The sequence below is a fragment of the Actinia tenebrosa genome, unplaced genomic scaffold, assembly GCF_029948245.1.
Source record: "Actinia tenebrosa isolate PJP-AT-01 unplaced genomic scaffold, QUT_ActTen_1.0 PGA_scaffold4__44_contigs__length_22323623, whole genome shotgun sequence".
Classification (NCBI taxonomy): Eukaryota; Metazoa; Cnidaria; class Anthozoa; order Actiniaria; family Actiniidae; genus Actinia; species Actinia tenebrosa.
Window position 1 is genome coordinate 1 of NW_028292581.1, and position 116,939 is coordinate 116,939.

At 38.1% G+C, this 116,939-nt stretch overlaps 7 protein-coding genes across 15 annotated transcripts; 6 read left to right on the forward strand and 1 right to left on the reverse strand.

Moving 5' to 3' along the window:
- The first annotated feature begins 962 nt into the window (after positions 1-962).
- Positions 963-4,489, forward strand: LOC148906826 (tuftelin-interacting protein 11-like). Its single transcript, XM_089036417.1, has 7 exons — positions 963-1,004; positions 1,218-1,272; positions 1,778-1,827; positions 2,198-2,254; positions 3,222-3,324; positions 4,005-4,104; positions 4,423-4,489. Exons 1-7 carry the CDS (start codon positions 963-965, stop codon positions 4,487-4,489), a joined length of 474 nt encoding a protein of 157 aa, XP_088892543.1.
- A 14-nt stretch (positions 4,490-4,503) lies between these two features.
- LOC148906827 (tuftelin-interacting protein 11-like) lies at positions 4,504-12,997 on the forward strand. The gene is made up of 16 exons (XM_089036418.1): positions 4,504-4,631; positions 5,108-5,210; positions 5,711-5,755; positions 6,644-6,786; positions 7,438-7,500; positions 7,874-7,991; positions 8,968-9,046; positions 9,651-9,763; positions 9,884-9,989; positions 10,304-10,398; positions 10,505-10,557; positions 11,100-11,158; positions 11,565-11,676; positions 11,751-11,799; positions 12,023-12,094; positions 12,510-12,997. Exons 1-16 carry the CDS (start codon positions 4,504-4,506, stop codon positions 12,681-12,683), a joined length of 1,512 nt encoding a protein of 503 aa, XP_088892544.1. The 3' UTR covers positions 12,684-12,997.
- A 15,133-nt stretch (positions 12,998-28,130) lies between these two features.
- Positions 28,131-46,166, reverse strand: LOC116303559 (ubiquitin-conjugating enzyme E2 Z). The gene is made up of 8 exons (XM_031713121.2): positions 46,024-46,166; positions 36,164-36,348; positions 33,842-33,914; positions 32,553-32,740; positions 31,949-32,060; positions 31,355-31,467; positions 30,491-30,581; positions 28,131-29,685 (listed from the first exon to the last, which is right to left on the reverse strand). Exons 2-8 carry the CDS (start codon positions 36,280-36,282, stop codon positions 29,542-29,544), a joined length of 840 nt encoding a protein of 279 aa, XP_031568981.2. The 5' UTR covers positions 36,283-36,348; positions 46,024-46,166; the 3' UTR covers positions 28,131-29,541.
- On the forward strand, positions 37,598-59,682 carry LOC116303558 (synaptotagmin-2). 6 transcript variants are annotated; one of them, XM_089036534.1, is made up of 7 exons: positions 37,598-37,774; positions 42,699-42,817; positions 53,581-53,942; positions 54,429-54,487; positions 55,109-55,709; positions 56,063-56,252; positions 56,561-59,682. In XM_089036534.1, exons 2-7 carry the CDS (start codon positions 42,793-42,795, stop codon positions 56,866-56,868), a joined length of 1,545 nt encoding a protein of 514 aa, XP_088892660.1. In that variant the 5' UTR covers positions 37,598-37,774; positions 42,699-42,792; the 3' UTR covers positions 56,869-59,682. The 6 variants fall into 6 exon arrangements, with proteins under 6 accessions (XP_088892660.1, XP_031568976.2, XP_031568979.2 ...); XM_031713116.2 differs by lacking the exon at positions 42,699-42,817 and adding an exon at positions 48,406-48,609; XM_089036535.1 differs by lacking the exon at positions 37,598-37,774 and adding an exon at positions 48,406-48,609 and having other exon boundaries at positions 42,669-42,817.
- A 5,032-nt stretch (positions 59,683-64,714) lies between these two features.
- On the forward strand, positions 64,715-78,479 carry LOC116303562 (synaptotagmin-6). 2 transcript variants are annotated; one of them, XM_089036956.1, is made up of 6 exons: positions 64,715-65,085; positions 70,247-70,660; positions 73,560-73,690; positions 74,211-74,565; positions 75,210-75,345; positions 75,649-78,479. In XM_089036956.1, exons 2-6 carry the CDS (start codon positions 70,316-70,318, stop codon positions 76,059-76,061), a joined length of 1,380 nt encoding a protein of 459 aa, XP_088893082.1. In that variant the 5' UTR covers positions 64,715-65,085; positions 70,247-70,315; the 3' UTR covers positions 76,062-78,479. The 2 variants fall into 2 exon arrangements, with proteins under 2 accessions (XP_088893082.1, XP_031568984.2); XM_031713124.2 differs by lacking the exon at positions 64,715-65,085 and adding an exon at positions 68,692-69,142.
- A 2,678-nt stretch (positions 78,480-81,157) lies between these two features.
- On the forward strand, positions 81,158-110,814 carry LOC116303564 (uncharacterized). Of its 3 annotated transcripts, none has more exons than XM_031713128.2 (6): positions 81,158-81,470; positions 105,349-105,594; positions 106,440-106,552; positions 106,759-107,104; positions 107,641-107,721; positions 108,254-110,814. In XM_031713128.2, exons 2-6 carry the CDS (start codon positions 105,352-105,354, stop codon positions 109,475-109,477), a joined length of 2,007 nt encoding a protein of 668 aa, XP_031568988.1. In that variant the 5' UTR covers positions 81,158-81,470; positions 105,349-105,351; the 3' UTR covers positions 109,478-110,814. The 3 variants fall into 3 exon arrangements, with proteins under 3 accessions (XP_031568988.1, XP_031568987.1, XP_031568986.1); XM_031713127.2 differs by lacking the exon at positions 81,158-81,470 and adding an exon at positions 83,893-84,032; XM_031713126.2 differs by lacking the exon at positions 81,158-81,470 and adding an exon at positions 85,252-85,420.
- Positions 110,815-110,844: 30 nt separating this feature from the next.
- LOC116303566 (uncharacterized) lies at positions 110,845-114,484 on the forward strand. The gene is made up of 3 exons (XM_031713132.2): positions 110,845-110,975; positions 113,332-113,477; positions 113,876-114,484. The coding sequence occupies exons 1-3, from the start codon at positions 110,846-110,848 to the stop codon at positions 114,482-114,484; spliced, it is 885 nt and encodes a 294-aa protein (XP_031568992.2). The 5' UTR covers position 110,845.
- The last annotated feature ends 2,455 nt before the right edge of the window (positions 114,485-116,939 follow it).

Below are 116,939 nucleotides of genomic sequence, written 5' to 3' on the forward strand. Positions count from 1 at the left end.
GGATCACAGCTCTCAGCCATCATAATTGCAAGAATATGCGATTTATTGTAACTGTGTTACATACACATTTAAACATTGTACTTTTAATACCCATTTGCACTTCATTTTCACAATCGCTTAGCTGGTCATATACAAGATCATAGCTGTATTGTCATATTCCTTATTTTCCTGAGTTGTTTTTTTCCACTGACTCATAAATTGTTTTTACAGAGAATTTGGATCATGGGAAAAACACAACCAAAGGATTTGGAATGAAATGTTTACACAAGGTACATTAGGTGGCCAGTTCCATGTAACATCAGCTGATTTCTATTGTTTTTGTTACCATGGTCCTTTATATCTTCAAATGGTTTTGAGATTTTACTGCGTGGGCACAGTAACAACAGGACCACTTAACAAAATTTGAAATATTAAAAAGACTTTATCCAATCAGAAGAGAGCAAAATCAGTATCAGTAGTTGACTCTCAGCAATCACAAATCATTCCCACGGTTTGTTGTAAAATTCTAGGTTTATCCAGAAATCTACTCTTCTTGCTTGCCTCCTGATGGCTTAAATGTGACTAATTGTGATTTTTTAGTTTCACTCTATGGTCATGATTGGTTAACTTTCTTCCAAGTGTCCCAGTTAATGGTCTTGCATAGTAAGTTTCTTAGATGTAAGAGGACTCCATGCTGTCCAATTAAGAAAAAATTGGATTTGGAAAATTCCGAGACTGACAATTGGTTGAGGCCATAGGCGCGAGTCCTATTGGCATCAGAGGTAATGTTTCGATCTATTTTTCTTGAATGGGAATCATGAAAATCCCATTACCTATTTATTATATAGCTGCCTAATTAATCCCATATCAACAAGACCTGTCCAAACTAAGAAAATAATTCACAGTACCTATATGGATTAATACGAAGCTGTATATAATAATATTAATGACAATAACGAATATTCTCCCTCTTTTTATACTAGATGGTTGACCCACCTGACAATGTCTTGGAAAAGGAGGGCAAGGTAAACGAACACTGCTCTTTGCTTCAGACTTCAATAAAATACAAACAAAAAGTTTACTTCACTTCATGTAGCCTGCATACAGCCGTACAAACGTATCTCTGCTGTTTAAGTCCATGGACTATGCAAAGAAAAGTCTGGTTGCACTATACTACACTTTATGCACACATTGCATTTTCATTCACTATGAGCTATTTTTAATTGAATTGGAAACAGGGACGAGGTGCAGCCTGTAGAGGCATTTCAAGAAGAAGAAGAGAGCACTGGGCATGTATGGACCTGAGGTCAAAACTAATGTGATTATTAAAGTTGAGATCCTCCCAGGTTTTGGGGGTAAGGAACCAGGTTGATGAAGCCCTTTTGTGTAAAATGTGCTTCCAATACAGAAGAAGCAGCCCTACTACAAGATAGACCACTTAAGCTTTGGGTGTCATTTTTCTCTAATTCAGATCACATGTCATTCCCCATAGAGATATTATTTTCATCGGGTCCCTCAAATACACTGTGGCAAAGATTGAGGACATATAAAAAAAGTGAATTATTTAATCATCATTATTATATGCTTTGAGTATCCAAAGCTAGGGAAATTCAATATGATGAGAGGAAGAACAGGACAAAAAGTTTAGAGAAAGGCTTCATCAGTGGAAGAAATCTTCAAAGGCAAGTATTTATCATAGATGTTATGCATTACAATCCTAATATAATCTGGAGCTGTCATTCTTCACACGCCATTTCACTTACTAAAATTGTCATTGTATTATCTCCATATTTTTTAGACTGGAAAGCTTCACCAAAGTACATTTACAAGACAGCAGATGAAGTCAAGGTGAGTGATTCTATTTTTGCAGTGTATCCAGGGATTATGGCTGGCCATCAGTCTCCTTTCATGATCACCTGCCAATTAGTTTTATCTCAGTCAGTCATACCTTGTTTCTGGCTCAACATTACTTGTCAAAATGACTGGCAAGGCAAAGATTTCACTGGACAAATTCCAATTCTCCTCAGACGTTGTTGTTACATTAACTGTTGTTTTAAGCCATGTACCATCCTGTTTCTTTTCAAGATAAGGCCAGCCAATCAGTTTGTGTATATACACAGTACTGCAGGTGTAACAAGTACATCAAAACTTCAGGCCTATTAAACTGTCAATTTTTAAGCCTTGCTACTAACTAAATATGCATTGATATTCTGTTTAGGCTACAGGTGTGACTAAGAAAGGACCATCTGTCTCTTTAAAACACAGCAAAGTCAAGGTACTGTAATGTGATTGGTACCATTCAAAACACTCTACAGTTATGTAATGGATAGAATAATTATAGTATGAAGTAATAAAATTATAACAGCTTTATTAAGTTCTCTTATTTTATAGCCAAACAATGTACCCAATTGTAACAAGTGTATGAGCGTGTGTTTGTAGGGAGGGGGGTGGGGAGTGGGGGCAGATGCCATGTTAAAGACTTGTTCCTAAACAATAGACATATCCCGAATTCACTTGACTGAACACGAAACATGGTTTGAAGATTGAACTTGATTCTTTATTCATCGAGTTCAACCTTGACTTGAAACCTTGTTTCGTGACCGTCAGGCGAATTCGGGATGGGTCTATTACAGACTTTTCACTAAGCTGTTACTGCCAACTTTCCCATTATGCTCCACTTAAGCAGATATTATGACTGTGAAATATGTACCAATAAAGAGGTACTGTATCATCCTGTAACTATCTGAGCATTTTGATTTGTGCCAAAGCTGGTTGTAAGAATGTCGTCAATATGGAATTCATGCAACACCATCTTTCACAGCTATCAACATAAAAATTAGTATTTCACTGACTTTGTAGAAATAATAAGATAGATGTGTTGATCATCTTAGTGAATGAGCGATCTAAGCAAACCACTGTAAAGAAAGACTTGAAAAAATGATTTCAAGCTTCAACGGGAAATCGAACCCATGACCTCCGCGATGCCGGTGTGATGCTCTACACAACTGAGCTATGAAGCCATCCTGTTGGCGAGCAGTCTTTTTTTTTTGTTGGGTTCATCAAGCCACTATATGTAATAAGTGTGAATATTGAATGGGTAGAACTGTGGTGAAATGATGATAGATATGTTGATCATCACAGTGAATGAAATAATAAACCAGCACAAATAAGTCTGGGATTGAAAGATTTTGAGCATAATTTATGCTTATTGATTCCATGTCATTTTTCTTGTTGGATAAAAGGTAGTTGACATGACAGGTCCAGAAGCTAAGATCTTGACGGGGTATGGTTCCTTGTCACAGCAGCAACATGCTAAACCTGGTGAAATTCCAGCAACTACTACAGGTACATATAACAAACATTGGGGTAGTGTTTGTATTTTTTGGGGGGTAGGGGGGTAGGGGGGGGCTTGGAGTTAAAAAGTGTGGCCCCTCCCTCTTTTAATTTTTGTCCACAGCCTGTGTTTTACTCAATATTATTTCTCAAACTTTTGTTGTAAATAAAATGTACCTTTTAATTAACAGATCAAAAACAGTTTTCCGTGTTTGATACTCTGATCAAAACACGCGGGATGTTGGGAGAACACGAGTGGAGCGTAGGAAACCACGACGCGTAGTGGAGTGGTTTCCAGCTTCTCGAGTGTTCTCCCAACATCCCAAGTGTTTTGATCAGAGTATCAAACACAGAAAACTATTTTTGATTTGTTTTATAAAATAACAAACGCGCGAAAAGATCGGAAAAAAAGCAAAGTCTAAGTAAATTCTCCCTACGTGCCGTCTTATTCAAACTGACCAATGAGCGTGTGTGATAGATTAACAATGACGATAGCGTGTTTTGATACTCTCATCAAACATGGTTTTCGACCAATCATAGCGTGCGTAGTATCCCAATTATTTTATAATTTTCTTTCTTTGTACTGTAAATATTATGGATGTGAGCCCCCTTGTTAAGCTTTACAGCTTTTGGGGCAAATGTTTAGTCAAATATGTTAAAATTAAAAAAATTTTTTTAAATGTACCTTACAGTTGAGGAAGCTGAAGCTGCTTTTGCAATGCCTGAACTGATGTACAACCTGAACCTCCTGGTAGACATGACAGAAACAGAGATTGTTCAAATAGATAAAGAGTAAGTGCATTCATGTTTTCAATTTTAAAAACTTTTGATCTAAAATCCTAAAAATTGTGCATTCTGATTGAATGGTCACATGAAAATTAGGTCCGAAGTTAGTGTCAATAATTTTTATCTGGTTTCAATGTATAAAATTTTAAATTGGTATAGATTTGGGAAAATAACATTCCATGTGAATCAAACTCTTTTGAGCCTTAAATTTCTTGGTGTTGCAATAGGTATTGTATTCTGAGTTGCCATTCTTTATATTGCAGGGTATTTGCTAGCCACAAACTCATTGTTCTCAGCTATTGTTTTATTTTCTCTATGACTCAGGTGCCCTGCAACACCAAAAAAGAGCCACACTTTTGTGCCGTTCTATATAAAAGAATTGAACCACTAATTTCTTTGTTCAACATGCAGACTGAATTTGAGCAAGACATGGTAACCAACTTGAAATATGAGTCAGAAAGGATTGCCGAAGTAATAAACCAAGAAGATAAACAGATTAAAAGACTGACAGATGTCATGCAAGTGATTGACAGGTGATTGTTTCCATGGTTACTATAGAAGCTATGAAAATGTAGTGCATTTATTCCACAAAAATCAAACTTTTGACAATTGATCATTGGGAAATGAGGGCCACAATTCAAGTTTGTTAGCCACATCTATTAAGACAATTTAATAATATTTTAATTTTTAATAAAAGTTTCATTGATGGGTGTGTAAAAGCTCTTTCTCCAATAAGTAGCTCACCTCTTACCTTTTGGACATCGCACTGAGTTAGGTACTATTGCAGACCCCTTCTACATATGTAGTTACATGTGTTTCTTGACAAATTGAACTGGAACTCCAATGAAAATTGCTACTGTTATATGCTAATTACAGTCGAGATTAAACTTGCTAAAGTCCCAACATTTGGAATCATATTTTGTTTTTGCCCCCCTTCCCCATGCTGCTAGGGGGTCTGCATGACAGCTGTTCCTAGGCTCTTATTATGATTACATTTATGGTTTTATAGGTGCAGAGCTCACTCACTCTCATCAATAGAAGATTCTTTGACACTTCAAAAATGCGAGGACATGTTTAAACTATTACAAGATGAATTTCATGAGGAATATATGGTAAGAAGTTTAGCAAAGGAGGACTTAACAGTAGTGGAGAATAATGCACCTGAATTGCTGCTCGTTGAAATCATTTATCTGTACTTAATCTTATAGTATATTATAATAGAGTGTAAACCAAGGCATATATCCGTGAAATAGTATTAACTGATTAGTACAAAATAGCACCAATGAAACAATTGAAAACAAGTGAATATGTGACCTGCATCATTGCAGCAAGGTGGTAGAGTGCAAACCATATATCCATGAAAGAGTACTAACTAATTAGTACAAAATAGCACCAATGAAACAATTAAAAATTAAAGAAATAGATGTGTTTATTGCTATTTAGTTTTTGTGCTATTTCATGGTTATATGGTTTACACTCTAGTGTATTTTAGATTTTCAAACAAAATCTTGCCAAATAAATAAACCACAATTTTACAGTTTGGATTGTATGAATAGCAAACACCTACGTAGAACTTTAAGTACATGACTATAACCTGTCTCTTTCTTTGTAGATGTATGAATTATCATCACTAGCAATACCTTTAGTATTTCCCTTGGTAAGTACAAACTAAACAGGATCAAATTTTTCCTTGCTATATATTATTGCTTTTGTATATTATTGCTATATATTATTGCTACATTTTATAGGGCTCCCGTTGATATCTTACTTTAGTTACTGAAGGGAATACCCTGCTTAAATAAAGGATTTGCATTCATTCATATTGAATATTATTTTTAATGCATTTGATGCATTTTACCTTGACCTTTGGAGAAAATTACTTATACATCATGGTAGACATATACCTGGGAGAAGTTTCACATCTGAGTGGCTTTATCACTGAACTAACTTCCTTAAGCAACCAATTTTACACAACACAGAGTTCATGGGCTCATGCTGCTATATTTCTTGAAAACCCCTTGAATTTAATTCATGTTTTCAAGGGCACTTGAAAAGCTCTTGAATTTTACGATTTTAGTGAAACTCCTTGAAACTCCTTGAATTTTTGCTTGCATGGTTCTGAAATAGATCTAGTCAGAAAGATCAGAAAATCTGAAAGCCTTTATTTATTTTTAAACACCAATTTTGATTGCGTGTTGTTAGCCACCCAATGCAAACCCCATGGAGCTTCCTGTGCAATGGTAGATGCTCAACAGTCATGTAAATCTGTTCTAAACTTGTGAGAGTATGAACAGATGAAGAAATACCACAGGGACAAAAGAGATGGAGGAAAGGGGGCTAAACCACTTTTTACAAGAATAACGCCTTTTTCTCATCTTATCTCTCTTTCTCTTAGCTTGAGTTTAGTTATGACAAAAAAAATAGATTAACCCCCTCCCCCTGCTAATTCCTGCACCATGGGAATATGCCAAATCAGTGACAAATCTACTACATGTAATATTGGTGCATGTTCATTGATTGTTATATTCTCTTTCTGCATTGACAGATAAAAGAATCTCTGAGTAGATGGAGTCCACTAATAAACCCCACCTATGGACTGGATGTCTTTAAGACATGGAAAGATCTTCTACAAAGTGGCAAAACATCTGCATTTACTCTGTCACAAGGAACTCCTCTGGACACCAACAGGTAGGAGATCTTCATTGTGTAGTTTCGAAAAATTTCCATACCCCACCCATGGAGGAAATTGGAAATTCTGAAGGGGAAGGGGGTTAGAGAAAGAAAAAAATGCAGTTTGTATGGAAGAAAATTGGAAGTTCCTGGGGGTAGGGGGTGGGGGTCCTTTTACAAATTCCCTCCATGGTGGGGTATGGATATTTTCTCGAACTACATTGTATGTACACATTCATGATTTTGTGACCCCCCTTCATTTTTTGGCTCAACAATCAAACAATACTCACACAGACTGCTGTAAGTTTGATGTATGGGTGCTAAACTGCATAGAACTACATGTCAATGTCAAATTATCAAACCCTGACTAAATCACTATCTCTGGACTGGTCAAAGTCGGGGCACATCTAGCTCACACATCAAATTTCAATTGACAAAGCTTGTTAGGTTTACAGAGGGAGGAAAACCCTCAAATCAAGGAAGAGACCTAATGAACTATTCTCATATGTGATGTTGAGTCCAGAAATCAAACCCTAGCATTATGAGGTGCAAGGGGTGTGTACGTGTACTAACACCGCACCACCCCTGATTTATGTCATGTCTGGAGTTAGATTTCTTCCTTTTCACTGAATATAATTGAATGTACTGTATCTGTATTGTCATAAACAGCATGGACATCTATGAACAGTTGGTGTGGGAAGTATGGATGCCATTGATAAGAACAGCAGTCAGGTCAGTCTAGTCATGTTCTGTCCTGTTATTTTCTGTGTGCAGATTAATGACTTGTCAGTGGTCAATGATATCGTGTAGTCCCAGAAATTATCCATACCAGACGGTCCCCCCTCAAAAAGAGGAATTTTTTTAAGAATCCCTCTACCCACTGAAATTCCAATTTTCTTTGATACGAATCTGTAATCTCTTTCTATCTCTGATGAGAATTCCAAATTTCTCTGTATGTGTTTGGGGAGGGGAGGGGGAATGGATAAATTCTGGAACTATACATTTTTTTGTAATGTGTGCAGCTTCTGTAAAAACGTTTTAATATAAATCTTTTTAAAAACACTTTTAATATATGTCACTGAATTGTGATTTTTTGTTGCTGTAGTATATGGAACTGTCGTGACAGTGATCCCATGATTACAGTAATAGAACACTGGCTGCCTCTTTTACCTCCGTGGGTTATTGAGAACATCAAGAATTTGTTAATCTTACCTCGATTACAGGTTGGTTGTTGAATTTCATTTGGAATTTTGTTAGTAGAGTGCTCACACTTAACCAGTGAAACTAATACTAATTTTTAACACTAAATATTGATAACTAAACAATAGGAAACAAAGGATTCTGTATGAAATAGTACTAATTAGTACTAATTATTGTGCACGGGTTTAGTGCGCACACTCTATTAATTATTTTTAGAGCAAAATTACTTAATCAACTTGTTCCTAGTTTTTCACAGCCAATCACAGACTGAGTCTACATAGGATCTTAATTATACTTTATGTTAGCCAATTAGATTTTACTATTTCCATGGTTACAACTGCAATATACTGTAGATGACAAAAATACTGTTAGCATTCAGAGTATTTGAACTTGTTGGGAAGCATGGATGACGTAGAATTGATTCTTGTACTCGGTGTCATGTGAGAAGAGTTTTTAGTTGGTTCTCCCCAAGTTCAAGAGTTTCAGTTCCTCAGGTTTTCCTCCCTCTGCAAAAATCAACTTCTAAATTCCTATTTGATTGTGAAATGAGGATAACAGGTTTGATGGCCACTGGCTATTACTGCCATTTTCATGAACATTGGAACTCGGTAGCTGCGAGCTGCACACTAAAATTTGTTTTTTGGCTGCCACCAGTAAAAAAATATAAAAGGTACCAACTGATTAGTTTTGATTGACAGCAGGGAAAAACCAAATTGCTGGCTTTCACTCAGCTGATAAAAGTTTTTGAATCTCATTATTTGCTCCACATGGTGGTCAAACACTGATCACCATGTGCTGTCAGCCAAAAAGAGTTCTATTGAAAACTTGTGGTTCAGCTGATGAACATTCTGCACGAGACAGAAAATTACATCAAGTGAAAGCCAGCAATCTCAGGGTGCAGCTCTCAGCGACCAAGTTTGCATGTTCATAAAATTGGCAGTAAGTGTTAGCTTCATAAATCAAGGAAGATCTTTAATGTTTTATTGTTGTTTAATCAAGAGAGAAGTAGATGCATGGAATCCATTGACTGATGCTGTTCCAATACACGCATGGATACACCCTTGGCTGCCTCTTATGAGTGAGTACCTTCATTATCATTCATATTAAATCCCAACATTATATTTCATCTGATTCCTTGTTTCTCTAAAACCATTTTTCCCCTTTCCCTCCCTTCCCCTCCCTTCCCAAGTAAAAGAACCAAAGTTTTAACTCGGGGTCATACATGGACTGTCTAGCGGCTGCCAGTTGGCGCCTTCATATGCATTCAGTTCGACCCCGTTGAGCTGCTGTGGTGATTAACGATGACAAGTTTTTTTGGTTTTTTTTTCAACTAGTGTATTGTATGACTTGAAAATATTAGGACATAGAATTTCATTTTGCATGGCATTGTTGCATTGTAGTTGGTTAATTTGCTGCCATTAGAGCTAGTGCTAGAGGTCCATGGTTTGATCCTCAGCATCTCCATGTCTGTTTTGACTTGACTCTAATTCGTGTAGCTTTTACCTTAATAATACTCTTAAAACAGCTAGCTAAAAGAACACAGATCTATGTTAAATAAGACCTTTACCTTTGATCTTTACAGGATTTTGTATAATTAATTACATAACTCTTCATATTTATTATTTCTTGTGACTTTTTCTTTTATGAATCATTAATATGGGTTCATGTTTTTTGATTCGTAGAGGGTTGCTTGGAACCTCTGTATGCACCAATACGTTATAAACTTGCAACAGCTTTGACGAACTGGCATCCATCAGATCCATCAGCAAAGATGATTCTTGAACCATGGACAAAGGTAAGTGATGTTGCTAACAGCATTCATTCATCCATCCATCCATCCATCCATCCATCCATCCATCCATCCATCCATCCATCCATCCTATCCTATCCTAACTGTAGTTTTTGTTGTTTCAAGGTGTTTTCAAAGGGGAGCATGGACGCCTTTGTTCTACGATCAATTTATCCAAAGTTATCCCAGTGCCTTTCTGAGTTTGTTATTAATCCTCACCAACAACACTTAGGTAAGCCCTAAACTGTGTGATCAATATTCTAACGGTAATCAACACTTAGATGTGAAAAGGGCAACCAAAACAACTTATCTCAACCTTTGCCTATTTTTGCAACAAAAAAAAAAATCGGCTTATCTGGGTGAATTTTGACAAAAATCTACCATTGCCTGTCTCTCACCTCATTGTTTCCTTGATATTTTCCTGCTACGGGAGAGATGAGAAGCAGCCTTTGACAAGTAGATTGCCTACTCTTAGTTTGGAGTAACATCTAAGTACACCATGAATTGCTATTCAAAAAATGTAATGTAGTAATTTTTGTCTTTCAGAGCCATTTCACTGGGTAATGACATGGAAAGGCGTGATTCCATTACAACATTTTGTCAGTTTATTGGAAAAACATTTCTTCCCTAAGTGGTTCCAGGTAAACTCTTTGATAGTATTTAGCGTATTGCATAAAAAATTAAAATTTAGACGTTAATTCGGATTGGATCTGAGAGAGATCTTATACACTCGATTTTTTTCGCTAGGTTTTACGGAACTGGCTGGCAAGTAATCCAAACTATGATGAAATAACAAAATGGTGAGTTATATTTCTTATATTCTCGTTTAGAGTGAAGTTATTAAACCCGTGAATTAGATATCAGACTAACACACATTAGTAGACCCTAATTCCATTGTTTTCTTTTGTGTCTATTTGACTATTACACGTTGACTAATAATTTTTATTTCACGGGTTAAATGCCTTCACTCTAATACTGCGATATTCTGCGAACTCGATAGTCACAAGCTGCACGCTGAAATTTGGTTTATCGTTGCCGTCAATCAAAAAAAATTAGTCGGTACCTTTAATGTTCTTGACTGGCAGCACTAAAATCTAACTACAGAATTTAAAAGAGCGTGTTTGGATAATAGTCAAAAATGTATCTTTTCTTCTATCTTGTTGGGCTGCCTGTGGATTTGGCGGGATTTTTCGCGCCAAAACGCGTGTGTTTGCACCTCCACCACTGTTAAGAGGGTCTATGAGTCAAGAGGTCGAAAAGGTCTCAGGACTTCATTCATTGTTATAAGACATCACCTTGATATCTAAAGTACTTTTTTCATGTTCTTTTATCAACTTTAAAGGTACAAAGGCTGGAAGACAATGTTTTCCGACGAGCTTCTGAACAACCAGTCCGTAAAAGGTTAGTAAAGAATTAGTAATTGTTTATTAGAGTTGTTTCAGAGGTATAAGAACTAGACAATTAGGAGGTTAACCCTTGGATCGAGTATGATTTGCACACAGTATAGAGGAAGCGTTTTTCCCTCCCATTTTCTCATTTTGTATCTTCATTTCACTGAGTGCGATTTCTTTGTCTACCAGATATGCGGGTTCCTTTATGGGTGGTGCGGTGAGGGGTGGGGGTGGTAGTGTTTCCTTTAAATATTAGTAGTATCCCATGGATCGACACATCAACAAATTCACTCAAGGAATTATGGTCTAGAGATGAACACAAGACCTCCACAAATCAGACGCTTATGGACATTGAATAAGAAATGTCTTGGAAAATAATTCGAACTTAATTGGTTTTATTTCTGTCTTGTCTTCAGCCCAGTTTAACCGAGCGCTTGACGTAATGAATCAAGCGGTATCATCACCAGGGGAATACTTACAACCAGGAGCCAAGGAACACATCGCTTATCTCACAAGCATCGAAAGAAGGTGGGGAGCTATGATTGTTTTAATTTATGCTACAAGACCGTACCTAATGATTTTATAATGTTCTGGTATTACAGAAAGGAGGCGGAAGCGGCGGCAGCTACAGCAGCCTTGGAAAGGTCAAGAGTAAGTACCAAGAACGAGGGGTTAGAGATTATTTATTTTACTCTTCTTCGTTCTCATCTTTTCGCTTCTCTTGCCCTGCACTCTCTTTCCTTCATTCTCCTTCCTTGCATTCCTTCCTTTTTTCCTTCCTTCCTTTTTTATTTTCTTCCTTTCTTCCTTCCTTTCTTATTTTCTTTCTTTCTTTCTTTCTTTCTTTGTCCCCTGATAATTGTTTATGTTTTAGGCAGAAGCAGCCCGACTGCAAGCAGCCAACCAAAATGTGCCTACCAATTTTAAAGATCTCATTCATAAAATGGTAAGACCAAACAAGTTATATAAGCGGAGTTCATACTGTTATCATTTGATTTGATGACACCATAGTTCATGGAGGGGGACTAGCAATGATTTCACATTAGAACAGATTTCAAATACGAACGAGCGTTTTCATTGGATAAGCATTGCCTTCGCTATCGTGACAGTGCCGTGACTATTCCAAGCCATAGTAATAAACTCTGTAGTTGTAGGTCACGTAAGCGTCGCATTCTCTCTAGCGTCCATCGTTGAGATTGGTTATGATTATTTCTTGCAACATTATTGTTATCATCATCATCATCATCATCATCATCATCATTTTCGAAAACATTAGCCATCTTTTATTAATTATTTTCCCTATCCTTATTCAAGTTTCACTCTATTTTCTGGAAGCTCACTAGCTTTGTTTGTGGTTTTAGGCTGAGGATAACAACATAGTCTTCCTGCCAGTCCCTAACCGCCGCTATGAAGGAAAAACACTGTACACTTTAGGCAAGACTACCATCTATATCGACCAGGGAGTAGTGTTTGTACAAACTCAAGGATCATGGAAACCTATCTCTCTACAAGATCTGTTTGTTTTAGCCAAATAAACACTTCAAATACTCCATTTTACAGTTCCGGTCAGTGATTACGAATACTAGATCCAAGTCGAGGTTGGAGTTTCCGCGCATAGCAAAACTATAGTTTATCATGCGTGGAAACTCCAACCTCGGATTGGAACTATTATTCGTGGTCACTGAACGGAACTGTAAAATGGAGTATTGATGGTCTTAAAATGTAAATATTGTTGAAAACTAAACACCTTAGAAAGGTATGTCAAATAGCCTTGAAATTATTTTTCACAATGCGTAAATTTTACTGAAAAATAAACAAGTGGCAGTGTATTAAAAGAACCATATCGACAGGATTATCACATTTTCATATGAAACTGAATTCCACACAAAAAAGTCTTCGAACCTTTAATTGAAACTGAAACTGCATTTGATTGAGTTTTTGATCCTTTTCTAAATGCGTGCGACATCACTAGAAAATATTTTATGGGCAGTTATGCCCGAAATCCAAGACATCCGTTAAATGAATTGAAAGAGTTTTGAATCATTTGAGAAAAAAGCGAAAAACATACGAAGTGGCAAGGGGTCGTCGATGCTCTCTAAAACCTTTACGGCATTCACACGTTATATAAGCAGGTCCATTTAGTTTATTAGGGTCAGATTCTCCATGCATTTACAGCACAGCTCAATGGACAATGGTTTATGTCGACCATTGTAAGCTAGAATAGTATTATTTTGATGGCAGAGTTCGCAAGAATGTACATTTGACATTTAGTTCCAGATATGCATAACAGTTTAAGCATTTCCGTAATTATTAGTTTAGAATCCACCCATTTTTGGTGGTGATTTATCCCTCGTCATTATTTTCTTCGTTGCCACTTCGTTCTGCATGTGAGCTATCCTCCGATGCGTTCTGTGTTGATTCAGTGTCCGCTGTGTTATGGGCAGCACCATCGTCTTGGTGCACTTGTTCATTATCACTCACTTGCTCATGCACCATGTTGGTACTTGAAACTTCGTCAGCGGAAGAACCTCGACGCCCGCCCAACAGCCGTTGCGATAACAGAATTCGTTCTTGTTTGACTAGCTTGCCCTGCATCATCAGAAGATGGGCCTGAATCAATGCTATCTCCTGTTGACATCCTCCTTGATCCAGCCTTGGTAACAGATACGTTTGTTTTCAATACCACGTCTGTTGTTGTGTCCTTTGTCGATTCAGGGTGGATTTCAGAATCGTGTCGCTCATTCTCCACACTTTCGGAATTTTCACCTGCTTGAGCATCAGTTACAGTGTAGTCTTTCTCTAATTGACTATCAATTTGAAATTCCTTGGGATTCCATAAATTTCTCAGGGCTTGACCGACACTTGACCTACGCCTTTTGTTTTTCGGGATATTTGAGCTCTGCGAAGATGTATCTGGCTCAGACGCTCGCCGTGCCTTTGCACGTTTTCTTTGTGACTTCGACTCACCACTCTCTTCGTGGATAACTCCTGGAGTGGGCTCGGGAATGATGTTCTTAGAAGCTTCTGTCGTCTCGCTTTGTTGGTATTCATGATCAGCTAGAGATGTTATTCTGTCTGCTGTGCTGTTACTTGAGGACGACCTTTCTGGTTCGGGCAAGGCATCTGAAGTGATCTCAGCTTGTACACTTTCCTGTACTTGTGCTTCAAAATCTTCAATCTGTTCACTACATGTCTTGGTCTCAGGTGAGTCGATAATATGCCTTTCCATTTCTGGTTCTGTCAGAACATCTGAAAGCTTCTCAGCTTGTACACTTTCTTGTACTCGTTCTTCTAAATCCTCAACAGGTTCATTCGTGGTCTCAGATGAATCTAATTTCTTGACATCACTATCAGAACCTTCCTCTGTTACGTCTTCTAGTGCTTTTTGTTCTTCCTCGGTTGTCGTCGTTCGATTCAATAACCAGTTGATGGCATTGGCTAAACTAGATCTCCTTTCTGTTCCTGTTTCTGGCAGAGCATCTGAAGTGATCTCAGCTTGTACACTTTCCTGTACTTGTGCTTCAAGATCTTTAACCGGTTCTGTTGTGGGCTCAGATGAATCTATTTTCTCGATACTTCGCCTTTCCGCTTCTGGTTCTGGCATAGCATCTAGAGTCGTCTCAACTGGTACACTTTCTTGTACTTGTTCTCCTATATCCTCGGGTTCGTTCGTGATCTCGTGTGAGTCAACTTCCCCAGTTGTTGCAGCATCAATATCAGATTCCTCTGTTACGTCTTCTAATGCTTTTTGTTCTTCCTCGGTTGTCGTCGTTCGATTCAATAACCAGTTGATGGCATTGGCTAAACTAGATCTCCTTCTTTCTGTTCCTGTTTCTGGCAGAGCATCTGAAGTGATCTCAGCTTGTACACTTTCCTGTACTTGTGCTTCAAGATCTTTAACCGGTTCTGTTGTGGGCTCAGATGAATCTATTTTCTCGATACTTCGCCTTTCCACTTCTGGGTGTGGCATAGCATCTGCAGGCGTCTCTACTTGTACACTTTCTTGTACTTGTTCTCCTATATCCTCGGGTTCGTTCGTGATCTCTTGTGAGTCAACTTCCCCAGTTGTTGCAGCATCAATATCAGGCTCCTCTGTTACGTCTTCTAGTGCTTTTTGTTCTTTTTCGGTTGTCGTCGTTCGATTCAATAACCAGTTGATGGCATTGGCTAAACTAGATCTCCTTCTTTCTGTTCCTGGTTCTTGCAAGGCATCTGAAGTGGTCTCAGATCGTACACTTTCCAGTACTTGTAATACAAGACCTTCAACCAGTTTTGTTGCGGTCTCAGGCGAGTCTAGTTTCTCGATACTATGCCTTTCCGCTCCTGTTTCTGGCAGAGCATCTGAAGTGATCTCAGCTTGTACACTTTCCTGTACTTGTGCTTCAAGACCTTCAACCTTATCAGTACATGTCGTGGTCTCAGGCGAGTCTAGTTTCTCGATACTATGCTTTTCCGCTCCTGTTTCTGGCAGAGCATCTGAAGTGATCTCAGCTTGTACACTTTCCTGTACTTGTGCTTCAAGATCTTTAACCGGTTCTGTTGTGGGCTCAGATGAATCTATTTTCTCGATACTTCGCCTTTCCACTTCTGGGTGTGGCATAGCATCTGCAGGCGTCTCTACTTGTACACTTTCTTGTACTTGTTCTCCTATATCCTCGGGTTCGTTCGTGATCTCGTGTGAGTCAACTTCCCCAGTTGCTGCAGCATCAATATCAGATTCCTCTGTTACGTCTTCTAATGCTTTTTGTTCTTCCTCGGTTGTCGTCGTTCGATTCAATAACCAGTTGATGGCATTGGCTAAACTAGATCTCCTTCTTTCTGTTCCTGGTTCTTGCAAGGCATCTGAAGTGATCTCAGCTTGTACACTTTCCTGTACTTGTACTTCAAGAACTTTAACCGGTTCTGTTATGGGCTTAGATGAATCTATTTTCTCGATACTTCGCCTTTCCATTTCTGGTTCTGGCATAGCATCTGAAGGCGTCTCAACTGGTACACTTTCTTGTACTTGTTCTTCTAAATCCTCAACAGGTTCGTTCGTGATCTCGTGTGAGTCAACTTCCCCAGTTGCTGCAGCATCAATATCAGATTCCTCTGTTACGTCTTCTAGTGCTTTTTGTTCTTCCTCGGTTGTTGTCGTTCGATTCAATAACCAGTTGATGGCATTGGCTAAACTAAATCTCCTTCTTTCTGTTCCTGTTTCTGGCAGAGCATCTGAAGTGATCTCAGCTTGTACACTTTCCTGTACTTGTGCTTCAAGATCTTTAACCGGTTCTGTTGTGGTCTCAGATGAATCTATTTTCTCAATACTTATATTCTCTATATCATCTAGAAATTTGACACTTGGTTTTGTGAATGCATCAGTCAAGGACGGCCTATCATCAGATATATCTTTCAAGATTCCTCGACTGGAAGTCTTGTCCATACCATCGTCAACCTGGTTCTCAGTCAGGGACGGGTACTCGTGCGGTGGTTCTATTACAGACGTTGATCTTGATTGGATACCTTCACTGCTTTCTACTTCAGCACTGATCGTTTCTGATACCTCAGTTGGTGGAATATCGTTAGTTGAGCTAATTTCAGATATGTTTTCTGGTGATTTAGTTTCTACTGCGCTTTTCTTTGGTCTCCAGAGCTTCTTCAGTGCTTCACCCACGCTAGACCTTCGTCTCTTCTTTTTCTTACTCATCGTATCACTTGTTTCAAGGTCTATTTTACTCGCTTTCACATCTTCAGCAGTTTCCGCCTCGCCGCCATCATAATGCTCGATGATGATCCCGGCATTCTCGTCAGATTGTTCTTCTATCTTTGATGTCTGGGGTGGTTCGTAGCTAACTAGCGCTGTGGTGTCGGCTTGCTGGTGTTGTTCCGTAAGTGTGAATCCACTGTCACTCTTGCGGCTTGCTCTTTTAACCAGCTCTACACTATCTTTTGCTTCGAGAAGCTTGGACGATGACTGCGAGCACGAAGCAACCAGTTCTTTCTTAAAGTCCGTGGGTTTCTTTTCAATTGCATCCTAATATTATGTTAAAGACGTTTGAGTTTATTATATATATATATATATATACACTTGATTGCAGAAAGGTTGTACTATACATTTATACAAATACCTAATTTATTCAGTATATTTAATGATATGCAAAACAGAAAACTCGCTTTATTTATTATTTGTTTCATTCAATGAACGTCAAAATATTTCATTCTTGTGTTTCACATCCTACAGGTTATAAATCAATTGGTTTTGAGGGTTAAAAAAGTAAAATTGCAATATGCATCTCATTAGGTATTTGTATAAATGTATAAATATATACTACAACGTTTCTGCAATCGAGTGTATATATATATACGTTGTAGTATACATTTATACATATATCTAATTTATTCAGTATATTTAATGATATGCAAAACAGAAAAATCGCTTTATTTATTGTTTGTTTCATTCAATGACTGTCAAAATATTTTTTTCTTGTCTATTAGATCGTACAGATTATAAATCAGTTGGTGCGTTGAAAATGGTTATTTTGTATTACGCATCTCATTAGATATTCGTATATATGTATAAATGTATACTACAACGTTTCTGCAATCGAGTGTATATATATATATGTATATATATATATATTATTTATGACTATTGAAAATGACTGCACATTCACAAAAGGGTAATGCACGTGTTAATGTTAATAAAACTGATCCTAATGTTGGACTAAAAATAGCCGTCAAGAAGCGGGAGTAGGGGCATAGCTGCCTTTGTCAGGGAATAGCTGCCTTTGTTTGGGAATGGCTGTCTTTGTCACATCAGTTATTGCAACTTCAATAGTCTATGTTCATAACGATTAATTATTGCTATTGCGGACGATTTTGTAACCCAATTTATTTTATCAAGGGATAATAATATACAGATATCAAAATCGGTAATGCATGCGTAACTGCAGAACCGTGTTTTCCTTTAATCTGAGGTCAAACTACAGCATACACAAACTGATAAAACTCGTGACCAAATTGAACGAATTAGTTATTGATATCGACTCTTCCAATAACAAATGAGCCATTTCTGACTAAATAGATCGTGTGTCAATGAATTTTTAAACTTTGCTAACGGAAAGCGCCGAAATCGACATTGTTTTTCATGCGCGCAGCTTCATTAGTGCTAACATGGATTGTCTTTATCAGGCTTCCATTTGTAGCAATCAGTTGCAGCTTTTAAAAGTAGTGATATAAATCATGATAACTTGAAGAATAACAGCGCGCGCGCATTTGAAATACTCCCCGGCCCGCTGACGACTCTTCAACTTGCACTTTATTGTAAAAAAGAACAACAAACAAACTCACCCTTAAAGCTTTCGTTGGTGTTTCTTCGCTTCTTGAATAAAGCTTGTAGATAAAAACGATGACAATCAGAGTCCCCACGAGGACCACAAAACCAATCAAGTACCCATGAGTCACAAATATGCTCGTCCCATTGCACAGATGCGCAGGTGGTTGCACAGCTTTCGGAGGAGGACGTCCCGGCTTTGGGTGCGAACCCTTTGCCATGTGTAGACCTTTACATGTCCAAAGACATCGAGTTGCGTTGACGAGATCACATGTCAAAGCGCTTTGATCTTGAACACGCTTACTTGGATTATTTGTGACGTCACATTTCTCGAACATTCGTTCGCATTATTCTTATTAGCAACTAATGAGGATGACGTCACAATGGATAGCTCAATTACAAACTTAGATATTTCTGTACTAAACTGCAAATGGATTTTTGGTTAACTTTATTTATTCGGTTACTTCATTAATTCAAGCTACAATCTGGTTGTATAGCATTAGCGATAAATTCAAAATTCCAAACGCAATATTTTCATTTGGGTTAAAGATCGAATATTGAAACATGATGCACGGGATCCCTGTGGTGACCGCACTTTGTTCTGTATATGACTATTTCCATAAACGTTGTCATCGCCGAAGGTGAAAGGCAATAGGCGATAAGCGTTAGGAGATAGTTCATTCCAAGATCCCAAGAATAGCTGGAATGACTTGTGATTCTGCTTCTTCTATTCTCGCCAAGAACATGGACCTTAGTGTTCAGCCCGGGGGGGGGGGGGGGGGGGGGGGGTACTACCACCCCAACTTGGGGTGTGCCGCCAGAACCTCAAAACCCTAACCCTATCCCAGACCTAAAATTTTGATTTTACATACCCTACCCCAGACTAAAACTAAGAATTGTACACCCTATCCCAGACTAAAAGACGGAAAAAACGGGTTTTCAATAGATTGCAATCAATATTTACTAACATTTTTTTTGTTTTTGTGTCAGCAGAAAACGTAGCCTATTCGCCAGACAAAAACGACCAAATCGTTAATTCTATCCCAGACTAAAATGATACCCTATCCCAGACAAAATGTCAAAAAATGATACCCTACCCCAGACCCAAAAGCCGAAAAACCATACCCTATAGGGCGGCACATACCTATATATCAAATATAAGGGAGTACCCCCCCCCCCCACCCCCCGGGGTGTCCAGACTGATTTAATGCCTTCACTCTAATTGCATGGCGACTTGAACCATAAATAGTAGTTAGCCACCCAACGCATTTTCCCATTCAAATCCTTATAAACTAATTCTTTTTATATCCAATGCCATTTCTTCTCGATCTATTCCAGGGAAAGGGTTAGACGCAACGATTCCTCTTTTCATTCTATATTTCCCCATTTATTTATAACCTGCCGGTTCTCTATTCCCCTTTGACCCCATCTTACATTATCATTGGAACCCTTTGATATATTACTAGGAAATAGTTGAGTAAAATTTGTATATAATGAAGTAAGATGATGTTAAACACATACAACAAAAGAAGAAGCAGCGTGTCTTTATTCGTAAGCCCGCAAAAACTTCAGAATAATGGTGAGAACTGTTTAATTAACAGTATAAATCAATGTCACGTTAGAGATGAAAATTTTACCCTCACAGGATTCCATTCTTCGGACATGACTTCCTCTAGAGCTAGTTGTGATGTTAGATCTTGTTCGTCGTGTTCTTCTTGGGCATTTTCGACTGCTGAAGTTTCTCGATCGCTGTTTTGTATCTGATCATTAGCACAATTTTCCTCGCCTTTTTTACTGGCTTCGCTGGTCTGGTCTTCACTGGGACTTTCATTTGACTCCAAAGTGGATGCCTCGCATGGAGTTACCTCAATTGAACTACCGCCTATCATGACTTTGTTAATATCAGATGTAGAATCGGCATCTTCAGGAGAATTTTGCGATGTTTTGCGTTCCATAACACTGCCACTAACTCGAACGTAGTCTGGGTAATCACCAACTGTATGTTCTTCATCAAGATTGTCCTTTGCCATCGGGATGACATCTTCTCTACTTTCATCTGGACTTATTTGTGTTACTGTCCCTTCAGTTAAAGTAACTGTGGCCTCACTTTCCCCATAACCTTCGTCAGGATTGTTCCTTTCCATCGGGACGACATCTTCTTTACTTTCATCAGAACTCATTTCTGTCACTGCAACTTCATCAGTTGAAGTCACTACAGCCTCACTTTCTTCATACTCTTCATCAAGATTAATATTGTTCTTTTCCATCGGGACGACATCTTCTTTACTTTCATCAGAACTCATTTCTGTCACTGCAACTTCATCAGTTGAAGTCACTACAGCCTCACTTTCTTCATACTCTTCATCAAGATTAATATTGTTCTTTTCCATCGGGACGACATCTTCTTTACTTTCATCAGAACTCATTTCTGTCACTGCAACTTCATCAGTTGAAGTCACTACAGCCTCACTTTCTTCATACTCTTCATCAAGATTAATATTGTTCCTTTCCATCGGGACGACATCTTCTTTACTTTCATCAGAACTCACTTCTGTCACTGCAACTTCATCAGTTGAAGTCACTACAGCCTCACTTTCTTCATACTCTTCATCAAGATTAATATTGTTCTTTTCCATCGGGACGACATCTTCTTTACTCTCAACAGAAATGATTCCTGTTATTGTAACTTCGTCAGTTGAAGTCGCTGCAGCCTCATTTTCTTCATAATCTTTGTCAAGGATGACATCTTCTTCGCTTTCTTCTGATCTTGATTCCTTCTTCACTTCAACGGAATCTGTATTAGGGACAGTTGAAGTAACTGCATCCCCACCTTCTGCATGAAGGCTTTCTCTTGCTACCGGAATAGCCCCTTCTTCTTCTGGGAGATTCTCACTTGCGTCAATACAGGTTTTTTCCTCGACTTCACCTTCAAGCACATCTGCTGCTGTGATCTCAACACAACTGTCGCTTAACAGAACAGTATCTTGGTCGAAGTTGGATGGAATTTCACCTTCCCTTTTATCATGGGCGCTCCCATGTTTCATCGGGCAAACGTCTTCACTGATGTCACCTAAATGAGTTTCTATCACAGATTCTTCGGCTTTACCCCGCTTTAACATATCGAGATTAGATAGCTCTTCATTTTCGGTCGCCGCATGAAGTTTTTCTTGCTCGTGAATAGAATCTTCTTTACTTTTCTTCATACTCCTCAAGCCATTATCAATCCTTTCCAGATATTCTTCATATTCTTCCGCAGGGAATTCGAGGTCGAGGTCCGTCGCATTTTCATCATCAGAGTCATCAAAAAGAAGATCTTCTAGTTTATCTACTTCACTCCGTGAATTGTTATCTTCTTCAAAGTTACTTGGCTCCTGATAACAATTGAAATTATGGAAAAAAATCAGTCGAGCAAAGTGAAAAAGCAGGGTATCTGAAAAACAGGCTCTCCACCAAACCTGCCACCTCCCAAACAACTGAACGACCGCGAGCTGAGAGCTGCCGAACAACCGCAGCAGCAGCATTAACTAGCAACGATCAAATAAACCTACTAAACTACTATAGCAGTACGCAGATCGATGCTTTAACGGTATACAGCTATTTCTAAAAAGGCTGATGACGGTCTTGCTCGGCATGTTGCATAACAAGCATGAAGTGCACTACGAGTGATGTTGAACGCAATCAGCAAAGGATCACAACGATATGGAATTTTAACAAACCTTGTCTGCACGTTTCTCCGGTACATTTCTCGTGCTGACGTTATTTAAATATGCATGAATATACACCTTTTGCTGTTCATTAACAGAAAATGTACATTCATTTGTGCCAATAGTTGTATCAATAACGTGTAATGTACTTTCATCAACACCACAAGTAACATCATTAGCGCGAATCAGCTTTCGATAACGATATTTGAATATGCGTGTACATTCATAGGCATCAATGGACAATCAATAGCTCGTTTGTACATTCATATACGCGGAATGTATTTTCTTGTGCGCGAAATTCAACTTCAATAACACCAAATGACAGACAATTGCATTTATGGACAATCATTTACCCAAAAGTGATAATTCATTAGTGCTATTAGCATAATCATTGACAATCTATAACGCGCTTGGACAATCATGAGGGTCAACGTTATATTCTATATCGTGGTTCGACAAACATTTGCATGATTCGAATGAACAATAAGAGAAATAAAACAATCATTAGCGATTTTTTAAAAAACTATTTTAGCCTTCAATTTCTTCGCCATTTATACATCGTGGCAAATACGTTTGCATATATCTGAACCACTGATCACATTTAGCGATAGTGATGGTTGCCACATTTCTCTGGAACCCTTCCATTAGCAACTGCTTTCTGTAGAGACCTAGAGTAATCCCTTGTCGTCTTGCCTCAGCCCGATCGTTCGTATGTTGTTGGATCTCTGGACGGCTGAGGTCGGCTTTGATTGCTGCTTTAAGTGAGCTATTAGAGAGTTTTAGATTTACGTTCACGGCAAACGTGAAACGTCAGTTGACCAGTAAAAATATTCTTTCAAATGACTGAAAAAGAATCGCAAAAAAGTCCAAGTAGTAGAAAAACAAAAGAGTATTTGCGCTTGGTGAGAAGGTTTGTAAAAAGTAAAGTAAAATACAGGAAAACGATGAAAACGTGGTCACGTTTGCCGTTCGCGGGGAGAAAAAAAAGTCAATCTAAAACTCTCTAATTGCTATTCTTCTACGCAGCCGCTATTATGGAGGCAGTTTCCGCTAATGATTGTTTTATTTCTCTTATTGTTTATTCGAATCATGCAAATGTTTGTCGAACCACGATATAGAATATAACGTTGACCCTCATGATTGTCCAAACGCGTTATAGATTGTCAATGATTATGCTAATAGCACTAATGAATTTTCACTTTTGGGTAAATGATTGTCCATAAATGCAATTGTTTGTCATTTGGTGTCAGTTGAAGTTGAATTTCGCGCACAAGAAAATACATTCCGCGCATATGAATGTACAAACGCGCTATTGATTGTCCATTGATGCATATTCAATTGTCGTTATTGAAAGTTGATCCGCGCTAATGATGTTACTTGTGGTGTTGATGAAAGTACATTACACGTTATTGATACAACTATTGGCACAAATGAATGTACATTTTCTGTTAATGAACAGCAAAAGGTGTAATACATTTCAACCTTGGTAAAGAGCCCGGGGGGGGGGGGGGGGGGGGGGTAAAGAGCAAGCAACATGTCACAAAACCTTCGCCAACCCTTTTTGAAATAGCTGTATGTGAGTCGGTTAAGATTTTTTGTAGTCATACGTTGATTACTCAATTCATTTGAAAGCTCTCGTAATATTCAAGTTTAGAGAGCGTTGCCTTAGTTGTAGTCGTTCTCGATTTTACAGCTTTTCACGGATTGTTCTGTTTACTACGCGGGCGGTTGCATCCGATGCCGCTTAAAGGCGCGATGCACGGAGCATTTTCTCTGCAACTTGTTGTCTCGCAAAAAGTTGCAAGAGTGTTTACACGGTGCGACGGAGACGCAAAGAAAGGAAATTAGAAATGAATTATACTTTACGCAACGATTGCTGCAAACTTATCTCACAATATCTTTTTTAATTGCACTGTAGACGCTGCAATGACCATGCAACTCGTGTCGCAACGAAGTTGCGAGGCAAGTTTCAGAGAAAATTTCACCCGCTTCAGAACAGTTTTTCGCCCTACTAAAAAAAAAAAATTGCACGAAGAAATAAAAAGCTAGACCACCTTTTTTTAAACAGGACCACTGTTCAAATGGTGGCGAGCTACGCCCTCATCAGCCAAGTGATTTTACAGATGTAAAAATGAATACTCGGATCGGTATTACAACCGATAAAATGCTACGACATTTTAGCTACTTAGCTCAAGTCAAGTAAGTGCCAATCAGCTTCTCTTTAGACTGACAGTCTTAAGTAATGCAGGCCAAAATGTTAAAGTTCTAACCTGTTTGGATGAGCTTTGTGGTGACGCCGGCCAATTTGAATACAATATATAGAACACAACGATGGCAGTGGCCAGTAGAGCAAGGATGATGGTGAAATCATCTAACATTGGCTCCTCATCTAGGTCTAGATCTGACTCATCAAGAGTATCATCCATGATGATGAGGTTCAATTGAACTGGTGATCTTCAGTTAGGCTCACATGATGTTGTAAGCGTCAGTCATGCCGCAGTGATCCAAAAGTATAACATGACGACAGCTCGCGGTTCAAATCTGTCAGCCATGACATCATAATTCTCGATTCCAATCAATGGTCTCTAATTTGTACATTACGTCATAATGAAGTCACGGCTGATTTTTCTGTTTGAACGTATGTTCCAGGCTTTAAATGATATTGGTAGAGGTAAGTCATAACAATAGAAGGCAGTTTTATCTGACCTAGTTTCTCTTATGAAACATTGTTAAAACGCTATTTTTCTAAATAACAAATTTACTGAGCTAAAGAAATATTAAACGTTAAAAAATGCGCGCGCTTTTAGGTTTTACCCATGATGAATTGAGGGATCAGTAAGAAACACATAACACACTCCCGCTTCACTTCATAAATATGCTCTGTCACGCACAAGTTTCAGTGTGAGGCTTCGTGCATAATGCTCAGTAATTCGTGACAGGAAAAAAGATGTACTTAAGAGCGACTGTCTGTAAAAATCAAACATACGGCGGAAAGGCTCAAATTTTCGAATTCGCTCTACTTTTGGATTTTAGTAGTGCATGATGAAGGAAGAAACGCTGTGTGGTTAGTTTTGAAAAATACTTTTTTGTTTTCGAGAAATAGGGAAAAATCGGTTTGAGCTCCAGGGACGATTTTCGCTGCCAAAAGATGGCTGAAAATTGCTTACTTTCGCTTGGTCCGTGTATCAAAACTATTAATCCAAATAGCCTTCTAATACTTTCTGCCAAAAGTACAACTCTTATTTGCTCAATTAAGAGTAGTTTCATAAAAATCGAACAACTCAGAATTATTTTACACAATAAAAAGCAATGGGCACTGAGTTACAATGCTGGTCAGTGCATCTCGAAAACTGCGAGTTTCCCTATGTGCCATCCTTCCAAATCTTATGAAATTATAGTCAACAACTATTGGGAAACTACTCTTTTGAAAAATGTATTTTTTATTTTGGGGAAATAATTGTGCGCTTTTTGCGAGAGCTTTTATTTTGACTCATTAAATATGCAGAAATCATTGTTTGGCGATTGCGTGACTAAAGACTTCTCGAAATAAATTCCCTTGAAACATCATTGTTTTTCAAATCTAGTCTATACAAATAAAAGAAAACATTAACATACTAACCTTCATCACGAAAAGGTCTTTTCCGTTGCTCCATTCATCGGAGTTATCAAGAAATTAGAATTGGCAACCGTGGCGTTGGCTTGTTTTATGCAACCGATTCCCGAAAATACAATCTATCAGTAACTTGTCAGATTTCAATAAGAAATATACAGAACAGTATAAGGCCAGGGATCCACCTTTGGCTATTTCTTCCAAGAACTACTAGTCAGTAGCGCGTTGATAAATTGGTTTGTAATATTTAACAGATCGATCGGCAATTGTTTGCGAGTAACTGTCATAAACTTATACCGAGACAGCATTCCAGCGTGCAGATCGTGTTGTCGGACCATAGTGCACCGACCACTGTTCTTTAACGAAGGAGAAAGAAAGAAAACAGGAATTTCTCTTGCAACGAGCTGGCTTCTTAAAGAGAAATCTAGTGCAGGAACTAATCACAGGAAACAAAATTATTTAATGAAATATATCAAAACGGAGCAGTATGGCATAGTAGTTCGCACAGGTGCCCCTAGCCGACTCCACCATAATCTATTGAGAGAACCACTTTTAAAATTGCTCACAAAGGGCTTTTAATGTTAAAATGGCATAATAATGTATATCTCGACTCTTTTTCTTGCCAAGGATAATACATAAAATTCCAAGACCACTAGGGTATGGACAGAACCGGAAGAAACTACGGTACGCTCTTTTCTCGCGCCAACTGTAACAACTAAACAACTTGCCAGTGAAGCTAGAATAACCTACTGGACTCTGTAGGAATCGAATTTAGTATACTATTCTGTATATTTCTTATTGAAATCTGACTAGTTGTTTGTAAAGAAACACGAACTGTGCATGTCGACTGGTACTGATAGATTGTATTTTCGGGAATCGGTTGCATAAAACAAGCCAACGCCACGGTTGCCAATTCTAATTTCTTGATAACTCCGATGAATGGAGCAACGGAAAAGACCTTTTCGTGATGAAGGTTAGTATGTTAATGTTTTCTTTTATTTGTATAGACTAGATTTGAAAAACAATGATGTTTCAAGGGAATTTATTTCGAGAAGTCTTTAGTCACGCAATCGCCAAACAATGATTTCTGCATATTTAATGAGTCAAAATAAAAGCTCTCGCAAAAAGCGCACAATTATTTCCCCAAAATAAAAAATACATTTTTCAAAAGAGTAGTTTCCCAATAGTTGTTGACTATAATTTCATAAGATTTGGAAGGATGGCACATAGGGAAACTCGCAGTTTTCGAGATGCACTGACCAGCATTGTAACTCAGTGCCCATTGCTTTTTATTGTGTAAAATAATTCTGAGTTGTTCGATTTTTATGAAACTACTCTTAATTGAGCAAATAAGAGTTGTACTTTTGGCAGAAAGTATTAGAAGGCTATTTGGATTAATAGTTTTGATACACGGACCAAGCGAAAGTAAGCAATTTTCAGCCATCTTTTGGCAGCGAAAATCGTCCCTGGAGCTCAAACCGATTTTTCCCTATTTCTCGAAAACAAAAAAGTATTTTTCAAAACTAACCACACAGCGTTTCTTCCTTCATCATGCACTACTAAAATCCAAAAGTAGAGCGAATTCGAAAATTTGAGCCTTTCCGCCGTATGTTTGATTTTTACAGACAGTCGCTCTTAAATTTAGTACACGTAGCCTCGTACTGAAATGCAAAACACAAAGAAAGGATATTATTATTTTCAAGAGATTAAAAATTAAGAATATTGAAAAAATAGAAGTTTCTTTACGAGCTGGAAATATCTTTAGCAAGCAACATTATGTTGGCATTAGGGTTTCATTAGGATGTTGGACCAGATTGCCCATCAATACTTTATATCTCTCTCAATAAGGGTTACATCAATAATTTAACATTAAGGACCTATATCTTTAATGTTTAATAAACATTATAGTAACATGAACTAGACAACTATATAACAACTTAATGCAACTACTGAAAGACAACAGAAAGATTATTTGCATAAAGATCATGGCAGATTAGAGCTATAACAATAAGTTTCATTGCAAGTTAAAGTGTGCTGTTTGGTAGCACTCATAAATAACGAGTCACTTTCTAAATAACCTCTTTAGGAACAAGAGTATGGATGCCCAATCATTTGTGAAAGTTTAGCTGAAGGAGTTGTCAAATATTTTCGGAATGTAATTTTGAGTTTTCACTTATTCATTTACTCATTCTTTCTTTCAATTTTGCTTTCTCGTTCTCAAACACTAGAAATACAGAAACTCGTTTTCAAAGACCTCAAATTATTTTCAATATTTTGAATGCTTTCTTCTTTGAAGCAATAACTCCTATGCAACAAAAACCAAAGATTATCAATAAATGAAGTGATATCACAAGAGTGTAAAATAATCTCTTTAATTTTGTAAACCAAGCTACCAAAAATCACTTCTATAAGATGGGATATCATTTAAGGTATAGACCCCTTGCACGGAGTCCCTAGAGGAATTGTTCTGGGGGACAAAACAATTTTTTTTTTGCATAAGAAAAGATGGCCTATTGTTTTTGCCCCCCTGAACAATTCCTCTAGGAATTACATGCAAGGGGTCCATAAAGCTATTTACTGATCTGTGACAACATTCCTAATTTTCTGTTCTTAGGAAAAGTTGTCCCATTGCAGGCTTTTAATATGAAAATTAATATTTATATAAACATACATGAAATTGGTTACAAGAGACCAAAAGATTGGTGTTTGCATATCAATTTGTCTGCCTCTTCTTGTTTTGTTATTGTTGCTGTTATATGTTGTTGCTGCAGTTGTTACTTATTGTTGCTGTTGTTGCTGCTACTTTTGTGGTTGCTGTTGTGGCTGCTGCTGTGGTTTTTGCTGTCACTGATGTTGCTGTTGTTACTTATTGTTGCTGTTGTTGCTGCTATTTTTGTCGTTGCTGTTGTTGCTTCTGCTGTTGTTACTTATTGTTACTGTTGTTGCTGCTGATTTTGTGGTTGCTGTTGTTGCTGCTGCTGTTATTTTGGTTATCATTGTTGTTGCTGCTGCTGCTGTTATTTTGGCTATCATTGTTGTTGCTGCTGCTGTTGTTGTTTTTGCTGTCATTGTTGCTGCTGCTCCTGCATGGGCTGTTGCTGTTGTTGCTGCTGCTGATCCACTGTTGATGTGGGTTGTGTTGTATTGCTGCTCGTGTTGATACTTTTATTGTTGCTATTTTTAAGTTGGCACAAATGTGGTCTCCTTTCTAAGCCTTGACAATCACTTAAATGTTTTCCAGTATCTTCAGATAAATTTAACAACAAACCCTTGAGTTACCTAGAGCATATCTTAATTTAACTAGACTTGGTTTCAAAGTAAAATTAAGGTGAAGCAAGTTGACAAACGATATGCATGATTCCTCCTTCAATACTCCATTTTACAGTTCCATTGCAAGCTCAGGCTGGAGTTTCCTCGCATGATAAAAAGTATAGTTTTGCTATGCGCAGAAACTGCAGCCTCAACTTGCAACTATTATTCATGGTCACTTGAACAGAACTGTAAAATGGAGTATTCACTTCACTTGCTTTACTACAAAAACTCTTTGTCAAGAACCAGTTTCTGTAGCATCCTAGAATCAACCATAAGTTGAAGATCTTATTGAAATAAAATATTCAGTGAGAGGGGAAGGGAGAAGGAAATTTGGATGATTTCAATTGGTGAAAACAATTCAGGCATTGGATCCATTTAGATTATTAAAAGAGAACTATTTTTTTGCTATGCTGCTATATAATATCATTAATATCTTAACAAAATAAATACTCTCTTTAAGAATCAGCATTTTCATTTTCACTTGACTCTTCGTCTGCTACTTTCTTAGCTGCTTTTTGGTCTAATCTTTGTTTGATGGCTTCAAGTCTTTTCCGTATACTTCCAAAGTCATACACTCCTCTTTTCTCCCCGAAGGGATCCTATGGAGGCAAATAAGTGGGTTTTTTAAAATATCTAGTTCATTTAGAACAGGCTATAGACTGGGGATCCTAGAGAGCCAGTCCTCCTCCTCCTATTGATGGTGGTTTAATTCATGCATATGTGTTATGGGGGAAAATGGAGGGAGGGATGGAATGTTCAGATTCATTGGGGAGAGGAGTGACCTGCCCATAGGAAAATTTGGATATGCCTGAGGAAGAGTAAGATTTTATGTCTAATACACGACTTTCAAAAATGGCCGCCAAACTCGGTTGGGACTAGGGACAATTGAATGGAAGCGAGGTAAGTAAGGCCTCATTAGTAAACAAAGTCTATTCAGTGCGATATTTAGTGTCAAAGTCACTCATCTCAATTCAAGTTCTTTAGCGTCTTTTGAAGTACATGTAATGACTTTTACCTGGCTTCCATTCAATTATTGTCCCTAGTCCTACATGTAACTGAGTTTGGTGGCCATTTTTGAAAGTCGTGTATGTTATTGTAAGTACTAGACTTGGCTATGCTATTGTGGTCACTGTGCCTCTTTAACTCTGTTGCCGTTAATTTGTTACATTTATTGGTACATTTAATTTTGGTGAAGTTAAAAACAAAATATGAAAACGATGGCTAGAAAGCATTGTTTTCCCATTTCCCTCGAATATGAATGAACTTGTTTTGAATGGGAATCAATCAAATAAGGATCTTTAATATTCTTAGGAGATTGACACATGGCCTGAAATGGAAAAACAGTGATTATGCCTATTGGGTGTAGCTATGCCACAATAATTTGAATGATCAAAAAGAACTTACTTGCATATTCTGTCCATTTAAATAAGACTTTTCATTTATTACAGACATATAATAGTCATAAAATTCTGGAAAAGACTTTTCCATAACATCCCTGGAAAAAGTAAAGAATTAAGTAAAGGCGGATCCAGCCAAAATTTTAGGGGGGGGGGGGGGCTAATTGAGTTTAGGGGGCGCTAATTGAGTTTCTTCTGTCAACACAACAGAAAACAATATAAAAAAGCATCTTTTTTTTTCTGCTGAAGGGGGGCTTCAGCCTCCCTTTGCCCCCCCTGGATCCGCCCTTGACATTAGTAAGTAATATTACATTCTCTTCCCTGCATGATAGAGATGGTAGAGAACACAAGTCTAGAGACAGATACCTCAAAAACAATGATGTGCTTTCAATCTACAAACAACCAATGACCAATAATTCAAGATCTTTCACAATCATTCTCCACTTTAGTTATTGAACTAACACTCCAAGGCTTAAATACTGATCAAGACCTCACTCACTACTATGAGCTGAGTTCCACTATGAGTTCCACCTCTTTCTCTTTCACTCCGTCGAAGGGCTAGTGTCCGAAACGTCATCTTTTCACGGTGTAAATTTTATCATTACTGAGTTCCACTAGCTCAGTTAGAGCTTCTGACTAGCAAACAGATGGTCACAGTTTGAATCCCACCTGGAGCTCAGATTTTTTTTCCAGGAAAAATTTGCTTGAAGAAACAGAATTCACATTTATCTTTAACCAATAACCTACCGCCTATTCATAATAATTACTGTGGTTTTAGATATACATGTAGTATCAAATGACTTACTGGCTTACAAAAAAACCTATGAACATTCAAACAATAGCAAGAAAGAGTACTGTATATTGCACATACCTCAATGCTGATGGACATTTCAGCTTGTCTTCCAACATATCTGATACAGCTACTCTTAGGGTTTCATGTTGTATGCACTCATTATATCGCTTACAATCACCAGCCTGCCTTTCCTATTAAACAAAAATGATTAAAAAAACATCTCAGCCATCCATGAATACATTTGCAGGAGGAATTGCATATTGCAGAGGTTTCAGGGCTTAAAATGGTGATTTGCCAGTCACAATGACTGGAAAAAATAGTTTTAGCTCGGCCATACTTCCTTCCTGGCTCAACATTGCAGGTCAAAATGACCAGTAAGACAAAAATTTGAATGGAAAAACTCCAATACTCCATTTTACAGTTCCGTTCGAGTGACCACTAATAATAGTTGCAAGTCGAGGCTGCAGTTTCTGTGCATAACAAAACTATACTTTTTAATATGTGCGGAAACTCCAGCCTCGGGCTTGGAACGGAACTGTAAAACGGCGTATTCTTGCAAGACATTGTCTGATGACTGGCTGTTATTTTAAGCCCTGAAGTTTCCAAATTTTTCCTGATTCCATTTTTACTTTTCACTTTTTTCTAAACTGAGCTCCCATGAAGAGAACTTACCTGTTCAAAGCCAGGTTCATTGTGATAAGGGTTTTCATTCAGTAATGACTGAATTGATATAAGGACACTTGATAATGACTGTGCAGGACTCCATGCTGGACCCGACCAAGTACTATAAAGGAAAAAAAGAATAATTATCATTTAAATTATACATATAATATGAATCCAACAAAAATAGGAATTATTGTTTGGCAAGGAAATGCATAAGATAAGTAATTTGGATTCTTTATGATCCTGATTATGGTAAACATTGATGACACAAATTATTATTTTTAAATAACTTAGATTCACTTTGAATCATGGTTTTCTACGTTTCTCTCTTATTCTCTCAGTGTCCCAAGTGTTTTGATCAGAGTATCAAACACAGAAAATCGTTAGAAACCTGTTACACATTTTTTCATTACAGTGCAACACGCAAAAGTATGACCACATAAGCTGGCGAAGTTGGCTGGTTTTACCAAATAAGGCATGCAAATGCTTGTTTTGCAGCAAAAATCCTTAGAGCATTGAAGTTATACATTGGTTATAATCTTACATGTTGTGCTGTAATACAAACTGTCTACAATAAGAAATGGTTTGCAGTGGTGTTTTATAGTATACTTACCCTATGATACTTAAGCAAACTTTACCATTCCTGTACAAGTTTGGATTAAACCTGACTTGTCCACCCCCTGTTGTCATTAATTTCACTCTGGGAGGTCTAATGGGGTAATCTGGTGGACAGCGAATCAGAAAGTAATAGAAACCACCTTCGTACGGAGTATCAAAGGGACCAGTTATCAAGGCATGAATCTGGTGGAACAATTAAACATTAGCAAGGTTTAATAATATCTACCTATTAGTATAAATTCACAGGTGATTATTGAAAATCTCATGCGCTGATTGGTCGAAAAACTCAGATTATCACACAATAATCACCTCCAGCGATAATCCAAAATCACGAGTTTCGGTTATTATTCCCTGATATTCACTTCCCCTTTGGCAAATATTGTTAAATATTACAACCTAACACTCTGTCAACCTAACACCCTGTTCTTTTGGACTAACACCTTACTCACTGCATGGACCATATAAAAAAGGGCGTGTCCTTTGATATATCTTAGTTCATCAGTTATAGAGGACAATGACGCTTTAAATAGAAAGAGTATATCAAAATTAGTGATCTTCCACAATTTCAGTGTCATAACATTTAATTGTAAAAAAGCTACAGCTGTTTGAAATTAGAAAGGTTTATATCGAAACAACAACCAAGGGCCTACCAACCTTGCTATCATGTTTTTGGTACATTTCAAATGCTTATAACTCTTTAGGGATTAAATATATGAAAACAGAACTTTCTGAAATGATTAATTTAGACATGGTCTTTCTTGAAATGAAAATATATATTTGAAATCACAAATTGTTCATGATGCTCGTTCCCAGTCTTACACTTGTTTTTCATATGGTCTATAGCACATTAATATTGATAATACACAGAACTTGTATCAATTCAAATATCAAGGACCGTGGATAAGCATCCTAAAAAGGGGAGAACTTAATGTGGATAAGACTAAAAACGAGGGATAAGACTTGAAAATTTGGAGGATTTTATCAATTCATTAAGCTGACGGAAGAATATACATACATAACTTTAACTCTATTCACACTACTGTTATATACATGTAGTTTGCTATACTGTAAATTTATAATTGTTATACTGTATATCATGCGCAATAGAAAATCTCAGTATTGATTATTATGCAATAAAAATCAAATAAATTATTATTATTAAGTTACTATTGATACAACATATAATTTTTTCCCCTTGATATTTTGCGTCATGAATGGATCTATTCAAGAACCAACAATAATCTATAAATTAATGGATATTTATTATAGTGTACATGTACCTACCTTGGTCATGTCATCTTTATCAGGTACGATACACATCCCAGGGGGTGGTTCATTATAGATACTCATTATATCTCTGCAATTTAACAAAAATAACAATTACAAATTATTTGAGATATAAAGTGTGCTGATTGGCTAAAGCGCCATTGGACAGAAATGGAAATGGCACTATATAAGAATAAAGTTATTATTATTATTATTATTATTATTATTGGCTGGTTACCATGTTTATATTAGTGAACAGAGCGACACGCTCGCACAAAATCCTTCAAAAATATTTTATAAGAGCAATATAAGACAGCTGCTTATGTCTCTGTACTGTGATATAAACACTATGGAAGTTGTAGAGCACTCGAAAAGCAAGAGAAATACTTGGCTATGCCTCGTGTTCCTAAGCTTGCTTCTCTTGGCTCTACAGCTCCCAGTGTGATTATATCACAGTATAGAGACATGTGTTGCATTTTATATTCCTTAAATATAAAACAGTTTTCTATTTTAGATACTTTAACACACAGGATGCTGCAAGAGAAGTATAGGAAACCACAACCCAAAGTATTTAAAAAAAAAAAAAACTGGGTAATACAGATATTCTATTTTATATTTTAAATATTGTGGGGTCTAACTTTAGCCAAAATAAAATATACTTGAAATATATACATGGATCAAAAATGCATGATAATTTTGTGAGGACAGCTGGGCTTAAGACTTCCTGCTCAAAAAGTTCATAGATAACTAAATAAATAACAATTGTTGATTGGTGTACTTAATGTACTCCTATCTAAAAGATCTATTAAGCTATGGCTGTTGTATAACAATCACCAAAGATTGAATTAGAATTTAGAACTTCATTTTTAAGCAACGAGGCTAGCAAAACCACATAACCTGAAAAAAAAACCCTTGAAGCACAGGAGAGAACCAACAACTCTACTCGCATACAAGATCAATTTAATGTTGAAATTTTCAATATTTCTCGTAGTCGACAAAGCCATCATAAAAACCATATTTGTGTTGGAATGACTCATTGGCTATTGCCTATGGGTTCATCAACCTTTTTTGAAATAGACCTCTTTAGGTTGGGAGTAATGTTTTCCAATTCCCGACTAGGTGTCTTTCCTAACGTATCCTTTCTTTGTTTTTAACAGTAACTGTTGTGCATGATCATGAGAAGGCACATGAATATTGGATACAACTCAAATAAAGAATCTTATTCTCAAGAGAATGACATGTGTATGGTCTGGAATGGGAAAACATTATGCACAAGCTAAAGAAGTCTACGGTTGTATAAGATTTGCCACAGAGAAAACATACACTATTTAAAAACTGTGTGCTTTCTCTAGCGCAAATTTTATACAACAATTTCAGGTTGAAAACATGATTTTGTTTTTATTTTCTTATTTGAAAAAATGTTTTGACTAAGTCTTCAATAAAGTTATTCTTTGATTGCACTTTACGTCATCGAGGCCATGTTGGTGCCATTTAACAAAAGATGTCTCTTTAGCATCCATTGACATTAACAGTACCACATGGCCGCCATGCTTTTGTCTTTTGACTCTCTTGGGAATGCTTGCAATCCATCAATTCGATATATTGTTATTATTATTGACCTTGGAGTATTGACTCCTAACTTAATTAAACTGATCTCAAAATATTGGCGTGTCAAAAAAATTCAAAATAGCTTCGAGCTTTATATGAAAATGGGCTGGAACGAAATTTTGTTAGGAAATGAATGAAATTTCCAATGTTTTTTGCTTGTGTTTGTATTCTCCTTAAAAGACAATAAAGAGGAACCAATTAATATGTGTTTCCTAAGCTTATATTGATAAATAAAAACGCTGGAATATGGTATAAACAACCACGACTTTTTGTAAAAAAATATTAAGCTTAAAATTAAGATTTTTGGTGTTTGAAATCTTTGTAAATTAGAATTAATACAAGCTCGTATCTTGTCATATACGCATTATTGCATCATACACGCGGTTATAATAACAAAACCACCAAAGGATTTTAATCCCAAAAATGTTTTTTGACAAAAACAAAGTTTTTAATCTCATATTCACAGTCTTGTCATTCTGGCTCAAGTACGGATACGTTTAAAATTATTCGGTATTCTGTAGAGGTTATTATTTCTTTGCTTTCTTCATATATCTTATTCTTATCCGGAAGAAGCTCACAAAAAAGAAAAAAGCAGCTTTTTATAAAAAGAGAAATAGAGCTTATAATAAATCAAGCTCACAAGTTCAAAATTCCTGTCCTTGTCCATCAACAATTTTTCTAAGAATGAAAATGTTAAAAAAAAACAGCCAACGTTGATTGGAATTGTCTTACCTTTTAATCCTTAAGATACATTGTGGTGTGACGGTTTCTTTATCCCAGTCTTTAGAGTGCAAAGGGTCCCACAAAGCATTTGATGTCGAGGAAAGAAAATCCGAATCTTCTTCCGCCATTTTGAACTTTTGCCCAAGATGAACATGCGCAATAACGATGAAGCCTCGTTATGGATACAGGAGCATCTGGAGGAAATATAAGAATGAATAAATGACAGATCAAAAATGTTAAAACGTTACGGATAGCTGATGTGATCGCATAAAAATTTAGATCAGAAAATATTCCCTTGATTAAGATGAGTACAAATGTAAAAATATATTGCAGCTGATAAAAAAAATATTTTTCAGTGATATTATTTTTGCTTGTTTAGGATAAAGCAAGCTAAGATTTCTTTCTTCGGCCAATATTTTCTATTTTTGTCGCAGTTTGAGTTGTGTTTACAATGAGATTTCATTAACAACTCGGGAAAGATAAAGTTTTATTGAAGCAGCTCTATCAGTCGACGGATCTTCACCCTGCTTGATTGCTGTTTTAAACAATTGAACTGATTTCTCTTGAACCTTTGATACACGGACTGCAGAAGGGTGGTACTCAAGGTATATACATCATGTGATTGTCATTCCGGGCCAGGGGGACCAGAGTTAGGGGCGAATCCAAGGGTAGAGAGGGGGGTGACTAGCCACCTCCCCTCTCTTTTGTGAAAACATTATCCGGATAAACTTTCACTCATTGAAGCTCTCAATTTATTTTTTGTCAACTTGAGACGCGCGTACTTCCCCCGCGTACTTAACAGCCCCCCCCCCCCTCCCCCCGTTTTAAAAATCTTTGATCCACCCTTGAATTTCTTGGTTCCATGTGCTATTGAACAAATAATGACGTGTTTTTCTTCTGTTTACTCATCTACGACTTTTAATATTTAAAGGTAATAACATACCATCCATACAATCAACATCCCAGTATTTGCTCTAACAAATTCCAAAATGTGCACGGAAAAAGCCGGGATAAGAAACTTCATAAGATGGACCGACAAGGAGATCTATTTAAAAAGCCATTTACCAAGACCTAAATGATAAAAACATAGAAATGCCGAATGCAACAAATTTATCTAAATCATTGATAATTTAGTTAAACGGGTTGCTAATAGCAACCATTATTAATGGCGACCAGGATTGATACAGTGATGACTTTTAAGTTTACCAATAATATCCCACAGTTTGCATTGGAGGTATTTTTTGATATTTTAATTAAATGAATTCGTTTAGATAAAGTGCACAAAGTTTTAACCAAAGTTATGAAACTTTGTATTTACCTCCAAAGCTAAGGAATTGAGGGGGCGATTTACTATGTCGTGACATGTTGACCTACTGAAAACCCTTAGCCAAGAAACAGCCAATCAGAAACGAAAAGAATGTTTCACATGGCTGCTTACTTGAGAGTACCAGAGTACTCGTCTGCAGTCAGTCGTCTTTGTTTCTTCTGCTTTCTTCTTTTTGAAATTGCACATTTTGGATCTTGAAGACATACTTCTTTATCAATACGGCACGCTTGGGGATAAGGGAAAAAATCATGTAGCTAGGGAATGATGTGTGCTATCGGGTTTGAAGTCATAAGGTAAGAGTAGTACTTTGATCAAAGCGGTTAGCAATTTGTTGACAAATTGCGCGCGATTTATAGTAAACTCAGTTATTATGATTTGTTACACTGCGAGAAAAACACCGGGGATCAAATATATTTTATTTTGATTCTCAGCTGAAGAAATAGAACTTTTCATAAATAAATAGATAGTTGAAGGTGTTCACTATGTAAATAATCAGCACTATACTGATTTGGAGTTAAAAGTATTAGGAATACTCAAAAAGTGCCCGAGTGCGCCTTGGTGAAGTTTTGAAATATAACTTATTCATCAACTTTATATTATACATTAGACTTTTAGAGCGAAAACAGTTTTTTCTTTAGATTAATATATTTTTGACTTTCTTACTATCACAAGTACCCGTAAGAAAGGAATGTCAACATAATATACAATAAGAATTAAGACCCTAAATGGCACGTTGCAATCACTATTACCATAAAATTAGGGATCAAAATGTATCCTAAAATTGGCTTAGGGTGTGTGCGTAGTTTCTGGGTGTTCCACGTTTTTAACATTCGCGCTCAACTTGTGAATATTGGCACGATAATTTGCAAGTAAATTTTCAAAACAATCTAACTTTGCTTAAGATAGGAATAAATGTTATTGTTGATTGTTTGGCTGATGTGGGTTTTTGTCATCGCTGTGGTGCATTATGAACACAATGCCTTATAAACTTCAAGAAAATATAAAAATTAAAAATTTACAGCTTTCTAGGGTTTGATCTGCTTTTGCTAACCGGCGCATGACAGCGTACCGGAGCGAAGGTTAATCGTTCGAATCCGTTTTCAGACGCAGCTGCATGTCAACTTTGAACAAAACTTTTCAAAAATGTCACACATTATTATGCTTCGAGAATCAGTATTCCTTACACTCTTTTGGAAAAATTATTTATTTGAAAATTATTTAAGTCAGAGAATATTCTTGAGCTGCGCTTGAGAACTGCGTTCCACTTGAGCAAAAACATTAGTGTACTAGCTGACTTTGGCGCTCTCCCCATACTAAGAAGGCAAGCTCTATAAATATATCCTTAAATGAGAAACGAGGGAATTCATTTAGTAGTCCTGACGAACACAAATCAATACTTCAAAGTGAATTCAAGTTGATTTTTAATTGATTTTAGTTTAGATAATTGTGTATTGTGTGAGAAATTGCGCGCCAAAATCTAGTTAATAATCTACATAATGACAATAGCGTAATTCCCTCCATGAATTATTCGTATATCGGGTTAAAAATTGGTTTTATAAGTCAATTTTAAAAAGCGCATTTTGTGATACTTTAAGCTTACAAGTTAACAAACGGGTTCGATGAGAGTTTGCTGGGAATATTTCCTGGGTATTTTTATGATGATAATTCTTCAACAAACTTAGTTAGAGGCTAAAATAAGAATGCGGATTGAAACGCAATTTCTCCGGCATTCGACTTGAGCTAATAGTCTATGATTTTCAAAAGGTGTATTCTAACGCATTTATTCGCAAGCGGATGAGGAATCTAATAAGTTAAGGTAAAATCTGGGTAAAATCTTTCACTGCGAATGTCCTTCACTGATCACGAAACAATGGTGTAATATTTTTATATTTTTCGCTTAGGCCTATTGTTTGGTGCCCAATGGAGTCGATCGGTAAGATCTTTGCATGTTTTCTTCATCAGAGAAGAATAAGCGATTCTCTTCAGTAATTCTGGTCCAGCGACATGGGGGGAGGGGTAGGGGGCAAACCGTCCCCTCTCTAATACTCTTGCTTCGATAGTTTGTTTCTTATCTCCCTCGATGAGATAACAGAGTTCGAGGGTAAATGGTACTCTAAAACAAACGAAGAGATAAGAAGACTTATCGCTAAAGGAAACGTCCCCCTCCCCTCACTGGACATTTGTAGAAGTTCAATGTTGAATGCGTGGTGTGTTGGACTTCAATGAACAGCGAACACACCCCTGTACATTCGTTGTCAGTTTTAAGTTCACGTACCAATCAATCATTCCTTTTTTCTCATCGACCCTAATTCTATTGTTTTCTTTTGTGTCTATTTGACTATTACACGTTGACTAACATTTTTTATTTCACGGATTAAATGCCTTCACTCTATATATCATGACTGGATCCGAAGCGAGTGACTGTCAACTTGAGATTATTTTATTGTAATCACAATTTTAATAAGTTTTAGCGAAATTTGATGGCATTTGTCAGTTTAGAAGTTAAACGGAAGACTAACAAGTCTTCATCAAGTGCAACTAATCCAGCCCTTGATGTAACTGCGCGCTATACTGCGACATCCAATATTAACGGTAATCTTGTATTGATGGGGTGCAAGCATTCCCAAGAGAATTGAAAGACAAAAGCATGGCGGCCATTTTTCGTGCTGTTAATCGTGCAATCGAAGAATTGATATGCAGTCCAGGTTTTTGGTCCTTACTTGACTCATAACACGTGAAATACGAATTAAATGTCGTTTCTGCACTCGATAGAGCATCACAACACGTCACTGACGCAGATGTCCTCGCTGTCACGCAGCTTTTGCATGACAGACCATATGTAGCTGTACGTATTTCTGCTGGTGTTTATCTATTGTTTTTTCCTCTTTTTTTTCTTATTTTCTCTGTCCGCTGCTTTCTTTCTGCTCTTTTCTTTTACCGCTTCTTCTGTTTTCTAGCTGGCTGTTCTATATTGAATTCTCTGCTCTCTGCTGCTCTCTCTCCTCAGTACGTCTTTCCCTTTTCGATCTTTGCTTCAAACTGCCTTCTAAAGTTAAATTATTCTTCTCACATACAGTCATTGTCAAAAAGGTTGTCCTATGCATAAAAAATATCAGGTGGTGACTTGTCTATTCGTCTAAACGATATGTATTCTGGTTTTAAAATGTATAATAAGTAACAATAGCATGTCGATTTGAGAAGGCACAACCCCAAAAGGAGCGAAAACTACGACTTATGGAATCAGTCTATACACAAAGAATAGTAATTATGAACTGTAATGTTATTAGGGCTGTCCCAAGTTATTGCGTACGTATTTTTCAGCCTTCTCAGGCTACTAGTAATACTAATACTAAGGTATTGCTTTAGCATTCGTTGAAGACACGTTAGACTTATTTTGCAATAAAAGTAGCCAGTTGTATCTGTACAGTACTGAACCTGAAAGTACTCAAGAATTTAGAAAATAGATATAGGTAAATGGTAAAGCATACACTCTTCTTAAGTACAATTAATATTTTAATTTAGAAAATATTAATGCCAGCTGTTTAAATGGAAAAATGTTATATATCACTCGCAATGCATGGTGGGATAACCATGGATCCTCCTCTGGACTCTAGAGCCGATGAAGTCACTAAACCCGTGAGAATAATAAACATTACTGACTTCAACTCTATTGTTTTCTTTTGTGTGGATTTGACTATGGACGACGTTGACTAGTATTTTTTTTCATTTCAAGGATTAAATGTATTCATTCTAAATAAAAACTGTAACACAGTAACACTAGATTTTATTTTATGGATTTATTGTTTGAGCTCAGCTGAACTCTAAGAGTGGTGTTACTTAACCTGTGAAAGCTTATAAGAGGGCGTCTCTGTAACAGCGTGCCACTCGATCTAGGCTCGAAAAATAGATTTCTTTTATATTCCTATCATCGAAAGTACTATCTATCCTCACTACAAGATTGCAGTTAGAATTGTTCTAAATTCTTTTTTCCACCCGCTATGCGAATTTTTGTCCATCGACCCCAAATCAGCGAAAGACGCCGATTTTCGAGGTCGGCCGAGGGCTATTTTCAAAGTCTGTTTTCTCGGTTTTCTCTGCACATAAAAGCTAATTTTTCTATCCAGAACTTTCGTCTAGTGTAACTTCTGCATAAAAACAGTAATAGTTTTTTTTTGGAATGCGCGAATTCTGAAAAATAATCCTAACTGATCGAGACTACTGAAAGCGTGACATGGAAAGCTAAGATTATGAGACCTCGAATATTGCATATTTCTCATTTGTGGCACCTAATCCAGCCCTAAAATATCATTCAACCTTGAGATAAGAAGCTCTTTTATAGATGTGTGCAATAAAATTTGCGGCACTTTGCGTTTCTACGAAATAAGCTAAGTTTCAAATTGTTCTATTTTCAGTTATTTCCTTGCGTGACACGACAGGCCGTTGGGTCTGTGATGGCTACTTCTTTGCTCATTATCCTCAATACCAATACCTAAAATATAATATGATGAATTAAAAACCTTAACTTTACAATATTTGTTCCATTATAAAAGATTTCAATGATCTACGGCTTCATTTAATAGTGTTTCAATAAGCTGTTTTGAAATTTCACCGCACAGTAATTGTTTTAATTTGCATATCTCGAGGTCGGGAGGTCAATCGCTATTTGTTTTTTTAATCATAGCAAATTTAGTAAAGAAATCCTCGCTTAGTAATATCTCGAAACACCCTAAAAAGATCCAAAACTGAGAACTGTTCTTGTTTGTAGAGCTGAATATTTCTAGTTTTTTTTAAGTTGTAGTAAGTATATCATTGATATCTTTGTCACTAGTCATTTAACATTCTCAACGTTTATTTCCTTTATAAATTATCCATCATTTTCTATTGTGAAAAGGTATTTCGTCCTTCCGATATTTTCGAACTCCATATACTATCATTTTTTCGAAAAATACTTTGCAGTCTTGACTGTTCTTCGGCTGAGATGACGATTTTTGCAACAGGTGCAATCAAACGTATGAAGTCATTCATAACTACAGAACAAGTGATTGTGAAAATTATGATCATACAGGGGCGGCGGTTCGGAAGTGGGGGTTGCGGGTACTGGCTCCTCCAATAATTTTGAAGACATAGAGCTACTCTGTAGATATATGCTTCAAATAAACCATTATTATTATTATCATTATTCAATCAATGAATCAATGTATTGCTCATTTCTCTTAGAGAAACATTCAGCTCTCACTCTACTCGATTAAGTTCAACTACTTTGAAGCCAAGCTATTATGGTTGCGTCTAAAGCATTCTTTCAAAATCTGTGATGGTTGATATTCCTGAAATCTTTGGTAGGTTGTTCTTATTGATGTTTTTATTGGACGGCCTTTTCTTTTGTTGTTGTTTTGTTGTGATTATTATTATTATTATTATTATTATTATCATTATTATTATCATAAATATCATTAATGTTATTTTTATTATAATTTAATAAATCATTATTATCATTGTCATTGTCATTGTCATTGTCATCGTCATCATCATTATCATTATCATTATCATCATCATCATCATCATCTTCATTACAAAAGCAAATTCTTTGGTTATCTACATGAATTCGGAACTAACATTATTTTCAAGGCGATTTTAAAACAGTCAATCAGTACAGGCTGTTTTGACGTGCTCCTCCAAGTCCTCCAATGGATAATGTTCAGCTTCCGCCGCCCCTGTCGCGTACTCACTGAACTAAGATTAAATGCTTACAATGATCTTATGAATTTATATATAGCGCCTTTTCTATATGAATATAATCAAAGGCGCTTTACATTGAGTTGTTAATGACAGATTGCTTTTTGTGCAATTTACAAGCATGAGAGATGGTTAGTATGAAGTGTAGGCACTGAGGGTGGTCACTGCCAGGGTTTCTTTACGTCCTCAGTGGTTCTTTTACGTCCCTCCGATGTTGGTTAGTAATGATGATTGTGAAGGGACGAGACCGCCATTTAAAGTGGTCATCCGAGCCACTTGAAAGCCATTTGCAGATGTAATTACAGAGGCAGCACTTTCTTCTCAGTTATTTTAAGACCCTGAGTGTTGGTCCGGCTGGGACTCGAGGCACGACCTCCCTCACGAAAGTCCCGATGCTCAACCAACTAGCTGAGCCAACCGGTTTGCGGTATAGCTAGCTAGCACTACTGATTCTACTGCGGAGAACACTTGCATTCCTTAATGACCTCGCCAACCAAACGCACGAGCTCTGCCTTAAGGCCTTTAAATCTAAACTGTACTTCAAAGTGATTAAGTATTTTTTTCAGCATTGCAACATTGAAGGCTGAGATCTTGTTTCTTTGATATAGTAGGCGCAAAGATCGTACGTGACATAATGGGGTGTTGCAGGCCAATATGCTATGCTCATGATCAATTTCTTGTAACAGCAAGGGGGGGGGGGGAGTGTAATTGAGTTTCTTCCGTCAACACAACGGAAAACATTATAAAAAAGCATCGTTTTTTTCTGCTGAAGGGGGGGCTTCAGCCCCCCTTTGCCCCCTCCCGTCCTGGATCCGCCCTTGAACAGATTCATACGTTCTGACTCTGGTATTACATCCTGAATGTCTTCCTCTTCTACCAAAGATCGTACATTTTCCTGAGGACTGGTCACGGTAATATCTCGTACTGTGGATTTTTTTCGCGAAGTGGAAGGACGTGAAAAGAATCCTGCAATCTGGGTCTTCGATAGCCATTCTTCTCTTTCAAAGCGCCTTTCATCGTTCTCATTTCTCGCGCACCGCATTTCCGCGGCAACTTGTTCAGGGTCTGCTTTTCTACCAGTCCTCTCACCCAGGTTAAACTTTGCTGTCAAATACGACCGCACATTTTCTGTAAAACGAGCAGCTCGATCCGGTTCTTGGTTTTAGAGCCCAGCTCATGCTAAGTGTTGAAGGTGTCTCTTGAACAAGTGATATATAAGAAGCTTCGTCTGGTTGTCGGCGGAGCCCATCGTATATAGTTTCATTTCTCTCTGACTGAATTTCGCTCTTAGATATATATTTTTATTTGTAATAATGGTTATTTGTATTATATTTAAAAGATGTATATTTAAAAAAAATTATTATGCATTGTTATTTTGTTTTCTTTTCTTTTTTTTTTTTTTTTTGCAACAGTCTTCAATTTAGACGTCCTAGTCTAACTCACTGGTATTTAGTGTAAAGACATAGATTCAGTATTCCAAGTACTACTAATATAAGTATAGAGTTGATCAATAACACAGTGAATAACGCTACTAACGCTTTTTTTTTTTTTTTTTTTTACATCCTTTACTTACAATGATATGAATGATATGTTACCTTCAACTAAAAAAACTAGAAATATTCAGCTCTACAAACAAGAACAGTTCTCAGTTTTGGATCTCTTTAGTATGTTTCGAGATAAAGCGAGAATTTCTTTACTACAATTAAAAAAACAAATAGCGATTGACCTCCCGACCTCGAGATATGCAAATTAAAACAATTACTGTGCGGTGAAATTTCAAAACAGCTTATTGAAACACTATTAAATGAAGCCGTAGATCATTGAAATCTTTTATAATGGAACAAATATTGTAAAGTTAAGGTTTTTAATTCATCATATTATATTTTAGGTATTGGTATTGAGGATAATGAGCAAAGAAGTAGCCATCACAGACCCAACGGCCTGTCGTGTCACGCAAGGAAATAACTGAAAATAGAACAATTTGAAACTTAGCTTATTTCGTAGAAACGCAAAGTGCCGCAAATTTTATTGCACACATCTATAAAAGAGCTTCTTATCTCAAGGTTGAATGATATTTTAGGGCTGGATTAGGTGCCACAAATGAGAAATATGCAATATTCGAGGTCTCATAATCTTAGCTTTCCATGTCACGCTTTCAGTAGTCTCGATCAGTTAGGATTATTTTTCAGAATTCGCGCATTCCAAAAAAAACTATTACTGTTTTTATGCAGAAGTTACACTAGACGAAAGTTCTGGATAGAAAAATTAGCTTTTATGTGCAGAGAAAACCGAGAAAACAGACTTTGAAAATAGCCCTCGGCCGACCTCGAAAATCGGCGTCTTTCATTGATTTGGGGTCGATGGACAAAAATTCGCATGGCGGGTGGAAAAAAGAATTTAGAACAATTCTAACTGCAATTTTGTAGTGAGGATAGATAGTACTTTCGATGATAGGAATATAAAAGAAATCTATTTTTCGAGCCCAGTTCGAGTGGCACGCTGTTACAGAGACGCCCTCATAAAAGGTTTTCTCTTTATACATGCAAATATTTATCAGTTATGCATGAAGTGATAAACAGCTTTAACAAATTAGAGAAAGTGAACATGGCTTCAATATACTGGGGAGAAAAGTTAGTGAACTTTGTACTAACTCAAAACAGAATGTCTAAACGGTTTTTTAAAAGCGAAAAAATCAATAAATATGATTGAATATGAGTTAAGAAGTGATGAAATCTATTCACCAAATCGAATTTGAATTCCCACGGTCTACTGCCCATTTATACTGCAAAAACATCCCCAGTAATCCTACCTTTAGATGCTAGATCACCTGTGACGAAATTCTTCGTTATGATAACGCATAAAGGAATGCTGAGTTCCTACAAAGTAACTACATAGATCAGCTGTTCTCAGTTACCTCTCTGTCTATGGATCAAAGCTTCAGGTAACGTTATAAAGTAGAATTACGCAAAAAAACGACGGCTTATATTTCACTAACTAACAGACTTTCACTTCGCTTAACTCGTATTGATATTCAAGTGATAGTAACTTGTTGATGAACAGCATGCTGTTTATGGTGGTTGTATTTACAGACATTTCGTACTAAAAAAGCTAAACAGCGTTACTAACTCTCAATTAGCTTTTTCCATGTAAAGCTTTGGTGCTAAATTTTCTTGAGAAAGCTATCGCTACTAAGGTATTTTTGAAGTACTTTCTAGAACAATTCATTTGTCACTGTCTCACTCTTATTCTGCTTATATTAGCTCACTAAAGGTTAAAAAATCCAATGGATATTTATAAGGGGTTAATATTTCCTGAAGAATCTAAATTCTTGAAAAAGTTAACAAACATTTGTGTTAGAGGAACTTCCTAATTAATTCACATTTACCGATAATTGCAAAAGTAACCCAACCGAAAAGAATAAATCTTATTGAATTAGGCTAAGGTCACATTTGAACTGGAAAGACCCTAATAATAAAACTAACTTTCCTTCTTATTCTGATGAAAATACTTAGTGAAAACTCAGTAAAGACCCCTTTAAAATATGCTTTGTTTTATGGTTCGAATGTTAACTATGGTTCGAACAACGAAATCTTTCTTAACATCTTTTCGCTCGAATAATTTCGAACCTTATCTCTTGATATTTCAGTGTAAAACGAAGCACCAAAACCACGAAAGGTTGTTAAAATTCATCTATCTTCTCAAAGGGTTTCAAACTCTTTAACTAGGGATATCTAAGATCAGTTTCTTAATTTCTTTTTCTAATTCTGTCGAGGCACGCTCTCGTTAAGATACTTTAGCGATGTTTTATATTGTTCGAAGGTTCGCATGTTTTAAAAATTCATTTGAAATTGCTCCTTCATATATATTATTGAGCGTTGTATTCACTAAGTAATTACCCAACGCATTTTTTATAAATCTAAAAATGTGAATATCGTTTGTTATTGTATTTGGATACGTTAAGAGGAAAGTATTTGTTTTTTGAGGAGGTGTTCCATTGTCTACCCTTGCATTTGATTACCGCCAATGGGAAACGGGATTTCCTTAGAGTAAACGAATAGCTCACCGTCCATCTTTTATAAAATTCGTTCAATAAATTGAAAGCAGACTGATTGAATACTAAAGGATGTGAGGTGCCGTATTTTCAAAGGATTATTCAAATTTTTTACCTTACGGATTCCATTTAAGTTGTTTGTGTTTGATCGGCCAGTGAACCGCGCGATGAATGGGAATGGCGGTGAAATTCTGATTCGATGGTTTGAAAAGCATCTAAATTAATGACTCCATATCACTTAAAACTTTTCAAGACGCCGGGACGATTCAAAAATGATCAGTTTCGGCATCACATCTTTTTAAATTTCATTTTGAAATAATAAAAAAACAACTAACTAACGACTTCACCGGATAACAGATTTGTAACAGAATCGGTACAAACTACAAAGAATTCTGACAATTGTTGAATTTTAAGAGCAGAAGAAAACACTTGTCAAAAATAATCGATGCCTTACTTTCGCATGTTGGGCTGATTTCTAATCTAGGATTAGTTACATAATCCAAAATGCCTTACAAATCAGAACTTTTTTTCATAGTTTAAAGGTTTTTCATAGTTTGGGCACTTCAAGACATCATCGGCAACCGCGCTCATTGTTCCAAATTGACAAAAGTTCGCAGTACGCAAAGCTTGCGTTAGGAAATCTAATTTGGCTGCTGTTATCTTATAGCCAATTAGATTCTTGATGTATCTATGAGACTGATAGAAAACATTAGCTTCCGAAATAGGGGCTCTTACTTAATGCTGAATTTATTTGGGAATTGAATAAAACACAACGCTAATGAATAAACTGCAAGTACGGGAGAGGTGCGCACTTCGGGGATGGATTTCCTTTTTTGATGGATTTCCTTTTTTGATGGAGGTAAACAACGCATTATACTCTAGTATATATGTTTATTTTACTCGTCCTAAAATCCTAAGATTGTTACATTGTTAAGTAAGACCAGCATTTAAATCTAACTAGTTTGTGTAGCTTGAGATAACGAATTCACGTTCTAATTCAGCTTTGGGGAATCATTTAAGGTTCGCCTCTTAAGCATAAAACTTGGCCGGACAAAGACAAAACCATCGACAAAGAAACAATGCAGCTGAAAAGAACTTTACATTAATGTTTTTCTTCTATGTTATTTTTTGTTTCCAAAGTTCATAGAGGAACAGGTGGCCGTGAGTGAAGATCCAAACCCTGCGAACGTAAAAGAGCTGATGTCTTGATAAGTCAAAGCGTCAACTAATTTAGAAACTTCATTACGATCTACGCCCTACTTAACATATCGATGATATCACACAAAATGTTTAGCAATTATAATATCCAGGGATAAATGAAGATTTGTTTTTAAAGAATAGAAGGTAAGTGTCAATATTTTTAGCAATGAAAGTAATAAAGTAAGCTAATATTTGTGCGGAAATCGAATCACATTAAGAGTAAATCGAACGAGAGGGAAATATCTAGTAAGAAAATCTACTCAGTCGCAAGAAAATTGGAATTGAACGTACGATATATTTATATTATAAGCTTCGTGTTTAGTTGATCACTGCACATGCAAATAAATCAAGAATTCTTACCAGGTATGCCATCCATTACTTATCTGCGTTCTTTGTTTTCAAATATTTTTTCTATGACAGCAGAATTAAAAATTCATTCTTCAAAACAGAATATATTACTATCAATACCAACAGAATATTATCGATATATCTAATTAAAAAAAACACAGACTTTATCATCTAAAGGGTGTTTTTATTCCGAGGCGCGCGTTAAAGTTTTACCATCTTGGTTTAAAATAAAGGTTTTTTGTGAGATAAATAATTGATGTGAACAGTGGGCATTCCGTGAGAATTTTCAGTTTTTTTACGACTATGTTATTTATTCCATTCAACGTTCAAAACCATGTCTAGCTCGTAATGAACTTTTCTTTCTCTAATCTGGACTATAAAATAGGAATGAGAGTAGCTTTTCCACTCTTAAATCAAAATGACAGTTCATGACCGGGTTTTAGATTCCCTGTTCTTTCGTTTTCAATTCAGGAAAAACTCGCCTCACCAATACATGAATTAGCTTATTCAATTTTTAATGAAAGAAATCGATTGTCGAATATTTTTTTCTGTTTATAACTCTGATCACTTGCACTGTTGAATATTACATTTTGCGTAAGGTTTTCCGACTGTTAATTCGATATTTTGTAATATTAATATAGATTAATACGAAATGTTTTGAATTTGATCAATGTTTTTCTCTCGAGCATCGGGTGCTGTGATGTTTCAGTTCTCTATGAAAACTATCGCATTTTTTTTACTATTTTTCTTTCGTAAATGCTTATAATGAGTTGACGACTTTCCGCAACCAACATGATTTCGTTCCTACCTTTAAGATAAAGATAAGATGAAGTACAATTTTGAAGCATCTCCGACCTAGCTTTACAGGTGGTTGACAATTTACAATAAAGGTGACACATTTAACACATAGTTGCTGCACGCTTCGTGACGAAGATAACGCGACACGACCGTATATAGAGCAGTTTTCACATGACTATGAAAAGCTCAATGCTGTAAGCGTGCCGTGCAGTGACCTTGATGCTTTTAAAAAAATTATTTTAATTGGCTGATTTTTCCCCCTCGCGCGATGTGATTGGCCTGACAGACCCTAACAGTGCCGTGACCTAAGCGTGACCGTGTCCTCGCAGTGCTTATGCCGTGTTACGGGTATTCGATTGGATGGAGAGTAAATTATCGCGCAATGTGATTGGTCTGGCGTATCCCTTGCCGTGCCACGACCGTGATCGTGCCTTGAGTTTTTCTCACTCATACGAAAACTGTTCTATAGGGCGCGTTGCATCACGGATCGGAGCTGCAACGATGTGCGCAGTTATCCAGCAAATTCGATTCATATTCATTTATTCCACTCAATCAGCATGCAATCCGTGTTGGTGATCATACCAACGAGAAATTTTTTTAAGTGTCAAGGTTTTTTTTTGTGGAGAAATTCTTTGTTTACTGTACGGCAACATGGCCGCTATGACGTCACGTGAAAATGTTAATTAACAATTATTTGCCGAAGGCGAATTGAATATCGGGGAATAATAACCGAAACGAAGTTAAGGTCATTATTCCCGATATTCACTGAGCCTGAGGTGAATAATTGTTTGAGTATAAATACACAGGTGATTCTTTCAAAAAAAGAAAAAAAAGAAGATAAAAGACATATTTAAAATTGGGAACAGCAACAAAGCGGCCGGCCGCCATTTTGGATTATCGCTGGAGGTGATCATCGTGTGATAATCTGAGTTTCTCGACCATCAGCGCGCGAGATTTTCAATAATCACCTGTGTATTTATACTAATAAATATTAAACTTTATTTATTATTAAACAATATTTTACTTTTACAATATTTTTTTATATTGCATTTTATTGAACAAAGCTTAGTGGCCACTTGAGCTATGTTTTCTAAAAAAAACTTGCATTACTAACCGGCCAGTTGATTTGAATGCCATATCCAGTCTATCACACGTAAATTTCCTGCTTTTAATATATTCACACAGACGATGAAGTGTTTTCGTGTCGTGTCGAGTCAGCCTAAGATTAATTTCACTTTACGAAAGGTATCTTGACGAGAAATTCAACACACACTGCGAGAATCGTTATCTTTATCTACAATCGCTATTCAATCCTCCTTTGAGTAAAGAATGTTGGGTGGAAGGCAAAGAAAGGTGCTTTCATGTTGAGTGCAGATTTATATATGCTTTATAGAAGTATCAATAAAAACTAAAGCAAATTGAAGAAATGCCGTTTTTCCAATTCGAAAACATTGAGGGTAATCTGAGTTCTGATTGGCTAACGAGAGTCCAAGAAAGTAATTTGAAGTTCCCAATGGAAACCGCAGCAGATGAGATATTTCACCGACAATCGACTGCAGCCTATCGTGTCGAGATTCGGGTGAATCGCTATCCAATCAATGAACAGGATCACAAGTTTGCGTTTTATCAAACATTACGTCCATCCTACGACTTAAAATTCTCATCAACCCTAGCAGTCTTCCTTTTCAAGCGAATGTCTGGATAATTTTTCGATAAAAATGAAATATATTTCAATGTGAAAAAGGAATGAGGTATTTTTTTGTGAACGTTACCGTAACATTTTGTTAATGTCTGGCCTTCCTTCCAGTGGGTTAATTGGCAACGAGAAGCTAAAGTAAGTACTAACATTAGATTTACATTCCCATAGGTACATGATTAGTATTTATTACCACAAGAATTCATTTCATATCCATCTTTTTCTTGTTGTCTTCATTTTAAAGAGCTACAAAATAATGTAATTTTAAAATAATAAAAGAAGTAGAGGTGATTGACGAGATGATTCCAAGACATTCTTTTTACTCTTGACCTATCATTCCTTCAGTCTTTCCTATCTTTCATTTTCTATTACTGTTTTTTTTTTTAAATAGTTTTTATTATTGATTGAAGTAGCGAATATCGAGACGTCTTTTAGCTACCAATACTCGAGATCCAGACTTAGTACTAATCTTTTTTGACTTCAGAAAGAGTATCACTTCCCCTGATTTCTTGACTGTGTGGGCATCTTCGATTTTCGGACACCTCTTCTTCCCTGCTTGCTCCTACTACATTGAAATACCTCAACTTCGCTTCGATACATCAGCCAAAATGATGACCATTTCATTCTATTCAATTATGTATTCAACTCTTCACAAACAACTTTATTTTATCATTGCCATAACATACGAGTATCAGTGAATTAGAAATTATTCAGTTCAAGAAGAAAATCTCTGTTTGATATCTTTATTTCCTTCTAATAAAAAATACCGCCGTCGCTTTCTTTGATATTTTACTTCGTATTTGCTCAACCGACCGTAGAAACCTTTATTTGTTTAGTATTTTACTTCATTCTATTTAGTAATCTGAAGAAGAGTTTCTGGCTACAACCGTCTTGTTTATTTATTGATGAATTTTGTCCTTTTTCACTCCGTATGATAATTAGAAACTCATCTTTTTTGAGTCAAAAATTACTGACTTCCATCCATCATTTTTCCATATGAGAAATCTTATCTTGTGTTGAGAGAAGTGCAAAATGTTTATATATATATTATGAGTATTAATTATAATTAAAGACGTGGTGGCCCGCTGAGAATCTATAGGAAACAGAAATAAAATGTTCTCTTGGTGAGAACTTCGTAGAAATAAATAAGGGTGATAAGAACAGGTTTAGAATGGGATTTTCTGACACCTAACAAGTAATAATAGCCATTCTCCTCTAATTCCTGATGAGAAAGGCGCTCAATTTGCAATTGTATAAGGAATGAGGGGGGAAATGCCTGTACAATCAGATTCTGTTTTTCTTCAAGTCATGGTTTCCATTTGTATGCAAGCCCTTCTAGCATAGGCCTTTCCACATCAGGTACTGTCTACTTTTTACTTGAGTTAGCGGGAATATCATTCTGCTCTTGTCTAGAAAAGAAGATGTTTCTTTATAATTTTATTAACTCGATAACCTGTGCTAAAATATTTAAGCGAACAGTTGTTTAAGATAAAGTTCCTGAACAAGTAAAAAAATGCTTTCGTATAAATAAAAAACTGTAAATCACGGACCAACATTTTAACATTGACAACAGCAGCGATGCCGACGACGGCTAAACGCGACAACCGACGGCAATAACCGGAACTCGTGCTTGAGAGAGCATTTGTAATAAAGTATTTATCAGTATGTCTGTGATAACCGGCATTTTGATTAAAGGCGACATTTTCATTATTAGCGCATGGGGGGGGGGGGGGGGGGGGGGGGGGGGGGGGGTAGGCAAAATCACATGGAAAGCTTTACGAACATAACCCAAACTCCCCTCCATGGTAGAGGCAACAATTGCATAACCCCCCCCTCCCCCCTTCATCACTCTGCAATAGTTCTCAACCCCCTTCACTTTTTCAATATAACGTAACCCCCCTACAATTTTGCCGAACTTCCCCCCCCCCCCCCCCCCCCCCCTATGCGATTATAAATAAAAGCCCACTTAGTACGAACAGCGCTATTACAAGCACTTGTATTTGTCCTAGTAATGTATCTGCTCTCACGATGGCTTAGCTTAATGCATGGACTTTCTTCTGCCCCCCACAGTGTTCATGAACGGGGTTCGACTTTATCTAGTTTATCAAGACAAAACCTCTTGTCAAAGCCAACCAACATGGCGGCCATGACGTCACATTCCTATGCCAATAATGTCATTTCGAAAGCAGTTTTTCATTTGAAATTCGAAAACTTTAATATTTAAATAAATATTCTATACCTGATCCAATCAGTAAACTTGGAATTCTTTTTAGTTGTAGGTGACCAAATGGATATATTGGTAATTACCATATTAAGTATAGTTGCTGGCATTTTACTGGCTACAATTGCCGCGTCTGGAATCTACTACGCATTCAAGACCAGACACGACAAACAATCCCACTCACAGAAAGATGGCGCAAAGAAAAAGAAGCTTGTCTTACCACACGATGACTCGTACGTGATCTACAAAGACGAGTCTCTGGTAGATATTGAGAGTGTTGCGGTGCAGCCCGAGACAAGAAGGCCTATACTGTCCCCGGATGATGTCTATCCGCCGGTGAAAGAAGAAGAACAAGATGACTTTCTGTTGGAGAGTTTAGAAATGGACTACAGCTCTAGCGGTGGAATGCCTCCGGTAAGATAGTAGTAGTATAAGTTATGTTACTAAACGCATGGAAGTGCTGGTTTCATGGACACAAGTGAAAAATTCTTTCATATTGTATTTTTTAATACAGTATCTTGGTCTAACAAAAGTATACTCTCAATCGTTTTTGTATACTTGGAGAAAACAAACATTTATTTTCTCAAAATGCTTCAAAATTCTTAGAAAACGTCTGAAATGCACGCATGCGCAAACGTTTTTCTCTAGTATCGGTTTTATGTTGTCGAGAGTTTATTATTCGCGTGAAGTTTACACTCTCTAATAAAGTACGTCTCCTCATCATAATCCCCATCATCATCCGATAGTCATCATTACGCCATCATCATTCGATCATCATCATCATCATAATCCGATCATTATCCGATCATTATCATCATCTTCGTAATCATCATCAACATTATTATTGTTATTGTTATCAAATAAGTTATTGATCAATCACTTCAATGGTTTAATCCACAGGACGAAATGGTTGAACGACGAGGATCCCTAGAATTTTTGCTGCATTTCTATCAGCTAAGGTGAGTAGGTTTGAATAGATCGGTTTAATCGGAGTCTAAGGAAAACTTCAAGGAAGATTAATGCTAATTCACGGACCACGCCCCTCATTAACGCAGTTTTTGTATTACTGTGAAAAGCTCACGGCACGAACACGGCATTACTCTGCATCCAATGAAATGCCCGAAACACGGCACGAACACGGCACGGACGCGGTCACGCTAAGGTCACGGCACTGCCAGACCAATCACATTTCGCGAGAAAAAATCGAAAATTAAAATTCTAGAAAACATCACGGTCATGACACGGCACGCTTACGGCACTGTATTGGTTCGTAAGAACATAAAGATAGGATAAAATATAGCATCTTAGCGACAGCCATATTGGCTGGAGCAACAGATTCCCCCTTGATTGCCTAGCATTCCACGAGTGCTTCAGGATGAGTTTGCAAAGGCAGTCGTCCTTGTTGCCCAAATCTAGTATGTGATTTTGTACAATGATAGGCAGCTGATGCTGTTGCTTCATTGTTTGAAGCTTTCTTTTAACTGCTAAAGAGCAACAAAGGGCTCGAAGATGGTGCATCGGGGTAGCAGGTTGTTTATGTCCATCAACTAATTCCCGTTACTGATCTCCTCTTTCTACAGTTCCACCATGACCCTAACGTTGGTCCGTTTGTCTAACCTTCCAAGAAGACTTGACACCAATCATTCACCAGATCCACTGGTTGAGCTAGAGGTTAAATACAGCCATGATGGTAAAGTCAAATCCGAGATATACCAAAACACTTGCAACCCTCACATGTACGAAAGCTTCCGATTTGAGATTCCTGTCAACGACCTCGGCAACCAGACGCTCTGTTTCCGCGTTATCGACATGATGGAGACAGGTATACCCGAGCCGAAACCACCGACACCACCTCCTCCACAGAAAGGGAAAAAACGTGAACCACCACCCCCTCCCCCACCTCCACCCCCACCACCACCCCCTACACTGATAGGTATTGTTACCGTCCCTCTTGCAAGTGTACCTATGAAGAAGTTGCTATCTGACACCGAGATTACGATCGTGCGCGATATCATTAAGTTGAGACGAAAGCGCCAGTTGGTTGATATAGTGGATAGCACTGTAGGCGATCCTGTGATGTCTACAACAACTGAGGAGGAAGGTGTTGACACTGAAGATGCCACGACGGTTGATTCAAGTGCAGAGGTGTCAGAAGTAGCGGGATCAGACGATCTTGAAAAGGTAATATTATTATCAGTTATATGCGATATGGGATCCATGTGCGAAAAGGTAATATTATTATCAGTTATATGCGATATGGGATCCATGTGCGAAAAGGTAATATTATTATCAGTTATATGCGATATGGGATCCATGTGCGACCTGAATGGGCTTTGAGTCTAGCAGACATCGCTAATAAAATATTTCAATATTTGAAGGTTGAATATTTGTTTGTTCTACCCAAATATAGGGTTAACCAAGAGTTATCCTCTCGCCTATGAAAAACTAAGAAATCGCATCTCAGACAAGTTTCGTTAACCTTGGTGTATAGTAGTATAGCTAATTGAATGCATGATTTGTATTTGTATTTTTAGACTGAAGAACAAGAGAGCGGCGAAGAAATGCCTCTCGTTCGACCGTCCGTAAGTTTCGCAACAGAAGAGCCCGACCAATCCGGTCAAATGCTTCTAGTATCCATGGCTTACTGGAAGCCCTCAGAAAAGTTGACAGTAGTAATCATGAAAGGAAGGAATCTCAAACTTATTGATAAAAATAGAAAACCAGGTAAGTGCTGGAATGTTTCAAGGTGAACCTGTGTAAGGATAATGGCAACTACACGCCATATATATTTAATTATACATCAAGAGTGCAAATAAAGTTATTGTTGTTGTTGTTGCTGTTACTAGTGAAAAGCTTTTACAAAAGGAAATTCTTTCGACATAAAATTAAACCTAATTGCTTTCTTCATTTTCTACTTTTTTTCCGACGAAGGACAAACCGTCCGAAACGTCGGTATAGTAACAAACTTTTTTACATGGTGTTTAAAGTAGTCTTCTTATTCACTTGTTGCTATCTTCATTCCCTATTTTCAGACCCTTTTGTTAAAGTATATATCATGATGGGAGCAAAGAGACTGAAGAAGAAGAGAACCGTCTTAAAAAAACGAGAAACCAACCCAGTATGGAATGAGGCCTTCAGCTTCAACATCCCAAATCGAATTCTACACCGAGTAAGCGTCATGATACTAGTGAAGCATCATTCTGATAGGGGTAGGGAAAGGATAATTGGTAAGTTAATGATTGGTGCAAGCTCTACCGATGAAGCTGTAGATCACTGGAATGCTATGTCATCGACAGGAAAGTCTGTAGCGCGTTGGCATCACCTTATCGAGGAGAAGTAGTTAATTAACAGATACTTACGGATCCTGGAAGGTCCAGCAGCACCTCTTAATTTAATATTACGTATACCAATTCAGTATCTGCCCCCTTCTCCCTTCTGAATCTAATATTACTCTGAATAATTCTACAGCTTCTCATTAATCCCATATAGGTAACTGTCCAATTATTTTCTTAATTGGACAGGTCTTGTTGATATGGGATTAATTAGGCAGCTATATGATTAATAGGTAATGGGACTTCATGCTCCCCAATCAAGAAATAATTAGACTCGAAAAATTCCTCTGACTGCCAAATTGGACTTGGCCTACGGCCTCATCCAATTTTGTCAGTCCTCGGAATTTTCCATGGAGTCCTATTACATATACTAATTACTCTGTAATATTACTAAAGAAAGTTCCTTCTGGCCTCCTACCTGCGTGCTGTGTGTGTGCAGAACTTAATCCATGCATTTAGCCATTCAGTAATAATTTTAGTCATTTTATAGCATGACAAATGACAATATTGTTAGCTACTACAGCGTACCATCATGCATATATTTCAACTATTAGTCATTCCGAGGTTAAGGAAAAGACTGGGTCGAGTTGGAATTACAGCGCATTTTGGGACTTTATTAGGGGACACATGATTTCCAGTCTTTTTCTCGACCTTGGGATGGCTAAAATAATAATATTTAACCTTTTTTCACCTATAGTAATCAAATCTGCACGTCATACATAGCACACCATTTTAAAAAGGTTGTAAACTCTGGATTGACAGGTTAATTAACGTTAATGCCCCGCCCCTTTCACAATGAAATCGACACCTAAAGATTGTCTTGCAGAATCCTACTCACAAGCTTCATGCAGGTGAATTTTTATCGTCTAAAAGGGTCTCATGAGGTTTAAGAAAAATACTGGTTTAAAAAAGGGTAGCAAAGGGTTGACAAACATAAATGTCTTTTACGGGTAGTGAAATTGAGGTTATCCTTCAATACGAACATTTTGAAAAACACTTTCGAATTTGAATGACGAAGCTTTATAGTTGTGCCCAATAAGAACCCTATCCGATGAAAGCCCCATCCATGCAAAAAAAGATTATATAAGGATAGCTTAGCACTTAACGACATAACATTCACAGTTCTTGCTTTCTGATTGGCTTCCCGACGTCCTGACATGACCTGACGTCAAAAGGAAGTCGTCCACAGGTATAGATATATGAGTGTGGATGATTTTTTTTTCTTACGCATGTAAATTCAACTTGATTTGATTTGATTTCATAAAACGGAAAAACCTAAATTTATTTTGATTTCTTTAAATGAACAAATGAAACAAAACAACCAATATTGGTAAGCCAGCCTCGGTTCCCCAGACTCCTCTCGTCAAACGCTTGCCGTTTCTCTTTCCCGGAATAATAAGAGTTTGGGCGAGAGGGGTCTGGTAACCGAGACCTAGAAAACCTGCGCTCCTTCAAGCCGGCCAATCACGTTAATTGTCAGTACTCTTATTAACTGGGAACCAATGAGAAAGAAAGAAATTCCAATCCTATTCGTAGTGAAAAAACTTTATTACTTCTACTAACTTCTATTTTCAAACCTTATTAAAGGGTAAATAACATAACATTGCCGATCATTGTTAGCTATATTAAATATGGGGCATATCATATCGCGATATCAGATCCACGTTTTTATAAAAACTTAATTTATAAAGTCATTTCAAATCAGTAAAGGGCCTAATGGTTATTATTATTGTTAATGTCATGTTTGCTGTTGTCCTTGATGATAGTTATATGCCTTCGAAGATATATGTGATTAGGTTTAATAGGCCCTTTGCAGTTAACGGTCACGTGTCTGTACTGGACTGCAAAATTTTTGTTTTTACATCAAATTGTTGATTCTTTTTAGCTACTTGTAAAGAACTGAATGAAAACATGTGTATCCAGTGTGTTACGAAATGCAGTTTTATTACGATCTCTCGAAACAGGTTGTAGAAAGTTTGTTTGCAGTCCAGTACATTTCACCCTTGGGAATCAAAATGTTCATTAATTTGGTCTCAGTGAATTAATCAGCACGTGATTGCTTAGCTGCAAAGGGCCTATTATGATAAACTGCGATTTTTTTCTAATATGGTCTTAGTCAATTACAACCGAGTCTGGTAATTCGATTTTCTTATTTTTTTCCAAGTGTCTCGTGTAAACTAGTAGACTTCAAAACGCTATAAAAACTGTTTATTTTTTAATGTGGGGTACCCCCGGCAATGTAGCGTATTTCTGGGGAAAGATCTTAAGAACTGGGCAAAGTGAGTAAGCACTTTAGGACCTATTAACGTTTAGGTATGGCAACTCTAATGGTAACTGACTAGAATATTGTTTTTACCATCCCAAAGCAACATAAATTATGAGGTTTGAATAAATTGTACAAGGGTTACATGTTACATCCCGACACGTAGACTCACGTCCTTAGTATTCCGACTGTCTGTTTTTTACTCCAGTTAGTACCTAGTTAGTTAGTAGTTTAGTTAGTATTTGTTATGTATGGAAAGGTAATGATGTAAATAGAGCAGTTTTCGTATGAGTGGAAAACGATGCGGCAAATTCAATTCGCATCGTATCTTATAACCGTAGCCGTAACTGACGAGTCACTTGTGGATGGATGAACTCTTGAAAGACAATGGGAAGCCATTTCAGTTACAGTATGTCGTACAGTAATATACGTGGTTTAGACCAGTACAGTTTCCCACTCATAAGAAAACCTCTCTCGTATTTACTGTTAATCTTCTGTGTTATTGGTTATAAAGTAATCATAATTAGCTAAACAACCACAATAAACACCCTTTTTTCTACATAGTGTTGTAGTCATTTTTCTAAGTTCTTTTCTTAGACGTTTGTCATGATAGAGTGCAAACCATATATCAGTGAAAAAGTTAACTAACAAAATGGTACAAATTAGTGCAAAGTTTTGTAGGTCTACGGTCCACTGAGGTCTACTCAACTTACTAATCTGTGCAATTTCTTACAAAGTTTTTCACGAATATATGGTATGCACTCTAGTTTGTTTATGATATGTTATATTAAGCGTCAGCAGAAAAATAATCGACAGCTGACCAGGAAATTCCAAACTACATGCAATATTTTTTCTACAGGTACTCGGTACTCGACTCAGGGACGAGGTGCATGGTCACCTTGACACCATCAAACAACCATTTCCAAACGGCCCTTCACAGCACCCTTTTGTACTGCCCTTTTTTTACACTTAGTTTAGATTACAATATTTGTTCTTAAAGACATAACAAGTTGAGTATTATGTGTCCGTAACTAGATATATTGTTCAGTACTGTTTGTAATTCTTTCAAATGGACTACTTACGCACGTCAAGGTGTTTTCCCGCCAAAAATGTCTGCACGTTTGTGCAGCTGTCAGTCGTGTTTTTCCTGTCAGCTGTTTTTATCTCTTTGTGTTCTTCCTCTGTGAATAAAACGGTTTAGCATTAGTGTTTTTCTGTTGTTACTACTTTAAAACTGTATCCAGTTTGTTAAAGGTTTAAGTTATTCATTATCAACTCATCGCGGATAAAAAGGAGATCAAAATCCTTTAAAAAGCAGTTAAGACAACAAGGTAAGAGATTTTTTGAAAATTATTGTTAATTGATTTCTATTGTCTTCGTTACTTTGTGTTGCTTTAAACTATCATTGTGTATAGCTAAAAACGACGATACTGATTAGAAAGAAGATTAGTATGCCTATTGATCAAACTAAATATTATTATATATTATGTAAGATTGCCGGTCTACAAAATACGGACATTATACTTGTCGCTTTTTACAAATGATAACCGCATATTTCAACGTCAATATAAACCTATATCTATTTTAAATCGTTGGTTGGAGATCTGAAATCTGAGACCCAGTAACACGCTTCAAATTTAACAATTTGAGTTAGAAATGTGATTTTTCGTATTTTGGCCATAAAACATAAAAGCAAAAAAAATTCAGTTTAGCCTCAGTTCGCCCATTTCAGACTCGATCGGACCGAGAACTAACGTTTTTTGAAATACTGTAAGTGTTTATAACTATATCCTTTGGCTGTAAGGTTTCCTTGTTTCAGACCATTTTAACTTTCGAAAATTATAGTAATGTTTTATAAGTTCCATTTACGTTTTTCTCTCAGTAACAAAACTAGAAAAAGAAAGTAATTTATTGAAGGGAATGACACGTGATCTCAGTGAAGAGGGACTGATAAGACAACCAGTATTTCATTTGTGAAAGACTTAACGTTGAGTCGCGTCAAAACGCACATCCATGAATCGCTTGCTTCCTGGTCGGCATATGTCACGAACCACCTATGACATCATACTGTTACCGTGGCCAGTCTTATTATGAACAATCAATGACATCATACTGTTACCGTGGCCAGTCTAATTACGAACAATCAATGACAACATACTGTTACCGTGGCCAGTCTAATTATGAACAATCAATGACATCATACTGTTACCGTGGCTAGTCTAATTACGAACAATCAATGACATCATACTGTTACCGTGGCCAGTCTAATTATGAACAATCAATGACATCATACTGTTACCGTGGCCAGTCTAATTATGAACAATCAATGACATCATACTGTTACCGTGGCCAGTCTAATTATGAACAATCAATGACATCATACTGTTACCGTGGCCAGTCTAATTATGAACAATCAATGACATCATACTGTTACCGTGGCCAGTCTAATTATGAACAATCAATGACATCATACTGTTACCGTGGCCAGTCTAATCATGAACAATCAATGACATCATACTGTTACCGTGGCCAGTCTAATCATGAACAATCAATGACATCATACTGTTACCGTGGCCAGTCTAATTATGAACAATCAATGACATCATACTGTTACCGTGGCCAGTCTAATTATGAACAATCAATGACATCATACTGTTACCGTGGCCAGTCTAATCATGAACAATCAATGACATCATACTGTTACCGTGGCCAGTCTAATCATGAACAATCAATGACATCATACTGTTACCGTGGCCAGTCTAATTATGAACAATCAATGACATCATACTGTTACCGTGGCCAGTCTAATTATGAACAATCAATGACATCATACTGTTACCGTGGCCAGTCTAATCATGAACAATCAATGACATCATACTGTTACCGTGGCCAGTCTAATCATGAACAATCAATGACATCATACTGTTACCGTGGCCAGTCTAATTATGAACAATCAATGACATCATACTGTTACCGTGGCCAGTCTAATCATGAACAATCAATGACATCATACTGTTACCGTGGCCAGTCTAATTATGAACAATCAATAACATCATACTGTTACCGTGGCCAGTCTAATTACGAACAATCAATGACATCATACTGTTACCGTGGCCAGTCTAATTATGAACAATCAAAAAACACTCGTCATCGCTAATCACCACCGCAAGTACAGCAGTGGCGCAGCTCAACAGGGTTAAACTGAAAGCATGTGAACAAGCCTCTGGCAGCCGCTATACAGTCCATGTATGACCCAGGAGCACAGCTCTAACCAGTTTAAATAGACCCGTTTCGAATTCCAGATTACCGCTGTGTTTCTTTATAATAGACTCATTTGCACAGGGTTAGCCTCGAGTTTGTGCAGAATATTCACGTGTTCCAGTCAAGGTCCGTCGAGTTTCAAAGTGTTTGTATTGTTGAAGTTGTGCATTCTTTACTTTACCGTTGGTATTTGTGAATATTTAAACACTGATACGAGGCTAACCCTGTGCAAATGAGTCTGTAATCAAGGAACACAGCGGTAATTTGGAATTCGAAACTGGTCTATTAGTTAATTTGATTTGAGACGAGGGAGGAAAACCCGAAGGACCGGTAAAACCCTCGGAGTCAGAAAGAGAACCAATAAACTCAGCTCACATGGGGTGGTTGGAATTCGAACCCTGGACCTCAAGGGGTGAGAGGCGGGCATTTTACCCCCACGCCATCCTGACTCCGCTAACATGATCAAAGGACATGATACTTGTGATTTTTGTATTTTCTCTGAGCCACAACCCAGGAAGACAGTTTTGCCGGGCTTTTGTTGTTGTTGTTGTTGTTGTTGTCATCTTATACAAATGACAGATAAGTTTTTTTCCCTAAAAGAATAAAAGTTTGAATACTAAATCCTGTTTGTTTGACCAGTGAACCGAAGGGAAAGTTCTTTACCTTGGGCGTAATGTTTTCCCATTTCAGACCAAGTGTTATTCCCTTTAGTATCATACGGCTGCTCATGTCAAGACACATGAATATGAATACAACTCAAACAAGGAATCTTATTCCCAAGAGAATGACACGTTGAGCTGTACTGAATAGGTATATTAAAATTTTGTTATGAAAAAATATATATTGCTCAAATAATGTATATATACTGAGAGTTCAGTTTCAAAATAATGGGCTTAGGCTATTGAAATAAACGTCATTCATGTTTACAGTATTGTCAATACCACCTGACGTTTCAAAAGACAAATGTTTTATTTCATTCATTAAACATTTTCCCGCGCTTTTGAAAGCTACAAGATTAGAATTCACTGCTATATTTGTCGTTATCTTAAATTGATCCTTTCTATTTTGTCTTTTCTTTTCATTTCTTGCCTTATCTTTCGTTTTTCTTATCTTTTTACTTTCTTCGGCTATCAGTCTTTCATTTTGGAAAGTCAACTAGAGGAAAAGGAGACCTTGGTTACATAGTAGCGTAGCACCAAAGCAACGTAGCAGGTAACCATAGAAACAAGGACCGCCATATAATCGGTATTAATTTTTTTTAAATTTCTTAAGAAAAAAACAACATCATTAGAACATCAACTTCATTAAAAAGCCTTCATTGTTATCATAATCGAGATCTCAGCCGGTTAACTGTTGGGTGCTGCGTTCATTAGATCATATGTATGGCTGTGTATATAGCCCGCCATTAGCAACATTTATTCATACTATTTACATTTCGATCATGCAATTGAATCCGACATCAACTTTTTGGAGGGAGACTGATTGATGGCCATTCCCGTCTAAATTCAAACATCGAACATCTTCCCCCTTTTACTTTTCTTTTCTTTCTTTCTCTTTTTTTATCACGAAAAAAAATAAAATAAAATAAAACAACTCGCTTTCACGAAAGAAAAAAAAATTGGCTATTTCGTTTTGTACGTGGCTGTTTCTAAACTATGGCGTCCTTGACAAAAAGTGTTTGAAGATGTGTTTTTCATCACATCTCTCCAGTAAAGTGGTCATTATTTAAATGCGAGACAAACAAATTGACAAATGATTGAAGATACAAGTCAAACCAAGCAATCTTCGTTTCAAATGTAATTTCCTGCACTTAGAAGGCAAAACCAATCGAAATACTGGAAGCAACAGTAAATAAATACTAAAATCACCAAAAATGGAATTTTTAGAAATTCATCTGTCAAAATTTGGATAGATTTGCAGTGATAAGCAGTGAACTTTGATGACAAGCATTTCTTTATTTCTTTTCCTTCTCCGGGAGCAAATTTCAAACAACAGAGAATTCATGTAGAGGAAAAATAAACAAAATATTTAGATTGAAAATAAGAGAAATAAAAAAATGTTGTTCAAACAATGAAATATTAAGTAAAGATTATAAGAACTACATTTAGGATAAGAGTATAGATGTTGTTTTGCCTACACTTGGTGTAAGATTTTTAGCTTTAAGAAAGTAGATTGCAATACGACAATACCGGATATTTGTAGGGGTTATTGAGGATCGCAGAAGAGATGAATTTTAATTACCGACTTGCAGCTGTCGGTTTTCTAAAATGAATAATTTAAAATATTTTTCGGATTGAGGAATAATCGAGGTAGTTTGAGACAAGAGTATTGTTTGCTACGTCAAACTGGAATGGCGTGGGCGAACATTAAGGAAAACGAACTACATCAAATACACCTGAAATTCTTGGTTTAAACGCCTAGAATCCCAAAAACACTGCCAGGAAAACTTTACTTTGATTTAGTTGACTGAATATATGCTCTCGGCATTTTTAAATTCATTAAGCCGGCGTTTATGTCGAAGTGTTTTGATATTTATGGAGGGAACTGCGAAGAGGAGTTTGGCCAAATAGTTTAGCTTTAACTGCCTTGCGTTCGCTTAAACTCACATTTTCTTCATCCACACAAAAGACTTCAAGGACAAGAACAAAGAAATGAGAATATGAAGTTAGGAATGTGAAGGGGATCCACCAAGAAACTTCAGGTAAATGTTCAATAATTTTTGACGTTTGTCATACTCCATGTTGTTTGTTTTGAATTGTAATCATGCCAGAATGTTGCTGTGAACTCGGTCTAAAAAATACCGTTTTCTGTTTTTCGAAAATAGACGATATTTATCTCAGATATTTTCCCTACATATTTGCTTTTTCCTAGTTCGTCTCTTCTTTTTATTTCTCACGGTTTTGTTTTATTCAGTGAACGTCGAATGTTTGCTCCGATAAGTAGATTTTCTCGCTGTCAAAATATTTTTTTCATCTCCCCGGCTTTCAAATAACTTGGGACTAAATCAAGCGTCGAACTTTGAAATCACTGTATAATCGTTTGAACGTTTCCATATCTTTCTTTGCTTCAATCATTACTATGATTTTGTGGTAATATTCCTTGACATTGATTTTTTTCTTTCGTTCGCTCGCTCGATAGTTAAGGCATCTACATAAGTGTATCGGCAGCTGGATCTAGAATATACACATTTTTTCGGGTTCAGTATCTATTTATTCAACGACAAAGAAATGGCTAGTGATTTGCTGTTTTTCTTTCAATACTGACTCAAGTTGATTAACATTCCCTAAATAATTACTCGCCCAGCTTGAACATGAGAAGTAAAAGTCTTGGTAATTTTTTGCTTGAAAATATCTACATATGTATCTGGATGACCAATTTTCTTATCAAAACATTATTTTTCAAACTATTTCGAATTTCTCGCTGCTTTTTTAACACACCGTGTATCTACATTATGGTATCAATAGGTCAGGTTCTAGGCTGAGAATAATAAATCAAATTGATATTTATCGATCCTAAATCAGCGATAAATCTATTAGAAGGAAATGACATGTATTGAAATCGTTACCGCTCTAACTCCACGCGTCCTGGTGGACAAAATATGTGACATTAATACCATGTTCTGTGAAAATATGAAACAAAGTGCACAATTGAATGAAGAAAAAAATACTGGTTAGGGCCATAATTACAAAGCAGTGGTTGACTTAGCTTGAGTGGTCGCTTGGGGCTAAGAAAGAGGTAAGTAATAAGTGTGCAAGGCGCGGGAAAGGACCAAATAGAGCAGTCTATAACTTAAAGTTATTTCCATACATTATTTTCTTCTTTTGGGCTATTTACATGCTATCTCATATATCTATCCCTATGGAACTATATTTGGTTGGAGGCAGAGTTCTTTATACATTTATTCTTAAATACAACTAGTCGGTTTCACATGTGTGTACGAGTCGTGTACGATATAATAAATGGATGATGTGTTGGTTTTTGTCTGCCCGCATGAATTCAGTTCTTGAGAAAAAGACTGAGGAAAATAGCTGTCAAAGTCTGAACAGAAGTCGTGTAACATTATAATTACTCAAAGACTTAGACCGCCTTGATTATATACATAACTGAATACCAATTGAGGCGAGAGGTTGAAATCATAGCAATCATGGACGGATAAATCAGATCAAGTCAGTTTACGCACATTCAGTTAAAAAACACGTAAGCTTCGGTTACTTCTCAGCCTCGTTGTTGATGTTGCAAGGGGCCTATTGTTGCTCTTATTGATGTTGATGATGATGATGATGTTGCTGTTGCTAGTGGCGTGGTGTTGCTGTTGTTGCAAGGGGATTGTTGATCTTATTGACGATGATGATGTTGCTGTTGCTAGTGGCGTGGTGTTGCTGTTGTTGCAAGGGGATTGTTGCTGTTGTTGATGATGATGATGTTGCTGTTGCTAGTGGCGTGGTGTTGCTGTTGTTGCAAGGGGATTGTTGCTGTTGTTGATGATGATGATGCTGCTGTTGCTGGTGGCGTGGTGTTGCTGTTGTTGCAAGGGGATTGTTGCTGTTGTTGATGATGTTGGTGTTGCTGTTGCTAGTGGCGTGGTGTTGCTGTTGTTGCAAGAGGATTGTTGCTGTTGTTGATGATGATGGTGTTGCTGTTGTTGCAAGGGGATTGTTGTGTTGTTGTTGATGATGATGTTGCTGTTGCTAGTGGCGTGGTGTTACTGTTGTTGCAAGGGGATTGTTGCTGTTGTTGATGATGATGATGTTGCTGTTGCTAGTGGCGTGGTGTTACTGTTGTTGCAAGGGGATTGTTGCTGTTGTTGATGATGATGATGTTGCTGTTGTTGCAAGGGGATTGTTGCTGTTGTTGTTGATGATGATGTTGCTGTTGCTAGTGGCGTGGTGTTGCTGTTGTTGCAAGGGGATTGTTGATCTTATTGATGATGATGATGCTGCAGCTGGTGTTGCTGTTATTGCAAGGGGATATTTGCTGTTGTTGATGATGATGATGATGATGTTGCAGCTGCTAGTGGCATCGTGTTGCTGGTGTTGCAAGGGGATATTTGCTGTTGTTGATGATGATGATGATGATGTTGCAGCTGCTAGTGGCATCGTGTTGCTGTTGTTGCAAGGGGATATTTGCTGTTGTTGTTGATGATGATGATGATGTTGCAGCTGCTAGTGGCATCGTTTTCTATGATAATGCTATCACTGTTGCTATGATGATGAGGATGATGATGATGATACTGTCATGTTATCTCAGTCGCCTTTCACACTGTTGCCATGGTTTCGTTCCATGGTTTCGTTATATCTACAAAGTTGTCGCTTGTGTTGGACGTTTTTTGTACTAACACGTTATGAGGACTGAAAGCTTTTAACTCGTAAAGTTAAAGTTACCTTCTCAGTGACACATGCGAAAAGTTGTTACTTCTTCAATTAAAACTAGCTGAATATTCATCTACAATCTATGTTCAAAGCGAAAAATAACACACAAAATACATTGTATTTTTCCGTCACGACGTCTGGTCTTTTCGAGAAAATAGAGTTAGAAACAATAATAGAAATTATCTTTTAAGACATTGTCATTGACAACTAAATTAAACGAAAAAAGCATTTAAAAAATTCTGGCTATACTGGGCTCTTTTTACACTCCACTTTTCCAACAAAATTGTAATATCGTTGATCAAAATGACAACAATTAATGTAGACGTTGATTTCTTATGGACAAAAAACTCAGTTGCTGCATGGCTAGTAATCATAATTTTTTTAGACAAATAGAATAGAAAGTCAGATTTGTACTAAAATGATCTCTCGATAAATCCACAAAACGGCCGCTCCCCCCCCCCCCCCCCCCCCCCCCTCATACGGTCCCCTCATTTTTTAGTGTAGTCTAGTTTCGAATTTCCCTCTATAGAACGTTTTCCCTGACGTGACAAGGCAGCCATATTGGTGTACCAAACAATGGAAACTTTCTGCACAGTATTTGCATAAAAATAGAAATCAATTCCAGGAGGATAGAAAACGTATTGTTTTGGTGCACCAACATGGCCGCTGGGACGTCACGTGAAAACGCTCTATTGCATTTTGCTTGTTTAATTACCTTAAATTTCATTTCGTTCCAACCCACTGATGGAAAACTTCACGTGGTTTAAAAATCGTTCCAAAAATAGAAACCGTGACAAGATTTTTATAGCCTTATCCATTTGGGCGTGTAAACTCGTACGAGAAAAATTCCAAGAATGACTTGAAAAATGAATGTACTAATGACGTAACCGATATGACCCAAACACAACTGTTCGATAATCCTCCAAAGAAAAATACACGAAATTGCACACATTTTAAGCCGGTATGTGAATGTGGATGAAAACGATGCAGGCTATTGTCCTTTACTGCAATTTTGTTGCGAATACTACGGGTGTTTGTCAAGCAGATTAGCATTATAAATTGACCCCTTGGTTGAATCAAGCATTCTGTGAGAGTATCAAATACCATTTAAAGGGCTTTTACTACAACTACGACCAGATCTTGTAGCGTCTGTTTGTTGGTGAACGATACACCGTGAAGGAATGTAGAAATCGAGGCTTAAGATTCCTTAGTCACGGTCATAAACCTGATGTGTTATCATAGTTTGAGTTTTGAAAGCTATAACATCAAATTGGACAGAGCTTAGATTATTTTGCACGAAAGCAACTTAAATTCCAACAGAAAGGGTAGCCGACGTATAGTATTGATAGCACTGACTTTCTAAGGGCAATGGACGGCCATGAGAATCAAGTAAGTCTTATCCTTTTCTCTCAGTTAACTTGTTTGTTGTCGCCAAAGAAAGAATAATTATTGCAGTTCTGTTATCACAATTAATTTAAGTACCCTGAAAGTACAAATGAATCCAAGTAAAATCAGAACGAATCGAAGAGTCATTGATTAATCTATCAGCTGTCTGGCGTGCAACATTGGTGTGACCTTTTATTTCATGCTATAAATAAACTATTATCATTGACTTTCCATCGAAACATCGAGAAAGTGTTTTAACCAGTGGTTAAGTAGCTACGAAAAAAGCATTCAAAAGTCATTATTCTATTTGTAGTATAAGATGCTATGAGGAAACGGCATGTTGCCAATAAATTATCATAATTACCTGACCTGTCGAATATTTAGACTGATTGATTAAAACGCGGCGATTATAACTCAAAAATACGGGCTTTTTGCGATTTCCAACCGCTTACAGAAATTCCAAAAATTCTTCCCCTTTTTTTCAACTTAATCGAAATATTCTGATTTTTCATAAAATTTTATATCATAAACGTGTCGAGGTATGAGTTTGGAATGTTTCTATAGTGCAATTTAAACCCCTTTTCCAGTGTTTTGAAGTTGGATGTAAAATGACACCAATTAGCCTCCGGTACCACCTTGATTTTATTAGTTTTTACTAGCATCGATCAATGTAATGGGGTCAAAATTAATTATGGTTACTGTCTCTACCTAAATTTTGCCACTAGAAATTTCTAGTGCTACTGAAAGGGTCTGAGGAGTTTCTTTGTATTTTAATGGTCACATATCGATTCGAATTTGAATCTAATCACTCGATGCAGCTAGCTATAAAATTTTTATTCTGCCCTTCTAAACAAACAAATGAGTAGAGTAAACAAATAGTAATAAGAAAAAGACAAGGAAAAGCTAAACAAACTTGATATCATATGCTTTCAATATTAGTTCTAGTTCAATAATAGTTTTCATATCAAGAACCGTAGTAGGAGCTTAGATATTTAGCCATCGTTCGTCAAGGTTAAAGCGAGGGTTAGTAGTCGAAGCCGCAACAAGTCATTCTTTTGAAGATGCTCTCTTGATTTTTGTTTTATTTGACTGATTATTTTTTTGCAGACTCGCCATGTATATCTTGTACCTCTTCTTGTGACAATTCTGATTGGTTGTTGTATCGTCTTGGTAACCATGCTGTCTATGCTATGCTGGCGTCGATTTAGGAATCTGTCTCTACGGGAGCAGTTCCTTGATTACCGTGAGGTACCGGTGCTAAGCGACAAAGAAGACAAAATAGAAAACTCCATAACAAAAGAAAAACCGACCGAAAATGGCCATGTTGAGGAACTTATCGAGAAGCCCATTCCTGTTCTTCGTCAGGTGCAGAGGGGACCCATGAAACACTTTGCAAAACAGCCACCACCCCCCTGGACACCCAAACCAGAACTGAACGTGGTATCGGTACAACCTCTGGATAATGATAAAGAAGATGGCGATGCCGATCCGATGTCTAGTTCAACGGATGATGACGAGGGTGTAAGTAAAATATGTGTATCGAAACTCACCAATTCGTATTAACTGAGGATCGAGCTTGTCAGTTTTCCTTAAGTGATATGAGCAGTTCTAATAATTAAAATATGCGACAGCAAAAATGGGGTCATCAACTTTAATGACTTGGATCAGCCTAGAGGTTCTTTCAGGATTAAGTTAGATTTGAAGGAATTTTTCTACCTTCACCACTTCAGGGTAAAGACCTTATGCAAAGTACGGACGCGTATCGCTAGTTGCAGAAATCAAATGCTAAATTAATCTAAGATATTAGCCACCAATGGTGAAAGACCATAAGTCATGAGTAAACGTGCACAGTTTCAAAGTATGAAGAGGAATTTCTGCAGAATTATAGACAAGCAATTTAATTTTGCCAATGGCAAGCTATAATTTCATATGTTGGCTATATAATACATGGCCTTAACTAAATAAGGCCATAATAAATATGATATATAAATGTAATATAAGAAAGTGTAGGAAAAGACCTTTTTTCGACCTCGTTTGACATTTTTTTCTCGATCACTCGACAACAAAAAATATGGTTTTCACTATTTTAGCTCGGAAGTTTAGAACATAAAACTTGTAAATACAAATACTCACTTCGCAAACAAGTTATTATAACTATTATTACCAACCTGAGTTGTGCAGTTGTGCTAAAAACAGAAAGAATTCACTTCAAAACAAATTCAGCTTCGAAAAGTCCGCCATATTTGTTACATGGTTTTCAGACCCTTCTCTGCCAAATAATATGGCAGGCGTTCGTTGCGTTCAAGTACTTTTTTGCCACGTGCCCAGGGGTCTTTACGGCACTACCCGAGAGGCCTTTGCGGACGTATGATGCATAGATCCCGTGTAAATTCTGATTTATATTCAAGTGACAGTTGCCAATTAATGTCTAATTTATCAAAGTGATTGATTGGGGGAGGGGGGGGACTGCGAATCACGTGATCGGAAAGTAATGTCTACGTGCTCAGTTCTGGATTAGGAGTTACAAGGGTGTATAAACTAGATGCCGTGAAAATATCTTTCTTTTATTTGTCTACTCAAAATCTTAATTTAGCTTCTCAAAGCAGTATTCTCTACAGAAAGATTTTAAGATTAATAGCTCTAACTTAATCTAGGAAAATAAGGCTTCCTGTGAGTGAACAAATTCATGTTTAATAATAAGCTGTTGACCTTCAATTCCCCGTGGTATGGTAGATCGCCTTCACCTTGTTTTGAGTCAATTTTACCGTTACCGCTACCAGATTTTTACTTGAGATTATATAAGCTTAGCGCTATAAAGGTTTGCTAGAGTTTTAAGTTTGGTTTGTGTTATCGTATGGATTTTTAAAAACAAATGGAACTGCCAGCCATTTAGTGTTTTGAAATTCTTAACCGGCTTTTTTCCCCCAGAGATTTTCCTCTGCTAGATTTTAATTAGTTTCTAATAGTTTCACTATTCTATATTCTATATTTTAAAATTCAAAAAAGAAAGACGGATAAGAGGAGCCAAAGCTTGAGTAGGTATAATGTTTAGGTCACCCATCCAAGAGTTAACCCTCCTCAGACGAGCTTGACTCAGTATCTAGAATGACAACGATTTATCCACTGGACCACGGTTCCAGGTGAATCAGCATAACAATAACCGTAAAGACAATGCCTCGTATAAACTAGACTTTTTAGCATTACATTTTCAACCGATTCCGTGCGTGGCAGAGATGCAAGGGATTAGCCGATATGGTCTGGGGGCCGGCTGGTCTCTCCCCTGATGCTTCGGCTAGAACATTTTCTTGCGTAAATCGTACACCCAAGGACAGAAGGATTTAATCGCCGTCAGGTCCGAAGTCCATACGCCGCCTCAGCTCTACGGATGTCTCGGGGGTATGGCACAGTGGAATCGCATTTTTTGAATTTCTTTTGGTGGGTTCGATTCCCATCTTATCCACATAAGATTTTTCTTTTGTAATCAATCTTTTTTTAATTAGATTTAAATCTTCAACAATAAGGCAATCTTTTTTAGTGAAAAACGTTTTATTCCTAGTCGGTAGCCTATAAGCCTGCATAAGTTCGATCAGATGTTATCAGTCATATAAGCAATGTCGATCCGCGAAAATTAGAGCTATGCTTTCCTGTCTTTCTTAGTAAATTTTGCTGACAATAACATTTACTGCACTTGGATCTCTATATCATATGCCAGCAAAGGACTAGTGGGTGGTGCCGTGAAGAATTCTAAGTACTATTGCGCAATTTCTGGATTTTCTGACAAAATAAAAAGCTTCCCAAATAAATAATATTATAACAAACGATGGTAAAAAAGAAAGAAAATTGATTGGTGATTCTGGCAGAGAACATTGGGATATTTGATCTTTTTGCGTCATGGCGCAAGATCAATTTCACAAGTAATGTGACATTCATAACCCAAAACTGTTTATTTTATAGCCTAAAAAACCTGCAATTACTTTAATATGATGTGAAAACACCTTTGGAGGGAAAGATCGTCTTAGACGAATTAAACGAAATCATTCTAGAGCAGCCCTGGATAAGCGCTTTATAAATTGTAATTATTATTATTATTATTATTTTTTTTTTTCGTGAAACATTCCATTATCTTTTGGCTAATATTGCAAACTTGTGAGGTGAACAGTGAATGCCTATAGGGCGTCTTGAACTTTGAACATTTGAAGTAATATCATGGAGCGATAATTAAATCAAAAAATGTTTGATACGTTAGATGATTACAAAAATGTGAACGGAATTAAATGATACATTAAGATATGGAAAATGTAATTCAAGCATTTACTTTAATCCGCCATTTTGATTTTTGATAATAAACCGCTAGAATTTTCCGCGGGCTCAGGTTTTTCTGATTGTTATTTATATTTTAAAAAAATATTTTTCTTTACAGGATACGTCCCCTATTGAAATGGCTGCTCCGTATGACCTGAGAGATGTGACGCCAATCGAGGAATTTACGGCGCCCAGCGATGCAGACTTCCTTGGACGGATTTATTTTTCTTTGCAATACGATGCCCCAAGGTAAGAGTTAAAACTAATCATTAATAATATATCAATCACTTAATGAGGTCTAGTATTCATTTAATGGAGATAAAAATAGAATATAAACTCAATGAAGAAGTATATGATGCCCAAAAAAGGAAACAAATCATAGATGGTAACCGAGTCAAAGAAATGTTTGCCACTTGTGGTCTTTGAATTAATTAATCCATAAATAGATATATATAATACAATATAATATGTTTTTTTTAAATTTTTGCTACTCATTTTCTGCTCATTAAATAAAAATACGATCTACCTTTCATAAGTAATATACAAATTGAGTTTGAGGACTAGCTAATTGAAATTTGAAAAGTCTCACGTGAAAAGGTGACATTTTTACTCCATGCGCACGCTCAGTTCATATTTTAATTTTATGATTTCTTTCTCTGTTTTCCCTAATAGCATGCGACCCTCGATGTTGAAATGATAAAAATTGAAAACAAAATTTCTACTTATATTGGGGACCATCTGTTCACATATAATAATGGATATTTTTTAGAGCTGTTCTAGTTGTTCGAATATTAAAAGGAGAAGAGTTTCCGCCATATTTGGGACAAGCACCCGATGTTTTTATGGAGGCAAAGCTCTCCCCAACCATGAAGAACGGCCAGTTAAAAACCGAAATCCACGAGAGAACATCCCATCCTTCTTTTAACGAGATCTTTGAGTTTGGACTTTCGTATGATGAGATCAGAAAACAGACGCTGCACTTTGCTCTGTGTTACATGGATAAATATTCGCACCCCTTCCACGTGGGGGAAGTGATACATCCTCTGGATCATTTGGATAAGGGAGAGGACGACATTCTAAAAGAAGAAATGATAGTATGCAGAGAGATACAGAAAATGTTACAGGTAAGTTTATAATAGGACTATAAACCTTGTGTACCAATATTCCAAATATTTTAAATGCCAGAAATTAACATAATAATTAACATAATATTGAGATCCCATGATGCACTATCAATACGGCGAAAAACAAATGCGTGTTGTTTTATACATCAATATTATACTTTTAGTACAATCCTGCAGACTTGTGTTGCATAGAACATAACAACATTTGGAGATAATTATTTCACGATTCTTTTCTCAGTGACAACTCTCAATTTTCGACTTTACTCTTGAAGCATTCTCATCCGGCGCTATTTTGCTCTTCCACGTCCAGAAAAGAAAGGATCAGGGCGAAAGTCAGTAATACTGATTTCCTCAATAGTGAACTAGCCATTCCAAAGTTGAGCGAAAACTGAGTCGAGTTGGCATTGCAGTGCATTATGGGACTGTTTTATAGGACATATTTCCGAGCTGACTCCTATTTCGTCACCTAAATCAGCGCCAAAATGCATTCCAATACCAACTTGACCCAGTTTTTTTACTCGTCCTAGGAATGGCTAATACGTCAGAGCTCTTTGTTTATTGACGGAAACCAGAGGAAACCCGGGCTCTGAAGTCGAGCATGTTTATGAATTAAGAGAATAAAGTTTTTCCTTATTACATTATAGAAAGATGATGATATATCACGTGACCTTGGATATGGCCAGATATTGTTTTCGCTAATGTATATGCCGCTGACCAGAAGACTAACCATCGTGATCTTCAAGGCACGAGATCTCAAGTCATGTTCCGAAGGGATTCCAGGTAATTTAAATACTGTCTACAAAATATGTACAAAATAAGTCATCAAGAAATAATGTGCCACTGGACTCAGCAAGAAATATTTAGTTTACAAATTAGATGATATGCTGTTATGGAATGCCCAAAATTTTGTCCCTCAGCTGGTTTTGAGGGAGGGTCATTACTCACTTCTATGTATGCCTCTTCAAGCTTTTCCTTCAAAAGAAATGTATGGTACCCCAATGCATAAACCAAGTATTGATATTTTAAGTTTAACCACGCGTGAACTAATGACTAGTTTGACCGGTTTTTGCCACACGTTTTCAGCTGTTTACGTAGAGGTAGTCATGGTCAACACATTAAAAAGAATACGAAAGAGAAAAGCAACGACTTTGAAGACAGGGACTCTGTCACCCGTATACAATGAGGCAATGGCTTTCGATGTGGCAAACATGAAGCTAGATGATGTCAAACTCCAAGTATTTGTCAAGCAAAAAATGGAAGGCGTTCCACACAAATTAATGGGCCGTGTAGTACTCGGCTCCAATGTTGAAGGGTTCGAGAATGAACATTGGATGGAAGCGATGAATGCTAAAAAACCGATTGCACATTGGCATAGCTTGAGTAAAGCACATCCTTCCATCTCACCCACCAAACCACGAAAAGCAAAGACAATGTCTTTTCCGTGTGGGAGAAATGTAGAACGATTCTTGGCCTCTTCCTCTGATAGTGAAGGCTGAAGCGACCTGTGTACAGTAAACTCGCAATAATAAATTATTTTAACGGGGCTTTCGTTCGTTAGAATGCGGAGCTCGTGAGAGGCTCTAAGGGTTCGGTCAAAGGTTCACTCTCCTTTCCCCCAGCAACAAAATATATATTAAAGTGACAATAGGAATACTCCCTTTCTTTAGTCCCATACAAGTGAGGCTATCGTGTCGATACAATGCTTATTGTCTCATTGCATGCATCCATAGTATCTGCTATTGCAAAGAGCATGTTAATGCAGTAGTTTTACATGGAATGCCCTTGTATTTACCACACTTTGCGCCGGCACAGTTCGTGTCTTCTCAACTCGAATGCGGTCAACTCGAAGGCATACCATTATGAATTATTGTAATTTCTTTCTTATTAAAAGCAAAGTAATACTCTTCAACCTTGATACTCCTCTGCGCTAATGAATGAAAGACCCCTTGGTTAGATTATTCTAAGAAAATACTCTCCAGGGTCGTAATTTAAAAGGGTATCCTTTTTTCTTTCAAAATACCAACTTGATTTTTTGATAATAGATATTATTTTTTGTCGCGTATTTTGAAATATAGAAAGCTATGTTTTCCTGTACATACGAATCTAGTCTCCTCCGAAGGAGACTAATACGAATCAAGACACCTCTCAATTTAACATCGGTGTATAATGGTCTAACTTATTTCAATTATAATATGAAGAAATTTCTATATTACTTTTTGGATTGAAGGTGTGGGATGTGTATTTAGTAGGCCTGGTTCTCACTTCTATCAAAATGAATATAAGCATAGTCAATATCGTACCCAGAGCCTGCGTTTCATCTGGCCTGCGACGAAGAACGAGGGCTCTGGCATAATCCGTTTTTTTGGCGCATGCGCAATTTTTCGGAAATATAATCAATGAAAATCATGCTTTCAACAAGTGGTCTGTGTTTACTTCCGATCAAAATAAAAATTAGAAATCGGGAACATATTCTTTGGGCAAGTCTTTCAACGCATGTGCTCTTATACCGAAAGTCCAAGAAATCCTGGTCGCAAAGAATAGATTATTTCAGAGCCCTCGTTCTTCGCCGAAGGCAAGGAGAAACGCAGGCTCTAGGTACGAGATTAACATAGTCTACATGCGGAGACTCGTTGCAGCTCTTTTTTCAAGAGGCCAGTAACGACTAAATCTTTTTTTTGGAGTCTCCTTGGGCAAGGGAAACAATAGACTTGTCCTGTAGCACTAGGGTAACACTACTTTATTGCACTATTGAATCTTACTGCTAAAGTTTATGTTCGTGGTGTTTGTGAAAATCTCACTCATCACTCACGCCTAAAATGTTTTATGGTGTATCGTTAGATCAAGAGTGATCGTTTAGCGGGGAATTCTTTTAAGGAACTCAAAGTTTAATCTTAAGTAACTCTTAGAGTGGTTTTCATAAACACATAAAACAAAGTGTACTTATTAGAGTGTAATAGTCGGATAAACACAATAGAAAACAAGAGAATTAGAGTGTAATAGTACTAAATAAGCTAAAGTGTATTTCACGGGTTTATGAAAACCACTCTACTGATAAAACAGGTTCGAATCTGCGCACACGTTCATATCGAGCATGCAAGGTGAAGCTCAGTGTCGTGCGCAAACTTTTATTTGTTAAAAAGACATGGATTCTGGTGCGCATATTCTTGGAGTGCAACCACATGCCTCAAAATCTCCCGAGATAAACGACAATGAAACAGTCGCCATGTTGGCTTATCAAACAAGAGAAGGTAACGAGGAAAGCTTTGTTATTGGCAACCAACATGGCGGTTATGACGTAACATGCACCCCAAGAATTGTTTGCACGAATCGAATGTACTCAATGATAATATGCGACTATCCATAATGTTAGTAGATCTTAACGGTATTCTGCATCTATTACTTGCTATTCTACGTTGCGCTCAGCATTGGTAGATTGAATGTACACTCGGCGTATTTTGACTGCTACGAGCAACTTTGTCAACTTTCTGCGCGCAACCGTTGAATTATCATGTATCTAGGCTTTACCATGCAAATAATCTACACTGAAGTCATGATCACTTGTGAATTAGTCTCTATTCCTCGGCAGCCATTGGCCTTTTCTGAATCTATCAACATGATGCATTATGGACCAGTTTGGGTACCAACACCATATTAGGTACCATAGTAGGTGTTTGTACCGAAACTATTTTATACAATGTACCATGCTCGCTGTCTCAGAAGTGGTTTAGTATTTTTGTGGGAGCAAAAGATTTTAGCACGAGTAGCCTCGGTACTGGGGCATTGACATAGTATAGATTATGAATGCATAAGCATGACCGCCACGTGTGAAGTTCCTTAAGAGAACTGTTGAAGATTATAATCATGGACATCATAAGGGGTAGCTGGTTTCAATAAAAAAAAAATGAATTGAGATACATACGTAGTTTAGCTGCTAGACATTTTATTGGGGGGAGGGGGGGAGGGAAATAAGCTATAATCATGTTGTGAAAAACTCTCGACGAATAGCTGTAAAAAAACCTCATCCCCAAGATTGCCTTTCTTCGTTTATTCGAAAAAAAAGTGTAGGTGTGACCAGAGTATGGTTCGCTACTCAAATGACATCAGAAATCACACCTTTTCTATCACCTTCAATGCCTTAAATAATTATTTTATTCAGAATATGGTTGTTCTTGAAGTGTGGGCTGTTTTATCAGTCTGCACGTCTGCTCAGCTTTAGTGAAACAAAACAAAGCAGAAATGATTGAAAGGAAATCAATGCAACAGGTGCATAATTATCCAAAAAAAAAAGCCTAACTCTAATACAGCTTGGTTCCATACACGTTCGTCTTGTTTTTGTTGTGTTTTTATCGCGATTCCCAACAGCTTGTGAAAACATAGCGTTCGCGCAAAAAGCGACTACGATAAAAAACAAAAAACCTATAGGAAAACATCAAAAAAACAGTAAAGTATTTTATTATCTTAAAATCCTTTTTTCCGTATGTGTTTTTTTACGTTTTTACCGTGTATGATCCTTAAGCAGCCAAAGACAGAACAGTACAAAAAATATTGATGCAAAGTCTAAGGAAACAGCAACTGAAATAACGACTTAGAACCAACTGAATCAAATGAATCAAAATTTTGCGCCTTTTTATCGGGCAGACTATTTTCCTTCATTTTTTATTATTAAAGATTGATAAGCAGCAATAGGCGTGTAAGAAGAATAAATAGAACGTGTAAAAAACAGCAACTGGAAAGACTATTATAAGCTATAAGCGGCCAAAAATCAACGTCACTCAAGAAACAGCCAGAAATCTTCTTGAAGTCTAAACTGTAGTTAAAGTTGCCAAATCTTTAGTTCATGATTTCAATTAGCAGGGACAATATCCGTTCATTCTTATTCATTTATTTTTGTAATTTCCTCTCATTTCTATGGTTTCCGCTTCGCATTCCCTACCCACGCCAAACCCTTAACACAATTTTTAAATCTTATAAGGTAAATGTGTGTTTGGACGTTTATTTGAACGCACGCGGAAATGCAATAAAATTTCTAATTTGTTGATTTTTTGGTATAAATGTGACGGCAAATATGTTATCATATCATGATTTCTTGCACTAATATATAATGTGCTATCCGAGTATTATTGATTGTCACAAAACTTAAGTCGATCATGTGAATTATACCAAACACACTTCCTTCATTATTTGATAACACAGTTTTTTTCTGATAACAGCACATGGAAAAGTTATGGTAGAACAATATGTTACTTGCTATGTTTTTTACTTTTTTACTCTTTTTTCCCTGTTTTCGACTTTCAAGTCTTTACATACTTTTCTGTATTCAAACTAATAATAATAAGATATATATGGTTCAGTGGTTTGAACTGGAGGGTTAGAGACTGGAAAAAGACTGAACAATGATGTAAAAGTATTTACGTTTTCAAAACCCTTTCATTTACAGACAATAATGAAGAATCGAAAAATGTTCTAGCTCCATCCATGCTTATCCACCTGCTAAGCAGCCAGTATGTTGGTTATCTAACATCAGAATAATTGGGTCAAGGCCTTGAAATGCGGATCGCTTTTCCAATATAGTCACCATCATATGGTCAAGTTCTCGTTCCTGATCTTAATGATAAAAGCAAACCTCGCATGCAAATCTAATTATTGGCCGCATTTTGAGTCGCTTTTTTTATGTTGAACTCGTGATACCATCAAACAATCCACTTGTTCAGCGATACTTTTTTCTTGTTTCACTTTTACTACATAAATAGCGGTGGCAAGCGCGCTTGGTCACGGAGGTTATCTTGGGATTTTCGCTTTTTCTTTATGACTCTGATCTAAGTTCATAGGATTCATAGTGAAACAACGATATAATACTCGTAGCACGCAGCAACACGCTTTACTGCAATGTCTTTTTATTCAACTGTTGTCATGAAAACAAGCGTTAGTTACGCCTTTTTTCTCTACTCCATTTTCTGTAACTATCTTCCTCCGTCTTCGTTATAATATAAGGTCAGGCAAGTTCGACTTTATACCACACATTAGCTACATCTGTCTCTTTTTCTCAAGCAATTCCCTATCGACAATTATTCATTTTTTGGCTTCTTTTACTATAGGGTCTGGTAAATATTCTTCTACAAAAACAAACACGGTAGCTGTTCTATCAGCTAATAGAATATTGTTTTGCTAATTTTTCCGGTAACTTTAGGAAATGGGATTGTAGATGATACTGAAAACCCACATCAAATTTGAAGAGCCCTATCTTACCAGCTGTTCCAAAGCATTGGATGGCTTTTCACTATAAACATGGTTTACGCTTGACCTAATAAAAAGGTCGCTCAATGACACGTGTCAAGGGTAAAATTAAGTACATAATTACTACAACAATATTCATTCAAAGAAACGTCTTTAGTTTGTCGGGGTGTTATTCTGATTTGCCAGTAAAGATATAAACCGACCTATGGTTTTGTCGTTCAAAAGTGCGTTATTTTTGCGTTACTCTATTTTTTTATGCATGATATGTCCGCCAGAATTCGTGTCTAACAAAACAATTGTAAGCCTAGTACAAAAGAATATATTAAAATGCTTATGTACTAATTTGAATATGTGTTCGCGCTTTATCGTCAAGATTGGCATTGGCCGTTACTGAGTACTTTCATATTTCTAACAAAATCCAGGCCTGTTCTATTATACTTGCATGGAGTTTACATGGTTCTCAACGAATCTTATTATATAGCCTGGGTCTAGTGAGGGGCGAGAAGGCCATGGAAGATTCATTACTAAGTAAGAGACCAGTTTTCTTCCGGTGAGAGCGTTTTCCGTTGGCGCCTTTTCGTGTGTCGGTCATTCATTCAACAGTTGGATAAAGACGATATTTGAAGGGGAATTATCTTTATTCTTAAAAATGGTGTAAAACAAGATAAAAGGTAAGATAAAGGAACGTTCTAAGTTTGAGTCGATTGTGTCGTCTGCTGAAAGGCAGTATAGTAAAAAAAAGCGATGAGAAAAGTTTGTTTTGAACGTAGAGACGCGACCTAATATCCTAGCTCATAACAGCTGATCAGAACCAATCTACCGGCTAAGGCTCAATTCACTTGATATAATGATTATTCTTGGAATTATCCTTGCTAGAAACATGAAATATATATTGATCAACATGCTGAAAACCTGTTCTAAAGTTTCATTTTCACATTCACACAAAGGCTTCAGTTCATGGAAGATTAATTTGTCATTTCAGAAAGTAGAACGGCTGAACGCTTGGCAAACATCATCATCATTTCAAACCGATTCGGTTTAAAAATCTTTTAACTTTACGTCAAAGATTTGTAATTAAGCTAGAAAAGAAGGTTTTCATTATTTTTGTCGTTTTTTCTCTTCCAATTTTATGGTTATTCGTGTTTTTCGTGTCTTTCAATTTAATTTGTCATTTTAATGAATTGCATTGGCATGGGTATTGTACATGACAACTGGAACTGACCAAGTTATAATAATGTACAACTCTCAAAATATCATATTTTTTGAATTTTTGAATTTTTTCATGTTTGAAATAGCAAATTACTAGATATACAGACAGAACTCATTTATCAAAGGGAGTAAAAGATGGACGGAAGTAACGAAAAACGTTTTAGTGATGAAAATGAAGCATCTTCGTTCACATGCATGACAATAATAATGTACAATTCTCAAAATTTTATCAACTAAAATACATATTGTATAAAATATTTAATTTTGTCATGTTTGAAATGGCAAATAGCAGAATTTACAAATAGAACTGATTTATCAAAACGAGTAAAAGAAATAAAGGAATTAACGCAAAAAAAAACAAAACAAAACAAAAAATTAAAAAAAATTGAAATACAACAGTATTGAAATCTAAACCGGTTTTATCTTCGCACACGTGTATGACAGTGCAACAAAAGAAACGGAAACCGAAATCGAACTAATCCCACGTGTAAATTATAAATACACGTTGCTAGAAAATAATAGACTGAGCGAGTAGAGATAACTTGTGATTTAAATGTCTATTTATGGAATTGTTTGAGCTGGTGTCATTTAAGGTCATTACAGAAAAATGAAAACAAAGTCGAAGTAAATGATATTGATAATCGCTTTATTTCAATGTTTATAGTACACTCAACGAAATTACTCGACTCTGATTGGTCGAGAGGAGTACAATTATAGCGTTAATTGTACTCCGTAGGAGTACCGAATTAAGTCGCTATGGCAACACGGCCAAAACAATGTCAAAACAATTATTTTCTATCATTTTGTACTTAAAAACCATATAAATAAAATTTCAAAGCCGTAAGAACTAATCTTTTTTATGCATTTCAGTTGCGCGATGGACTGAAAATCGGCCGCCAAATAGACAAAGATGAACGGCGTCGCTTCGCATTTTTTACTAAAATTTTGTTGAGTGAACTATAAACAAAAAATCGCATGATCTTCTCGTACAATTTGGAATTAATAGACACTCGTAATGTTTTGTAAGTTCTTTAATTGCACTCGCCTAAAGGCTCGTGCAATTACAAGAACTTACAAAACATTACTCGTGTCTATTAATTCCAAATTGTACTCGAGATCGTGCGATTTCCCAAATTGTACTCGAGATCGTGCGATTTCCTATACTTATTAGTAGACTATAGCCAGACCAATTTTGAAAGTGAATTTTGAAAGGGAAGCATTAATCAATAAACGTCATGATAATCGATTTAATCTTCGTATCGATTTAAAAGACAATTGATAATGAATAGGAAATCATAAAAAATGAACTTCAAAACTTGAAATTGTTTTATCGATACCCTGATTGGGCTCAGTGATCAAAGTCAGGGCATGGCTAACTCACAGATCGAGGCTCTGTAAGTCCCCGGATCAAATCCGATATTATGCAAAAATAATTCCGGCATCATGCAACAGTATATCCGGCATCATGCAACAGTATGTCCGGCATCATGCAACAGTATATCCGGCATCATGCAACAGTACATTCGTGAAGTAGCCAGTATTAAACTCTAGCGGATGCAAATTTGAAATAAGGGAATTGTCCATTATTATACAATTGTATGTCTAAATTTTCAGGTAGTTTTCCGTCAAGGTTTTTACATAAAAATATAATGATATTCATATGATTATAAGTGCTTTTAATTTAGAAAACAAATCTTTTTCAAATATTTATATATTTTTGAGAAGATAACAAATAAGTCAAGCGTGATGTATTAGCGTGACGAAACCTTGGATGTGATTTCACTGTAAATTCTGTAAGTTTTGAGAAATGACATCCTTGCGTTACGTGGTTTCAGGCCTCGTGATCTGGAGAATGTCTACAGGTCTAATCCTGACTTCATCCGTTTGGAATCGAGGAATCAACGGTAAATTTCTGAATAGATTTTGAAATTATGGACTTCAAATAACACTGATCCTTCTTTTCAAGCTCGAACCGAATGAGTTCCTTTGAACTGTGCAACTGAAGGTTTCACCATTCCATTCAGGTACAAACCATTCATTAGTGAGATAAATTATTCAGCATATATTTTTTATTCATTTTTAGTTGATTTCCGGTAAATTCATTTCTAGTTCATAGAAATATCTTTAACAGCACGTACATGAACTAAGTAAAACGTCAAAATGATAAGAAATTGCTCAAAAAAGAATTTAATTTCCTATTGAAAAATTAAGTCGTTTATTTTTCCCAAATGATAAGATCTCTATTCGCATTAAATTTTTCAACACGGTTGGATCACAGGTAACCCAAGCTTACTTTTAGCGTTGATTCCGTATGAATAAGTAGAATGTGACAACTAATATCGTGCAAATACAGTAAAAAATAGTTTTCAAAAATTCATCTAAATAATTGTTCTTACTTGTATCTTGAGCGAGTATCGTAGTGAAGGATCCTAACTACTTAATTTTTTGGCTATCTGTGGTTGGATTTAAGCATAGAAATCCATTGATTTCCGGTAACTGAAAGTGGGTGTCTGTCTGTTGGGTGTCTGTCTGTCTGTCAGTCACGCGATCGATCTACTATTCAATCTCGTACCCAGATCCTGCGTTTCTTCTGGCCTGCGGCGAAGAACGATGGCTCTGGGTACGAGATCACCTACTATTTTCAGTGCGCACACTTACTGCCCATTTACATCAAGCGATTTCCGCTGAATTACAGAAGCCAAACCCTCAAATGCGTAGAGGCGGGGTATGACAGCAATAAACGATTTTATGTAGTCAAAATGATGGATCAAGAAATATTCTTTAGGTGTTCTTAGTAAACAATCGTTTACTGTGTCACGCATGAAACTGTTCAAGGGGAAGATAGTTTTTGTTTGGGGGGAGGGGAGCTAGGGAACTTATAGCTTTAATTTTTTGAAACCTGGTGAAAGTCGGATCCCCCTCCCTCGTTTTAGTAACGAAAACAAAATTCAAATAAACTTTGATATTATTTTTACTGAACTTCCAAAACACGTAAAATTTCTAGAATACGTTAAGTTTCCTCTGTACTCCCCTCTTATAGCCCTACTTCTTCCATTAGAACTACTAAGCACTTAGTGCTTGTTGTTTTATCAAAAATATTCAGCCAGTTTTAGCCGACAAATCAAACTCCCAAAAAATTCCAAGCCACGACCACAAAATTTACCCACGGCCAACTTACACGTTACCATAGTTACATCCTGTCGCGACCCCCGCACCCGCTTAGTACTACCTGACTGGCGTCCCTCCGGGTATTTAACACACGAACAGAGCTCATCGTAAGATACAATACAAGAATTAACGAAGCTGAAAAAAGAATGTGGCATGGATAGCAAACGTTTCTGTTAAATAATTAATTACCAATGAATAACGCACAGAAACTTGCGGCAACACTGGTAATATAATGATAATGGAGGTATGTAAGGAAAACGTAAGAGAAATCTTTTTTGTAGCGTGTTGTGAGCGTCATCTCGTATTTCTCGCATAGTGACGCTTATCAGCTCAGCTTCACACTTTCTTGTACTATTTAGTATGTATTGCTGTTTTTTTCAATGAAATATTGACTTTGAACTCTAAAGTTAAATACCTTAAGAAAGGACCAAAACAATTATCTGAATGTGGACATTCTGTCGTAGTAAATACATCTTGTGAGGACAGTACTACAAGAACAGATTTGATGGAAATTTTGTTGAATGTTTTCGACGCTAGCAGAACTTGACCTTTCGCTGAAGGAAGCTTCAACCGTATTGTTTATAAACTGGCAGATATCAAGCGCATTTTAAGAGTGTTGATGCCATTTAAATTTCACGACTAGAAAAACGTATTTTTACAATAAAGAGCCATAATATGAACAGTTTTTATAGGGTAGTTACTTAGCGAAATACTTAGAATTGTCTCTTCATTAAAGCGTTTTATAATGTTTATTTTTACGGCTCGATATAGCATATTTTCATTCCAATTTCACACCTATCATTGGCATCTCGCAAAAATGTTCCAATAATCTAAAGAAACTTTTGATTTAAATGAGATTTTTTCTTGAACATACCTTATTTGTATTGTCTGGCAGTTAATGGTTTGTTTGCACGCTGACGAAGATGAAAGATTGAGCGCGAAACGCCGGTCTTCATTCAAGTGTCCCCAAGCAAACACATTAGTAAATGACAAGTATTGTTTCGTAGGATTTTATTCTATAATTTAAAAAAAAATTGTCATATAGCAAAGAAACCAAGTGTGGCAGCAAGACTTGTTAACTATCCTAAAGATCTAAGTGCCTTATTAGAACTAATTGTTAACAGGATTATAAAATGTACGAAAAAAGGCTATCATCGAGGAACTCATTGTCTGGTTTGTTGGGTCGTTTTTTTTGCTTTGAAACCAGATTCACCTCTGATAAATGTTAAGAGGTTTGGTTGACAGATGTAGCGAAGCATTAGTGATTTTCACGTTTAAAGCATTTATTTAACATACATTTTGATTTTGAGTTTGTTTGTGTGAGCTTTAAAAGGAATTTAAAGCCCACGCAAGACAGATTGAAACATGATATTCTGGTGGACATTCAAAATCGTGGGGTATTAAATGAAATATCCTGTAGTGCGTAGACGTGTAGAGGGTGTGGGTTAGCTTATCGCAACCACACGGCCGTCCAGCCATACCATATCTGTGATTCATTTGCGTTTCTAGAAATAGGTACAATATCACCTTTTATGGGAAATATTTCATCGTCCCTTGCTACACGTGTCATGGAAGATCTTCGTGTTTGCTTTTATGGTAACCTCAAAATAGTTGACTAGTTGACATCTAGGGAATAGTAAGACTATACCTTTCCTTCTTATTTGATTCCAAAAACAATTTATAAATTTATAAAACGTGCTCTTGGATTGGTGTTTACATAATCGAGACATGCTTCGTGCTCAGGAAGAGATCTCAAAGGTTATCTCTCTTACCTACTTGTGCGAAGATGATACGCACGAGAGCGATTGAGAAAGGACCGAGTGTCTGTCTAAATTCTGCACAAACATACCCTATTCTCTATCCAAAATATGTACTTAAATAAGTAATCATATTAAATCTAGGTTTCTTAGCATGTTAAGGTTTCCTCCAATTATTATCTACAAGAATGTCAACTCGTTGGTATTAAAAGAATTGAAGGCGGGAAACCGAGGATTCCGGAAAAAATATCTGAAACACTTGTTGCATCCTTGTAGTGAAGGGGTTTTACGCGCGCTCTTTCTCACTCTGTTGGGATCTTATCCAAGGACTACTCAGTCTGATAATCTAGAATTATAATTGTTTAAATCCTCAAATGAATTTGATTGTACAGGTAATTCCTGTCTATGCCCTTCAAAATCGTTCTGTTTTTTTTTTTTTGACAAGTTCCCCATTTGAGAAGTCTATCAATATTATTATTTAAATGAATGTGAATGTAGAATTGCTGAGAATGGAAAGGAAAGGAAAGGAAAGGAAAGGAAAGGAAAGAAAATGAAAGAAAAGAAAAGGAATGAAAAGAAAAGAAAAGAAAAAATGTATAATAAACAGAAGCTGTTATCAGTCGAGTGTTTTAGTCAGATACGAACTATGAATTTTGTACCACTTACTTTCTGCAAGTACCTTGTAACATTATTGCCAAGCAAATTCGCCTAAAGTGACCCAAAACAATGGTTGCAAGTTAAGGATGGATTTAAAAAAAAAACAATAAATGTATAAAAACATCTTGTTCGACCTCGACTAGTAGCTATTGTTTCGTATTTCCAAATTGAGAGGTCTATTCTACAAGATAAAATACAAGAACTCTTGAGGGAATCCCAGTTCAAATATATAATACGCAGGCTTCAACATAGCTTTACAATAAGTAATTTATACCAAACTCATTGTTTTGAATTGAAATGGCACTGAAAATATGAATATGTCTTTTTTTAAGCTTTCATCATTGATAGTTGAGTAGTATAGGGAATGGGGGTTCCAGCGCAATCTCAACACGGGCAAGACCCGCGTCAAAAATCCACCTACGGACAATCCCCACTCCAAGTGTGGTTGGGGGCAACAGCGCAAATATGTTAGTCTATATATGGAGTGCGAAGAATGTAAAGAGTTTGTTTATGATTTCTGTGTAAAGTGCTTGAAACCCAAGTTTGTTGCCCCGCCACCTAATAAGTACGTTTGTTGTGACAAGAAAATGCGAATAGAAGACGACACGTCGGCGCAGTGTTACGAGTGTGGTAAGAATATTCGTAATGCTGTTCCAAATGCTACTAAAGAGCAGTATTACGCAAACGGAGGACGTAAGAAGACGCAATACAAGAGAATAAAGTACTTTAGGGACTGGATGAGTCATATCCAAGGTTATCGACCGGTATATTTAGATAATAGAGTAATGGAAGAAATCGTGAGTCACTTAAAAGAGACAACGCCACGATGTCTACGGAAGACATTGAAAAAATTAAAACTAGGGAAATATTACAAAGCTATTCCCTATCTTTTGTCTGAAATTACAGGTAAGTCTATTCCCGAGGTTCCTGATATGAGCAGAGCCGAGTGGATGTTTTGTAGGTTAAATGAGGATATTCCTTATTACCCCGACGTAATTTACGAAATATTTCATGAAATTGATCCTAACCACCCTATATTAGGATGGATTCCAAGGAGATAACGCAATTTCAAGACTGTCGTTCGATATGTAGGCGGAATCCACCTACGTTCTTTTCGAAATTAATATTTAACGATCGAGCTTTCTTTGGAGCTCCTCTTTTGCCTCCTGGTAGATCTTTTTGCGAGATTCCTCGGAAAGATCTTTTACGATGGTTTTTTTATTACCAGACTTTAGCTCTTCGTATTTCTTTTCCTCCGCGAGTATCAAAGAGAACTCCACGTCGTCTATGCGGCGGTCCCGCAAAGCTTGGGAGACTAGGTCGACGATTGTGTTAGCCTTTGCTTTTGATAGAGCTATATGAGTATCATGCTTGGATATTTTACTGGACAATTGCTTCATAATGCCTGTTGTAACAGCGGAAACGATACCGCAGCCGGCCCCAACGCTGGCTAAAGGAACGCCAACGACTATTCCAGGGCCGGTGAGTGAGGTAGCAACGCCAGTGCCTGTTAACGCCACTGACATGGAGCCGGAAGTTACTGCGACTTTATGTAGTATACTTCGAGCTCTGGCGTACTTTTTCCTGACCTCCTCATAGTGCTTCGTTTGACCCTCTAAGTAAGCGAGGATTAGATTGGCTTTATTCAGACGAAAGTTTTCAGCGTTTAGTTCGTTAGGACCTGTATCTTTAGTGGTAGAGTGATAATTAGGAACATCTGGATACAACTGAGGTGCTGATGGTATAACATCCATTATATACTAATGTACGACGCTTTTGGAAACGATATACAGGAGCAGCCACATCACGACAACCGGGATTATACCAACTGGAGGGCCTTTAGGAAGATGTTTCCGCATGCAGACCCTAGTAAGTTCGAAAGAAGACCCGATGGGATTTACTATAAAGGCTCTAGAATGTACAGCAACGAGGATTTAGAGCCAAAACCTTCCATTCGTAAGACCCCACCACAACCTAATTTTCCAAAGTATTTGATGCCGACGACGGAGAAATATCCATTTTACGACAATAAAGGTGGAGCGGATGACTTTGCTAAGATGGTTACCTCCTTAGAAATCCCCGTGGGTCCTACGACTTTCAAGACAAAAGTCAGAGACATCTTTAGAGAAACTGCCATGAAACATACCTCGGGGAAAGAATCCAGAGAATGGTTATCAGGTCCCAACATGCGGTATTGGCCGCAGCAGTTGAACTTTGCTGTCTGGGCTGCTACTAAAGGATGTGGTATAGCCGCGGATATGTTCCATATTCCTTTCCTGAGATTCCACGTTGCCTTTACTATTCACAGGATATTGTTTGAGTTAGGAGCGCCGCTTCCTAGTGACACTATCTTTAAGCCGAAGGATAACAAATATGATAAAGTCGCATGGGAGCGATTAAGGAATGAGTTTAATCTTACCAACCCTGATTTTCGCAACAAAGAGGGTGCCGCCCATGGTTTAGGAGAGACTTACACCTATGCTTCGTACGTTGGTGCCAGCATAGAAACGCCGGGCATGGGGTATCCCAGTTCCTACGAATTCTCGGACTTAGGAGGCAGCGGAACAAAGGGTAATTTAATTTACTTCATAGAAAGTAAAGAAAAGTATCCTTGGGCGCCTTTCTTTGCCGCAAAGGGTATTGGACTGAAAAACCTAGCCAGGATTAATCGCAGCATCGAAGCCTTCGTTTACTGCATCCTGGGAGCGCAGGTAAATACCCGCAGCCCCATCGTTGGATCTCAAGGTATTTCACAGGAAACGCAACAAGAATTCCTAAAGCATTTTGAGACCGCAATAATAGAAAATACCATATCCAAATCAGTTCAAAGGTATCAATTAGCGCTGCAGGAATCTAGGGTGCGACTGGATTACGCTTTGTCACCCGGTTGTTGGTTAATGCCAAGTAATTTGGTTATTAACGCCGATTCCGTCGTGGGTTACAACAACAAGCTGCAGCGGGCGACTAAAGACATGAAGTTTGGGGCGAATGACGTGAACTCTGACATGACCAAGGGCATTCCTCACTTCGTAGAGAAACCAAAAAAGGAACACGCAGAAAAACCCGAACCAAAGAAGAAGCCTCAAAAGAAGGTTATGCCAACCATACCCGAGGAATATGACCATAATTTATTAAAAGCCGGCCTAGCAGTCGCGGGTGTTGGTCTGAGTTATTATATATGGCGATGAACAACCCCTACGTAGCTGGAGTAGATTGTGTTTATACGACTTACACAGGTGAGAAAAAATATACCCTACCATCTTGGGTTGATGTCACGGGTATGTCCGTGAATTTGAATTACTCAGGAAAGAAGTTGATAATATGCAGTATTTGCATTGGTACGGCGAGTGATGCAAACGTAGGATTTCGTTTCTGCGACGACAATGGAGTATTACAGCCCATGCGCGCGAAGACAGACAACAGAGAGCCTACGCATTTTTCAGTAGAGCCGCCCGACACCAGCACCGAAAATCTCTCGGTTTGGACTTTCCACATGGTTGCTGATTGCCACGGGAAGGTAAAGCTGCAGATAAGAGTAGATGACACCGGGAGTGTTTGCATAAATAGCATAGAAAATCAAAGGAATACTGTCTATAACCACATGACCATCAGCACTTTGACGGTAATGAGCCTCTAGAAGGGAACTTGTTCCCTGTAATATATGAATCCATACGTGAGGGAAACGCGTTATACCCACCGCTTAGATGAAGAGGGATATGACAACGGCGCCTGGCATGACGTTGGACTGTGGGTTGAGGTTGGGGGCACTGCATTGGTCATTTGCACTATTAGCATCAATGCAAATACGCATGCGAATGTGGGGTTTAGGCTTATCGACGAGAATAATGAGCCCCTGCTTCCTTATCGAACTTCAACGAACACCAGGAAAGTTACCCATTTTTCGATGGAGCCACACACTAGGTCCTCTGAAGACCTAACGCCAGTGACTTTTCATATGCTAGCCAATTGTAAATATGCTAAGTTGCAAGTCACTTCTGATGACGGCAAGTTTGGGATAAATCGCATAGGTCGCAGGCCTGCTAATGCAGCCTGGAGTCATAAGCCCATTTCTACCATGAGTGTGTTGCCGTTGGCTCCAAATTACCAGGGCGGTGCTAATACTGTCTTTCATTATCCTCAAAGCAGGACACCGTCCGATGAGAAGATTAAGCCTTCATCTTCTTCAGGAGGACCACCCCAATAGCGACGACCAAGATCCAGATGTTATTCCCTACAAACTTTAACAGTTCGCCGCCGGTCCTAAGTGCCAAGGAAACAACTGAACCCAGCAGCCCAGGCAAACCGGCTGCCATCTTTTTTCCTAAGGTCGTCAGCCCACTGCTTAATTTCTTTACGCCCGCGCCTGTAGCCTTAAGCGCGGATAGGATGACTCCTACTACGCTCGAAATAGCAACCGCAAATGCCAGCGGAATACCATACTTTAAAAGGGCTCTTTTTACCTTTTCCTTGGTGGTAAGCCCCAACTCTTTTTCCAGGTTTTCCTTTTGAGCCCGCAATTCCGCAACCCTCTCCTGAAGGGCTTCTAATTCCCTTTGTGCTGCCTCCCTTTCTTCTTCGGGACGAGTTTGGTCATTAATTATTTCCTGCTGCCGCTCTATTTGTCCCTCCAGGTCTTCGATGGCCTGATCTCTTTGCTGGATTTGCTCTTCTTTAATGTTGATTTCAGCAACTAACTGCCGCCGCTCCACCAAAGAACCCTCTATGGTGGTACGTAAGTCCTTGGCTTCTTCCTTGCTTATATCCAGGTCTTGCAGGGCAAGTTCGAAGGCCTTTTGAGCCTGGTTTCTTTCGCGTAGGGCTTTGTCTGTTTGTTCTCTCATTTCTATTATTTTTTGGTTTTTATCGTCGACTTCTCTTTTTTGAGCATCGAGGAGCAGTCGGTTTTGTCTCATGTAATCTGCTTCCCTTTCCTCCATTGTCTCCTTTAGTCCTTCGACTTCCGTTATCGCTTCGATGCCCTTTTGTTGCCGCTGCATTAGGGTCTTGAACTTGTCAAAGGCTTCGTTGGCGTTTTCGTCGTTTTCTCTTAGTCTTTCCGCTAAATTAGGTCTTCCTAATGCGTCTTTGATTTCTTTTGGGAGATTACTGGTGAGCCTGTTGGAGTCTGTCCTTTGGTAGAGATTATACCACTTATCCCTTCCTTGGTACTGGATTTGAATTTGCCCCTTATCTCCGGTTTGGAAATTAAGGCGGGCCAAGTCCACATTTGGAAATTTCTCCCTTACGTCGTCTAAAATCCCCCTTAGCATTCCGGTTCTTAGGTCCGTGGAATCCAAGTTTTGCAATTCCAAATATTCTGGAATAGGTCGCCCTGGGTTCCTTGATTGCCACTTATCCTCTAAGGAACGCCAGGCCTCGCGGGCCCGGACGCCATATTTGCGTCTTAGCTTATCGAAGAGACCTCGGGAGTCTACGTTGTCATTAGGAAGCAAAGACTCGTATTCTTCGTCATTAATATCAACTTGACCTTCTTCGGTGGTAGGATCAAAATCTGTTCCTTCTACTTCCATTATATATGATAAGCTCAAAGTTAAACCCTAGCATATTACCTAAGCAGGTTGGTGGGCTGAAAGCAGAGCGCACCTTTAACTGTGTTACCTTTACACCCAGCAGCGCAAAGCCAGGGGAAACCCTGTACGTAGGCGTACCCCGCCTAACGGATAACCTAGTATTGGTTCCTGGCACCCTGGCGCTAAGGTTTAACCTAGCAATACAACCAAGCACTGCAGACGCGCGTTACGTCGTCAATAATGCGGGTAGAAACCTCGTTTCCAAGATGTGTGTAAAGTTCGCTGGGGAAACCCTCTTGGACTTAAAAAGGTATGATTTGTATACCACGTACAAAGACTCATGGTTGACCGCATTTGACCGCGCGCAAAGGATAGAGCAGGGAATCGCAAGCGAAGCCATACGCAAGGTAAGAAGCGCAACCGACAGCGCCTCAGGAGAAGACGAAATAAAGACTGCTTATGGTACTAAATATGTCATTCCGTTGGACTTCGAAGTTATCACGAACCACGGCGTATACTACCCAAGGCAGCTAAGCGAGCTGCAGTTCGAAGTAACCCTAGCAGACACTACGAACATCCTGCAGGGAAAGGACGTAAGTTCATCAGCCGTTCACCCATACTCCGTTACTAACTTAGAGCTGCAGTACGAGACAATACACAGCGAAGCCCTAGCACGTAGCGCCGGTATGGAATACAGCTCCGGGAAGGCTTTCCTTTACGATCACGTCGTAATGTACAAGACCTTTAGCTTCACGAACAACGTCGAAGAGGTCATCAACCAAAGCATTAACCTTCCCAGGCGCAGCCTTACAGGAATAGTGCTGCTGTTCGCAAAGACATACAAGGCAGGATTGCGTGACTCTGAGGCGTTCTTTAATCCTAACATCACTAACGTAGGCGTTAGCATTAACGGAGTACCCAATAAGATTTACTCGAATGGGATAAAACCTGATTACGTGTACCGGGAAGCCGCGCGTAAGTTGGGTGATCAAATTGGTCCAAAGGATTTCTTCAAGGATAAGTATGCGCTGTGGATTGACATGCGCACGACGAACGACGAAGACCTACATGGACAGGGTCTTCGTTTGGTAAATACACAGGATGGTGTTACGTTGGTGATCGAGCGCACCAAGCATGCCAGCGACGCTACTATGATCAACGCATATATCTTCGTAGTCTCAGACGCGCAACTGAGCGTAGAAATGAATCAGCTAAAAAGCGTTGCCTACTAGGCTCGCGTTCCTTGAGCCAAGCGAAAGGATAAAGAATATTCCTTACGTATATAATGCTTCGCGTATTTGAAAACGACGACACCAAACTGCAATGCCTAGTGCAAGGCGACCAATTGTATTTCAAAGCAAAGGAGGTGGCTGCGGCGTTAGATTACGAGAACACCAAGAAGGCCATCAGGGATCATGTCTCCGAAAAGTACCAGAAAAGATGGGTTGACATGCAAGGGGTCCCAAACCGTTCCCCTTCTACTATCCACCCACAATCCGTGTTCATTTCGGAACCTGGGCTGTATGAGTTGATATTTAGCTCCAAGCTACCTAAAGCAGTGGAGCTGCGTAGCTGGGTCTTCGAGGAAGTCCTACCTGCGCTTAGAAAGAATGGTAACTACGAGCTGGAGAAGCGCTTCAATAGCCCAAATAAGATGAAGTTTAAAATAGAGACCGAGTCTGACCTACATAATCGGGTCGTATACAACGTTCGCAGGTTCTACCCATATGCAATCATAGTCCCTGGCTTAGGAGAACTGCAAGACACCTCAAATAAGCGCATTAAATGCTGGCAGAAGGGCTACCAGGCAGGGCAACCCGACCTGTTGATTCTCAACAGTCATAAAAAATATAATGGGCTGTGCATCGAACTGAAAACACCTAAAGGCAACGGAGTCCTGTCCGACAAACAAAAGGTGATGTTAGAAAGATTCGAAGAGAATGGTTACCTGACCATCGTAAGCAATGATTACGATATGCTGACCAGGGAAATAGCCGAGTACATGGCCGACGTACGTATCCCTTGTCCTTGGTGCGTAAAGGCCTTCAAAGGCCCCAACACCTTAAGCACGCACCTTAAGATATTCCATAGGTATAATGATTCTTGAACAAATGCACTGGCGAGACCTGCTACAAGGAGTTGCATACCGAATAAAAAATTACGTCGCGTTCGAAGACATCAACCGTTTAAGGTTAGTCTTGGAACGCGAGGGTCAGGAATACAGCCTTTGGGCGCCTGACTGCGTTAGATACATACTGCAAGGTGAAGAATACACACACCTACGCAGTCATGGTAAGGTTAACGGTCGATGGAAGTTTGACATCGAACGTCGCGCGGAGGAGAATCCACTGTGTGATTAATCCTCTTCATGGGCAGACAAGTACTCGGTTGCTATGTCTGCCTTCTTTTTTTCAATCATTCGAGTAGCAAAGGTGTATATCAGGGCTCCACCTGTGAATGCTGCGATGTAAGGTAACATGGTATATGAGTTGAATATTGCAAGGCTCTCCCAAATAGGGGGTCTGAAATGTTAACATGAATGTCAAATACAGTATGAAATATGTCCTTCAGACTCCCTGACACACTTACAGCCGTAACGAACGTCAGTCCAATATTCTCTGTTGGTCCATGGAACTCCTTCAGTTCTTTCGAAGGAAGGGAATAACCTTAACAATGCTTTATGTCTATCTATGCATTTCTTTAGGTATTCTTCTTTATGTTCGCATTCGTCTAAGGGACCACTGCAATTCCAACATTCAATGTCTCCCAATCTATATTCCCTCGAAAGGAGTCTATAAGATATCTCGTGCCTCCTCTTATGCGTCTGAAGGCGTTGTATGCTACTGAATATCTTATCGCAGAAACTACATTGGCGGTCGTTAATACATACGCCTCTCTTTAAATGTTCATGTAATCCCTGCGGAAACGACCTACCACAATTCTTACAGATGATGCAAGTACGTCTGTTTACGTGTTGCTGCATTCTTCGCTTGCTGCTAAATCTTTTAAGACAACTTTGACAGTCCATATATCTCATTTATATTTTGACATTTTTGTCAACATTTGAAACCCCTATTTCGAAGCCCGTTGCAAGCCTCTAAGGGATGTTTTTAGTCTTCGTAGAATCGGCGAAGGTCCTCTTAGCCTTGGGGTCTGCATAACACCAATGTCCAACGAAGGATTCTTCAACGAATACCTCGTTACAATGACGGCAGGTGTATTCTTTACATGGCGTTGCGACTATGTCGGATGGTGCAGTAGGCTCCTTAGGAGGGAAAATGCAGTCAGTAGGTATTTCACATGTAATGCAGTCCATATATCGAAGGTCATACAGCCAATCTAAGTGATTGTTTAACTCACTTTGGGTTTCGAATGCTTGTTCACACTCCATACAAACGTAATCCATATATTCATGGGGGATATCGAATGAAGTCCTTAATGGACTCCTTAGCCCAGCCCGCCATTGTCAAAAGCGCACCAAACCGTTCTGCGCGCTTCAGACCGCACATTTCATCGTACAATTCCTGCACGCGCTCTTTTAACCGGTCTATCTCCTCCCTTTGCATTTCTATGGTGTCTCTTTTATCCTTTGCGTCAGCGGTAATCCTTCTTACTGCTTCCACTGGTTCCATCTATATATGAACCCAGATCACATGCCTTGTAACGCTCTGATAGTAGGACCCACCGGCTGCGGAAAGACCCAGTTCATCGTGGAGCAGCTATTAGGACCCTTTAGATACCGCTTTGACTACATAGTGCTATTATGTCCCACCTATGTGAATAACCGCACCTGGACGGGCATAGGAGTGAAAGATGACGACTTCTTCGTAGATATCTTAGACCCTAACGAGTTATCCAGCCATCTTAAGTTCTGGCATAAGCAATTCCCTAAAGATACGCAGACTTTACTCATACTGGATGACATTGCCTGTGGGGACGACGTAAAAAAGCGCACCTCCGAATTAGTGAAGCTCGCCTTCAGCGGCAGACATGACAATATCAGCGTTTGGTTGCTTTCCCAGCAGCTTACCAGTGTCTCTAAACCCTTCAGGGAAAACATAGGCTCCCTGGTCGTATTTTATACTCCAAGTAAGTCTGACCTGGAAACCATCTTAAGCGACTACGGAGGCGAGATATCCAAGGAACAGTTACGCGAATACATGCGGCATTTAAAAACGCACCAACATTCCAAGATGATCTTTTCTTTGAGGTTTCCTTATGACGTTAATGTATATGGAGATTGAGCAGCTCTTAGATGAAGTCCCCACACAGTTAGACGAAAGTAACCTCAAGGAACAACTTAATATCCTCGTGTCTTCTGGGAAGTGTAAAGAAATGATAGGCAAGGAACTTACCCATGAGCAAGTTAATAAGCTGTCAGAAGAGGAAGTTAAGAAGTTCCATAAGAGGTACGAGGCCGCCCTTGCAAGTAAGACCACGGACGCCGTAGCAGACTCCGCTATCCGACTTGCAACTAAATTGCTTGGACTTGCGCTGCCCATAGACGACGTGGAGCAACTACGGAAGGACATTAGTGATGACTATGTCATCGCCCAAGAACTTAAGATAACCTGCGGGTGGTTGTCTTTGAAGTGCGGTAAGTTAATGGCAGTCGCCTCTGCGGCACTTCACGTAGCTCAGCACGTTGACTTGAAGGAGGTACTGGTGTCTTGGAAGGACTTCAAGAAGGACAGAGAAGTCGAAAAGGTCTTCCAGGCAGCACTTGCTGAGGTACCTGATCAAGTCACCTCAAGTACTTAGTCAACTCGTTGTCAAGTCGTTGTCAAGTCACCTCAAGTACTTAGTCAACTCGTTGTCAACTCGTTGTCAAGTCACCTCAAGTACTTAGTCAAGTCGTTGTCAAGTCGTCATCAAGTTACTTGTCAAGTCCTTCAAGTCCCTTAATATAAGATGAGTGGCACCGAAGAACAACCACCCGTAGAAGATACCAAGATTACCAAGGCTAAATCTCCGGGCAGAGTCGCTGCCGGAAAGAAGCTCGCGGAAATGAACAGGAAGAATAAAGCTAAAAAGGAGGAAAAGGTGGAGGACGAAGGCGAATCCGTCATTAATCCCGGCTACGTCATTGGCGCGATAGGAGTTGCTATAGCAGCGGGCAGCCTCTACTTACAATGGCGGGCTACGAAGCCAAAAGTAAAGTGGGAGCCCCCAACGTATCACACACCCGCACAGGAGCCAACCGTTAAAAAAAGTAAGATCCCCGAAATGGATTAAATTTATCGTCTGCGGCGACCTAGATTTTCCTTCTCGCTTTGTAATATAATGTCGACCGCGTTGTTAAAAACTGTTGAAGAAGCAGCTATTATTACTTCCATCGTTGCGGGTATTGGTTGGGTAGGTAAGAAAGTGCTCAAAGAAGACTTTACTGAAGACCCAAGCAAGAGCTTCGCTAATTTTGCTAAGATGACCGCTGCCGTAGGCGGGGCTATCATGGTAAAGGATTACCTGCGGAAGGAAAAGTACCTGCCTAATATATAATGGTTAGCTTAGTCGCAGGTGGAGTCATTGCAGCTTTAGCATTTACAGGGGCTAATTATGGTGGCCAATATCTGGATAAATTAGTTAGCGGCGATAAAAACGCAGAATCTAACGCCGAAAGAAAGAGACACGACTTAGCGCTGGAGAAATATCAAAGGGATGTGGCGGCTTGGAATGAAAAAAGACAAGCTTACAGGGATTGGTTGGATAAGAATTATCAAGACAAAATGCAGGCGGATAAGAACTTCGAAAACACAGACTACGCCTTTAAGCTCTATGCGCAGGCGCACCCCGACTTTAGGTTGAAAAGGCCCCAGTTTAAGGATTACTACCAGCCTTCTAAGAAACGAAAAGATAGTGAGCTGGTCTTCGTAGGAATCGCAGGGCTGGCAGGGGGCGCAGCCTTGGCGTATCTAATATAATGATCGTCTTTTTGGAAAGCGACAAGAATAACTTTACCACTTGTCTGAATCCTCCCATCCGCGCGGAAAGGGTTCGGTTGGTTAGTTGCTCTTTGTATAATTCTTGGTATAATTTAATTAATGGCTTTGTCATCGGAACTTCCGGCACCAAACCAAAAATACCAGATTCCCATTACACCCCAATAACACTGGCTAAGGAGCTAGCAAAGCATGGATATACTCTTACCACAGGATTGCCCCATGAAATGACATTCAAGAAAAATAATGGGGGCGCTAATTTAAAGGGCAGTTCATTGGTAGAACTCCTGGGCCTTACTAGTACCACGATAAATAGCGGCAGTACATATGATGTAAAATGGAAAGTCGCATCCTCTTATGAAGTCTATTGCGACTTGGTTCATAGTTACAACAATGGAGAAAAGTCTTCTCTTATGTCCAAGTTTCTACCCAAAGGTAATCCATTCGACCCAGTAGAATACACTCCCATTTCTTTGAGCTATGACTTGTCTAATTTGGTAGAAAGCATAAACATCACCATTAAAGTGGACGGAAAGACGGTGGATTTTAACGGACGTAAGATCAATCTTGTTTTGGAATTCATATAATGGGCCGCGTAGAGGACAAACTTAAAAGGATTTACTATGGACCGGAAGGCTATTGGAAAGGAGCGTCAGCTATCAAGAAACTCGCGACCGCGGCCAGGGTATCAGACGAAACGGCTAAGAACTGGTTAAGAAAACAAACCCTCTGGCAGGTTTATCTTCCCGTGCCTAAGTACATTCCCAGGCCCAGCTTTACCGTAAATACCCCCAATGAAGTTCATCAGGCGGATTTGCTTTTCTTGCCGCACGATAAGGTGAGAAAGAAGACCTATAGGTACGCTTTGACCGTAGTCGATATCGCAAGCAGATACAAGGACGCCGAACCTATAACCAGCAAGGATTCTGGGGAAGTCGCAGAAGCCCTAGGTAGGGTTTATAAGCGCGTCTTGAAATGGCCTAAGCTGCTGCAAGTGGATGCGGGGACGGAGTTCATGGGCGTGGTTACCAAGACCCTGAAAGACCACGACACTAAGATTAGAAGAGCTAAAGCAGAGTACCACAGGGGTCAAAGCATTGTCGAAAGATTCAATAAGACCCTGGCCGAGCGTCTCTTTGGATACCAGTATTGGAAAGAGCTGGAAGATCCCTCCAAACGCAACAGGGAATGGACTCAGAGGCTCCCCCAGGTCGTCGCGGCTTTGAACAACGAGGCGGCCAGGGCTACGGGAATAAAACCCAGGGATGCCATAAAAAAGAAACACGTGGAACACAAGTCCTTCGTCAGAAGTTCGAGGGCGGTCTTCCCCCATGAAAAGAAATTAGGTAATGTCACGGTTCGATATCTCTATGAGCCGGGTGAATTAGAAGGAGGATCCAAAAGAGCTACGGATCCTAATTGGTCTTTGGAAACTTACCAGATCCGAAGTGCGATAGCTAAGAAGGGTCAGCCCATCTTGTATTATCTTCATGATGGTCCCACGCGTGGGTTCGTCAAAGAAGAACTGCTTATCGTGTGATGTCCGAATGCTATCGTATGCACTCCGTCATCACACATCCATCGCTTACCGTCAAATGCAGACAGTGACACCTTCTCCTGCGTGACGTTATGTATCTGATGACCATAGCTGCGCAGGCTGTTCATCTTATGCCGCTGTTCCTTGCGTGTTCGTAATACGTTGAGGTAGGACTCGTGCGTAATGTCCTTCTTAACCACATACTTTTTTACGCCTTTAGCTTTCTTTTCTACGCCGTCTAACTTTAGCACGCTGTACATCTTTGGTTTCAGACCCACGTATTCCACGATGGGTTTTCCTAACATTTCGTCTTTCATCTTCCCAATTACCTTCTTATTCTTCGCAGAGTAAAGGAAGTGCTCCTTCGGGTAACCGCTGGTGTCGTACTCGTCTATGTCGGGGAGGCAGTCTTTGTAAACGTCTTCCGTTTGCACTTCTAGAATTAGGGAGTCGGTGTCTGTGTACAGGAGGCGACAGCGGTCTCCGTACTTTGGCTTAAGCTTATCGTAGTAGAACTCGTACATAAGCAGCTTCGATAGATCCAGCACCGTAAAGCCTGTGTAAACGGGCTTGTTTAGTAAGAGGTTTGCCCTTTTCATGTGAATCACGTAGAAGTTCAGCATTTCTACGTATCTAACGAAGCCTGGCTGTGACACGTATGCTTCTGCTTCCTCTTTGGTGCTGACTATTTTTACGCTTACGCGCTTGCGGATGTTCTCCATTGTCTTTCCGAACACGCTGTTGTTCATCAGTTTGAATAGGTTTTTCTCGAAGTCATTTTTCGCTGCGGTACGCTTTTGCGTGTTAAAGTCAATGTAGGGGCGCATCCAGGGTTCCTGCGTGAATTTTAGGACTCTGTGGATCTTCTCTACGCGCATTCCGTGTCGCACGTAGAACTGCAGGTTGCGGTAATGTACCACATACTTCTTCTTATCCATCAGGTTCATAGTTAGTTTCCTGTACGGTTTGTAACCAGGGCACATTTGCTTTTGCAGCGGACTTAGCTGCTTAAATGGTATCTCTATCGCTTCTGGTGCTAAGGGGAACTCATTGTGTTCGTCGTGCAGGCGCTCTGGGTACTCCAGATCCACTTCTAAGACGTAACCCTTGTCTTCCTCCTTTCCTACCTGCATGTAGAAGTCTATCGGCTTCACTGGATCCCATTCGAAGTCTCTCACAGGTAGGTACTGTGACATTGCCCAACCATAAAGGTTATTCGCATCCAGGTAGTAAATGTATGTGGTTGGTTTCTCTGGGTCGTGCTCTACTAAGGGGTTGTTTGCGCGGGCGTAACGTCGGCTGGGTCCGCATACGCCGCCACGAATACCGTCTTCCATAAACCGATACATGTCGTACTCCGTTAGGAGATCCAACTGCGCATTTGTCTTCTTTAACAAAGCACTCCAGCTGAGCCCAGGAGCCGTGTAGAAATTAGCGGGATCCAACCCGTAGTATTCCATTGCCATCTTTCGAAAGCTTTGGAAAACATCTGCAAGCAGCACTACGTCAGACCTTAGGTAGATGTCGTGGTAGTCACCCATGTTCTCACAGGAGTACTTTTCCCACACGTCTAACGCATGCTGGTACTCCTCATCCTTTATACCAGACTCGTTTAGGGTGCTGTAGAAGCGATCTTTAGGTGGTAGGGGTTCTTTGAATCGATCCCAGGAGTCCATGTATTCGTATCGGTAGACTCCTTTCCTTTCCGCGCCGTATTGACTGGAAATGGGAAAGTTGGTGTTATACTTTACGAGGTTTGCTAAGGAGTCCGCCATAAACTGCTGCGAATCTAAGAACTTTAGCTTACCCACAGTTACGGACATGTAGCGCTCTTTGTTGTTGGGTATGCACTTTACTTCGGAGCCGTCCGTTCCTTGTAAGAGTAAGTGACTGTCGTAACCCCTTAAATTATGAAAGAATACGGGTATTTCCATGTCTGGATTTACTTCGAAGTTTATATTGCATTTCCAATGAGCCGCTCCTCTGTATTTACCCGTGATGTGGCAGTGATCCCTAACCTTATCCACATAGAAATCCTCAACAAATGCTTTGTGACAGTGAATGCAGTGCGTGGAGGGCTTTCCCGGCTTCTCACCTTTCTTAGCATACTTCCCGCATTTAAAATGAGCTTCTCCTAGATACTTTCCATCTTCATCCCACGCTTTCTTGGCTCGTCTTCCAAACTGAAGAAGCGTATGTTGACAAATGTGGCATTTTTTTGCCTTGTTAAAAGCCTCCTGGTTCTCTTTGGTAAATTCCATCTTCTTTGGACGTCTTAATTGTTCTCTAATCTCCCCCTCCTCTTCTCGCAATGCTTCTAGAAACTCATTAGCTGCGTTCTTACCTCGGTAAATCACAGGAGGGTTTGCTTTACCGTCTGATCTGACTACTATGTAACCAAAGGAGCAGATCTCGTGTAATCCCACCTTATTCGTGGCACCACTTTTCTGCTCTTCCTTAGTTATCAACGCTTCAAAGTCTGCATATATCACGTAAGGCACCTGCATCTGCTTTTGATGGTCTGAGTAGGATAGGTTCTTATCTGTAGGCATCTGGATCCGTTGCGCCACTTCTTCGACTCCGCGACATATTTCGTCGTGATCCTTTAGAGCTTTAACGCTGGTAAATGACAGCAAGCAGCAGTCGCAGAAGTACTTTTTACCTTTGTGCTTAGTATGTCTGTAGAATAGTCTGCTAATGTGTTTAACCCATGAGTAGTGTCCGCCGTGGTAGAATAAATGTACGCGCTCTCCTTTACTTTTTGACAGAACTAACGGTACTATCGTCTGCTCTCTGACTCCGTAAACGTTAATTGCTAGATCGTTTATTTCCTCAAATATGGGGATGTCTATCAACTGCATGGGAAATTCCACACCATCCCACTCTAAATCGTCTGTGGGATACTTACTTGTCCTACAGGGATCCTTCTCTGCTGGATACAGTGCAGACCTGATTGCCCACATAAAGCATCGATTGTCTTCATTCTTCACGTTTACAATAGCCTTCTTCCTTTCTACCCACGTTGGTAGCGGTACGTAACTCCCCCCTCGTATGGGTACGTACCTGGCTATACTTATCTCTATTCCTTCAACCTCCTCTACTGTCCAACCCGATCCTTCTTTCGTGTAGTTAGACAGCGACTCCATTATTGCTTCTAAGGCTTCACTGAGTGACCTATCCAGATTCGTGGATTCTAATATCACTAACGACTTTGATCGCAACATTGCTGTCGTCATTACCTCGTCTTTTGACAAACTTACTTCTACCATTATGCTCGCTTTCAGGGCTCCTAATTCTTCTATACCTTTTCGGAGAGTCCTTTTAACCTTCCTTTCTGACTGACGCCAAAACTGTCTAACGTCAATCTCACCGTTACCGGGTATTGACACCGTGCTGAAGTTGCTTTGGGATTCCATCTATATAATAGGAAATATTTTATACCTAATACCAAGCACTTTTTAGGTCGTCGTAGTCGTACTCACAGTCCTGACAATGCCAAAACAATTTAACCTTAGTCTCAAACTTCTTACCACATCCACAATCATAACTGCTCATACACTTCGTCTTCATTTTCAAATGCTTTTTCAAATCCGCTTCTTTCTTAAAAGTTCTCTTACATTCTTCGCACTCCATATATAGACTAACATATTTGCGCTGTTGCCCCCAACCACACTTGGAGTGGGGATTGTCCGTAGGTGGATTTTTGACGCGGGTCTTGCCCGTGTTGAGATTGCGCTGGAACCCCCATTCCCTATACTACTTAGTTGAAATAAAGAAAAAAAAGAGATTTTTTAAATAATTAAATTTTAAATAATTTTATTTCATTTTTAAATAAAATTGTCATCATAACTGACTGAAGTTTTAGAGCGTGTTATAAATATATACAATATTACACAATGGCGCGAAGATATTGAGTGTATCTTCGAGTGGTGAAATTTTTCAATGACGAGAAGATAAACTTCATTTCTTCAAACCAAAGTGTAATTTTCTTTTTATTATATAGACACATTCACAAACAAAAACTTGTTGAAAACATTGGAAAAGTCTCCATCGATATCTTCACTAGTGAGAAGATGGAAAAAATGTCACTGAGGTCCCGGATGTAGCTCGTGTGAAAAATAAGAATGGCGTATTTCCTTGTCAAAACACTCATGTCTATACAAAACCTGTCAGCTATTTCAAAAACGACTGGTGCAGTTTCATATTCATAATGTCAGTACAGAAGAAAATATCATCGGAAAAACGTGCAGACAAAGTTTAGAGAAATTTCATATCGTTGTGGCCTTTGTCTGACTGTATTCGCATCACCCATAGCGCATTTCATGCTTGTTATGCAACATGCATCAAAACCGTCATCTACATCATTTTTAAATAGCTGTATATTTTACAACCATCATACAACCGTGAGGTTTGAGGTTTGCTCCAAGCATAGCATATTGCTTCTCGACACCTTGGAGTGCAGAATCTGCCAGTCTGCTTTGTAACTGCATAAAGCACAGGAAGCAAGTTTTTAAATTTCTTTTACAAGATGCAAATTAGAGCACTCGTTGTTTTGGACACGAATGACGAAATAGAAAGTGCGCTCGCGTGCTGTGTGCTCTCATAACTCACACGCCCCCAACCAATCAGAACGTGATATTTATAACACTTATCTTAAGGTGTGAGGGCCGTCACTCAGATACCTCATGGGGTTGATTACGTCACTCTAGTAAGATAACTATATGGAATAACAATTCTTTTGATATCACCAGGTAATGGAGCGGTTTGAGCTCGCCATCGTCGTGCTTCTGGTTGTCCTTGTAATAGTGTGTGTCTACATTGCCGCATCTTGGACATTCTGGAGGAAACAAAGTAAGGGTCACGTACAACAATGGCTGGAAACCGGGCACGATGAAGGCATCCAGAGCTCCATTTCACGTGGATTTGCACCAGAGGGTGAAGAAGGGGTACCTAAGATAACCATCACCCCTGTACAACCACGCCCAGATGTGGGAGAGGTAAGGCGATCAGCGTTATGTATACTCTCACATACATTTGGTGGAAATAGACCTTTCATTGCATGGGCGTAATGTTTCCCCTTTACAGATCACGCGTCATTTACTAGAGTATCATTTCTTTGTTTAATGGTTGCACATGAGAAGACACATGAATAGGGATACGACTCAAACAAAGAATCTTATTCTCAAGAGAATGACACGTGGTTTGAAATGGGAAAACATTACACCCAAGGTAAAAAGGTCGATTTATTCTAAACAAGGTTTAAATATTTCTTATGCATGGCAAGCATTACTATACTTCACGGCAGCAAAGTTGAATGGAGGCCTTGCCATGCATGCAATTAGTTAATTTATTGATAGGAAATGAGTTCATTTGTAGATTACTTTGTGGCAGTGGAGTGGTTTGTTAAAGTGAGGTGCCTTCCGGCTCCGCCGCCCATCTATCACCCACTTTCATAACTGCATAATTTTGCAAACTCTATATTATAAAATATCTCCTGAGCCAAAGTGCTCATTTGTTGTGGAGAGAAGTCTTCCCAAGTAGCTTGTACAGTAACTCGTCTTAGAATTCTGAAAGCAGGGAATTTTTTCTATCTCACTTTTGCAATATTGCTGGCAACGCTGCGAGAAACATTCGCAGAGCTGTGATACATGATACAATAGAGGCTTTGCACCATCACGTAATGGCAGGCGTGACAGGAGACATGAACAATTGAAACTGTTCTAAACTAATTTAAATGAGAAAGAATTCAGTTTCCCAGGGAAAAATAAGATTCTATTGCTGTGCCTCCTGTCATGGTTGCCAGCCAGAGCTATTACTTATCGGTGTATCATTTGTTATCCAGTTGTCTGCTTTAGAAACGGAAGATGAGGAAGACAAACTAGCTGCTCATGAAATGGAAAGTCAAGAAATCGAATTAGGAAGACTGTATTTTGCACTCCAGTACGACCAGCAAAGGTAACAGTACATTCTCCTTGTTTGTATTCCAACAAGTACATTTAACATGGTTCATAGAGCTTCCTTTTGGAAGAGATAGTAATACTCGTAAAGTCGGCAAGGAAAGCACAAATATAGAAAACGAAAATGTCATTGTTCAGAAATTCATTAGGGCCCTCGCAAGAGGACTTCATTTCATTTTTAACATTACACATGTCCTTTTTCAGGTCAATTCTTCGTGTTCGTCTAATAAGAGGCGAAGATATCCCAATGGAACGAGACATCAGTGCCACATATGTTGGTGTCCGTCTACTGCCACTCAGACTTCAAGGCGAGCAGGTCGAGCCCTACGAAACCTCAATCAATGTCTCTTTCCAAGAATGCTATGACTTTCATTTGACACAATCCGAACTTGCCCAGCAAACACTGGATTTCCACATCTGTCGCTATGACCGATTCTCCCGTAAGGTTGTCATTGGAGACGTGTTTCTCGCTTTGGCTGAGTTGGGGGCGCAAGGTATTGACATCACAAGGGAGGTTTATCTCTGCAGAAACATCATAAACAGTCGCGAGGTGAGTTATATGTTCTATTATTGTCTTGTATTGAATGGCTGTCATGTGTTATTCAGTTATCTTAGTCCCTGATGTAGAAAAGGATGACGAGAAAGACACACAATAGATTATTGATACACAATGGAATGGGTGTCATGAGTAACATGCGCTGCAGCGTCTCTGTCTGTCAGCCCTGTATAGTTCATGCCAGGGATCGCGGGCTCAATTCTTGACTGTACCACATATGTGAGTTGAGTTTGTTTGACGTGTTGTTCTCTCCCTTGTCACGAGAGTTTTCTTCGGGTTACCCGGCGTTTCTTCCTCCGTAATCTGAATCGAAATGGGATTTGAGTGTTGGGTGTCATAAATAGTAAATGTAGTTGAAGAGCTTGTGAAGCGAACCTCAAACCTCACGAATGGTAATAGTAATAGTCTGAATTGTAAGGAACATGACGCCCAAACTGAATGCATCTATAGTACTTTTAGGTATTCACGAACAGTAACAGTACTAGGCGCTAGAAATTTCGATTCGATGGTTTATTTTATTTTATCTGAAGGCCAAACACGCTCGAAAAGGCAATCTGATGACAGAATCCGAAGAAGAAGAAGAAAGAAAGAAACAGGAAACAAAATATAAGGTACAGCGCTAGAGTCAATGATATGCAAGGACACGCGTAACACTTGGTCAGTTGTGAGCAACGTGCTAATTCATGTTACGTCGAACCCCTTTCGTATGTTCGTCCAAAGGACACTGAGGAATAGCACTTGGTCCATTATGACCAACATGGGTGCAATGTTACATCGCACTCTTTCGTGTGTTTGTGCAAAGGACACTGAGGAATAGCACTTGGTTCATTGTGACCAACATGGGTGCAATGTTACATCGTACTCCTTTCGTGTGTTTGCGCAAAGGACAATGAGTAATAGCACTTGGTTTATTGTGACCAACAGGGGTGCAATGTTGCATCGCATCCCTTTCGTGTGTTTGTGCAAAGGACACTGAGGAATAGCACTTGGTTCATCGTAAACAACATGGATGCAATGTACATCGCACTCCTTTCGTGTGTTGTGCAAAGCACAAAGAGGAATAGCACTTGGTTTATTGTGATCAACATGAAATTTCCTTTCTTCCCTATTTAAATTTCTTCCTCTTTTTCCCCCTCACATTAGGTCTCAAGATCAACTAATGTACAAGAAAATGCAAAGGCTTTATGGAAGGTTGTCCAGAGTGCGGTGCATAAAGGCCGGTTCCGTGGTCTTTCATACTCTATAACAGGACAAGACTCGCCATTTTACTGGGAATCAATGTTCTCTTCAGGCGAAGGAGAAAATGTTGAATACAGTTTAGGAAGTAGAGGGAAACCAGGAAGTGTTTATTATTTTTCGGGTCCTGGACCCCCAGCTGAAGCCTCGCCAAAGGAGGACGGACCAGAAGATGAATTTGTAGAGGACATCGTGACGAGGGGAGAACGCTCTGGTTCATTTTTATTTCCTTCGAAATCAGATGAAGATGATAGCCTGCAGCATGCTGTAGAAGGCGAAGAAGAACGAGAACCCCCTTTGGCATCCCCGTTACAGATATCTCCTGCTCCTGAAGAGTATTATAAAATAGTGCCCATTACACCATTCGTTCCCATGTCTCCACTCAAGGACCACAGGCCGAGGGATTCCTCAGTATCGTGGCATGTCCCGGAAACATTTACCTCTCGTGGACCGGATGTGGTGCAAGCACTTGCAGACTCTTACACAGATCCCCGAATTGTGACCACAGCTAATTTGAGACACAGCAAAAGAGTTCGTCGGTCACCCGAGGGAACTGGTCCTATCTCTACTGATTCTGAACAAGGAAAAAATTTGAAAGATCCGGCCAAAGAACATTCGCAAACGACGAAGCGAAAACACGAAGAAATTGGCAAAAGGGCGAGCCATAGAAAAGGCAGGCGACAAATAACACCGCCAAAGAATGTAAAACAAACGGCAACACATGTCGCCTCTCCTGATGGCGAAACCAAAACCAAAGGAAAACGAACTCAAACAGTTTCTAAAAGAAAATCTAAACTAATTCGAACTAGAGCAAAGCATTTAAGAACCCTTTCTTCCTCTAGTGAAGAAGAAGAAAATGCGAAAAGTCATTTCAGAACTCAACACCTTCGAAAGACCCCCGAGGGATCGGCATCAAAGGATTCAGAAGAGCCAATCGTATTTGAAGCGCGTGATTTCGATGGGTCTTTAATGCCAATCCTTAATGATCGAGCTCAGTCAGAACCAATCATTTCATCGAGAGTGTCAAGATTATATCAGAGGAAACGAGAACCACGTGGCTCTGTATCAATGTCCGACGTTAAGGATTCCCATATTGACAGCAGTGATGTGTCTTCAGACTTTGATCAATAATTAATCTACACAGTACAAAACTATTCTATAGACCAAAGTTATGATGTTAATATTTTCCAGTATAAAAACAAATTATAGAATTATGTTTATTTGAAGTTTATGTTTGTATCGAAAAAAAAAAGTGAGCAAGAAACTTACGGAAAGAATAAATTGGGTCTATGCAAGTTAGTTTGCATGGTTAATAAATAAAATAAAATATAATGTAATAAAATATAGAATAATATAATGTATATCTGATATAGGAGGATATACCGGTTAATTACGTCAGCAACGCGCGCTTGAAACCTCGTTTTTCGTCTTTCAAATTTTACCCTTGATTTTGTATCAATTTTTTTTCGAAAAAAAAAACAAAACAAAACAAAACACCCTCCAGTTTTCCTTGGTATGTCCTCTTATTTACCACTTTTTTTGCCATCCAACTGTTGTCTCGCGAGAGTCCACTCTTTAAAATACATATGTTAAAGATTTCATACAGATCACATTAGTGTAAAGCCATTCTTCTCTTAACATTCCATTGTACAGTTTTCGGCAGAACCGAGAACTTGGCATTTTGTCCCCTGAAAAAACGTGGGTCAGTTGATAAATTTGAATTTGAACTTAGATTTAGCTAGATTTTTATTTACACACATTTCGAATTAAATGATATTAGAGTGCATTTACATTTTTGCTGAAAGCCGTATCGCAATCGGTCGGACACCGGAAGTAGACTGAGTTTTTTTTGCTATGAAAATTGTTTCCTTAATATCGCCACGTAAATTGACTTACAGATGTTACTGAACACGGCTACCATTGTCGTTGAAGTGCGACCCTCGACTAGCATTTCAACGACCGTCAATCAAAGAAATTGAATAAATGAAAAACGATGTTTTGAGGAAAATTTTGGACTGAATTAAAGATTTTTAGAGCATAAGAGAATTAAAATTTCGAGTGATTTAGTAATGACTTCAGTACTAGACTTGATTTGATGGTTTATATTACCGAAGGCGAAGTGAATATCATTCCATAATCCGCCGCTCGTCCGGGCTACCCCGCCTACAAATAAAGTTTATATTTATATTTTTAGTGTTGAAGTATAAAATTGTGCTAAATTGTCCGATATCATCTACTGAGATTGAGGAGGGAAAAAATGCCACTACTATGACGACGTTACCACACCTGTTTATGGTTCAATAACTTGAAGCAGGTTAAAATGGACATTGAATATTTCAGAGACAAACTGTTAAGAATATATTTACTTGCCAATCGAATTGGAAAGTAAGTCAATTATATTTTTAGTTATACATTAGTCGACTAAGTCTTCAAACTGGAAAAATAAAAATAAGACAGTGTTTAAGGAATATTAGCAAGTGGAATGAGGGATGAATAAGAATGGCTGTCATCATTATCGCTCGTATCCCTGTACTAGTGTTCGTTATTTGGTTGTCTTTGATGCTGTTTATGACAAGAATGGTCTGGAAAACCATAGACAACAAGATAGCTGATGTTCATCGACAGCAAGGTAAAAAAAAAAAAAATTACTGATTACTATCATTATTGTTGAAGAGGCCGAATTTGGATGACCGTCAATCAAAGAACTGCAATAAAATAAATCTTGAACGATATTTTAGACTGAATTGAAATTTTTTAATCCTCTATTTATCCTCTAAAAACTTTGATTCAGTCCAAGTTTTCCCTCAAAATATTTGTGTTTTTTTTATTACAGTTCTTTGATTGACGGTCGTTGTAATGCTAGAAGACAAACGAGATATCCTCCGAACTTCAACGATAATGGTAGTAATAGCCGTGAAAAAGTATCAGTCCTTAATGTGTTGTAGTTTGCCAATTAATGTCTCATGTAAAATAATTTACGTTCGTTTGAACAAGATGTTTTAAATACTTTTTTGTAAAGTAATCCCGCAATGTATTTGTACCGTATTACAGAGCAGGAATGTGTGTGAAATTGTATTTAGAGTGAGTTTATTTAGAGCGCATGCAGTAAACCATGAAATAAGAACAAAGTTGATATTGACAAATAGTAGCTATTTAGTGACTGATAGTTCATATCACTTATCCTGAATATTCACACAAAAGGCACAAATGGTCTCTATTGTGTATTTGTCTTTTGCGTATTGAATGTTCTGGTTGGGTGACAGCAACTATTAGTCACTAAATAACAACTATTTGTCGCTATCAACTTTGTTTTTATTTCATGGTTTTACTGCATGCGCTCTAACCCGTGAAAGAGAAATGACTATTTAGTTAGTACTTGTTGATAAAAACAAAAACAAAAACAAAAACAAAAGAATATAATGGTCTTAATGAAGAAATAGAAAACGCGCGCATGTGCTGTGTGCAGTTATAAAGCACACGCGGAAGAACACAAGAGAAGTGTTAGGAGAAGCACGACGCGTAGCGAAGTGCTTCTCGACACTTCTCAAGTGTTCTGCCAACCCCCAAGTGCTTTATAACTCCACACATTCTTGTAGTTGCCAAGTTTTGCATGTGTGTTTTTGTCGTGGTTTGTCTCTGTTCTCGATTAGAAGCGAAGAACTACTAGAGTACGAACACTAAATGTGTGCAACATAAATATCACTCTAAGAATATCTATATAGTAATTTTTGTAGTTGCCAAGTTTTGCATGTGTGTTTTTGTCGTGGTTTGTCTCTGTACTCGATTAGAAGCGAATCCGACGAGTTTTAGCCTCTTTACGGGCCTAGGATCCAAATCACGTAGAGACAAAGAACGTAGAGACAAAGAGCTAGAACACACGTGCAAAATTTGGTAAGCTAACTACAAAAATTACTGCAATAAATATTCTTAAGATATACAATTTTACAAACACCTCTTGTAATAAGGTACAAGTACATTGCTTGGGCTTCCTGTGCATAAACGAACCACTATTTTCCAAGTCAGGCTCAAATGGCTCTCATCATTTGGTATCTAGTAAAAAATCAGGCTGAGTAGGTACTTGACAGGTTGTTATTTAACGTCAATCTAATTGCTATTTACACCTTTTGCTGTTCATTAACCGCAAAGGAATATTATTGAAGCGAAGAAGCATTGTCATTAGAGCGAACAGGCATACAATAAGGCGAACGGAGTCTCAATAGTGCGATGGAACTTTCATTAAGAAAATTAGCATTTGTATTGCGTAAATAAATGTCCAAAACACTGTATTGAATGTGTGTTGTGGTTTATTGTCTGCACCAAAACGCTAATGAAAGTTCGAAAACGTTCACAGGCTCACAGGCGTACGCTTTGGTCGGATCACATTATCAATTAAGCTAGAGGATATGTTTTTCAATAATGAGCAATAATGGCAAAAAGCGCCAAAAACTAGACTTTCGTATGAGTTTTGATCCCAATTTTCGTTTTGGGTTAACACTCAAAACCTTTTTTAAACAGTTAGAAACTGATGTACTATGATAAAATGCCTGTTTGAAGCGGTATTTTCAACTGTACAAAGATGTTTTGTTGCATTTGTGTTAGAATGTTACTTTGACAGGCTTTTCTTATAGAAAATATATGGGAAATAAGCAAATGAAGGCCTAAACCTCATTTTCGAATAAATTTTTTGCTTTGGCCAAAGGCAACTTCCAAATACCAATGCCTTTGGCTCTATGGTTCTTCGGGACGAACCACAGCCAAACACCGAACAGTTATCGCCGGGGATTACTTCAAAACTATCAGCATCTAATCCGTAGGGTAAATTATTGTTTAAATAAAAAAAAACTAACTATAAATATCGCAAGACTTCTCTAAGAAACTACTACGCTGCTCGCTTGTCTAGATTTTGTGTGCGCGGTCGTCACCACGTGACCAAGCAAAATCCGTAAAAAAGACATATCCCTTTGAAGTTTGCCATTCTATTCCAGGAAACCAAAAGAAAGAAATCCAATTTCTACACCTTGTCATTCAATTTCCTTTGTTATCAAATGCATCATCAAATGATACGGGATTTGCACGTGAAAGACAGCTTGAATACATCCAGACGTTACAAAGAAACCTGGCCCATCCTTTGGTAAGTCGGCAAAACCTATTTTCTGCCCATTTTTAAAGTGTTCAGTAAAATAGCGTTTTCTCATCATGTCTCATCCCTTCGTCACTAACAATAAATAATAAATGGTCCATTAATGTTGGATATATAATTTTGCCCACAGATAATGTACTTTTTAGATCTCTAGTTTTAAATCTCATAGACTCAACGGTTGACAAAAGAAATATGGAAAGTATAATGATCGAGTTGCAGTGAATACTCTTGGTAACATGGAAACATTCCTTACCCTCCAATAGGAATTAGAAACTGTTTTAGGAATTAGATGCCAAATAGACACAGTTAGTTCAGTCCTCAACCTCGCAATGGCTAATAGACCAGTAGTCGCGTACGAAACTAAAAGAAATCTTGCACGTTCATTTTAGGTGAAAAGAGTCCATATTCTCTGCGAAGATTACCAAGCAATGAGATTCATTAAACATCACTTCAAACTAAATGCACAGAAAATCATACTGAAGAATATTGGTCATCGATTGCTTTATAGCGACTCCTTGGCTTACGTGTCCAAACAACTGCTTTTCAAAACCTGCATTATAATGCATGCTGATATCTACATTGGGAAGGGATTCGAACGACTAGATCCAAACATTTTGAAGCAAGGAACGATGTACGCATTAACAAGACACGAGGACAGAGAACAGATGAAGGCTTGTCCAGGGATCAAGGACTTTTGTGGCAACAACTCTAAATATATCGGTTCTCATGATGCCTTTGTTATGCATTTAGTACGTCCGCTTCCTGATGAAGTACTTTCGAAAATGAACTACAGGCCCAATCTCGTAGGCGCCGAGAATGTTTTCATTTACATGCTAGAGACATATGGACATTTTCGATTCAAAAATCCTTGTTCTGTTCTGCATATTATTCACAATCATTGCAGTATTTATAGAGGCCAAGAGAGGTTTTTATATCGACAAAGATTAGAAAAATATTTCAATATACCCAAAGGTTTAGCAACCTTTTCTGGTCTTTAAACTTATTAGTACAAATCTTATATTTGTAAAAAGTTAGCAATGAAAAAAAAAAAAAAAAAAAAAAAAAACCGCGGTCTTTGACTACATGTAATAAATCAACAGTAAGGTAAGATATTATCAAGAAGGAATGAATAAAAAGTATAAAGGAAAAGAGGAGTAAAAGATGATGAAAATAAATGTAAAACCTGAGAAGAAAAGTTGTGCATTTACTGACAAAAAACAACAACAACAACAACAAAAAAAACAACAACAACAACAAAACAAAACAAACAAAAGAAAGAAAAACAAAACAAAAAACAAAACAAAACAAAACAAAACAAAACGAAACGAAACGAAACGAAACGAAACGAAACGAAAAACAAAAAATAACAAACAAAAAAACAAAACAAAAAAACTAAGGAAATTTCCCAGTGAAATTACAAAAATGTTCATAAGTCTACACGAAGAGAAAGAGAAAGAACAATTATCGGAAAACAGACATATGTCATTCAAACTTTAATTTTAACGTTATGCCTGAAGAAATGAATCATTTTAAAGTCAAGACGGCTCAAGCTTACCCCCCAGACTACCCCCCATGGTTACTTTAATGATTTCATTATTCGAATATTGCACTGAATTTATTATTCTTTCTGAGAATACCAAGACTCTGAATTTGAAATTAAAAAAAACATTCAAAACTCGAATTCCTTGTATAGAATATCCAATCAGAATTCTAGTTTTGAATCGGTTATTAGATTTTAGATTTTCGAAAAAAATGCGTTGATGGCCGAAGCTGAGGGATCGTGTTCGTAGACTCATTTGCATAAACCCAAAATGATTGACGGCTCGGAAAAGACTAAAATCCAATCAGGGTTTTGAAACAGCGGGTGGCGATGCAACGATTTTCGCTGTAATCCCTCTCCAATTACTGTCCCGGTTGGGCGCCCAACCCCCTCCCCCCCCCTTCTTGAACACACACTAACCGTTTCTCATCTCTTTTCCCATACAACTACACATACAATCCTCACCCAACCCCACCCCCCCACCCCCCCCCCCCAACTCCCTGAACACACACTAACCGTTTGTCATCTCTTTTTCCATACAACTAGTTACAATCCTCATCCAACCCCCACCACCCCTCCCCCCCTCCTCCCCCGGTAGATAACGGTTACACGCACTAACCATCTTTCATCTTTTCCCTTCTTTTCTTACACTAAATACAATCCCCTCCCCTCCCCCCTCCTATGTACTTTCTTTCCAAACACAAACACAGGACACCCAACACTAAGTCACGTTATCTTCCGTACTTCTCATATTGCATTACATGCAGTCCCTGCATACCTTCCCTTCCTGGATATGATCAATTCTTCTTCGAATACGGCAGTATAAACACTACTTTGTAAGCCATAAAGCAAGCTTCACAAACCACTCCAGCCCACTCCAAGTAAGTCCTAAACCTTTCTCAATTTGATATCGCCCGTCCTTTCACCACTTACGTTAGTTTAATTTCTGACACACGCTACTTTTTATGTTTATTCTTTCCACACATAACACACACACACAGGCCAACGTGGTGTGTCCCAGTCGTCTCGTTACACGTAGGGTTAAGCTTCTGGCGCTAGAAGTTTTGAAACGTGTAGGTCGAATACTGACCTCTACCTTGTGTCTTAACCCCTGACGATAAATACTTGGTAGATCGAACGACTATCCCCGAGCTTTCATAGTTTTATATTGATTCCCTACCACACCGCCGCGACGCATGAGCTCATGTTTCGTAACGTTGCCTTCACTCGAAACAATTTTATTCTTAACTCAATATACATTGTACGATGTACTTTATCGTTTACTGTACCATTGCTACCTATCTACGATACATATCCATAATACTCTCATATACCTCTCGTACGCTCAACTTTTCCAATCACCCACTGCCTTAATATTTATTTATTTTATGCTATTTATTTATATCTTTCTCATCATTTTTCTTCAATCATTTTTCACATACGTCCCCCCCCCCCCCCTCCCCACCACTTCCCCCTTTGCTCGAGTCCGAATACCTGTGTCAAACATAGTGTTTGTCGGGTTTTTAATACCTGATGAATCTATGTTTTTAAATTTGACAACATTATTTTTATCATTTGAAACAGTCCCCTTATTAAAATAAAAAAATTGATGTATTTGCTTAAAACGACAGGCTATCAGACATAGAGATGTAAATAACGCAGACTAATTAAACAAGAAGTTAACGGTATAGTACAGTACGGATCCGATCCGATCATAACATTAAAAAAACTTCACCCACCTTTTGTAGCAACTGCATACACAATGTACCCCTTTTTCAAAAATTAGGTCGTCGGGTCGGCAATTCACTAGCTCAGGTCAAAGGCTCAATGTTATTTACAGATTGCCAAATAAATTTGGCCGGGCACGTGTGCCTCTTTATGGAACACCAAGATGGCGGATCCATACTGTTTCA

What these genes read in the sequence shown, in the direction of transcription:
- LOC116303558 (XM_089036534.1), top strand. Translation starts at nt 42,793, where the DNA reads ATGGTTGATATTCCTGAAATCTTTG. An exon ending in CTGCATTTCTATCAGCTAAG is followed by an intron (nt 54,488 to 55,108) that starts GTGAGTAGGTTT and finishes CTCTTTCTACAG; the next exon opens with TTCCACCATGACCCTAACGT. An exon ending in TGATAAAAATAGAAAACCAG is followed by an intron (nt 56,253 to 56,560) that starts GTAAGTGCTGGA and finishes CCCTATTTTCAG; the next exon opens with ACCCTTTTGTTAAAGTATAT.
- LOC116303566 (XM_031713132.2), top strand. Translation starts at nt 110,846, where the DNA reads ATGGCTGTCATCATTATCGCTCGTATCCCTGTACTAGTGTTCGTTATT. An exon ending in TGATGTTCATCGACAGCAAG is followed by an intron (nt 110,976 to 113,331) that starts GTAAAAAAAAAA and finishes ATTCTATTCCAG; the next exon opens with GAAACCAAAAGAAAGAAATC. An exon ending in GAAACCTGGCCCATCCTTTG is followed by an intron (nt 113,478 to 113,875) that starts GTAAGTCGGCAA and finishes CGTTCATTTTAG; the next exon opens with GTGAAAAGAGTCCATATTCT.
- LOC116303564 (XM_031713126.2), top strand. An exon ending in CACGCCCAGATGTGGGAGAG is followed by an intron (nt 105,595 to 106,439) that starts GTAAGGCGATCA and finishes TTTGTTATCCAG; the next exon opens with TTGTCTGCTTTAGAAACGGA. An exon ending in ACATCATAAACAGTCGCGAG is followed by an intron (nt 107,105 to 107,640) that starts GTGAGTTATATG and finishes TTTTATCTGAAG; the next exon opens with GCCAAACACGCTCGAAAAGG.
- LOC116303559 (XM_031713121.2), bottom strand. Translation starts at nt 36,282, where the DNA reads ATGGCGGAAGAAGATTCGGATTTTCTTTCCTCGACATCAAATGCTTTG. An exon ending in TGTATCTTAAGGATTAAAAG is followed by an intron (nt 33,915 to 36,163) that starts GTAAGACAATTC and finishes GTTAAATTGCAG; the next exon opens with AGATATAATGAGTATCTATA. An exon ending in ATGAACCTGGCTTTGAACAG is followed by an intron (nt 31,468 to 31,948) that starts GTAAGTTCTCTT and finishes TTTGTTTAATAG; the next exon opens with GAAAGGCAGGCTGGTGATTG.
- LOC116303562 (XM_031713124.2), top strand. Translation starts at nt 69,122, where the DNA reads ATGGACGGCCATGAGAATCAA. An exon ending in TGGACGGCCATGAGAATCAA is followed by an intron (nt 69,143 to 70,246) that starts GTAAGTCTTATC and finishes ATTTTTTTGCAG; the next exon opens with ACTCGCCATGTATATCTTGT. An exon ending in TTGCAATACGATGCCCCAAG is followed by an intron (nt 73,691 to 74,210) that starts GTAAGAGTTAAA and finishes GATATTTTTTAG; the next exon opens with AGCTGTTCTAGTTGTTCGAA.
- LOC148906826 (XM_089036417.1), top strand. Translation starts at nt 963, where the DNA reads ATGGTTGACCCACCTGACAATGTCTTGGAAAAGGAGGGCAAG. An exon ending in AGACAGCAGATGAAGTCAAG is followed by an intron (nt 1,828 to 2,197) that starts GTGAGTGATTCT and finishes TATTCTGTTTAG; the next exon opens with GCTACAGGTGTGACTAAGAA. An exon ending in ATTGTTCAAATAGATAAAGA is followed by an intron (nt 4,105 to 4,422) that starts GTAAGTGCATTC and finishes TCTATGACTCAG; the next exon opens with GTGCCCTGCAACACCAAAAA.
- LOC148906827 (XM_089036418.1), top strand. Translation starts at nt 4,504, where the DNA reads ATGCAGACTGAATTTGAGCAAGACATGGTAACCAACTTGAAATATGAG. An exon ending in GAACAACCAGTCCGTAAAAG is followed by an intron (nt 11,159 to 11,564) that starts GTTAGTAAAGAA and finishes TCTTGTCTTCAG; the next exon opens with CCCAGTTTAACCGAGCGCTT. An exon ending in AAGATCTCATTCATAAAATG is followed by an intron (nt 12,095 to 12,509) that starts GTAAGACCAAAC and finishes TTGTGGTTTTAG; the next exon opens with GCTGAGGATAACAACATAGT.